This window comes from Adiantum capillus-veneris, chromosome 18, assembly GCF_014529385.1.
Source record: "Adiantum capillus-veneris isolate H3 chromosome 18, ASM1452938v2, whole genome shotgun sequence".
Taxonomy (NCBI): domain Eukaryota; kingdom Viridiplantae; phylum Streptophyta; class Polypodiopsida; order Polypodiales; family Pteridaceae; genus Adiantum; species Adiantum capillus-veneris.
This window is the reverse complement of record NC_140948.1, coordinates 66,573,298-66,717,476: the sequence shown is the minus strand read 5'-3', so window position 1 is coordinate 66,717,476 and position 144,179 is coordinate 66,573,298. Positions and strand designations below refer to the sequence as shown.

At 42.1% G+C, this 144,179-nt stretch overlaps 2 protein-coding genes across 2 annotated transcripts; both read left to right on the top strand.

The window, feature by feature from the left end:
• The first annotated feature begins 57,796 nt into the window (after positions 1-57,796).
• LOC147435815 (selenoprotein O) lies at positions 57,797-121,346 on the top strand. Its single transcript, XM_086488737.1, has 8 exons — positions 57,797-58,224; positions 90,668-90,777; positions 91,376-91,432; positions 91,517-91,816; positions 92,358-92,617; positions 118,985-119,291; positions 119,483-119,756; positions 120,364-121,346. Exons 1-8 carry the CDS (start codon positions 57,832-57,834, stop codon positions 120,616-120,618), a joined length of 1,956 nt encoding a protein of 651 aa, XP_086344863.1. The 5' UTR covers positions 57,797-57,831; the 3' UTR covers positions 120,619-121,346.
• LOC147435816 (secreted RxLR effector protein 161-like) lies at positions 107,585-108,337 on the top strand. Its single transcript, XM_086488738.1, has 2 exons — positions 107,585-107,687; positions 107,739-108,337. Exons 1-2 carry the CDS (start codon positions 107,585-107,587, stop codon positions 108,317-108,319), a joined length of 684 nt encoding a protein of 227 aa, XP_086344864.1. The 3' UTR covers positions 108,320-108,337.
• Positions 121,347-144,179: the final 22,833 nt, after the last annotated feature.

Below are 144,179 nucleotides of genomic sequence, written 5' to 3'. Positions count from 1 at the left end.
ACATTTTTTACCACCTTTTCTTTTAGCAACAATAAAGGCATGTTCAACTTCATGCTGTTTAGCCTCGTGTTTTTTGGAAAGTAACTCTCGCAATAGAAACGTGCATAATGCACCAAACTTGACAACTAAAATCTAGCAAAGCATCAAGAAGAGTCTGCACAAGGAAACTGTCAAAAATGACTTCACGTGTAGAAATAAGTTGCTCATTTATATCCTCGACACCAGCAAGGAGAGTGTCCATTTCATCTTCCTCATGCATAATCCTTGACTCCAGCTCTTTACGCAACAATGCAATTTTAGCCTCATTGCAACTTGCATAAAGACCAGCCAGAATATCCCGAGCGTGTTTTGCAGATTTTGTTGAAACAAATGTGAGGAGTAATAGTGCACTTCACAGACAATGCAATCAATTCATAAGCATGTGCATCTCTTACATCCCACAATGAGCTTGCTCAGCTGTAGACAAAATAATTCTAACAACAACAATCCTACCAGTAAAACCTACAACATCCTCAACATCGCATGTATCCACAAAACTAGAATGTACAGCAATGCCCTGCACAATGTTCCAAATGCCCTTTAACACAAGGACATGTTGCATCATGTAAGCCCACATAGGGTAATTGTCCCCATCCAATTTGTCCTCTGCAGCAAACATCTTGAACACATTGGTGTTGTTGTCAGCCATGGCGGATGCCTGCACCTGATAGGAAAATTTCCCGAAAAGAGGAGAAACAAAGCGGGAACACCACGTGCTATATAGCAAAAACCTTAGAATACTATAAGGGATCTGCTATGCAACAAACAACACTAACAAACATTTTGCACAAAATGAAAAAATAGCATGCGCAGTACTGTTGTAGTGGAAACGGAGGCCAAAATGAGCCCAAATGAAAATTTTGACACGATGTATTTGTTGACTTGCTGACATTGACCAAAGCTCATAAAAAATGGAGAAAGTGAGAAAAGCGTATACTGGAGCTATTGGCGACTAAGCCCGGGAGGATGCAACCTACTCTAATACCAATTGTTGAAAATAAGATTGCAAGTAAACACACACAGCTTGGAGAAGACGAAGGAAGCTCAAGGCACACAACAAATAGTGTATCACTTAGTGTGCAATGAAAAGATAAGATAGACCTATAGTGATGGGCATATATACAATGCGCGAGGGAAAAACCTCTTAGTGAGGGAAAAAAATGCCCCGGTGTGTTCGTAAGTGTGTTCACACACATCACTACCACATGTATATGGTAACAAAAATCATTCAAATTTCCACGAAGGATAGCCCACCATTGAAGAGTAGATTTTTGGAAGTGCATAGCTACATGATGTAGCTTGGAGGACTCTATGCAGCCCTCGTCTCCAAAGGCCACATCAAATTACTAGATGAAGGCCAATACTTTGTTGGTAGCACCAAAGGTGCTATCATAGGTGAGAAAAGAAATACTCTTTCTTGCCTCTTTGAACTTCTTGAGATTTTGGGACCTTCGCCATGCAGGGTAAGATTTGCTATGTCCTCCCCTCTTGTATTCTCTAGGAGAGTAGCTATTGCTTTCATCAAAAGAGGAGGAAGGTAAAGAAGAGGGGGAAGATGGTGACCTCTTTCTTACCCTTTTCTTCCTTTGTTTCCTCTCTTCCCTTTTGGAGTGACGAGGAGAAGGACTATGGGTTGACCGTTTCCTCTTGGGAGGAGTTGGCGATCGTCTTCGTAGAGCCACATTTTCGGAGGAATTTAGGGATTCATTACTTTCTTGTTATCTGAATTCCTCCTCTCGTATGAGAGAGAGTTTTCTTTTGGGGGTCTCATCAAAAGGCCTCCTAAGCTCTCTCTCCTCTTGGAGAGGAAGGGAAATCCCATAAGCACGAAGTTGTTGAGTAACTTCGGCTTGCAAAGCAGGGTTGCCCATAGCTTGTTACAACCTAGTAACAAGATAATTAACAAACATGGGGGCATCATCATTAGCACCTTCATGTGCAAAATCAAAGTTATCAATGTTCATTCTACTCTCTTGGTTATTTTCAGCCACCATGCTAATTAAACTTATGTATAAAATTACTTTGTGCTTTGGTACCCTCAAAAACCTTAATCGCTACTCTTCTTTACCTTTGAAAATTAGTTCTCAAGCAGCCACACCCGTGGTTTAGACACTGTTGATTGCAAAGACTAGTGGAGAGGGTCTAGCATTGCTCGGTTGATTATAGTTCTTGTTGAGCTTGCTAGTAGCTCAATAATGGTTAAGCCAAAGGCAAGCCCCGAGAGACTCCATTATTAAGACTATAGTTCCCAACGGTGTACCTCAAACTAAGTCCTTCTCAACCAAGGTAATAGATCCCTGTCCCACTTACCCTATTGCAATAAACAGGCCCAACCTTTCATGGGCAACTTAAGGACCTCTCTTCTTAAGCAAGAAAAGAGAAACCAATAGCTCTTTTACCAATGTAATGGAAATGGCCCATGAACTTTGAAAATAGCAGAATTAAGAGAATTAGAGTGAGTATTTTTATGAAACTACTTTCAGAACATAGAGGGTGAACTTAATTAGCGGTAGCAACATAACCATTATACTTAATTAACTTGGCATGAAAAATACTTTTGCGAGAGAGAGAGAGAGAGAGAGAGAGAGAGAGAGAGAGAGAGAGAGAGAGAGAGTTAGTTTAGAGAACTTGACAACATTTGAGGACTGGATTCATGTGGAGCCGGTCCCCCCTAAAGAGAGACTTGGTATAATACAATCTTTGTGGTGCTTGTGACCTAGGTGATGCAATGAAGATGGAAATCTTCATACATCATGAACATAACATAGACTTTGTAGAAAGCATTAACCATCCCCGGCCTCAGTCCCAAGGCCTCAAACACCTTCAAAGGTGGAGAGAGCTAGTAGGGAATGAGGGTAGGGTAGAGGAAGAAGAAACATTCATAGGAGAAAGAATTAGCTCCTCACTTATCATTACTCTTCTTGCTAGCATACATAATAGCATAGTAATGAAGATGGAGAATATAACAATCTTAAGCATTGAAGCATGGCTCTTGGTTGTATTTGCATTCCATAGCCAAGAGTGTTGGTGTAGGCTCTCAACCTCTCCATCAACTTGGAGAAGGATATAGAGTTTCTCCACTTTCACCAAGTGAGACTGTTTGAAAAATGAGTGTGTGAGAGGTTTACACCCCCAAGCATACCCCCTACTTGCTTTGGGAGACCGCTCCTTTTTGCTCAAGCTTGATGCTCATTAGACCCCTCTTCTCCTAGCCAATCACATTCACAATGCATTTCAAGCACATGGGTAGTCTTTGGACAAGTGTTCTTCTTACCCCTTTGAGAGAGAGAGCTTGAAAATATCTAGATACTTGTTGAATTGAAACTAGAAGCTCATTGGACCCCTCTTTAGCCAATCCAATAGGATTCAAGCACACCATGTGGCTAAGCATAGGGAGAACTTGACATGTGTCCATGTGACCCTTGAGAAAGGGGGTGCCCTTTGGGTGAGTGGGAGGTTAAGTCAAAGATTCCCCTAACTTTGGGGATTTCCCCCTCCCTTGTAGGGTCTCTTTTTTACTCAAGCACCTTACCCCCCATGCATGGGAAGATTCTCAATCATCTTCCTCATCAAGCATGACAAGCACCTCAAGCACCTTAGTCAGCAAGCACGAAAAGCACCTCAAGCACCTTACTCATCAAGCATGACAAGCACCTTAGTCACCAAGCATGACAAGTACCTCAAGCTTGGGTCGGGTTCCCACCTCAAGCTTAGCCCTAGCTTGCTTAAGGTCAAAGGACTTTTAACACTAACCATTGGAGGTCTTTAATGAAGCTAAACCTAAGGTCTTTAAGCTCCATTAGATGCACGTTCTCTTTGATAGACTATCTCCTTTTGGACCCCTATTGAGATGTAACCATCTCTCCTCTTGGTCCCCTGCTGAGATAAGTCTAGAAGCACTTAGTACATATTGCTCTTTGGTAGACAATCTCCTTTTGGACCCCTATTGAGATGCAACTCTCTCTCCTTTTGGTCCCTTGCTGATATAATTTTAGAAGCACTTATTACACATTGCTCTTTGATAGACAATCTCCTTTTGGACCCCTATTGAGATGCAACCATCTCTCCTTTTGGTCCCTTGTTGAGATAGGTCTAGAAGCACATGTCTCTATTCTAACTCTTGTTCTCGTTTATTCTCCCACATTAAATGATTAGTTTAATATGAGAAAATCATTTGGGTTAGCTAGATATTAGATTTTATGAAAAAATTTCACTGTGGAAAGCATATGCATTGATCATTTTACGTTTTTCTACTTTCAAGTTTGTTTTTTGCAAATTCAAAGAGGGGAGTAAGGGGATAGCTTCACGGATGTCATGACCGTGTTGCTTAAACATAAAACTCCCATCGCTTCCATGGAGATGGCCCATGGATGGCAAATGATGCAAAGAGAGCAAAATGGGATTCGTCAAAGTCAGGGTTAACTTGAGACTTACGTCAAGACAGAACCTTAAACTCCCAAGAGACTCGTTGTATGTCTTAAGGTCTTGTTTGATTAAAGATTAAAATGAACTAAGAACCAAGAGATTATAACTCAAGGAACTTAATCTAAAATTAAACTAGGATTAAAACTTCATCGAGAAGATTTGATGTGGATATCCCTAGCATAACATAGAAGATTTAAGTGGTGTGAACTTTATCTTACATGCTTGGAAAAGGCCGACATAGGTGTTTACCTGTGGGATACAACGGGGGATGGCCCTTTTTGGCTAGGACTGATAACCGTTGGTCTATGTTTTGAGCTCGAGTTTATTCACTGTCCTAGAAATGGGATTGAATCGGAGTGGGTCCCGACCGGGTAATAGGGACCCGCGAATGCGTCTGGAAATCAGCCTAGTTTGGGTAGGTCTGATGCTGGCGGGAAAAGGAGGAAGGAAAATGGATCCATGAAGGGATCGGGATAAGGAAGGAGGATGTGATTTAATTAAGGAACTCTTCTAATTGTTTGGTAAACGAGAATCTTGGAAAGGGTAGGAATCTAATGCTTGAAATGTATTCTTGGTTTGACATGTTTTGGAATACTTTTTTCTAGTATCATAGTAGTACCTTGAGAAGGTGCATTTATCTAACGGTTCGGTGGGTGGGTGGATTCCAAAGGGTTAATTTGTTGGCCGGAAAGTTGAACCCAATTTTATGTTGTCCATTAACTTAAGATCTAGGGATAGGGATTCCGATCTACAAAGCAGGAATCAAACTTAGAAACGAGGGCTTTGTGTAGCTATTAAAAACACTCATCTTAGGGGATTTCTCTGAATGCTTGCTTGGCCATAACCAAAAAACAAGAAAGCGTCAGTGACCTTAAACCAAGGGTTAACTAGAGAACTCCCACCAATTGACCCTAGAAGGTTGAGTTCAAATTTAGTCTAATGACTTTGATTGGAAAATTAGATTGGTAAGAAAAGGTGCTTCGAGGCTAAGGAATCCATATGAGAGAAAGTGAATGTTATCACCCCCTTGAGTTGGCATCAAAGAGCGGGAGGAGTCCTATCTTGGTGTCAGTCTCAAGTGGGAGGGATGTCCGAAATCACAGTGTATCCATTAGAGATGGTGCAGCCGACGGTCCTTGGCATGGCCCTCACACTTCTCCGCTACTACTTCCCCATAATCACACCTTGCAAGCTTACATAGAGGGGAATCAATTTGAAGCTAAAACCATATCTTTGTGTCTATGAGAGCAAGGGATGAAAAGTTCAAGTGCAGGGGTACTTGCAAGGGTGACTCTTAACAATCTAAGTCAATGGAGCTACACCAACACAAGAAGTTTTGGACAACTTCTCACAATAGCTCCCACATTGTGACTTACCTCAACATCATGAGCTTTTGTGAGAGAGGCACAACATACCTAGCTAGGAATGCAGTGCCTCTTGAGCAGAAGCTCATGATGTTATTCATTGTATGAAAAACACTAAAGAAGACTCTGTTTTTATACATGAGAAAATTTCTAAATCATCCTGTGCAAACGGCTCAATGGTTCCCTTAAGGTAGCACCTACCTGATGAGTAGCTTGTTTTAATAATGAAAGTTGAAAACAATATGTAATTGTAGGTCTTCTTGTGCTTCTCTACTCTGAAGCCAATTTAAGATATCTTGAAATGGGTGGCAGGTACCTTTCTAGACTTGTCAAAGAAGGTAAAATTGAAAGAGATTTCAGTACAATGTATCACAACGTGTGATTTGGAGATTGTGAGTTTCATGTATCCACCAAGCATGTGTCTTTTTTCATCATGAGATCTTGCAAATGACCCTTGGTGGATAGATCTTAAGCCTAGAGTTTTCCTTGCAAGAGAGTGAGAACTATGGACATGGAAAAAGGCGAGTGTTTTTCTTTGATTTCAAGCTTTTGCAATAAAAACCCTTTTTGCGAGCTTTTTGACATTTAATTTGAAGCCTTTTCTAATGGCACAAAAACGTTAACAAAAAAAACAAAAATTACTATACAATACACACCAAAAAACATGTACAAGTTTCAAAAAGTCTAGACTTTGAGCTTGAGCATCTAGCTATATATGAACTGCAAAGCATACATCTATATATATAGCTTTACCATATATATAGCTATACTATATATCATCATACTATACTATATATAATTATCTATACTATGTACACTTATATCATATAACTAACCTTGCATATGTACCTATTCATGCTCATCTCTAAGAAGACTATCATTGTCCATAATGTTGATGACACTCAGAGGAAGATAAGAACACATACTGGATGGAGATCCATGTTTGCAAAAAAAAAGTAAAATGCTTTGGCAACCATTTAAAACTATGTTGCCTTCAAGAAGGAATATGTGGGGTGGATATTGCAAGCTATGCTAAAAACATCCCTAATTATGATGTTTGTTGAGAAAAATACATGCAAATGCTAATGCGAAGACTAGCTTATGGTTTCTGACAAGGTGTGTGAAACATGATGGTGTCAATGGTCAAATAGCTAATGGTGTATTGAATACAAACAGATACTGCAAGTCATGCATTTTGGTGAAGGAAGTGTACAAATTGATATCACAAAAGGAAGCACAACCCTTCTCATGTCTAATAGAGCCCGTACATTTTAAAATTGTCATTCATAAGTTTACACATCTTGTAGTAGCTTCCATCTGTAAATGTTGCCCAGAGGACAATCCATGCTTAGACATTGCTCATCGCTTCTAGCCTATATCCATAATAAAAAAATAAAAAATAAAAAAATAAATTCTTTACTACTCACCTTGTGAGATCTTTCGATTCTAAAAAATATTCAACAACATTTCAACAATAATAGAAATATTTCTCTTAAGAAAAAATGCATAAGGTCTGCTACAATTCTCCATTTCAGTTTCTCATCTTACAAAGCCAATTGTGCTACATATAGAGAGGTTTAAAGAAGAGCTTGATTTAGATCACTCTCACATGTATTTATTCCAGATCTAAGAAATTTTGGTCAAGCCCCTGTTTAGTATAGAGATTAGTGGTTGTGCTTAGATGGCTGATATCCTTCCATAATTTATGTTGTGTCTTCAATAAATTTTCCAAAGGAAGAACATACGTGAGTATGGATGAAAATACTAGCAAGCTACTAGATCCAATTCATCTGGATCCACTACACTATTGTTGTTGATCTAAAAGACTGGCCTATGATGGAGTTCCTACCAATACCTACTACTGATCCCAACCTCGCACTAGGTCTCCTTGAATCCAAACCTTTCTGCATCATGGGTCCCTTGCTTGTGCCCAATCCCATGCTCATACCCATGCCCATGCTAGGAGCCATCCCCATATTATTCATCCCCATTGGCTTAACAAGAGAAATTATTACACTCGCACCCACCACCCAAGTCTCAAACCAGAACCCATCACTTTTTCCATGCTTTTGTCGTACTCTTGCATGTCCACAAAGTATCATCCTGCACTCTTTTAGTTCACAACTGATTAAAATAGATACCTATGTCTGCTCAAGGATTTCTTTTACCTACCAAAAAACAGAGGATAATGTGAGTAACCAAGTTCAAACTAGAAAATTACACCAGTAAAAGAAGTATCAAAAAAGAAGTTTTTTTTTTTTTGGGGGGGGGGGGGGGGGGGGGAGATATATAACATGTACAAATGTTTGGGGGCATGACATTCAAAGAAACATACTCTCAAGAAAGATCACTGTTAGCAGAGGCTAACACAGGCTACACCAATTATGCACCAAGCTATGGATGTGCTATAGTGCACAATATTTCCTTTTCATTGTATAGGGCCTTGGGCTCATTTAGGAGTTCCAAAGTTGTATGAGTCTAGTCTAGAGAGCTCAACTTTATCCCATAGTTGAAGGGTTTGAGGCCCAAAGATATAAAAGAGCCCTATGATTAGTGAGAAGTCATTCTTGGGTGAGTTCTCCTCTTTGTAGAGTGGATGGTCATGAGGCTTATGGGCTTTCCATGCCCATGTAGCTCTTGATTTCTAATAATCAATTACACTTTCTTTCTTATTAGTCTTCTTTGTTTCATTATGTGGAGTGAAATTGTATTAGTGTGATGGTAGATGTCATAATCCCTTTTTTGAGTTAATCTATTCTATCCGCACCATTGGCCATGGTGTGTGAGGGTTATGCCTTCCTTCTCTTCATCTCTCTCTACAAGGTGCGGTTAGTGTGTGTGCATACGTAGTCGCATTGAGGGGTTGTGCCGGAATGGACACACTAATGTGGAGTAGGTATGTTAATTGCATGCTTGTGTAGTCGTGATTAAGAGTTGTGACTAGAGTGATTGATGTGAGAGGTTAATTTCAACCACATGATTGTGTGCAAGTGATTGGTAAGTAGGAATGTGTTGTTGATTAGAGGAAGCCCTTTCCATGGCTTCTCTCTATGATGAAAAGAAGGATCCCTTAAACACTCTATGTCTATACATCCTAGGCTCGTGCTTCCTTGCCCTAGCCGGGTTGCGATCCACGATTTGACAATGTTGTGGGTTGCGATTAGGTCGTGCTACAATGTCTCCCTACATTTGGCGCCGTTGCCGAGGATCGATAACCTAAGCTAGTGAGTTTAGGATGTGTAGAATAGAGTAATTTCACTACTAATTTTGTTGGTTTTTGAGTGTGTGACTCAATTTTTGGTTGATTTGATGATGCTTGTGTAATAAATTGATGCTAATGTTGAGTTATGAATACCCCAAACCCCCAATATTACTAATTTAATGCTAACTTTTACTAATTTTGACTAACCATGCTAACCTAACCACTAACATTTGATGTGTAAAGTATGTGAAATCCCCTTGCAAGAGGTGGAATCATCACTCTAATCAAGTTAATTGTACCAATTTATGCATAATTTGACCTACAAATGGTCAATTTTGGAGCCGAATTGATGGTGCACACACTTGTGTGTGCAATGATGTGACTTCACATGGAGCAAAGGAATAGCTTGGAGTGTAATTATGATGTAAGTGCACTCACTTGTTATGTCAATTTTTGATTGATCAATGTGATTCAATTTGCTAATTATTTTCTAGAATAAGGTGTGTAACACAAATTGACCTATAGTTTGCACCTAATTTGATACACTTGGAATGAAATTGATAGTCAAATTGGGAATAATGAACTTTGTGTGTATCCAAATAATGCTTAATTCTCATCAAGAATTCACGTGTATGCATAAAAATCATTGTGTGTGTGCATACACCAAAGAGGGAAAAAACTGTCAAAAATTTCAAGTGTGTGTGCACCTAATTTTAGTGTGTGCATGCATATAAAGTGATGGAATTGATGATACATGAGTATGCAATCATGTAAATGATGAGTATGTGAGGCTAATTCAAACATTGGATAAGCCTAATTGCCAAAAAATTGGGCAAAAATTAAGTGTGTGTGCCCATCCATGACCACTTGATTTTCAATGCTTGATGGTCAATTGGGACACCTAAACGGTTTTTTATTGTAAAATGTTCATGAAAAGTGTGTGCAATCATTAGGTGTAAGTCTAAATGCATAGGCAATTAAGCCAATTTTGAACATTTGTGCTTAAGTTTTGAGTGTGTGCATTGCTCGATTGGGTAAAAATAGTGTTAATTTTTAGAAATTAAGCATGCATGCATTCATTTATTCTTGATTGATTTTTCAATTTGTGCATTCCAATATGGAATTGATAAATTTTTTTCTTAAATTTTTGGCCTCAATTTAGGTATGTGTGCCTACTCAATGGCATGTGCAATCCGGTGCTTGAATAAATAATTGGTATTTTTTACCGATTATGATGATTAATTTGGCCAAATAATTGATGTGTATGCCGATTTGATGGGAATTGGTAAAAAATTCATTGAGTTGTGCCTTTGCAAATGCTATAATCAATTGTGTGTAACTCTACAAACCAAATGACAAATCCGATTTGATTTGGATGATTAGGGCTTTGAGATATGAGCAATTAAATTTGCAATGATAAAAAACAGGGTTTAAATTTACCAATGTTTTGTGCCAATTGGGTTTGCCTAATTGTGGATATCCGCGGATATGAGCAACTTGATTTGCAATGATTGATAAATCGGATTGAATTGGCAATTGAAAGAAAATCATGCATTAGAGAAGCTCGTGTGCATTTCCCGATTGATTGATTCAAATTTGAAATCAAAACCAAAAACTCGAATGGATTTGTATGTCGTTTGTTTTGAGAATGATTTGGATTTTTGGGATTAATTTGTGTACATCATTTGTCCACTGCTTCAAAACAATGATGCAATTCCAAGACAAATTTGAAATTTATCAGTTGTTGCAAACATTTTTTGACTACCAAGAGGGAATGTGCATTGAGTATTTCCATAACTTTTGATAGCGATTTCAATCATCACGTGTGCAAAGGATAGTGATTTTGATTGCAAAATTTCTTGAGGAAAATTCTTGCGAAATGTCCAATGCATGCTCCGGCCACTTGCAAACACATACACGATTGCTTCGTGGGAACCTCTTCTTAAGAATTAAAAAATAAAAAAATAAAAATAAAATGTGTCGAATCTGCTTCTTGATCTCTCTCTTTCTCCCTCTTGAGTTGCATGGTGAATTTAATCATTTAGCTTGGCTCGTAGCTCTCAAAAGACAAGCACACACCCACATGAAGATGAGCCTGAGTCCGGATTTCTCTCCGCCAAGCTTGGCTCGTAGTTCCCAGGACCCACACCAAACCTTTTCAATCACACCCACTCGCCACCATGGTTAATACATTGCGAAGCCACAGGTGATCATTAATGACCCCACTACCTCGTGACCACGATGTTGTAAACACAACCAGGCGCTAGTGTCACCCAACACAGTAAGGCTGAGTTTGGCAATCACGGTGGGGTCTGAGCTCTCTCTCTCTCTCAGTTCTCACGTTTCTGAGACTACATCCGCCAATCAACCCTGTTTTTGAGGCCATCAAGAGCCACGCAACTCTTGCTGCAGTAAGAGAACGCAGACACACACACATGCAGTTGGGGCTCATTTCTCTCTCTCTCTCTCTCTCTCTCTCTCTCTCTCTCTCTCTCTCTCTCTCTCTCTCTCTCTCTCTCTCTTAGATCTTGGATTCTTTTACTGCACCGAGTCTCGCCTATGCTGACCACTTGCCCGCTTTGCCTGTCTTGCGGCTCTCACCATGGCCCACCAGTAGAGAGTTTTTGTACTGATGCCCCACACGCTGACATCCCACTAGCAACAATTGCTTCAACTGCCACCCGTTGACAGGCTTTCTAAGACCCCATTTGATGCATCAATTGCTGCTCACAGGGTTTCTGCCTTGTCGTCTTCACAAAAACATACACACACATGCAATGTTTTGCTAGCATGTGCGCTCAGCCGAATGCTCACACTGAGTCACACATAAGCCATAACCCGGCTCCAAGCATGCCGCTTGCGTTGCTCTATCCGCAGTGTGCCACCAATCCCTTGCTTTGCTCGCCTGCCTTGCACCTCTACAACACACACACACACACACACACACACACACACTCTCTTTCACTCATCATTCACCTCGTGGTTTTTTTTGCAGACACAGATTGTCGCAGGCTCGCTACCATCAATGAAAAAAATAAAATAAAAGATATAATTGGAGTCTCGTTTAGAGGGCATTCCCACTTTCTCTCCATCAAAAGAAAGACCGAGAATCTACCATCAGTTTGCAACATTTAGAGCTTTGAAAAGGAGCAGTTGTCTTAACCTAAAGAGTTGTGTTTCATGAAACTTTTTGGAAGCACATTGTCGAATGCTTACTATGTGGTTGTTGAGTTTTAAATTGTGAAAGGCGAGCTCACAAAAATGACAAAATTTCTTAACGATGGATATTATTTTCCTCTCACCTTCTTTGATAAAATATGCTCATGAAATGAGGAAAGATCAAATTTGTGCATTTTCATGGCTATGATTTGTAACATTTTTTCATGAAATGTGCTAACAAGGTAAGATTTGTGATAACCATGATCGTTTTAGTGTTATATCAAAAACTTCTAGCACTAAAAAATGAACATGAGTTTGAAGGTTGCACAAGCCATCAAAGGGGATAAGTAATAAATAATTTGCAAATTTGGCTATCAAGAGCCATGCGTTACGAGTTTCAAACATCTTGAGTGCATCATTTTCTACTCCAGTTTGCTATGTATGAGTAACATATGAGCATCGAATTGGGTGATGATTGTGTGAGTATTTGGCTTATGCATGATCTAGTGATTGGCCTTATTGAAAAGTTCTCTTTGCACTAAAAGGAAATCATTTTTTGGCAAGCATACAAGCTTCATGTGAGAGCTACATTGATGATGCATTCGTGCTTGATGGAAAGGGTGCATTAAAGTTTGGGTTTGACATTGTTTGTACATTTTAGTGCTTGATTTTAATGTAAAATCATTGCATAGCACTAAATTGGGCTTCTTGAATGGCCATTGATAGCATTGAACATGATTTTTAGTGCTTGTGTTGAATTTTCAAATGCTTAAGAGCACTAATGATTTAAGTTTTTTTGAAGTTATGTGACAGGAGTGTAATTTCAAATGATCCAAGAAGGGGTCATCATTGCAAAATTTGCAAAATTTGGCTACTTAGAGCCATTCCATTTCTTTGGACTAAAAGTTGTATACATACTAGCTCATAGCTTGGTCAAAAGTTTAATTTTTTCATTTTGAGCTAGTGTTTACCCAACTTTTTTGAGCTTTCAAGTATATAATTTGGCTATTGAGAGCCATTCCCTTTCATTCCATTAAGAGTTGCAGTCATCTCTAGCTCATAGATTGCTCTAAAAATATAAAATTTCATGTGAGCTAGTTGTTAGCCAACTTTTTGGAAAGCTTTAAATTGTAAAATTCAACTTTCAAGAGTCACTTCATTTCATTTAAAATTTGCTATTTTCAGCTCTTGGCTTGTTATTCCATATTTCATTGAGCTAGAAACTAATCTACTTTGAATCATGCATGAGAGGTTGTAAAAATTGCAAAATTTGCTTATGTAGAAGCTCATTTTTATCTCTCTCATTGTTGTTATGTATGCATAAATTTGCTACAAAGAGCATCATATGCATAACCAAAGGCATTTTTTTCCGTTGGGTTTTTTCCCTTTGGCATATTTGGGTATTAAAGACCCTAGCTTTAGGTTTTCATTGATGTATTTGTGTGTTTTTTTGGCTTTCAATAAAAGGCTTTGGAGCTTGCGTTCACACGTAGCTTCAAATCAACTTCTTTTGCAAATAAAAAGATCAAGAGGCTTCTCTTTACAAAGGGGATGATTGCTCAAGGATGCTCAAAAGAGTATGAATAGGTGTAATCCTTCCATGTTTTTACTCTTTTGTTCATCTCTTCATTCTCTTGCTAGGATTGAGTGAAATTTTGCTTCTAAGCTATGGTTTTCTCATGTTCGAAAGCTGGGCATCCTAAAAGTATCAACACTTCGCTTTGTGAATATTAACTCATCAAAAAATTAGGTTTCATGAGTGCTAAGCATAGATAATTGGCATTGACCATAGGTTAATGTAGGATCATTTCTTGCTAGTCCTAGACTCTTAGTGATAGTTTTAATACTCCATTCATTTTTAACATGACCTTAGGTTAATGTAGGATCATTTCTTGCTAGTCCTAAACTCTTAGTGATAGTTTTAATACTCCATTCATTTTTAACATGACCTAGGGTTATGATTAGGCTTGAGTCCTTTAGTCCAATTGCCATTAGCATATCTAATTGGAGGCATGAAAAATGTGCTAAAAAATGAATCAATGAAGCAAAAAAGTGTCAAGAAAAAGTAGCAAAAATGCTACTAGACACATGGAAAGAAAATTTATATGTTATGTTGTGTTTATGTTGACCTCGCCTGCCAAGCACCTTATTGGCACTTGGTAGGTGATGGGAATCACCTTGGCTCGCTTGGTCAAGGCCCTAAATCGATTACCTGGGCTGATAGGAATTAGTCGTCGCCTTGGTAGGCTAGTAGGCTTTTGGAACACCTTCTTGAGGGTTCAAGGAGCCGAGAGTCGCACCTAGACTTGCCTTGGGGTGGTAGCCTTGTGATTGTGATTTAATTTTTTCAATGAATGAAAAAAATAAAACTTCCATGAGCTTCAAAAAGCTTTGACAATGTACTAATAGATTAGGAGCTTTTTTATAGCCCGTAGACATGATAGACTTTAATGATTTATTAAGATTTTTCACATAGTTTTTAGGCTAGTAGGTTTGAGAACTTGCATTAGCCTAGGGTCATAATTGATTGCTTGTGTTTCATACATAAAACTGAAATTTCAAGTGGTTTAATCTTCACTATAGTTTGAGTGTTTTTTTGCTTTATGTTGTCTAGTTTTTTACTATGATTCACCCATCTTTTAGAAGCAAAAAATTCACTTTGTATGATTGCTCATTGTACTTCATGTTTTATATTCTTGTTGGCCTTTGATGCTCATTACTTGTTCTTATGTTTTGCAGCTCAACATTTCTTCCATGACTTGCTTTCTACCATGTCACTGTGTCTTGCTTCACTGGCACACGAGGACGTGTGCCAAATTAGGAAGGGGGGAATGTTAGCAGCGGATAACAAAAGCTACACCAATTATGCACCAAGCTATGGATGTGCTATAGTGCACAATATTTCCTTTTCATTGTATAATCAATTACACTTTCTTTCTTATTAGTCTTCTTTGTTTCATTATATGGAGTGAGATTTTATTAGTGTGATGGTAGGTCTCCCAATCCCTTTTTTGAGTTAATCTATTCTATCCACACCATTGGCCATGGTGTGTGAGGGCTATGCCTTCCTTCTCTTCATCTCTCTCTACAAGGTGCAGTTAGTGTGTGTGTGTGTGTGTGCATACGTAGTTGCATTGAGGGATTGTGACAGAATGGGCACACTAACGCGGAGTAGGTATGTTAATTGCATGCTTGTGTAGTTGTGATTAAGAGTTGTGAATAGAGTGATTGATGTGAGAGGTTAATTTCAACCACATGATTGTGTGCAAGTGATTAGTAAGTAGGAATGTGTTGTTGATTAGAGGAAGCACTTTCCATGGCTTCTCTCTATGATGAGTAGAAGGATCCCTTGAATCCTCTATGTCTATACATCCTAGGCTCGTGCTTCCATGCCCTAGTCGGGTTGCCGATCCACGATTGACAATTTTGTGGGTTGCAATTAGGTCGTGCTACAACACCTCCCTACAATCACTTGTATCTTCACATAAACTTGAAGCAACACATTTACAACTCCATTTGAATTGAAAAGATCGTCCAGCTCTGCAATTGAAGGACCTGTACCTAGCATTGGTAGAAGCAATCGAGCACAGCGCCTTAACTTGAGTTACCATATGCCGTCAAGATGCAAAGATAGGTGATTGCATTTGGAGAGACACCCTTGCTTGTCATCCGCTCAAAAAAAACCCGAAGCTTCTTGGCCTCATCCCTTTAAGGCATATCCCCCAATTAGTACATTCCAAAAGGTGGCATTCTAGATAAGAATCTCCTTAAGCACTTATTGTGCTTTCTAAAGTTCACTACACTTAATATGCCTGTCAATCAAGGCATTTCCAAGCACGACATTCTTTCTCAACAATATCATCCTCAATTCTTTTGCACAACTCAACATCTTGCATAGTGCCACATCCTTCAAGATCCAGGGATAGATGATTCCATCTAGAGAGACACCCTCACTTCACATCCATTGAAAGCACCCCATAGCGTCCTGGCCATAGCCTGACAAAATGTGTGTCAAGAAATGACATACAAGAGAGGATAATCTGCAAACATTTTTTGTGCTTTTTAAACTACAACACCTTTGGCATACAAGTTGACCAAGGCATTTCCAAGCATTATGTTTCTTTATAACAGCCTCCAACAAACAATATCATCATGGGTTCTTATGCCCATGTCAACGTCTTGCCTAATGCCACATTTTTTCAAGATGCAAGCGGAGGTGATTGCATTTTGAGAGACGCCCTCGCTTGTCATCCCCCCAAAACAGCCTAGAGCTTCTTGGCCATGCTCCTTTAGGGTATACCCCATAATCCATTCATTCCAGATAAGAATCTCCTCAAGCACTTGTTGTGCTTTCTAAAGTACAAACTTAACATACATGTCAATTAAGGCATTGCCAAGTACGGCGTTCTTTGTCAACAACAACCACATAACAATATCATCCTCAATTCTTTTGCCAAAGTCAGCATCTTATGTACTACCACATGCCTTCAAGATGCAAGAATAGATTATTGCAAGTGGAGAGATGATCTTCCTTTGCATCCATTGAAAGGAGCCATGCCCTTGTTGGGTATATCCTATAATAGGTGTGTGTCAAGAGATGGAATCCTTAAGAGGAACCTATCCAAGTGCCTTTTGTGCTTTTTAAAATACACCACATTTGGCATACATGTCGGTCCATGGAGAACTCACCTGTCAGGGGATTTAACATCATAGACTCCTTTACCTTGTCTTGCAAGGAATCTCCCACTCCCAATGCCAAACTCCATGCCTTGTAAACGCAATGGAGCTGGCAAAGCTCACGCACACATAGTCGTGAGAATACATGCTCAACTAATACATCGGGAGGTAGTGAACCAATGGTGGGAAAAATAAAAAACTAAGGAACCAATCTCCTCTTCTTGACCTCTGGCCATCGCCAACAACTTTCCATCCTCTTAATAGGTTGGTTAGTTTTGTGTGTGTGTGTGTGTGTGTGTGTGTGTGTGTGTGTGTGTGTGTGTGTGTGTGTGTGTGTGTGTGTGAGAGAGAGAGAGAGAGAGAGAGAGAGCTCACATGTATGGGCCATTCCTAGCAGATTGGCCTTCCACTCCCGAGAGATAATCAAGCTATTTGCATTTCATTTATATATATTATATACTACATATACTATATATTATATATACCATACTAAACTTATATTATATATCTATAAATACTATACATTATATAGTAAATAATATTATATATTATGTAAAGTTACATTAATCATTTTAGACTAATTCCCACAAGCAAAACCATGCATGCATGTTACATTTGATTGATTGGTGATTGAAGAATTGTACAATCTAATGTAGACTTTTCTCATGCCACACTAACATCTGAAGATATCAATAGTGTAATACAAGCGTTAAAAAGCTCAAAAATAATGTTTCAATTCCAAAAGCTCAAAAATAAAAGCTCGCAAATATAAAATCCCCAAAAAAGGCTTCCCATTTAGACAAAGACAAGAAGGGTGAACATTCAAAAGTTACAAAGGTAGGAAGAAATCTTTCAAGAAAAATTTGTGTAGTTTTATTTCTATCTTTGTTGTCTTCAACTCTTTCTTTGCATAATGAGTTTTTTTTGTATGGTCGTAGGAGATATTGAGTGTGAAGCTGTCAACAATTTCAGTAATGCACAAGAGATAAAGGAGATTGAAAAAGGTAAGTTAATACATTGCATAAGTGAAAATCTAAGATTGCACCTAGTCTTTTGGTAGTTCATCTATACATATATAATAGGGGGAGGGATTCCCCCCTCCCCCCCCAGACACGCGGCAAGCGATCCTTGATACAGCTTGTGTGCCTTGTAGCTCCTGGCAACACAACGCACAAGAGAGAGAGAGAGAGAGAGAGAGAGAGAGAGAGAGAGAGAGAGAGGGGGTTGCTAGCTAGAGTAGTTAGATTGATACTCTGTGAGTGTCATTACTTAGTCAAAGAGATGTGTTTTTTTGTCTACTCTATGGTATCTCCTAGCAATTCCACTTATTGAGGTGATGCTCCATTGTATGCAGTGGAATTGAAGAAGGATTATATTAGAATGGTAGAGAGCAAAATGGGTAGTAGATTTCATATTCTTGAACTTCCCTAGAGATTTGTCATGGAGGGCTTCCAAAGTGTTTTATAATGGAATATGCTAACCAAAGACCATGTGAGATATGGTGTGAAAGTTGGTGCAACCTCACTAGCTGACCATGGTTGGCTTGTTAGGGTGGCTCCCTCATCTATGACCTCTTTTGTCTCCTCATTCTTTTCAATTTTAAAACATATAATTTAAGTTTTCTAAAATTACTTACAAGTTTTTCTTGACAATTTAGATTCAGGCATTACATGGATTGAGGGGTATGTTCATATCCAAGGTCTAGATCTTGCACGTTGTGTTATTGGTATTCTAAACAAAGAAGGAGAGAGGATATCTATTTTTAGATGCAAAGAAGACCATATCATCCGGATGAGTGTGTACTCAAGGACCCCTTATGATGAACATGGGGCATCACACCAGTTATGAAGGCTCCCAAAGCTCCAAGAAGTGATTCAAGAATTGTGAATTCTTTTGCTCGGCCTCTTGTGTAATTACGAGAAGTAACAAGAGGGTTTTTTGGGAGAGGGTTCAGGGGGGCATGCGGATGATAAACTAAACCCTATTAGCAACCCAAATGACTAGGGAGCATATAATTTCTTCTGTGATCATGGGAACATTGATATATTTGGTTATTATTCTATCATTTGTGTGCCACATTCCACACATTTCATTTTTTAGTCTTTTTCGTCTCTTGGCATGTATTTTGTAATGTGCTTGCTATGGTAAGGCAAGTGCAAGGGCTATAGCATAAAATAGTGCTTATGCTAAACGATCAAAACCAAAACCTCTATGTTTCCTTACTTGTCTAAATATTGGCAAATCCTAGACCATTTTGGAGTGTTGCGCACTTGTAAAACATAATAAGGGGGGTAACGTATGCGGTGCCTTTCGAGCGGAAGCTCATGATGTTGTGCATTGTATGAAAAACATAAGAAAAGGCTCCGTTTTCCTACATAAGAAAATGTCTAAATCTTCTTCTGATGTTATTCTTGTGCAGTAGAACATTTATTATCAATGTAGCTCTTATTGACAGCAATCTTGAGCACAGGTCGAGGGTAGAAACCATATTGTGCAACAATAAGAGTTTGGACATTTGCTTCCGGTTAGGAGCCTCTACAGGGTATGAAAAAGTTGGAATCTATAGGTTCTCATGATGAGCAATAAATAACATTGATCTTGTTGTAAACTTTGGCTTCTTATGGGCCTTTGTGTTTACACACATGTTAAGGAATCTCCCTTTGGACATTAATCTCACCCTTGGGTGCAACCCTCTTCATTAGGGTGAATTCCTTTCTCAAGAGTTCATATGGTCATGATAAACGTCTTGACATAATTTGCCATCATAGTATTTTTGTTATATAGTCTTTCACATTAGTTCCATGCATCTGAATATAGCAACCTAGGTACTTGCAAATGTAGACAAAATGTAGAGTAGATTTGAGATAGCTTTATTAATAAATTTTGAAAACATTCCTTGTTTGTTTTCTCTCTCAAGGGGTGTCTTCTAAAGTAGAGAAGCCATTGACATGGTTGAATCCCCAAAAGCTTGCCTTGAGTCTCTCAAAAGCGATGTGCAATCACTTTTAGATATTGGGATTCCAACTCATCTAGAATGTGTGGATGCAATACAAGGTATGGTGTATCCTACCATAGTTGTCATTCAATTTTTTAAAAAGTTTAAATTTTTTTAGCCAAAAACACGATGAAAATATATTAGAGATAACAAAAAAATTACATCTTAGGGATGTCAAGCTAGCTAGGGGGATATGACTAGAAGCACTACATCAAGACAAGACTAGAAGCACTACATCAAAACATTACAACTGGTTTTCCGACTAGAGTCTAAGCATGGATAGCCATTGGAGTTGGGAGGGCATCTATCTCTTGTTGTATAAGCATAAGGAAGTAGTTTTCTTCGTGGATCATGGACTCCAGATGAGCGATTTCAATATCTTGTTGTTTCTCCCACTCCTCTCTAGTGAGCACTTTGTCCATGGTGTTAAGGGAGGCTGCTTGATCAGCCTCCATGGTGTTAAGGGAGGCTGCTTGATCAGCCAGAGCATTTCTGTAATGAAAATCGGCATCTTTCAGCATAGCCATCTGGTCTTCAGCAATCTTCATGGCCTGCAAATTAACATCAAAAAATAGAGTTCTCTGACTAGGTGTCTGGTAAGGCCCTTCAAATATCATACAGTTTCTCTGCCTCCAAGAGATGGAAAGAAATTCCACCCAAGCTTTTTTCCAAAAAACTGACAAATATCCTGCATAGTCTCCTAGGAGTAATTCTTTCTCCATGAGGGGGAGAATCCCAACACTTTCGTTAATGGTAACAAGACATGAGTGTTAGCAGGATAATTAACAAAGAGATGATAGATGTCTTCTATGTGAAGCTAACATCTGCAGCACCTCTCATCCCCCAGATTGGCTTGAATCATCCTTTTACCTGTCTAGATGGCTTTATGCAGAATCAGCCACAGTAAGATGGATTTCTTAGGCTCAATGGCCAGAGACCAAATATTGGTAATTGTTTCCTAGACAAGGATACCTTCCACCTCTTGTTTAAGGTAAGGTGGAGAGGGGGGTCCATCTCAAGAAGTTCACAGGTCGGGTTAGCCAGCTTGAACCCCCCTTTACATACATAAGCATTGAGATTGAGGCGGGGGGAGAGCGTAGAAAGTCCATTTGAGGTGTTCATGGAAAGTTGAAATCCTGGTTTTGATGAGGGTGAGCTCCCATGGTATAGTTCTAAACAAAAGTGAGATGTCAAGGTCTGAGATCCAGTCCTGGTTAGATTGATCCCAGAGTTGGTGCCAACAATTGAGCCCTCTATTATGGAGATTCAATGCTTGCTTGAGGTGTTGGGAGGGACACAGTCCCTAGGAGGGATGGAGAAATAGTACTTGGAAATCACATTAGGGCAAAGGGAATCTCTATGTCTATTCCAGGCCTACCAAATACAAATCAGAAGGTCAGAGCCAAACATTGAGATTGAACTTTTCTCAAAGAAGATGCATTGGATGGGGAGATTAGCTCAGCCCTTGTGCTCAACGATCTTGAATTTCTTCATATTCTTGAAAAGCAGCAGAGCCCGTTCCTCTTCACGAGAGTGTAGGGCCTGCATGATGAGCTTGACTACCATTTTGTCTGTGCTGAAACCTTGAGTTTGATGATGCCTAGTGCTCCGTGCTCTATAGAAAGAGTGCAAACCTCCCAAGAAACTTTGGACACTTTGGTGACAAAGGGGTCTCCAGCACAAAGAAAGTTCCTACAAGTTTTAGCTATTCTATACAAGTGGGTGTCGGCTAGTCTCCAGAAACCAAAGAAGAATAGAACATAGGCATTAAGGAAATGGTTGATTACCAAGACCCTGCTGGCAAGTCAATGTTGGAAGTCTAACCATCTCTTAAGTTTCAAACAAAACACATCACACACCCAATCCCCTTTGTCTTTGAAAGACACTCCAAACCCCATGGGTATACCTAGTAGCCTAAAAACCTTTCCTTCTTGTATTTGTTTGCATCCTGTATCCGTTAGCCAAACTGGGAGGGGGAGTATGAGAAGATGCCTGTATTGGAGTGGTTGAGCTTGGACCCAGAGGCTAGGCAAAATAACTCCATGGCTGCCTAGAAATCATGGATGAAGGGTTTGTCATTGTCCAGAATAGCATTCATGTCATATGAAAATTGAGACAGGCATTGAGATTGGTTCGAGTTGGGGATGTTAATACCTTTAATTATACCTCTCCTATCTTTGACCAGGCAGTTGAGGATATCAACAGTAACATCAAACAACAAAGGAGCAATGGAGCAGCCTTGTCCAGATGAGCAGGCTAACTTGAAGACATTAGTAGACAATTGGCCATTGAGGGCCACCCTAGCTCTAGCATTTCCGAATATTTTTTTGACTTAGGAGATAAGTCCATGTCCAAATCCATGGCCTCAAGAAATTGCAGGATGAAGGATTATTTTTGATGGGCGTAGGCTTTTCAAAGTCAATCTTCACAAAGATAAAGTCCTGCCCAGATTCAGCTGCATATTCGAATCCTTCCCAAAGAGAGATGACTGCCTCCACAAGTTTCCTTCCTTTGATGAAACCTTCTTGTTTGCTAGATACCCACTTCATAAGAATGATTGTGATTCTATTAGCAATGGTTTTGGCTTATATCTTATAGGCTGTGTTCAGCATTGTTAGGGGCCTCCAACTAGTTATCTCATCCTTAGCACCCCTCTTGTGGAGCAATTTGATGACTCATGTATTGAACGAACATGGGAGAGCTTGATGCGCTCCAGATTCTTCCCAAATAGCAATCAAGTGGGGTGAAACGAGTTCTTTGAATGTGTAGTAGAACTCCACCGGGAGCCCATCCAGGCCAGGAGTCTTGTTGGGTTTCAGGCTATCTATAGGCAAGTAGCTATCAGTAAGAGAGAGGGGGGAGTCAGCCCTTTCAGCTTCTTGGGGGTGATAACTTTTCCTCTATCAAAGAGGAATTCAATTCGAGCATCGGCTATCTAAAGAGAAACTTTTTTCGGGAGGGAGAACATCTTGGAGAAGTGGTTCATGGCATACTCAAGGTTTTGGGTTTTGGTGGAGATGGTTGCTTCTGATTTGAAGAGAGGTATTTTCTCATTCACATTACATTATTTCTTCTGATAGACTTATACATTTCCTTGGTGGTTCTATCAACCTTGCCTGCCCACCATTGTTTGAAGAAGAGGGGCACATGCTTCAGACCAATATCTTCTTCCATCTAGATCCTAGCTCTAAGCTCAAAGATCTCCCACAGACTAGAGGGAGTCTGGGGACTGACTCAATCTGGCTACTCCCCGTAGGCTCTCTCCTTTTGTTTTTTCCTAACTTGAGTGACCTCTTTTTTTGGTCTTGATAAGATAATATTGTGTGAGTTTGGAAGCCTTGCTTCAAGCTCTAATAGGGGACTTATTGTCTTTGAATGCTTGGGTCCAAATGGTGGACATATCCTCTTGCACCAGGGGGAGTTTGAACAACGCAGGGTTAGTGTGAAACCACTGATTTCTCACCTTAGAATACTTGTCATCCAAGGTGATGGAAAGGGGGTAGTGGTGTGAGAGGCAAGCGGAGTATTTAGGCTTAGCCTTAGCACGGGTGAAGGAGTTGACTATATTTAGGTCTATGTAGCATCTATCTAGTCTGGATTTCCTGGCTTTGTCTCCTTTGGAATAGTTCTGCCAAGTAAACTCTTCCTCTATCTTGACATCCCATAAACCCATCTGAGATTTGAAGGTCTTCCATTGTAGGTTTCAACCATGTTGAAATATACTGCCAAAATAATGGGGCCTTGGAGCTCCTTGACCGCATTGCACATCTTGGTACGATCTGCTACTGAACCCCCTGCATAGATAGATAGAGACCAATCTTGCATTGATCGCGGCAGGAAAAACAATCGAGCACCAATTGTGGACATTATTAAATGAGTGGTTTTTGGAATCCCCACTACACAAATTCCTGACCCTTGCTGGTGGGAGTCAGTTCTCTAGATGTGCTTTCTGGAGATAGTGCTAAGCACTTTCTGAAGGTCAAAGCCCGAGGTTTTGACCTTGTGGAGAGCAATGATCTCATGGGGGTTGTCCCTTAGCCAACTAGAAATTTTCTTGGTTTTGAGAGGGTCCAAGAGACCATGAGAGGAGCCTCATTTGGCAACTCTCTTTCTTTGATCCTTAATATTCCATGAGAGGTGTTGAAATTAGGGTTGCAGAGAAACGCACACAGCTTGGAGGAGACGAAGGAAGCTCAAGGCACACAATAGAGAGTGTGTTACTTAGTGTGCAATGGAAAGATAGATAGCCCTAGAGAGATGGGCATATATACAATGCTCGGGGGAAAAAACCTCCTAAAGAGGGAAAAAATGCCCCGACGGTCCTAGTGTGTTCACACACATCACTACCACATGTATATGGCAACAAATCCCCCCTGGAGTGATGCAGTGAATGAGAGCTGGCACATGAGTAAAGGGAAGTGCCATGCCCTGAGGACATGATCAATCCACAAAGGGGAGTAAGCCCAAAGCTTTGCGGGAAGCTTCAAGCTTCTCACGAGACAATGCCTTTGATCTGCAAGGTTGTCCTGTGTTGGCACATAAGCCAAGTTGATCTCTCCTGCTGAGAGCCTCTCCCTGACATAGTGGTAATGCACCTCAATGTGCTTTGTGCAAGCATGAAAAACTGGGTTCCTCGCAACTACCAATGCGCTCTGACTGTCAGTGTAGATAGTGTTGGAAGTGTCCTGTCCAACACCCAAATCAACCATAAGGCGTTTAAGCCATACACACTCAACCGTAGTTGTGAAAACCACCCTGTACTCAGCCTCACAACTCGAAGTGGCCACAATAGGTTGCTTCTTGCTCAACCATGATATACATGAACTGCCAAGCATGAAACAAAAACCACTTGTGGACATTCACATTTCAAAACAACCAGCCCAATCTGAGTCCGAAAAAGCATGTAAGTCTGGCGGAAATGATCCCCCTTGGGATAAAACAAGCCAAGATGTAAAGTGCCACTAAGGTAGCGGAAAATCCTCTTGACAGCCTACCAATGCTTAGACCCTGGGTTATGAATAAATCTGCTGACCTGTGAGACTGCACACTGAATATCTTGCCTTGTGTTGCATACATAAATGAGGCAGCCAACAGCAGTTTGATAAAGAATGACATCAAGATCACTAGCATCATGTAGACTCAACTTCAACCTTATTTCCATGGGAGTGGCAATAGGTTTGCAATCCTCAAGTCCAAACTTACATAGCAATGTCTCTATGTAATTTTTCTGACACAAGGCAATACCACCATCACACTGCTTAAACTGTATACCCAAGTAATGATGCAACAGCCCCAAATCTTTCATCTTGAAAGTAGAATTCAAATTAGCTTTTAACTCAGCAATATGTCTCTCATTTGGTCCAGTGATTAGCAAATCATCGACATAAAGAACCACAATGAGAAGTACATCACCCTCACGCAATGTGCATTCTGTTGGGCTGTTACGAAAGCCTCGTTTTGACCAAATGAGTGTCAGCTTTCTCATACCAAGCACAAGGAGATTTCTTCAACCCATACAAAGCCTTTCTTACATCTGCACGCTTTGTCCTCTTATCCTTTTATGACAAAACCGCGAGGCTGCGTTACATAAACTTCCTCAAATATGTCACCATTCAAGAAAGTAGTAACAATGTCTGATTGATGTACATCCCAACCAAATGAGTTGATTGATGTACATCCCAACCAAAATGAGTTGCCAATGCACATAGAAAACGCACAGTAGTCATACGACAAGTGGGAGCGAAAGTCTCTTCATAATCTATGCCTTTTTGTTGTGCATAACCCTTTGCAACAAGTCGAGCCTTATGGCGATCGATCTCACCATCCGGCTTGGCGTTTCACCTTGTAAACCCTCTTCGTACCAATGGACTTTTTCCAGGAGGCAAATCACATAAAGTCCATGTGTCATTTTCTATAAGTGCATCATATTCTGATTGCATGGTAGCCATCCAATTTTCTGAATTTTGTGCTTTATCAAAAGATAGAGGCTCCTCAACATCATGTAAGCTAGACACAGCCAAAGCATAACAATCTCATGCATAATATGCGTGGCGAGAGCCTGAATGAGTACGACTAGACAAAGGTGCATCCAATTTACTGTCACGCAAAGTGTGCACCAGCCATTTTGGCATACCTCTAGCCTGCTCATTTTCAGCCCTTTCCTCATCAAGTACATCATGTACATCTGCATCAGTAATAGGCTGATTAATAACATTTTTAGAAACCCCCATAGGCTGTACATTTGTCTCATTGGAACTTACATTCATATTTCCACCACTAAAAAGAGGCAACAAAGTGTCATAAATGTCCTGTGAGCTTACATTATTGTCTATAGTACATGACAGCAAGGGCTAAACAGAATCTTCCACAAACACTACATCCCATGAAACCAAAATACGTTTTATTTTCAGATGATACAACCTGTAACATTTGCTTTCAGCACTATAACCAGCAAAAATACATTTGACAGCCTTATCATCCAATTTTTTGCGCTGTGTTTGTGGCACCAAAGCATATGCCAAACAACCAAAAACACGCATGTGCTCAATAGAAGGCTTTCTATCATGCCATGCTTCATATGGAGTGATAGACTGCAAAGCTTTCATAGGATGCCTGTTTAGTACATAAGCGGCACACATGATAGCCTCAAGCCAAAAAGAATGCGGCAAAGCTTGACTTTTGACCATACATTGTGCCATTTTTGTAAGTGACCTATTTTTCCTCTCAGCAACACCATTTTGTTGAGGTGAATAAGGCACTGTATATTGGTGTTTTATCCCACGACTAGCCAAAAATGCATTGAATTTATGAGACATACACTCCCTCCCTCGATCGGAACAGAGGGTGCCCATAGTACATTTTGAGACATTTTCAGCCATAGCCAGAAATTGTTTGAAGCACATAAAAACTTTGGACTTCTCTTTAAGCGGAAATACCCATGCATGCCTGGAGTAATCATCAATGAAAGTCACCAAGTAAAGGTAATTGCCCAAGGACGGAGTTTGCATGGGCCCACAAACATCACTATACACAAGTTGCAACCTGCATGTGGCCCGAACTAAACCATCCTTTGGAAACTTAGAACGCTGCATCTTCCGCAAAATACAGCCTTCACAAACATGTTTGACAGGTGCTTCAAGAGGCGGCAAAGAAGCAACCATATCGGATTTTTGCAAACGCAACAAACTAGAAAAATTCAGATGACTAAAACGTGCATGCCAAAGTTTTGCATCTGAAATAGCCCTTGAATCTGCAACAGTATTTGCAAAATTTTGTCCACACTTGTCATACAAAGTGAGCTTATACAGCCCATGGCACAAAAGGCCACATGCAAAAATTTCATCACCAAAAGTGAGATCATGAACTATACATCTGTCATCCACAAATTTGACTACAAGTCCAAGTCTAGCAAGTGCGGATACATACAAAAGATTCTTCTTGATCCCAGGTACATAAAGTGCATCAACAAGTACAAGAGAACTGCCATTAGCAGTAGTAAGCACAATCTTTCCAACTCCCTGAACCGGATAAGAGGCATTGTTGGCACAAGTGACTGAATTCCCATGAGGGACAGACTCGAGAGAGGTGAACAATTCACGATGTGAGGTAATGTGCTTTGTAGCACCACTGTCGAAATACCACACATGTGAATCTCCAACACTTGACAAGCATGCATCATGGACCGCAGGATTGTAAGTGCACTCTGCGCTAAAATACCATTTTCCATCAACATCAGCAACATAGTCTCCTTTTACAGAAGACTCAACAATGGTTGCATTTGTAGTTGAACCAACATTTGCAGTGGAACCACCCTCTTTCTTCTTAGCCTCTTTGGCATTCAACTTAGGACACTGCTTGATCAAGTGATCATTGGCTTTACAATAATGGCAACGCATTTTCTTTTTGCCATTATCACCAGAATTTCCAGATGAATTGCTGCCAGCAGAAGCATTAGGATTAGAATTTTTGCCACTCGCTACAGAACCATAACAAGTGGTTGTATTGTTGTTACCACCCTTTCTCTGAGAAGCAACAAAAGCCTGTTTAACTGCACGCTGCCTTGTCCTGTTTTTTCTAGAAAGTGACCCTTGCAACAGCAATGTGCATAATGCATCAAACTTGACAACTTCAGGATTTCCTTGGGTCATAAGTCTCCAAGTACTAGCAAAAGTCTGGTAAGAATCTGGTAAGGCATCAAGAACAGTCTACACAAGGGAACTATCTAAAATGACTTCACCTGCAGAAATAAGTTGCTCATTGATATCCTTGACACTAGCAAGGAAAGTGCCCATATCATCTTCCTCATGCATAATCTTTGACTCCAACTCTTTACGCAGCAAAGCAATTTTAGCCTCATTGCGACTTGCATAAAGACCAGCCAAAATATCCCAAGCCTGCTTTGCAGATTTTACTAAACGGATGTGAGGAACAATGGTGCGCTTCACAGACAACACAATCAATGCACGAGCCTGCACATCCTTTACATCCCACGAGCTTGTTCTGCCGTATGCAAAACAACTCTAATAGCAGCAATCCTTGCAGCAAGACCTGCAACATCCTCAACATCGCCTACATCCTCAGAACCAGGACGTACATCAATGCCCTGCACAATATTCTAGATGCCCTTTGACACAAGAACGTGTTGCATCATATAAGCCCACATAGGGTAATTGTCCCCATCCAACCTGTCCTCATCAGCAAACATCTTGAAGACATCTGTGTTGTTGTTAGCCATGGTAAATGTTGCACCTGATGTGAAAACTGCCCGAAAATAGGAGAAACGGAGCGAAAACAACACATGCTATATAGTACAAATCGTAGAAGACTGTAAGGCACCTATTATGCAAAATTTGGCACTGACAAAAATTCTGCACAAAATGACAAAATTGCATGTGCAGACCTGTCTGTAGTGGAAACGAAGGCCGAAATGAGGCCGAATCATAAATCTGAGCAGACTAAACTCTACGAGCAATCCTGAAATATTTGTTGACCTGCGAACGCTCGCCAAATCTCACAGTAATCGGAGACAATGAGCAAGCGTGTGCTAGAGCAGCTAGCGACTAAGCCCGGGAGGACGTAACCTACTCTAATACCAATTGTTGGAATTAGGGTTGCAGAGAAACGCACACAGCTTGGAGAAGACGAAGGAAGCTCAAGGCACACAATAGAGAGTGTGTTACTTAGTGTGCAAAGATAGATAGCCCTAGAGTGATGGGCGTATATACAATGCTCGGGGGAAAAACCCTCCTAAAGAGGGAAAAAATGCCTCGGCGGTACTAGTGTGTTCACACACATCACTACCACATGTATATGGTAACAAGAGGAGCCTCATTTGGCAACTCTCGTCTTTTTTTCGACAAGAGGATCTACTGGGAGTCTGGACCACATTAGCATGGCTCCTCTTGTTGTCCTTAAAAGTCTCCATGGGGGAGGGTTCCTGAACAGAAAGGGGAGGGATGTTAGAGACTGGAGGGGAATCTTATTTCTTCATATCAGGATGGGTTGGATGTCCATGGTGTTGACCTCCTCTTCAAGGTGGGAAGAGTTTTGAGGGTCCTGTATTTGTGAAGGGGGGATGAATTCACTAGAGGCTTCAGACTTAGAATCTACATAGTCTTTGAGTCTAGCTAGAAATGGCACGAAGACTGAATACAATCCCCCTATGCAAAAGAAAGCTTCTCCCTTCTGCATGTATTTAATTTATGCATAAGAATTCATCCTCAAAATGGATGCAATCCACCTTTTGTAAAAAAGGTATATCCTTAGACTTCTTACAATAGAAATACAAGTCCAAATGGAGCAAAAATTGGGCTCTAAATATAATATGCATAGCTTACACTCAAACATCAAGCTGCTTGGTGATATTATTAGAGATCTTTGTGTGCTTTTTGATGGACCTATCTTGGGCTTACTAGCACATGTGTTGGGAAGCTCATAGATTTTATTTGACATTTCACCAACACATTGCTACTAGAAAAATTGTTTGTGTGATGTCAATGGCCTAAGGTTGAACAATAGAGGCCACCTTCTTAGTAGATGTAGTTGAATTAGTTGCTATTGTGTATTGGTTATCGCATGATAGCTGCTAATCCACTACTGCTAGAGGCCATAAATGGTTTTTTGGATGATAGTCAAAGCTTGCCACTGCCACAATGTGGCCAAACCATGTCAATTTTGGGATAGTACTACAAAATCTCCCATAGCAACTTAGTTCTCCACTTAGTTATCTATATGCAGCCGGCATCAAAGTCTCAAATCCTTTTATCATCTACATCCATCTAATCTCCCCTCTTATAATTTCATCTCTTATACATAGTGTTGATTATTTGTTTTAGACTTCTCGAAGTTAACTAATTTACACAAACTAGCTATGGTGTCTAGTCTTGGCTTCTTATTCCTACACACTTCTAAGATTTCCACACAAACGTATGATCGTATCTACATGCCAAGACTTAGTGCGGTCCAAAGGAGACAACAATTGAAAAGAGAATCACTATAAATAAAGTAAAAGAAAAAATAACTTTGATTTATTTTGCCTACCATCTTGGTAGGCATGGCTTTGATAGCTCTGTCATATCTTCTCCATCTATTTTTTTTACAAATTGTGTCATGGTGTGGGTATGCCCTTTGAACCCTTAATGTCCCCCTTTTTCTTGTAGAATTGTGGGTCCACTTTGAAATCCTCATAGGACTAGGCAAAGATGTCCCATTACTCGCTAACTATGTGAATAAGGAGAGACTCTTTCTCGATTCTAAGCTCGATTGCTATCCACAATTTTTTGAGCTTCTCTTCAAAATAACCAAGTAAATTTTTGTATATTCTAGGACCTCTATAAAATTTTTCCTCATTTTTATATGGTTTCCACCAAGTTGGCTTTTTCTAGCACATTTTTCATATCCTATATTGCAAACCAATTCTTATGGTCAAGCACCTCTTTCAAGGGCCCTGCCTCCTCACTCAAACTAGCAAAACTTTTTGTAGAGATGCTTACAATGCTTGTAGTACTCCTTTGCTCCAAGCTTAGGTATCTCTAGTTGATTCTCTTTTTCTATCCATGTCTTCAATCCATTCTTACAATTATCATTTGCTAAATTTTCGATGTTATTCTTAGAGTGGAGTTCCTCCTTGCAATTATTTATGTCCTTCATATATCATGTAGTCTCATTGTTTTTGGGAGATTTTCCGAGGAGAATCGTGATGAGTGGATTGCAGATTTTGAGTTGTATATGCTGTCATTGTGTATGTCCAATGAAGATAGCAGGATGCAACTAAAGTATGGTATGATGCATTGGAAGGTGAGCCAAGTTAGGCATGGCTGGCTTTACTAGCTTGGTTCTTGTAGGATTTCCGCAAGGAAGCGTCCCCAATCGAGATGGATGTGAAGCTTAGAGCTCTCAAGCAAGATGTAAGTGAGGATATCAATTTGTCCTTAGATTGTTTTGAAGCATGTGAAGGGAGTTGGTGACAACCATGCAGCTGGCCAACGGAGACTATTTCAAGCTGGACAAATTTATGGCGTGTCTGCATCCAAAGGCTAGAGAAAAGGTTGTTTTTTAAAGTCCAAAAACTACAATGGTGTAGTGGCAATTGCACGATCAAAAATCAAGAAAATAAAGAAGACAATTGAACAGGGTGCAATAGGCTACGAGGTGGTGGCTCCTACCCAACCTTAGAGCCCTTGAGAAGCTATCCAAGAGGAGAACCATGGTAATAGGGATGTAATAGTGGTGCCACAAAATTGGGTGCAGGTGGTCCAAGACTTGTCTGAGTAGGTGCAGGATTTAAGGCTAAACGTGATGAACAGGGGTCAACCAAGAGGAGCAAGAGGTAGGACAAGACCATTGCCAGGCAGGTGCTATAATTGTGGAGAAAAAGGACACTACACACCAGATTTCCCCCAACCGCAAGAGAGAGACGTGGTATGTACCCGTTGTTTGGTAGAGGTAGAGGACAAGGGCAATACAATGGCCAAAGAGAGCAAGCAAGTGAAAATCAAGTGCAGCCTGCTTCGCTTGATGGTAGTGAGGTCCCTAGGGTAAATATCATCAGAGTGGATAAGCAGGTGGTTGAAGTCTTGGCCAACAAAAGATCAAGAACTGAAAGGGAAATAGAGATTGAAAGGGAAACTAGGTCTCGCAAAGGTAAAGAGAAGCTGTACAAGGACAAAGAGCAACCTGAAACCATGTTAACCCTCACGAACACCCTATCACCTTTGACAAACGCCTTATTATTTGTTTGATTGAGTCATGGATCGGGCTTGTCGGTCCAATAGGTGTGTAGGAGATTGCCGATGAGAGGTGAACCACTTATCTTATTTTTACAATAGTTTTGCAACAATCGGCCATTGTGGGCGCCCATGTGTGAATGGGTCAAACTCTTATAAAAGGTCCATTTTGACCTAAAAATCCTCATTCTTGGAGGTGCAAGCTAAGAAGTGCTCTTGCTCCATCTCTGTCTCCTTCTCCTTTGTGTGCTCATGGGTGGGTGGGTGTGTATGTGCGTGTGTATGCTTGAGAGAGAGAGAGAGAGAGAGAGAGAGAGAGAGAGTGTGTGATCAAGCATTACGGCGGCGTCGACGATGGCGAGGGGGTTGAGCGCAGCATCGGCGGTGACTCCTTCTTCTTCACAGCACAGGATCCTTCACGACAGAAGCATTGAGCGGTGAGTGACACACCATTGTTCCTTTGATCTTGCTAGGATTGTCCAGTTGTGTTCTTGCAGCCTTTCAAGGCTCGCACGCAATGCACAGGCAAGTTCCCAGCCTCCGACACGTGCGGCAAACCGCACATTTTTGGCGCCGTTGTCGAGGACTGCCTTGCACTAAGCTTGAGGAGCACTCAGTGCTACCTCATGAAGCCTTCACTTCTGCCATTTTTGGTTTTGTGCTGAGTTGTGTGAGAACTGTTAAGTGGTTGTAATGTGCAGTTTTAGTAGGTTTTTGTAATCTCTGTTAAGTGTTGTAGTGTACTTGTTTTTGTTAGATTTGTTAGATCTGTAATGTGTAGGTGTTAGCAGATCTGCTAGTTAGTGTAAATCTGTAATGTGCAGTAGACAATGAGTAGATTGAGTACTCTGTGAGTGAGCAATTTTGCTTTGTTAGGAAGTGTAGACATTGTGCAGTAGTTAGTGTAGACAGTGTGTAGTTTACTATGTTAGACAGTGTGTGTGTGTGTGTGTAGAGGTAATTAGTGTTAATTAGCTATGCTGCAAGGAGGTTAGACAGAGGTGCTAGGAGCTACAGTGTGCACGCGTGAGCTCGACGCCCACGCGGTAACATTATCCATTGAAAAAAAGATTTTATGAAAAATGTTTTTTTGTATTTTTAAAAAATATAAATAACAACGCCAAAAAATATTGAGACCAAACAGGGAGCTTCGTAAGGATATAGCTCAATAAATGTTAAAAGAATGTGAACCTTATTCTCTAATTGTAGGAACTCTCTACAAGATAGGGAAGGATGATATTCTTAGATGTTATGCTTGTGAGCATGAGTATTTATACATATTGCAAGAAGCCCACATGGGTATAGCCGAAGGACATTTCTCAGGGGAACTGACTGCTAGAAAGGTGTTGCAATTAGGCTATTGGTGGCCTACCTTATTCAAGGATGCATCACTTTTTGCAAAAGGATGTGATGAATGCCAACGTTACAAGATCACACAACAAAAGGATAAGATGCCCTTACATCCTATTAAAGTGACTCAACCATTTGAAAAATGGGGTTTAGACTTTGTAGGCCCAATTAGTCTGGCAGCTCGTAACACCCAATCTCGATATATTATTGTTTCCCCTGACTATGTGACAAAGTGGGCAAAAGCTAGGGCGACACGCAAGGCTGGTGCAAGGTCAACTGCCAAGTTTCTCTTTGAGAACATTATTACGCGATTTGGTTGTCCCTTTGAGATTGTGAGTGACAATGGTACTCATTTTATAAATGGAGTGATAAAGAAACTCACTACCAACTTCATGATAGCCCACCATAAGTCTACACCTTATTATCCACAAGAAAATGGCCAAGCTCAGAGCACTAACAAGACCTTAATTTCTATCTTGACCAAAACAGTGGAAGCTCATCGCACAGATTGGAAATTGAAGCTGATGTCAGCTCTATGGGCTTATCGTACTTCCTGCAAAGTGGCTATTAATTGTACACCATTCAAAATGGTATATGGCCAAGAAGCACTTATACCATGGGAGTTTGTAATTCCTAGTCTATGAGTGGCTTCACAAGAATGTTGGGATGGTAACCCTTTAGTTGAGCATTTATATATCCTTGAGAGGCTAGACAAAGAAAGGCAATTGGTTGTGCAAAATGATCTTGTGGAGAAAGATAGAAGAAAGAAATGGTTTGACCGTCATCTAAAGAACAAAGATATCAATGTTGGTGATAAAGTCCTTGTGTATGGAGTGTGAAACAAAAAGAAAAAGTTGAAATATGCGGGAAAAGGACCATATAGAGTATGCGAAATCGCCCCACAAGGTACCATTCGTGTGGAAACTCTCAATGGACTTGAAACCAATGGATTCCTCAATGGAAGTAATTCTAAAATATATTATGATCCTTTAAGCCAAGAGGAGCTACATGCCATCCATTAAAAAAAGACATCCAAGTCACAAGCAGAATTGAAGAAGATACAAGCTCAAGGAGCAACAACAACGTATAAGACGCCAACGAGAGGCCAACCTTAAAGTTACACATGCATTTCACATTGAAACAGAGGATGATTTGTTGGACTCTGACACACCTCTACGATACCCTATTGAGCTAAATAGAGCCTATGGAAAAGTGCTATATAACACCTTATTGGACACGGTGCTAAATTTAATTTGTTGTCACATGGAAAAGTGTTATATAATGCCTTATTGGACATGGTGCTAAATATAATTGTTGTCATATGGAGTGTGGTGTCAATTAGGAAAGTCATCTCTATCTGAGAGTACTATCCAAGTCAAGGGTGTCAACAAGAAAAGAACTGCGGTTTTTGGAATCTGGCACACTTCTGTCAGTTATGACAACGGGGTTGTGGCTCAAGAGTTTTTGGTCATTCCTGTTGGAACTATGGAAGGCAATATAAACCTAGGACGTGCGTGGATGATAGCAACCAAATGCACTATTTATTGGGGGACTGGGAGTGTCACAACACAGAAACCAACTCTTAGTCCTGCCACTCAAGCAATAGTCCCTGAGACACAAGACCCCCATAGCAATATAATTAAGAAAACATACAAATGGGTCCCTAAAGCTTCTTTAGCAACAATTTTTTATGCTAAAAAATAGAAGCCTTGTAAGAAACACCCCACTCGCTCCCATAAATGTAAGAAAATGTTGCATTGGATTCTTAAACAACTATTGGAATCCCAAGGCTACTATGAAGGAAATGATCAAATATGGGTGTCAAGCCATAAATTGTGCTCTTACCTATCACCTGACCCATGTGAGTCAAGTCCTGTAACAATAAAGCCGATTGAAGATCGTGGGAAGGGAAAGATCACATAACACTATAGACCTGATCCGGAGCTAGTTTGGGTACCCAAGCGAGAAAGGATTGTTTTGCTCAGCTCAAACATAGAAAAAACAAATGAAGCTTCGTGCTCTTCATGTAGTTCATATATGGAAATAGAAGCTTCGACACAACCTCTACCTACCCATGTATATATCCATACAAACAAGAAAGATTTTTCCGCTTCCATTGTAAGTGTACCACCTACAACGATGTTGCAAATAAAATCATGGGAGAGTACCTTACCACCCTTGCAACTAGATGGAACGCCTAGGGCGGTTGAAAACTATTGGTCAAAGTCTTCACCCATGACAACTTGAAACAATTGATTTCAAAAGGTGACAACATCGTTCCGAAAGGTATGATCTACCTAAGGAAAAACAAAAATTTAGAAACCTACAAATTCATACAACAAATTATGCAACAAGAACACGACCTTTTGACATGACCCTTATAGTATTTACACACTAACCTTTTGACATGACCCTTATAGTATTTGCACACTAACCATCATCTATTTGTGTGAATAGATATGGCTAGTACGCTAGAGTCATCCACTCCTACTTTGGGTGAGATGTACCTCTTTAATTTTCACAAGTGTTTCACATAGTCTACCCGGTGCTTGCTTGTGAATGGGATTTGGTAGATACGCTAGCGTGTGAGAAGAATTTTGAGGAATTAGAATGGCTGATACGTTTCTTGACCACGACTGATCCATACTTAGTAGAGGATGTCTCTCCAATTGTACAAGCTTACCCTCTTGACCAAGATGATTGTAGACGTCTAGTGACGTTCTTAGTGTGCCTCTAATGATGAGGAAGAGTTACATGATTACATGTATGGTTTCATGAATGATAACTTTGTTTTTCTCAATGATGACAAGGATAGGGGTTAATACCTAGGACTACCCGCCCATCTATTTAATATCATGTTCCCTTGACTCTCTAGGGGGGTGCAAATAATTAAGTTAGGGTTCCCTATGTTGTTTGATTGTGTTCAATAAAGGTTGGTGCCTCTTCCCACTGATGTGTCTCCTAGAGGTATTCCTTGTGTTTTCTAGTGTGTACAAAAACGTGTTGCCGTTGCTAGGATTTTGAACTTTATGGAATCTTTCTGTCGTTCACTCTTCGAATCGAGCATGATCATCAACACAAACATGTGTTTCTTGTCCATTAGCGTTGCCCCTTGTCTTTTTTTTTTCGCATCCATGTTTGTCTGCTTTAACTATGATTGGTAGCATAATATTCAACACGTTTTCTTAGTCCCTATTGACCTTTAGCTTAAGTATTATAAAGGGAGTTTACTAGTGTGATGAGCCTGGGGAGGGTAACAGTGTCATATGACCCCCCAAAGTTACAAAATTGAAATGTTGAAAAAAAAAATTCAAAAGTGTCACAATGTAAAATCTTAAGCTGGAAGAGAAATCCCAGCTTGATTTGGTACTTCACTCACATGTATTGCCTATGGTACTAGAGCCCTAGAGGTTCCCAGTGTAGGCGCTTTTCCTTGAAAAGCGAAAAGCCCAAGGCATACAAAATAAGCACACACATCAAAATTGAATCAACGTGAAAAAGCTTTGGGGGATCAAACAAAGGGAATAATTTAGGCGATGATTTCATGAGAAATTTCTTTAATCATAGCTTAACTACAAGGTCTTCTAGGTATAGCCTCTAGTCAGCCTCGAACATGAAATACTTTGCTCTCGTGATTACACAACTTAATTGACTAGAGAGAATTGAGAAGCTTGCCCATGGTGTTAATAGTTGACTTCTAGTGCCTCTCGACTGTTAAATTAGCGACCCTAGATTTGTTTAGTTTTTTACCTTTACAATTTCTTATGCGCTTGATTATACTACAGTTTAATGTTTACTGCCGACAAATTGTTTAATATTTTGTTACCAATCAATTTGTGTGCCTACAACTGCATATTCTTTTTAATTGTATATGAGAATCCAATTATTGTGCCAATTTTGGTTGATTTTGTAGTGATTGAAGAAGGCTAAGGACATTCAATCTCGGATGCTCTTCCACATCGACGAACGGGCTTCATCTCAATAGCTTCCGAGGATGGAATCTACATCAGGAAGGGGCCCATGTTAACCCTCACGAACACCCTATCACCTTTGACAGACGCTTTATTATTTATTTGATTGATTCACGGACTAGGCTTGTCGGTCCAATAGGTGTGTAGGTGATCGCCGATGAGAGACGCACCACTTGTCTTATTTTTACAGGAGTTTTGCAACAATTGACCACCGTGGGCACCCATGTGTGAATGGGTCAAGCTCTTATCAAAGGCCCATTTGATCTAAAAATCCCCATTCTTGGAGGTGCAAGATAAGAAGTGCTTTTGCTCCATCTCTGGTCTCCTTCTCCTTCGTGTGCTCACGGGTGGGTGGGTGTGTGTGTATGCTTGAGAGAGAGAGAGAGAGAGAGAGAGAGAGAGATCGAGCATTGTGGTGGCATCGGCATCGACGGCGGCAAGGCGGTTGAGCGCGGCATCAGTAGTGACTCCTTCTTTGCAGCACAGGATTCTTCACCACGGAAGCATTGAGCGGTGAGTGAAACACCATTGTTCCTTTGAGCTTGCTAGGGCTCTCTAGTTGTGTGCTTGCAGCCTTTTGAGGCTTGCATAGAGTGCACATGCAATTTCCCAGACTCCGACACGTGCAGAAAAGCCCAAAAACCAGCAAGAGGAGAAGGCACCGCAAGATCAAGCAAGTAGATTTTCAGCTAGGATGCGGCTACCCTAAGTATGATCTAGTAAGTGATGTACAAGGTCAAAAAACTGATGTAACATTTGGGAAATGGATGGCTTTGAACCCCTAATTGAGGAGATAATGGTCCAAAAGAAAAAGTCGGACACCTCTATAGCTATCTTGAGGGGGTTAGTCTGTATAAATTTTGCATATCGCGTGCATTCTATTTATAAAACTCCTTATTTGTGAATTGACAAATAAAATATACCATTTTCCTATTCAATCTCTAATTTTTCTCCCCAATTTCCTTTTACATTACCCTTATGTATGTGAAACTATGAGAAGAGATAAAATTTAATGACCCCTTTTGCTACACTCACTGATAGTCACATAATTATTAAGAGACCCCCCCAAGATAGCAATATAGCCCAAGAGCGTTAAAAATTAAACTTCAGCACCAAAATGTATGCCAAAACCACTCTGAGTAAACCCCAACCAAAAGGCCTATGCTCCCTTGGGAATTTACAAGCACATGCCCACCCAAGGGACCATAGTACGTAGGAGCAAAACCTTTCAAAGCACGAATTTACAGCACACGTCGACCAATGCATATGAATACAAGGGCCTCCCCTTTCACAATTGAACATCACAAACCGCAACACAACATCAATTCCACAATTCATAGATACATGTCCTCCCAATCTGTCTGCACACAATTTGCCACTAAGCTGCCATAGCCATAACCCTGCAAAGAACTAGTCATAACCTGAAGAGCACAACTCCAATTGGGGCAATTTAAAGCTTGGAAAAAAAGCTTGAAAAACTAATGGCGAGAAATCTGCAGATGACCAAATTGAATCTACACTCCACTACATGCAAAATTGACGTGAATAGAGAGCTGTCCCGGTACGACTAAAAGGCAAGGCAAGGGCAAAAACTGCATCAGAAACCATCAAGGAGGCACAACATTATAAAACATGTAAATTTTTGGACTTTGGCTAGAATTTTTTAAGTTTGTACATGAGTTTTAGTTATATACAAGTTTCACTTTTAAAAACTCACTAACGGGCACATACAGTAACCCGATAGTTGGCGCTATGCTAGTGACTTTCTTGCATGTAAATGTGCTTGCTAAAGCAAGATTAAAAAATCCACAAAAATAAATCCCACACACCCTTTTGACATTGGGCGTCATGTCCATATGTACAAACTTACAAAAAACGGGGTGTCAAAAATACTCCCAACATAGTTTGCCACACCCCAGCTTGCTAGATCATTCATGATCAGCAGCACAAAAGAGATCATGTAAACCGCATGAGGGAGTCTTCATATCATCCTCATTGTTAGCCACATGGTCAAAAAATTCCTCAAAAGAAGTCTCATCATCATCGATTACAATCATCAACCTTGCAATATACTTCTTCAACCTATAGCCATTCACATGTGCTTTATGTGGGGTACCATCCAAGTCAGCAAGTTCATATGTGCCATTTGGAAACCTGTTCAAGACCAAGAAAGGACCTTGCCACTTGATTTGAAACTTCTTTTGAAAAGTGCTATCACAATTACTAAGAGGGCTCATCAAATGCATGGGTTTCCATGGGATGAGGAAGCTCAAGAAGTGTTCAACAAGTTGAAGGGAATTCTATGTTAGCTACCTACAGTGTGTCCTCCCAATCAAGAGGACGATTTTTATATTGCTATGATTGTAGGTATGGTGGTCATTGGAGCGTTGTTGTTGAATAAGGTGGGAAGAAGCTACAAGCCTGTTTAGTTTGAAAGCAGGGTAATAAGTCTTGGAGAGGCAACCTATATTGAAGCAGAGCAGTGGGTGATGGCTTTTAGTCTTTGCTTGTAGGAAATTTAAAGTGTATCTTATTGTTCAAAATTTTTATGTGTTGACGGCTAACAATCTTTTGCCTAAAGTGGTGATGCACTTGAAGCCAAGGAAGCGGATTATGAAGTTGGTGATAGTGCTACAGGAGTTTGAGTTTGAGTTCAAGGTTGACCATACTAGTTGATCTTATTTAGAAAATATCTTTGTTAACAAAGAGGTCAAGTTACCAGTTTATCCAAGGGTGGTATGAGATGAAACTGAAGAAGAGCCAGACTTGGTAGTTGTATTTACAAGGTGGTTTGATGGTGCTTATTACAGGAGGGTGATACAAAAGGCAGGTGGAGGAGTGGTGATACATGATCCACACGACAAAGCATTTTGGAAAATGAAAGCCCCCTGTGACTCGGCTACTAGCCTCCTCTCACCCATAGTTTGACATTTGTGGCAAGTTTTGCACCAATAGTGTACATCTCGTACTATGGAAGGCCACCAAAAACCTGCTCTTAAAACTCAAAACAGAACCTGGTCCTTACCTTGATGCCCACTTTCCTCATGACATTGTTGCAACACAATACCGATTTCTTCCTTGTAAAGCACCCATCACAACACTTCATCCTATCCATAAACCATCAGATCCTCCCCTATCAACATGAACTTGTAAGCTTTTTGCACTACCCTTCTCTTATACATCTTCGACAAGCTTTCTGGACACTGATCGAATCTTAAAAAGTCTTCAATTTCCTTTAGAGTTTCACTCCTTGCATAAGCGGTTGGGGCCACAAACAAACCTATAACATGCACTTGCACTCTACTGCTTGCAAGTTGGTCTGCCTCTTGGTTTTGCTCTCTTTTGACATGCTTGAACTGAACCTCTTCAAAAAACTTCCAACAACTTTTTAATGGAAAAAAACCAATGCTTCATTGAATCCTGTTTTAGCTACCATTGACCCAATAGCTGCTTTGCAATAGTAGATTTTGGCAAGAGCAACAACTTTGATGTCATTTTAGGAATACCATTTATGAGTCAACTTATAATGGTACAAGATTGGGGCTATGACCACATCTACTTGAGGCACAAATAGATTACTACGAGGATAAGTGTAAAAGACCATAGCTACAGAGATGTTAGTTGAACTATAGCTACAAAGATGTTAGTTGAACTCCTGTCGAGGAATTTAACCCAGTCACAATCAATGAGCAAGAGATAACTACATGGATATAGACTAAAGCGCATCTTTGGATGTGTGGAGCTTTCGAGTGTGAGAGCTTGGTGAGAGAAGATAGCATCTTAGATTGTAATGGAAATTAAGAAATAGTCATTTATTACAGCTGACAAGTAGCAAAAGAATAGCATGTTTATGAAAAAAAAAGTGCTCTTTATGAGCTATGGTCATTATGATTTCCGAGCGGATAGTTTGTATTCATTTTGAGCATTTAAGAAGTCCATAAATAAATACGTGCAAGAGGAAAATACTCACTCTTGCATGGGAGGAGATTGCACCCAATGCCTATGTCTTTCTTCTCCTCTCTCATCTCTACTCTCTCGTCATGCTGATGTAGCACTCCGCTCTAGGAAGTGCGCTTGCACGTGCTCTCTCTCTCTCTCTCTCTCTCTCTCTCTCTCTCTCTCTCTCTCTCTCTCTCTCTCTCTCTCTCTCTCTACACTCTCGGCATGTTGCAGTGATATCAGAGCGAGGTGAAAAATACTACTGATGAAAGTCATGACGAACATATCCGAGAGCTAGGTTTGTTTATCTCTCAAACTCCATTGGTCTTATGTTGTTAGTAAAATTGAATTGTGTACCTTAGTTTAATCATTATGTGATTTATTTAAACAAAATTACCATGATTATGGATTGTAGAGAAGTCCACCTTAGGAGCTAAATCACAATGGCTCAGAGAGTAGCAATTAGTCAAATGAGTCACATGTGACTGTTCTTGAGCATGAGAAGAAGAATATAGAATTTGATTAGTAATTGTAACATCATCCTGGTTTCAAAACTTCAAGCCATTATAATTAAATTGCATGTAGACTTAGGGGATGTATATAAGTGTGAATTGGATTTTGTAATAGAGATTACTAATTGCAATCCAAAGGAAGAGAAGAAGATGTAGAAAATCTAATGATGTAGGAATATTTTGAGCCTACAAAAAAATGGTTTTAGAGTCGGAGGAAAGAAGTCCCAAGACTTCTCTATGAAGGATTGCTTCATTTATGGCAAGGGCAGCTTTTAAGAGCTTACTAGAAGATCAACAAGTGGGAATTGTTGAACAAGGAGAAGTAGAGGAAGATTTTTTAAATTTTATTTTTATGTTCTCACTCCCGTCGTAGGAATCCACCTCAAGAAAAACTCCTACAATCTATGAATGGAAAATCCAAGGTTTGCAGCATCAAAATTTATAGACCTTCCACAATTTTTTAAATTGGACTACGATGGGTAAGAAGGCTATAGTCCAAAGGCCAAAGAAAATATCCATTGAGAGGAGAACGTAAAAGCACGAGAGCCAACCACTCTACAAGATATGGTTTTATTTAGAGTAGTAGATGGTGGCACCTTCCTTGAGATTCATGTCGCACAGTACCCCCTCCACATGGGCCACAAAGAGGATAAGATTGATGCAAAGATTCTACCCATTAGTTTGGATGCAAGTGGTCATATTGTGTTTCATGGGTTCGTTAAGCAGGTTGACAGTGCTTCCAAATTTGCCTTCTCCTAGTTCATAGATCTTCTCCCAAAGCTCCCTCAAGATGTAGATATGAAGGATAAAGAAAATTTTGATTGAAGAAATGACTTGTTGCACATGCAAAAAAGTAGCAAAATTTGGTGATCTATATCCCTGTTGTTATAGAACCAATTTTATTAGTTGCCCCACCTTCACTGAAATGGGTGTTTCCAACAAAGCTTCAAAAAGATCATGTGATAGTCCTTTATCAGGTGACTCCTTGGAACTATTTGCCTTTTCTAAGGAATTTAATTTCTCCCCTTATGGAGATCTCCTACCTAGATTTTCCCACATTGCCTGCATTGTCCCTCCTGGCCATGGATTTGCAAATTCTTCAGTGTCTCGATTTAACAAAATTTCCTCCAATACCCCCATTTTGATCTTACCTTGGGCTTCCCCATCAATGGGTCCTTCAGGACTATTCCCTTACTCTTCTTGTTTTTCCTTCAGTTTACCTTTGGACCTTTTAATTGCTAGGCTTTTCACCTTTAGAGGTTTCTCCAAAACTTCCTCAATCTTGATACATGCAGGGCAATCACATTGGGAGCAATGTAGGGTGTCACCTTCTGCTTTTATCAATTCCATTAGGCCATTTCAGGGTGTTGGTTCCTTCTATTTGCTTTTGCTTTACTTTTCTGGTCCTTAACTTCAAGAGAAATCTCTTCCAAGAGAACCGCATTCACTTGAGTAGGTACCTTCATTCTTCCATCATTGGAAGAACTAGCTCCTGCATTTCTGCAATAAGTGCAAGGTTGTAATAGGTTGTTTTGTTGTTGGTACCTCTGCCATTTTCCTTACTAAAATGTACTTGATGGGCCTGTGTTCTAAAATCTGGTCCCAAATGGTTGTGGTGCTACCACATTTGCCCTTGATTCCTCTTTGCAAGAATGTGTGTTGGTCTCCTTCTCTTGAAATTAGGGTTATAATAGCAATTATCATAATCATGCCCATGTCTCTGACATACCTGGCAAAATGGTGGTTTAGAGGGATTTGCAAATGGTGAAGGTAAAATCTCCCTTTGGCTTCTCGAGAATTAGTTTGTCAATGTTAGGGGTGTCTTCAAAATCTAATTTACCATTTTTCTTCCTTCCTTTGCTCTTCTACTTCTTTGACTTAGCATCTTTCTTCTTCTTTGACCTCTTTTTCTTCTTTGCACTCCATGTATCTTCTTCATCTTCATCAGTGTTTGACTCTTCATCTAAATCAGTACCCGACTCTTCATCCTCATCCTAATATGAATCTTCCTCTTCTAAATCTGAATCTTATCTGGATTTCTTCTTCCTGATTTTCTTATGTTTACAACTCTCATTGTTGCACCCGCCAAATTACCAAAATCTTTGTACAAAGCAAGGGGTGAATGACTTGCTACAGCACTCATGAAATGCTTCATGAGTTCCCTGTACTATTGTGCATAGGCTTCTACCAGTAAATCCTTTTGCTTGACTTTCTTAATCTTTTTCAGGTTATCTTCAAGGATTTTCTCTACCCTGAATCTTACCAAAAATTTGGTTTTCAATTTGTCATAATTTGGAAAGTGTTAATACCATACTGCATGAACCATGTCATGGCCTTTCTCTATAGTGTGGCTGCAAAATGCCCTTCTTAATTGCATCATTATATAGCACATCATACCCACTTGCAGACCACCTAGTCTCAAATAGTCCCACATGATTGTCAGCATTCTGTGATACTTTCCCATTGAATTTGTTGCCCCTACTTTAGGATTGGGTGGTGGTTGATCCATTATTGATGGCTAAAGGGGTGTTTGATCTCCCAATGGGTTGAATGTCAATGTTGGCAATGGGGGTAATTGAAAAGGGTGCGGTTGAAAGTTCAATTGCCTCCTTGCCCTAATAAATAGATGGACTAAATGAACTCCAACCAATTGGTGATAACCCTTTTAGGAGCCTTTTGGGTTCTCTCGAGCTCTTCCTAGCTTGGGTGAAAAACTCTCCCCTTCTTCCTATTCTAGATTTCCCCTTGTCTAGTTAGATTCATGTGACTCTATCTCTTCAACAACTGGTGGCAAACCTGTAATCACTGCTACTTCAGATATAACATCCCCTAAATACCCACTTGATCTCTGAATTTGAGCTTCAAGCCAAGCATCCCATCTTCTCTTTTGAAATCTGGTGCCATAAGTGGAAATTGTTGGCTAGTCCCCTGAATCACTCATCCATTTTTCTTCTTCCTCTAGAAATGTAAGTAATTTAGCTACTATCTCAGATATCTATGTATTAAGTCTGGCAAGATCTTATCAATCCTTTTACGTTTTCATTTTACTTATGAATTGTGATTTATTATGACCCTTTTCCAATAAGTATGCAACATGACATTCCTAAATCCTTTGCTCATTTTAGCAATCTTGGCAGCATTGTATGTGAAATTGGTTAATGCTTGTAATTAGGACAAGCGGTTAGCGGTTGACCCTTTTTTTAATCTACAAATGCTCCTAGGTAATCTAAGTGTCTATCTCAAATGACATTAACCAATTTCTTTTGCTATTGACCTTCATTTTTTATAGCGTGCCCTAGTTGGCCATATCCAAAAGCTGAAAGTCACATCTTTGAAGCTATGATTTAACTGCATTCAACATTATTTGATATATTTTTTAATAGGCTCAAGGATTCATGCGTAATTAACAAATTTAAGTCATGCTATATCTTACCTATGTCAATTAATCCATTGTCAAGTAAGATGGACCTTATTCATATTTAAAAGCTTGCTCTGAGCTATTTTCTCCATAAATATCATCCTTATCTATACAAAACAAAAAAGTTTAGATCTTGATTTCAGGATGAATAAATTTCTTCTTTAAATAGAGGCTCAGTATCTTAACTTCTAAAATTTCTTAGTAACAATTATAAAGCACCCAAAAGAAGACTCATCAAAACAAAAAGAATGTGAAACCCATTGTTTTCTTTTCCTTTATTTTTTCAACAAAAGGAATATTTTTAGTTGCACAAATGATGTAGAGAATCCATAACTTCATATTAGCTTTAATTTACATTATGCTAATGTGTTTAAACTCAATAGCATAATATGTACCTGAACTGTCAAGTCATATTCTTTGCAAGTGAGGTAGCCAATTGTAATGGAAATGGCCTATGAACATTGAGAATAGCGGAATTAAGAGAATTATAGTGAGTATTTGTATGAGACTACTTTGCAAACATAGAGGGTGAACTTAATTAGCAGTAGCAACACAATCATTATTGTTAGGTAAAGGCGGTGTGCCTCACCGTGCTTTGCCTGTGCCCATCGGTCAGTGTCTGACCACTCACATCTATCTCCTTATTCTGTATACATACAAAGAATAAGGAGCTCTTACTCAAATTATCACATTGTGTTCACACGGTGAGATTTGGGAGCTCCACCCCACATCCTGTATCGTGTTCTCTCTCTTCCTCTCTCCCCTTCACACTCTCTACGCACGTGCACCGCATCCGTGCACTCACAATTGGTATCAGAGCTTTGGCTTCGCGAGACAGATGGAGTGCTACAGAGAAGTGAGCTTTCAGCTATGGTGAGCTCGCTTTCGGTGAGAAACTACCAGATCTGTGCTCATGGAATCTTGAGGGACATTCCCAAGCTTGAGAGGAGGGTGTATTGCAAGTGTGTATGCTTTTTTGCAGCCATACTTGCCGGAAGAATGCAGATTTTCATGTTCGTAGGTCATTTTTTGGGCTCCAAAATAGTGTTTTTTGCATACGAAATGCGATTTATGCAAGGTTAGGGTGTAACTTGGGGTTTTGGCACGCTTTGGATGCAATGGTGATGTCCATTTGGACTGATTTTGACCTCTGAAATTTCTGCAACAGCAACTATTTATTATGTGTCGACGATTCTACACATGGTTTGCTCTCGGATGTGAGAGTGGTATTTGCTGCAAGTTTCCTCACAGGTGGGAGGTTACAATGTATGATCTGTGTGGTCTGATGCTCAGGGAGACTCATGTGATTGCAGTTTGAGCTCGGCAATGTATGTCTCGAGCATGCTTTTGGGCAGTCATAGGTACAACATGTATTTGTGTACTAGATTTACAGGTGTTTACAATTATGTATGCAAAGTGTGGAGATTAGTGCATGCATTTGGAGGGCGGTTTGATGTGCTTTGGTTGCTCATGGTTTTTAGCGTGCAGTCACTTTGGTTATTGGTTTTGTGGCTGTTTTGCTGACGAAACTCTTGCAAAATTTTCCCAGCAGTTTTATGCGCATCGTTGGTACAATCAAGATTGCGATTGCTTGTAGCACTTAGGATTTGCGTGCAGTGTTTTTCCTTTTGGGTGGTGCATTGCGAGCGTGATTCGCTCTGCATTTTTGGTCTTGATCTGTGAGTGCTCGGCCATTTGGAGCTTCTAGTGTTGACTCCCAGCTATAGGTTGTGTCTACTACTCCCACAGGTGTTTCCATTTGCAGTTGAGGACATCTTTTGCAGTGTTTTGGCTTGCATACCGGTTTCGACACAGCAGGTGTCTTGAGCTTTTGCTTTGTGTATGCTTTTGTGGGATAGTGGCTGGAGTTTACTCACCATAGTTTGTGATCGAGCTTAGCTCTCACATTGACATGTTTTGTCAGTTTGGACACAGTTTGGTGTTCTTGTATCCACTCTTGCAGGAGTAGGAGTTGTGTATGCTACGGTTTTTTGGCACATTGTTCATCCATTGACACATTTTGGCAGTAGTTTTTCACTCACATATGTATGTCATTTGTAGCATATGTATGGCTCTATGTATGACTTTGGGAGGTGATTCCGGACGAGTACATTCCCGGATTGGCCATTTGGGCATTTGTTGTTGTCTCCATTGTGATTTACTGTTGAGTTTCTGCTCCAGTTACAAGGGAGATTGCGCCAAAATTTTGCCATATATGTATGCCTACTGTAGAGGCTAGTGCACTTGACCTTTTGGTCACCTTCTTTGCTTGAGACAGTGGTTTGCTCTCGGGTGGGAGAGTCTTATGATCTTGAGCATTGTTTGCCATAGTTTTGGCATGGATATGGAGACGCTTCAGGTTAGAGACGGTTCTCGCTTACGATCACGGCTGACATGTTGGCACTACGGTCATGATGGGCATATTAGGCATCGTTGCTTCATGCGTATGAGGCAACAAAAGAGGTAGATGCATGGTGCTACTATGAGGACAGATGCTAGAGACTATGCATGTGACGGCCATGTCACTTTTGCGTCTAGCTTACCTTCAGACTACTTTGTGTCTTGGGATACCACATTGTATATGCGTTTTCTACTAGACGAGCATGAAGTTTTTCACATGACGCCACGTCGTGATTTGTTTTGCTCTTTCTCTAGTGGGAGACTTGGTTGTGTGCAGTTTGCTGATGGTTCAGCATATGGCATAGAGGGTGCTGGAGCTGTATGCATGTCTTTACCTAGCGGCGCATTGCTTACGCTACGGGATGTGCATTATGTACCAAGACTCCTTCAGAGTCTCATTTTAGTGCGTCAGTTTTGCAAAGTAGTGGACATTGCGTACTGCTTGGAGAGCGGTCATTTCAGATGCATAGGGGATCACTGGTGATAGCCAGAGTTACTAGGAGTGGTCTGGTATACTCTTTGCATATTTCTGACACACGAGGCGGTGTAGTCTCTATGTATTTGTAGCCATGTTTGAAGCGAGAGACAAGGCGTGTCTCTCTTGCGGATGTGCTACATGGAGAGCAGGTTGTGCATTTGTCTTCTGGTGACATTCACACAGATAGTGGTATCTCCGGGGTGCACAGCTTGGTCAGTCATCAGTTGAGATGACATTTGTTGAGCCAGAGACTGATGCATTGTTCTATGATGCATCTGATATGTTTGAGGGTGACAGTGTCCTTCAGATAGCTATGTGTGATTGCAGTGGTGCTAATTTTTTGGTTATGCAATCATTCTCAGCAGATATGCCTTTGCCCGACGATGGTGACATGGTGATGCATAGTCAGGTGGTTCCTGATGAGGATGCATATGGCACTGAGGTTGCTAACGGGGATACGTTGGCACACATAGTGCATGTTTTGTCAGTTTTTGAGTCTCTCATGTCTGACCTTTTGGTCTCAAGACCTGATCTTGCTTATACGGTTGGTGCATTTGCAGTGGGAGTTGTCAATTGTGCGATGACTGACAGAGGCATTGTGCATTATGGAGCCATGCAGGTCATCACTCGATACCTGCATCAGGAGTGTCATTGTGGCTCTAGCCCTAGTGGTATGCATGTTGCATCTACACTAGAGCATGTTTGGAGTGAGCCAGTGGGCATAGGTTGAGAAACGTCTTCTCTTACCTCTTGTTTATACTAGTTGTAGGCTAGTCTTCTCGCCACTTATCGGCACACCGCCTTTAGTGGGAGAATGTTAGGTAAAGGCGGTGTGCCTCATCGTGCTTTGCCCGTGCTCGTCGGTCAATGTCCGACTGCCCACATCTATCTCCTTATTCTTTATACATACAAAGAATAAGGAGCTCTCACTCAAATTATCACATTGTGCTCACACAATGAGATTTGGGAGCTCCACCCCACATCCTGTATCATGCTCTCTCTCCCTCTCTCCCCTTCGCACTCTCTACGCAGTGTAGTGGAATTGATATTTTATGCAGCTGACGGGTGGAAAAGGCCAAGGGTTATGCGAAAGGATAATATATTTTATCATTTAAGTGCTCTTTGTGAGCCATGGCCAATTATTGCCCAGTCGGTCGATATGTACTCATTTGAGCAATCACTAATCTATAAATAAATATGTACAAGAGGAAAATGCACTCTTGCACGGGGAAGATTGCACCTAGTGCTTGCGTTGTTCTTCTCTCCTCTTCCCTCTTCTCTCTCGCCGTACCGAGTAGCTGTACACCGGCCATACAAGAAGCGCTATCCAGTTCTCATGCATCTTCCTTTCATGGCGGCAGCTCCACTTGGCAAGCCATGCTCACCATGATTGTAGGTGATTCAAATAAAACCTTTGCATCACTTTTTTATTTATTTTTCAAACAAGGGGGTGATTCCCACCCAGAGAAAGCCTGTCAAGACCATGACTACATCATTGCTACAACTACCATCCGTTTCTATTACGAGACTGGGCACCCTCCTGTTGTAGTGGTTAGCTGTAATTGGGATAGCTGGGCGTAATGGTTAATTATGTGCTGTCTATTTTACTAATTGAGTTGATGATGATTTTGTAGAGTGGAATGCGGGGAGTTGATGAAGAGGCGCCGGCAATTACTCTTGTCCATTTTAAATTTGCACAGTATTTTAGATTATCATTTCAATAAGCCACTATGGCTCTGAAAATAGTTGTAGTGGGAACTCCCCTTATGGGTCATGCAAGAACTAATGAGCTTCACTCATTTACAAAAGTGAAGTGGTTGTAAAAAGAGGGGCCTCAATTATTGAAACCTTAAACTCAAAAATAATATATTAAATACCAACTCCACAACCTCTCTTGTGGAGTTGGTATTTAATATATTATTTTTGAGTTTAAGGTGTCAATAATTGAGGCCCCTCTTTTTACAACCACTTCACTTTTGTAAATGAGTGAAGCTCATTAGTTCTTGCATGACCCATAGGGGAGTTCCCACTACAACTATTTTCAGAGCCATAGTGGCTTATTGAAATGATAATCTAAAATACTGTGCAAATTTAAAATGGACAAGAGTAATTGCCGGCGCCTCTTCATCAACTCCCCGCATTCCACTCTACAAAATCATCATCAACTCAATTAGTAAAATAGACAGCACATAATTAACCATTACGCCCAGCTATCCCAATTGCAGCTAACCACTACAACAGGAGGGTGCCCAGTCTCGTAACAGTTTCCTTCTCCACCTCGTAACTGACGGCAGTCGGGGAAGGCAAGCTTCAACTATGGATGGCTTGGACAACGACAAATTGGCATCACATGCAGCTAGGCACCGAATTAATGACCAGTGGAAATTTCTTGATTGACAACAATTGCTTCACAACTACCACACTACAATTCACATAATTACTGTTATGATATACTACATGATCTTCTTGTGCCTCCTTCCATCTATCGTGGTTGTCAAATCTCATGAACTCATCTATAAGGCATCAAATTTATTGCACTTATAAAAATATGAGGATTTCTTGATTTGTCCTCTTCAAATGACTCATTGCTATCTATTACTAGTTGTTAATTATAGTAGCACTCGACAACACCGTTACCTTTATTAGGTTTAGCACTTTTTTTTCTTCACAATATAAGTCCCTGTCTTAATTGACCTTACTCTAATGATTTTTATCATGATCTTCATTTGTTTTTGTTACATTTCTCTAACTCGTTTAAGGATTCACAAAAACATATGTAGACCATAATGCCAGGCAGTCAGACAAGTCATCTCCTTACTTTATTTTGCAAACTCATTTTAAAAGCTTTAGTGTTCTTTTCATATTTCATTTGTTTACATTGTCATCTAAGCTGAATACTCACTCATTGCTACGGCCATGGTTTCTCATTGACTTAAAGGATTTTTCATTAAGATCATTTGTCATTAAGCTATATAGCTACTCATGTGAGCTAAGGTGCTCTGGGATAGTGAACAATATTTTGTAAGTACCCTCCTACTCAACCATGCTCCAAATTGGTCTCACACATGTGATAAATGTTATATTTTTATGCCTAGTCTAGTCCATTGGTCATGTACACCCAAAATCGCTGATTTAGATAGTGTATGGATACTCATCTTGGTGCAGATTTGCCGATTTAGGTAGCACATTGATAAATTACAGATCCATGATTTTTAAACTTATACCAAATGCATATTCGCCGATTTAGGCAACATTAGTGTAGATTTGTCGATTTAGGCAGCACGTCTTATTGGTGTAAATTCGCCAATTTGGGCAACACCGATCACAAAATTATACTACAGTGATCGCCCACCACTGTAACTAGTATGATTTTGTTACCCAGGTATACAAAACGAAGGATATTTGGATTTGGATTTGAAAGGGTATATGATGTTTTTTTTGTCGCGACAGTATTTATGGAATTGGACTTGAGATTGATGAGAATTGATTATTGAACAATGAGTGTGACCAATGATATCCTGATTCATCAGGGTATGGCATATATTGCTTATTCTAGTGGTATGGGACACTAGAATAGGTAGTATGTGGATGACGTCATGCATAAGCAATGTTGTTTAGTTTCATCATTTTTTCTTTTCCTATGCGATATATTTTTGACAGAGAATACTATCATTGTTTTTGACAAGTATGATTTGCAGATTCTTATCTTTGCAACTGAGGACAATTGCTTTCCAATGGAGAGGTATGTAGGGGAATTGATATTTTATGCAGCTGACATGTGGAAAAGGCCAAGGGTTATGCGAAAGGATAATATATTTTATCATTTAAATGCTCTTTATGAGCCATGGCCAATTATTGCCCGGCCGGTCAATATGTATTCATTTGAGCATTTACTAATCTATAAATAAATACGTGCAAGAGGTAAAATGCTCACTCTTGCACGGCGGGAGATTGCACCCAATGCTTGCATTGTTCTTCTCTCCTCTTCCCTCTTCTCTCTCGCCGTACCGACATAGCACTCCACTCAAGGAGGTGCGCGTGCACGTGCTCTTCTACTTTGTCTCGCTCTCTGCCTCTCATGTGAGATTTACTATGGTGTACGCGTACATGATTGTGCAGGTATGTAGATCTATTGTTTTTCTATCTGCAGCGTGTTATTTTTATGTATTTTGCAGGCCTTCTGCACTCCCGTTTGTAGCACGTGCACCGCATCTGTGCACTCATGATTATACTTAATTAGCTTGGCATGAACAATACTTTGGCAAGAGAGAGAATTAGAGAACATGACAACAATTGAGGACCGGATTTATGGGGAGCCGGTCCCCCCTCCAATAGGCTTTTGTATTATAGATTCTCCCATAAAGAGAGACTTGGTACAATACAATCTTTGTGTTCCTTGTGATGTAGGTGATGCAGTGAAGATGGAAAGCTTCATGCATCACGAGCATAAACATAAATTTTGTAAAAGTATTAACCATCCCAATCCTAAGGCCTCAAACACGTTCGAAGGTGGAGAGAGCTAGCAGGGAATGAGGGTAGGGAAGAGGAAGAAGAAGTAACATACAAGAAAGAGATAGTTCCTCACTTATCATCACTCTTCTTGCATAGCATAGCATAATAGCATAATAATGATGAAGAAGAAGAAGAAGATGGCAAGCTTAAGCATTGGAGCATGGCTCTTGGTTGGATTTGCATTCCATAGCCAAGAGTGTTGGTGTAGGCTCTCAACTTCTCAACAAGCTTGGAGAAGGAGATGGAGCTCTTGCACTTTGCACTTCACGCAATGAGAGTGTGTGTGTGTGTGTGTGTGGGAGAGTATACCCTGCAAGCAAGTCCCCCAGCTTCCTTGATCGGCCCCTCATTATAGCTCAAGTTTCGAAGTGATTGGACCCTTAGAAGCTTAGCCAATCACATGCAAAGTGCATATCAAGCAACCACGCTAGCCTTAGGATGGGCAACCAAAAATCTACGATAGGTTATGTCTTTGCATTCATTGATGGTGTTGTTTCATGGCAATCTTTTTTGCAAGATTGTATGTCTCAGTCCCGTCTCGGTCTATCGTGGAAGCTGAGTATATTGCGGCATTAGATGCTAGCAAGGAACCTATCTGGCTTACGCATCTAGAGGGAGAGATTTGGGCATTAATGTAGAGGTTCCAATTTTGCATTGCCATAGTTAGAGTGCTCTTCCAACTAGCACAACATCTGGTATTTCATGCAAAGATGAAGCACATTTATGTGAGGTATCACTTCATTTGTGAGGTGCTTGAGGACAAGCGAATAGAGCTTGTCAAGATTCACACATATAATACCTTGCTGATATAATAACCAAATGTCTACCTTTCAAAAAGTTTTTACATTGTCGAGTGCTTATGGGGACTGGGAGAGATTTAGAGTCTATATACCTTGTATATATGTCCATAGCTTGCTTAAAGGCACATTGGCTTTTACGAGAGCAACTATTGGAGTTAAAGGGCCACTGTGGCCAATTGGCCATGTCCACCCACCCACTAACATAACCATTCATTTTTTTATACATTAGATATAATGCAATAAGGAGATGCAATAGTTGCTGTAGAGCTTCACCCCCAATGGCTATCCGTACTCTTTGCTCTCACCTCCTTGCACCCAAACACTCACCTTCACTATCTAGTTAATCGTTGGTTCCTCTGCCTTGTTAGTTGTTCAATGATGAATGAGTTAGTGATAGGCAGCTTGGTAAATTTACCATGTTCCATGGGAATCACCTCTATATAAATTTTCATTCTCTTGTACTTCATTTGGTAGTGCTCTAGTCACCTCACCTTGCACAATATAAGAACTTCACTCATCTACTCTCACTCTCTTTTGCATACTGTCCTCTTATCTCCACCCTCTTGTTGATAACAAGACATATACTAGATATCTTCATTAATAACATTATATTACTCACCTATCGACTAGGATGCCTTTCTCAAATCCTCTTTTTTACACTCAATCACATCTTTGGTATGAACTTCCTACCACATAGTTTTATCCATCACCTTATATGAAGAGTCCATTCTTCCTATGTTGACACATATCTTTCAAATTCTAGGCCTAGTTTGCCCTTGCACTAAGCATTAAGTAGTGGTTTAGCACCAAATTTATTTTTTGTCTATTTCATGTCATTGTTGTGATTGTTGCTTTTGTGCTACTCCCTTTGTTTCTCTCCTCGGATGCTCTCTCTCTCTCTCTCTATGTGCTTCTAGTAGTAAAGTATTTTTTTCTCTTAGCTACATTGTTTTGATAGGTGTGTGGTGTTCTTTCCCACAACCAACTTGAGACACACTACAATCTTTTGATGTGTAAATTCTTTTGCAATGAAAATGGGGGCACCACTTTGCACTCGACACATTTTTAACCATATATATGGGTTTTTTTTGAGGCACAAGCTTTGCTTTCAAAGGATTAGGTCTCCCCAATCTTCGAAAATAGAAATCCTTTCAAGACATCTTAAGTGCATAAGTGAAGGGTGAGTTTAGGAAATGAAAAGACCAATGAAAGTGAAAAGTCAAAAGACTTTTTGTGTCGATATAACAAGGTGAAAATTCACTATGGCCTACCGCATACATAAGGCTATTGAGATGAATTTATTTCTTTGTGAGAGAGAAAAATAGAAAGTGACATTAGTATTTGAAAACATGTGGTATCACAATAAAATATTATATTTTTTTTGAAAAAAAGTGCAACAATAAACTATTTACATTAACATATATTTCAAAAGCATAAAAAACAATGTTTAACACAATACTCAATGCCCCTCTTTAAAGAGAGAGGTACACAAATGTCAACACCCATGCCTAAAAGAAATAATAAAAAAAGTTTATTATCATTAGCTTGCCATGTGGCAATAATCTGCAAGCTTTTTCAATGGTTTAGATTTGCACCTTATGTAGTCCAAAAAGATGGTCGAGTGCACATTGATACATTTGTGTTTTTCTTTTGCTTACTTTCCCTTTAGCGTTTTCTTCTCTTTGGAGTGTCCTTGCACTATACACTATATAGGTAGTGAATATTTTCTTTTGAAGCCATTAGGAGAGCTATATAAGGATATACCCAAGCATGCATAAAGCAATAATAAAAACTATCACAATGTACTGGCAATGGTCAAAGGATGGTATGTGCCTCAAAATGCAAACATCACTACGAACAAATGTGTAGATTTTTGTAGGTAACTCTCACCAAAGCATTAGTTGAAAGGACAACTTTTATATTTTACATACATTATATATATATATATATATATATATATATATATATATATATATATATATGTAAAACAAACAATTGGCAATAGAGAGATTATATCATGTTTATGCATGTGCATAAACTAACAAATTTAGATAAGCAAAATGTGCATGCTAAAGTTTTGCATTTAAACATGTAAATGTGCAACTTAAAGTGCCACATCTTTCACATATTTGTCAAAGTTACACAACCGACATAACCCAAGCCATAATAAATCACGTGCCACAATAGCATCACCTTGGTAACCACAACATATCTCTCCCGATAAGCTACTTATAAAACACATGGATTAGCTACTTAGAAAACACATGGAAATTAGCTACTCACATGGAAGTGTGGACTGCTATCATAAAAGCATATTTTTTACCAATGTTTTTGTACAATGTACAATGAATTATTGGCACTTGTGACATTATATTTTTAGTGGAAAGAACAAAACATTTTCCACCTACAGGCTAATGTCCTAGTGGCACCATTGTCAAAGTACCATACGTTAAATCCACCAAAAAAAACACATTTATATGCAACGAGAAGCCCCACATACAATGTACGCTAAATGTCCATTGTCATTGGGAAAGATTGGGGAATCTATATGGGGTCTTATTATGACCACGAGCTTGTACAAATGGATGAATACATCTTGTAATGTTGGGAGCGTAAAAGAGATCAAAGAAACCTTTTTCACTAGGAAAAGGTAGAGAAAGTTTTTAGGGGATTTTGACAATCCATATTTCTAGTGAAGGCTTTGATTTAGGAAAATATCATAGATCTAGAATCAACACTCTAAGCTTTGTCTGTTGATATGCATTTATGGTGAGAATTGAATAACCCAACTCCATCGATAACCACATGGTCCCTATAACCAAGGGGGCTGCTTGCTCTCTAAAAGGTTTTGAATTCATAGGAGTCTATCGAGTGTTCAATATGCTTGTTAAGATGATAATGTCATCATGATGGTGTGGGAGAACGTCACAGTGCAATGTGCAATGGGGGGCACCATAAACGACAATGTCGCATTGTGACATGCAATGGGGGGTGGCATGATAGAGAATAACTTCTAGCATACTGGCTATCATTTGTGCCACGTATGTATTGTTATCCCACAGAAGCATTGTAGTTGTCACTTCTTACAAGACTTGGCATGGTAATAGCCACGTGATGCATCTTCAAGGAGAAAGTAAAGGTTCTGTGCTATATCTTTTTGGTGAATTCATTTATTTTGACTAATCGTGATACTGTCTTCCCATGCAGCCTTTAATCTTAGGTGCTAGACGTGAACTCACTAGACAGGGATGACACAATGTTACCTCTTTGCATTGGTGGATAGCTAGCTGTAGCTCAAGGGTTTTTTTAAAGCTTGTGTATTTCTATTACTATTAATTAGCCCACAATTGATCTAGATGTACATGATTGCACTCGATGAGGAGGGAGAAAACGGTACAAACCTCTTGGTTACAATGAGAATTTTTCTAGAAGAGATCAAGCTATCTCTTGGGCTATCTTTAGAGCCATTCTTGGTCACGTCCTTATGGATAAAGAGGCGTATAGGTCCTAATCAATGAAGAAGGATATGCCTCGTGTGCTCGCATGTTGTTTTGCAAAACATTCACTAGAGATTGTAGGCTGGTTACACATTCTCTGTCCAAACTTGGGAGTGTTGGCGTGGACCCAAAGTGGTGACCAACAATTTGCTGTGCAAAAGGAGGAGCGCCCAAGACGAGGGACAACCGAACTCCTCTACCCATCGTTGGGCGGGGATGGAACTCACATCACGAAACAATTTGAGGCGCAACCGATAGGCTGCACAACGATTGTTGGAATTTGAATTTTTTAATTTAATACTTACTTGAGGTTTGGTGTGTAAAGCTCACCTGCCCAATTCAAAACAAATGTGGGTGCTTGCCCATTGATGTGTAACCAGCCTTAGTACACTTATCACGTCCGCTCGGACGTGTGGGGATGCCATGGCAAAAGGTGATTGGATTTAGAATGTGTCTGTTCCTCTGCGGACAGAACTGGGGCAGGCACTTCGCCCATCTACCCTCATTGGCGGACGTCCGCATAGTAAGCAGCGCAAAGAGTAGCCAAAGGACTTGAACTCTACACTGCATCCATGTAATAAGAAATGTGTTCCACTTGAGGTATGGCCATTGGACGAAAATTTGTGTGAAAAGTATAATATTGAAGTGTGTCCGGCCTGTGTGACAAGCAAACCCAATTTTAACTTTTACGCCCGCGTCTGACAGGGGCCTTATAGCCTTGAGTAGAGTCTTGCTATTCACCTAGACTGCTAGGCTACAAGGGCTGGTTAAATCTGGCTCTCCTGTAAACGTTTAAATAGTACGTGGCTTTGCGTCTTTTAATTGACAAAGAAGAGAAGAAATGGAGACTCGTCACGAGAGACATCATCATGGCCGCCTGTTCTTACTGGACAGCAAGCTCTTCTTTCACACTCCTTCGCCATAGCCAGACACCGTCATTCTTTCTTAGAAGATATCCGCCCTCATTGTACACACACCCTTTCTCAGCCAATTCCCACGCACCTCCTCCCACGTGCAGGAGGCGGTCTTCATTTTCTCCTGCTCGTGCCACCTCGTTGCAGCCCAATCAGACGCAACACACCATGATGAGCGAGAGTTCAAACCATCAGCAACAAGCTCAGATTTGCTCTCAGAGCTTTAATGGCGATCTTGATACCTCTGTCTCCACTTCATCTCGGATCAAGCTTGAGGAGATAATCTGGGACCATTCTTTTGTACGAGAGCTGCCCGGAGACACAAGAGAAGGTGGACCTGTTCGCCAGGTTAGGGTTTTGTTTATAGACACATCTCTGCTTTTCTTCTTGATGTGCATCATCCACTTTCTTGCGGGTGTATGGTGGGTGAACATTAATGTTGATGCGTCTCTGCACTAATATATTTATCTTCTGAAAAAGTGGAGATTTGTTTTCACATATTAAACCAATCCAGCCAAACAGAGCAGCTTAGGGAGCAGACTGCACAGGGAGAGTACACGGCCTTAAAGCCCATTCCACCCTCTTCCATTCACACTATGCAGAGTTTGAAAGTAGCTAACTCTGCAGCAACAAGTTGGCGTTGAGCTTTGGGGTAGAACACTTGGGAAACGTTTTGCTTTGCTCTTGACCAATGTGTACAAGATATGGGGGACTCATGTACCTTTCAATTTTTTATCCCCATGGCAGTCTGAATGCTGCCTTATTTCCAAGGCTAACCAATCATTGCATTCTCTCTCTCTCTCTCTCTCTCTCTCTCTCTCACACACACACACACACACACACACACACACACACACACACACACACACACACTCACTCACACTCTCACACTCACACTCAGACAAGTGGTGGTGGGTGCACACACGCTTGTAGACATGTAGAAGCGTTTTGTTAAGGGCTTGTCTCGATCAGGTATCTGCTCCATGGAGGATCTAGCTGTCTGATCTCCTCTCTCCATTTGACACAAAAGGATTTGGCCATGTGAAGAGGAAGAAAAATGCGTCTGCAACCTGCCAGATCAACTCCAAACCTGAGAACAATAGCAGCACCCCAGCCGCAACCTTATCTTTGAACTAGAACATTGTATGTGATTGGGAATCACCACAATCCTTGGGACTGCACTGGACGGGAAATGCACGGCAGCTTGCTAATCTCTGCTCAACCCTCACAAATTTCCTTTCGAGACAACAGCCACTGCACGCCATAATCCAAAAAGGTAATGGAAAAGACCGCACTGGACTGGCAATGCTCCACAGCTTGTAGAGTTCCTCTTGAACTTGAAAACTGGCACCACGAATAAATGCGAACTCCTTGATCACTTAAACTAGAGTTCCGGCAATATCAACAAACTCTGATAAATAGACTTTATCACTTAGATAGGAGCCAAACGGGGGAGAGAGAGAGAGAGAGAGAGAGAGAGAGAGAGAGAGAGAGAGAGAATTTTTAACGTCGTGGGAAACTATCTGAAACCGGCCCGTAGGGCGGTAGGCGATGGCTTTCACCCGAAATTCTTTACTTTAGACACACACACAGAGCACGTTGCAAAAGTAACCTGTAACGGGAATTAACACTTAATCACACACACGGCTCGGAAGCTAGAATGCTCCGAGCAGACACCGACAACCTGTAGGCCCCAAAATTGGCGCCCCTTTCGGTATTTCTTTATTCCTTAGGAGGGTAAAGTACAAAGAAGAGTCCTGGGAATCCTTTGACTGTATCCCACTAGATACCGCCTGTTTTGGCCAAATTTCGGCAGCATAACAACCCCAAAACTTGCACGAAACTAATTCCCCTGCGGGAACTCGCTTCTACTGGCGTATACCCTCTGATTCCTGTCCAAAAACAGTAAATTCAGCACGCTGTATTTACTTGTTTTTGCTCTGTTTTCAACCCCAAACAGTCCCCTAACTGTCCTCTGCCAGTGGGGCACGATTCCCAATGGTCCTGGCGTCCGTATGGCTGAAAAACAGTGAAATTACAGTGCATACACAACGCTGATTTTGCACCTGTACGGTGAGGTTATGACCCTCACCGGTGCCTGCTTTGGAGCAGTAGCTAGCTACCCCTGTTCCTGCTCAAGGAGGCTCTTGCCTCAGCACAAAAGCATGAACCCACACAACTGTACATCAGTCAAATGAGGAGCCCTCTTGTGGGGCATCACATAACTGTACGTAGGGGAGAGAGAGCAGTGTGTAGTGTGCAGGGCATCACTCCTAGCACCACACTGTACATGAGAGGGAAAGGAAGCACTCCATAGCTCTTAACCTGTGACAAAAACTGAAATGAGGCCTCTCCCAGCTTAAAAATCAGCGCCCATTTTTTTGCAAGAGGCAAGTGCATGAGAATTTGCCACTTGGCGCATTTTCAAGCATTTTCACGTTTCGGGTTCGCCGCTTAAAAATATCCTGACCGGTTGCCGAGTTGACTTCGCGGCAGAGTTGTAAAATGTTCCCCTAGTCATACCGGAGGTAATGACGCGAACACATTTCACGGCCCAAAATAGTAGTTCCCTAAATTTTAGGAGATGCTTCCGTTGGGCTCCCACTGGTCTTCTGACCATCTATCCTCATTGGGACCGCATCCAAAAGTGCAATGTGGCCCAACTGTCGGATACTTTTTGTTGGTAGTCCCACCTTGACTTTACGCCTTAATTGAGTTCACTTCCTAGTATCCACCAACTTGCTAAGTGCGACGGGGGGACCTATATGATCTTGCTTTGAGCCTAGACATCCTCTTACCATACGAATTCCAGTGCCGACCACTTCCCGTCTGCGGGTGAATCTACCGTTCACATTGGCCATACAATGTCCGACCGTTTGCTACTTCAAAAAGAGGGTCTCAAAACAAATAAAATAAACCCCATTGGAAAGAAACCAACAACCAAGGTTAGCAGTTGCCACATCTCTGTGACGTGGTTAATAACTGCCACGTCCTCGTGACATACCCCCCTCTTGAAATCGCAAACGTCCTCGATTGCATACCATAAATACACGCCACTGATGATCTTGTGCTATCAACACTCTTTTATCATCGCATGTATTCGCAAGAAAGGTCGTAACATACATAGATACAAATGACTTAATGAGGCCTTCATACTTTTGCCATTTCCATCTATGGCACTGAACTCATATGTACATTTGATGTACTAGCTCTATCATTACCCCTCCTTTGCACACGTTGGGTTGGGGCATAAGTAGGCTGTAACCCAAAGGCTTCAAGGTAAAGCTGCAATACATTTGGTGACTCTGACAGTTCATGCTCTTCCATCCACTTTGCATCCATAGGCGGATAGTTCTTGAACTTCACCAAATACCGTCTTGCAACTTGTCCTTTAACTTTTCTGTCCTTATGTGCCAAAACTTGCTCAGGTACCAGGATCTCATCAAGTTCCTTAACTTCTGGCTGATCCTCAACTGGCATATCTTCTGGCACAGCACCCACGAAGGGTCTTAGAAGACTCACGTGAAACGCATTATGAATCTTCCATGCATCAGGCAATTTCAGCCTGTAAGCCACATCGCTGATCTTGTCAAGCACTTGAAAAGGCCCATAGTAACGCATGCTGAGCTTAGGAAACAGCCGTTCCTTGCCCTTCATCTTCTTTAACCTTGCCTTTTCGAACCTTAACAGAACCCAATCACCAGGTGATAACAGCAATTCACGACGGTGACGATCAACAACCTTTTTCTGCTTTGCCTGAGTCTTCTCCAAGGCAACTTTAATTTTCTTATACATCTCATCCATGTTCTCAACATATCGATCTGCCTCAAAGATCTTGTCCTTTGTATGCAAAATGGGAGGAACCTTTTTGCCGCCTTCAACAATCTCAAAAGGTGCTTTGCCAGTAGACGAATGCACCGTATTATTGTACTCATACTCAAGCATAGGCAAATATTGATCCCACTTGCCCTTATTATCTGACACATAACATTTCAGCAGATCTAAGACAATAAAATTTGCCTCTTCTGACTGTCCATCAGTTTGTGGATGAAACGAAGAAGAAAACTTGAGCGTAGTGCCCATGTTCTCAAACAATCCTCTCCAGAACAAACTGGTCATCCGAGGATCACGATCACTGATAATCGATTGTGGCATACCATGGTACTTAAACACATTGTACTTGAACAAGCGTGCCATCTGATCAGATTTTATCTTCTTCCTGACAGGGATAAAATGGGCCTGCTTGCTGAACCTGCAGATAATGGTCCATAATACATATACCATCATTCCCTGTTGGCGTCCTTGGAAGATCAAAGATAAAGTCCATAGCAATGCTTTTCCATGGCTTATCCGGAATCGACAGTGGTTGTAACAACCCTGGTGCCTTTTGCCTGTCAAACTTGACCTTTTGGCAAACTATGCATGCTCGCACAAAGGCATCCACATCTCAGCTCAAGGTAGGCCAATAGAAGAACGTCTCTACCGCTTTAACTGTTGCATCAATGCCAGGATGCCCTGCATACGGTGGGACATGACTCTCTTCCATGACCTTATGTCGCAGTGGCCTAGTGACACAAAGTCTGCCATGCATCATCATAAAACCATCTCTGAGGAGGTAGTGCTCGTGATGTTGCCCCTCTTGTAACTGTTCAAAGATCCTTGCAAAATCTTCATCAGCAATATACTGTTCCTTCATGTCATCTACTCATGATGATAAGGAATTGACACAGCTGAAATTTGTGGCTTTCTTGATAACGCATCAGCCACAACATTCTTCTTACCTTCCACATGCATAATCTAGAAGTGGAACATGGAAAGAATGTTTGCCCATCGCATATGCTTTTCGGATAACTTTGACTGTGTCAAGAAGTATCGCAAGGTCTGATGATCTGTTTGGACAACAAAATCAACACCTAGGAGGTAGTGCTTCCAGCTAGAAAGCGCATGAATCACGGCCAAGAGCTCTTTCTCATAGACTTGCATAGTCTTCTCTGGCCCTTGCAAAATTCGGCTTTCATAAGCTACTACCCGTCCATCTTGCATTAGCACTGCTCCGATGCTACTGCCACACGCGTCACACTGGACCACAAATGACTTCTTGAGATCTAGCAAAACAATAACTGGATCTGAAGTCAACTTTTCCTTTAAGAGACTAAAAGCTGAAATCTCTTTTTGGGTCCATCTGAAAGTGACCTCTTTCTTTTGCAATGCGTGAAGAGGCGATGCTATCTCTGCAAAATTTCTGATAAACCTTCTATAGTAGGAACACAATCCCAAGAAGCTTCTGACATCGTGCACAGCTTTCAAGTCTGGCCATGTCTTGATAGCTTCGACCTTTGCGGGATCCATTCTAACACCATCCTTTGAGACTATGTGGCCCAGAAAGTGGATTTCTTCGAGGAAGAATTCACTTTTCTTAGGATTGACAAGTAACCTGTGACTGCGCAGCTCTTCGAACACAATGGTCGAGTGACGCCTATGCTCCTCTTCATTCTTCGAATACACTATCATGTCATCGAAGAACGTTCCAACAAACTGTTGATGCGAGCGGAAAATCCGGTCCATCATTCTGTTGAACGTGGCAGGAGCATTTGTTAGCCCAAACGACATCACTAGAAACTCATAAAGACCAAATGTCGTTCTAAACGCAGTCTTGTGCACATCCTCTGGCCTTATACGAATCTGATGGTACCCACTCTTAAGGTCTATCCTGCTGAAAATTGCAGCACCCTCTAAACGATCGAGAATATCATCAATGCGAGGAATAGGAAACCTATTCTTGATGGTATTCTTATTCAACGCACGGTAATCAATACACATGCGCCATGAGCCATCCTTCTTCTGCACTAGGAGCACTGGGGAGCAAAAGGGTGAAGAACTAGGCTGAATCAGCCCCTTCTCTAATAACTCCTCAACCTGGCCCATAATCTCTTTCTGCTGCGCCGCACTAACCCTGTAGGGAGGTCTATTTGGTGGGCTACACCCTGGCACCAAATCTATCCGATGGTCCTCAGGTCCTCAGGTCTCTCTGGCGGCAATTGCGACGGTAATGAATCAGAAAAACAGTCACTAAACTTTTGCAAAAATGCTGACCTTTCTTTATCTAACACAGATAAATTTGACTGATCACTATCTGAGACATCACGTGCAAAAATCAAGTACACAAAAAGATGATTCTTTATTACAGAAGTGAGAGCAGAAGCAGATACAATAGGGACCGACTCTCCTTTAAGCTTTACATCCAAGATGTGAGTTTTGCCCCTATGCTGTACAGTGATCTTTTTGTTGTAGGGCTGTACAGTGATCTTTTTGTTGTAGGCATCCAAGACTCCATGCACTCGGAACATCCACGGGACCCCCAACAAGGCGTCACAACCTTCCAGCGGCATGATGTAAAACTCTTCAGTGTCCACATACGACTGAATATGCAGACGCAGCTTTCCAATGATGGGAGTAACACACTCTGAGTGGCCAGGACATGCCAACCCTGCCTCTGCTGTGTACCCCATCTCTTCAGCTTTGATGCTGAGCTTCATAGCTAACTCTGGTGAGATAAAGTTGGCTTTGGCACCTCGATCAAAGAAGATGAGTGCCGTCTGATCCCTAACTTTACCCCATGCCCTGCATAACTCACTGGCATTTGTGCTGGGCCTGTCACCCACCATGTCTGGCACTGAACCTGCCGTGGGTTTTGGCTTCTTGCCTTTCTGGTCTTCTTTATCCTCTGAGTCAGCAGGCCTTTTCCTTTGTGGACAATTGATAGAATAGTGACCAGGCTGCTCATATATAAAGCATTTGTTCTCAGCCATTAGGACCTTCTTTTCCTCGAGCGACTTGCGCACAAAAGGCTTCCTTTTCTGTTTCTTTGCCTGCGCTCTAGAAGTCCCGGCTGAATCCTTGTCTTTGGTGGCCTTTTCTGACCCCTGTGACGCATCAGGAGCTGTTTTCACAAAGGGCTTCTTCGCTGAATTTTTCTTTTGCTGCCCTCCTTTGTCACTGCTCGGAAATCCACTGTCCTCTCCTTTCAACAAGGCAAGACCAGTGTTCGCAACTTCCATAAGCTGAGTAAGGGTAGCCACTCTGTTCTTTGTACAATAATCACGAAGCCCCTTTAGGCAGCCCACAACAGTACTTCTCTATCTGCTCTGTCAATGGCACAAATCTGTAGGAGGTCACTGAGAGTAACGCTTTACAAAACCTCCTATTGTACTCCAGCAAGCTCTTGCACGAAGCTGAAGTAAGCTGGTGCCAATCTGTTAGGACGTCGGCTTCAAATTCATTTGATAGCCAAGCAGATGCAAACATTTGCTTGAAGTAAACCCAAGTGGCGGGTGCCTGTCCTTGCATTAACAATGTCGTCCACCATGTAAGCGCATTGTCCTTTAAGAAAGTGGCAGCTTTCCTGACCTTCGAGGCCTCTGTAAAATTCCCTCCCGCATAAGTTGTATCAAACTGCTGGAGGAAAGTGAGTGCCTTTGTCTTGTCCTCGAAACCACTGAAGGTACTGAACTTTACCGCTGCACCACCTTCTTTGTAAGCCTTCAGCTTCTCTAGTGCCCCCAAATTGTCATACGGAATGGTCTGCAACATGGGCACTGTAGTAGGCATGATTGACACACCTTGGCCATTCACATTTTGCGTCAGAGGTGCGATATTTGGCTGCTGTCCAGAAAAACCAGCCATGCCAAAATGACCCTGTGGCACCCCAAACTGGCCGTGGTTACTCTGAAAACCCTGCTGCATGCCGATACTACTATGCATGGGGTTTGGCATGATGCCTTGCATACCCCCGAACACAGTTCGTGGCATGTACGGCTGACTTCCAGGCGCATAACTAGCCATACTTTGGAACACTGATCCACCCCCGAAATACACAGGATGTACCGTGGGTGGTGGAAAAACTGAGTGCATAGCCTGGTATCCAGCTCCCTGTCCATTCAAGACAGCGTGCTGGCTCTGAAAGGTGGCGGGCTGAACTGGCATAACCTATGGAATAGGCGTTCTAGCCACCTGTTCAAGCACGGGAGGAACCTGCTTTGGAGCCCCCGACTCCGCAACATGCGAGTGTTCCCTTTCCTCCTGCGCCACATGAAGTACCTGGGCTTGAGCATCAACAAGCTCCGTACGCGGTGTAGGTTGCCTATTTTGCTGTTGCACTGGTGGCGCTTGCAAGAATTCCATAAACCTCGGATTCTGCATCGGCTGCGAAAAGACATTCACCGCGGCAAGTAACTGAGTCTTGAATGCATCATCCTCAAGTTGCCCTGTCATAAAGCCATGTACTACTGGAGGGACATTCACGTTGACAGGAGGTACAGATTGACGTGGCCGTGAGCTCTCGCCGATCTCAAAAACCATAGGAATCTCCTGCCTGTCCTTTGAAGAGGAACCCTCTTCCATTATTCCCTTCCCCTTGTCGGCCATAGTGTAATCCCTGCGTTCCTGCACTGTGTGTCTTTACCCTGAACAATCTAGGCTCACTCTTTGAGGAAAAAGTGATTGATGTCCCGGCAACGGAACCATGAAACCGGCCCGTAGGGCGGTAGGCGTTGGCTTTCACCCGAAATTCTTTACTTTAGACACACACACAGAGCACGTTGCAAAAGTAACCTGTAACGGGAATTAACACTTAATCACACACGGCTCGGAAGCTAGAATGCTCCGAGCAGACACCGACAACCTGTAGGCCCCAAAATTGGCGCCCCTTTCGGTATTTCTTTATTCCTTAGGAGGGTAAAGTACAAAGAAGAGTCCTGGGAATCCTTTGACTGTATCCCACTAGATACCGCCTGTTTTGGCCAAATTTCGGCAGCATAACAACCCCAAAACTTGCGCGAAACCAATGCCCTTGCTGGAACTCGCTTCTACTGGCGTATACCCTCTGATTCCTGTCCAAAAACAGTAAATTCAGCACGCTGTATTTACTGGTTTTTGCTCTGTTTTCAGCCCCAAACAGTCCCCTAACTGTCCTCTGCCAGTGGGGCACGATTCCCAATGGTCTTGGTGTCCGTATGGCTGAAAAACAGTGAAATTACAGCGCATACACAACGCTGATTTTGCACCTGTACGGTGAGGTTATGACCCTCACCGGTGCCAGCTTTGGAGCAGTAGCTAGCTACCCCTGTTCCTGCTCAAGGAGGCTCTTGCCTCAGCACGAAAGCATGAACCCACATAGCTGTACATCAGTCAAATGAGGAGCCCTCTTGTGGGGCATCACATAACTGTACGTAGGGGAGAGAGCAGTGTGTAGTGTGCAGGGCATCACTCCTAGCACCACACTGTACATGAGAGGGAAAGGAAGCACTCCATAGCTCTTAACCTGTGACAAAAACTGAAATGAGGCCTCTCCCAGCTTAAAAATCAGCGCCCATTTTTTTGCAAGAGGCAAGTGCATGAGAATTTGCCACTTGGCGCATTTTCAAGCATTTTCACGTTTCGGGTTCGCCGCTTAAAAATATCCTGACCGGTTGCCGAGTTGACTTCGCGGCAGAGTTGTAAAATGTTCCCCTAGTCATACCGGAGGTAATGACGCGAACACATTTCACGGCCCAAAATAGTAGTTCCCTAAATTTTAGGAGATGCTTCCGTTGGGCTCCCACTGGTCTTCTGACCATCTATCCTCATTGGGACCGCATCCAAAAGTGCAATGTGGCCCAACTGTTGGATACTTTTTGTTGGTAGTCCCACCTTGACTTTACGCCTTAATTGAGTTCACTTCCTAGTATCCACCAACTTGCTAAGTGCGACGGGGGGACCTATATGATCTTGCTTTGAGCCTAGACATCCTCTTACCATACGAATTCCAGTGCCGACCACTTCCCGTCTGCGGGTGAATCTACCATTCACATTGGCCATACAATGTCCGACCGTTTGCTACTTCAAAAAGAGGGTCTCAAAAAAAAAAAAAAAAACCCCATTGGAAAGAAACCAACAACCAAGGTTAGCAGTTGCCACATCTCTGTGACATGGTTAATAACTGCCACGTCCTCGTGACACTATCCCAAGAGACCTCAACCGACGAGGGTTGAACTGAAGACTTGTTATTCAAGAGGGAAATTGCATAACCAATCTACCAGACTTGGGTGATAGAAAGGTTATACCACTTTTCTCTTTTATTAACACACACACACACACACACACACACACACACACACACACACACACGAGAAGAAGAGAATTTTTAACGGTGTGGGAAACTATCCCAAGAGACCTCAAAGATCTATCGGACGGGATTTGAAGTCAAAACTTGTTATTCAAGAGGGAAATGGCATAACCAATCTACCACACTTGGGTGATAGAAAGGTGATACCACTTTCCTCTTTTATTCACACACACACACACACACACACACACACACACACACACACACGAGAAGAGAATTTTTAACGTCGTGGGAAACTATCCCAAGAGACCTCAAAAGAAATGGCATAACCAATCTACCACAATTGGGTGATAGAAAGGTTATACCACTTTCCTCTTTTATTAACACACACACACACACACACACACGAGAAGAAGAGAATTTTTAACCTCTTGGGAAACTATCCCAAGAGACCTCAAAGATCGATTCAACGAGAGTTGAACTCAATTCTGGTTATTCAAGAGGGAAATGGCATAATTAATCTACCACACTTGGGGGGAAAAGAGAGAGAGAGAGAGAGAGAGAGAGAGAGAGAGAGAGAGAGAGAGAGAGAGAGAGAGAGAGAGAGATGAAATGAAATGTTATATTAACGTCTTCAGAAGGCCAGAATGACCTATGAGACTAGAAAGTTACAATGTGGTGGATTTGATACAAAGTTAGAGTAACAAAAATGACAATTCTTCTGCCAGATAGTGCTAGCCTTAAGTTGCTTATATATTATCTTAACAAAATTGACCTACCTAGTTCCCAACAAAAGTCACTTAATAAATAAGTGAAAAATGTCAAAAATAGGGAAAATAAGTTTTAATGTACTGTTGGTTGCATCAATTTAATGCTTATTTCGCGGCAACTAAGAAGACAGGAAATAGCGAAGTTTTGATCGACAGCCATGTATACTGCTGGTGATGCCATTAATTGGTATCAAGCATGGCAAGAGGAGCAATTGTCCGCGCACCTAGAGGAAGCGGAGGAAGACGTGCCCCTTTCTTTTAGTTGGGTCGACTTCCAAGACAAGCTCAAGGCGCGGTTCTTGCCACCTCAGTACCCAACGCGGTTAAAAGAAGATTGACGCAGTCTCAAGCAAAATGACACTCAGAGTAGTTGCATATCCTCTAATTGCACACATCATGATCATCAGATTACAGTCAGTACCCATCAGGGGCATTTTATAGTGCACAAAACCCATTTTCCCTATTTTAGCCATTTTTCACTTATTATCAATAAGTGACTTTGTTGGAAACTGGGTGTCACATGACACATCTACCCCTATGTGTACGTGGACAAACTACTTCATGACAAGGGTTCGGTCCAGTTCATTCAGTCTAGAATAGGAAGTGATCTTCATTCAGTCTAGAATAGGAAGTGATCTGGCACTTTTGTACGTCTGCTCGCAGACCGTGCATGTCCAGACACTTAGATTAGATGCATATCCTCTGGTTGCACATATCACGATCATCAGCATTACCATCAGAATCCATCAGGAGCATTTTCCAATGCATTAAATCTATTTTTCTTATTTTAGCCAATTTTCACTTATTATTTTTAAGTGACTTTTGTTGGGAACTAGGTAGGGAAATTTTAGCAAGCAAGTATATAAAGAAACCTAGCGCTAGCACTTTTTGGCAGAAGAGGCAGCATGAACAACTTGTTCAACAGGCACCTTCTCAACAAGACCCCTCACCGGCGGTAAACCTAGCGTTTTAGCCAAGGACCAAAGATCAGACAATGTTTTCATTTGCAAGAAGATCAGCCAGCGTTTTGCTTTTGCATATCCAAACTGGCGGTAGCAGAATCAACAGAATACAGATCAGCCCTAGCGTTATCAGATTGCACAACAAGAGACTTAGCGTTTTTGCAGCAAGATCCCAAATCAACCTAGCGTTTTTGCATCTGCAAGAAACCTAGCGTTTCTGCAGATCTTCGCGACGACAGAACCATAGTAGACTCAACATTTTTAGTTTTCAGCATTCAGACTCTGCAATAGCACCCCCAAACCTCGCAGATCTCACCTTTCGGCAGCAGTTCCTTGCCGCACGGTCAAATCCACCGAAGTTTGGAGATTCAGCCCAGAAAACAAAGATTTCAGCATCTGCGTTTTCAGTGAGTCGTCGTAGCATCGTCGCCATCGACATCGTCACCGACTTAGAGTCAGAATTCAGCAAATAAAGATTTGCAGATTTCAGCCATTAACGTTTTCAGATTTCAGCCCGTCTCGTCGTCATCCTCATCGTCGTCGACATCGTCGGCAAGTCCAAGCATTGTAGAGATTTGTGCAATCAATAGTAGACCACTCTCGCCATAGAGAGTGGGGCCTTTGGAGGAGAGTTTGACAACATTCTGGTGTTGTATTCTTCTCTCTCTATCTCTCAATCTCAGCACCTTCATTCACAGTGTTTATCCGCTTTGTTTGTGATCACTTACACTCTCTCATTAAAGGAATGGAAGGGATGCACCTTACATTGGTATCAGAGCTTTGGCAGTGTTTTGTATCACTCAAGGAAAGAGCCACAAGAATTTTTTTGCTTGTTACGGTCGCACGTAACCCAAGTTCTCTTGGGCTTGTCGATTCCTAATCGTGTTTTTGAAGAGTGACAGGAATCCCAAGAAAGAAGGGCTTGTCCAGCCTCCCCTTGTTCTCTTTTCACTCAATGAGAGCGGGCCGTGCACTTAGCGGCCGGCCAATCAAGTGAGGTGGGAAAAAACAACCTTGGTGTGAGCGCAAGGTTGCCAAGGGGTGCGCCCGCGGAAAAGAGTCGAGCTCGGGTGAAGAGAAGATCCTTCTCTAACACAGATTGCAAGCGAAAGAAGAACCCAAGACTCTCAAGACCCTCAAGAACCTCAAGAACTCAAGAACCTCAGGACCCTCAAGAACCAAGAACCACAAGAACTCAAGTTCCTCGTGAACTTAAGAACCCACGACTTCAGTGGATGGTCATAGCAGGGTTCCCGTCAGTTCAGTCAGTTTAGATTAGGAGTGATCTGGCACTTTTGTGAGTCTATTCGTAGACCGTGCATGCCGAGTCACTTAGCATAGATGCATATCCTCCGATTGCACACAGCGTGATCATCGGAATTCCCATCAGAATCCATTCGCATCAGTCAGGGGAATTTTCCAATGCATTTAGCCTATTTTCCTATTTATTGGGATTTTCACTTATTATTTTTAAGTGACTTTCCAACAAAAGTAGGTAGGGCAATTTTGCTAAGTTTCTATATAAGCAAACCAAAGTTCACACTTTCTGGCAGAAGAGGTAGCGGGAGCACCTTGCTCAACAGGCAACTTCTCAGCAAGACCAACCCCCGCGACTACTCTGGCGTTTTCTCCACAGAAGACCTAGCGTTTTTGCATCAGATCAGCCTTGGCGATTTGTGTAGAGTAGATCAGCCCCGGCGTCATCACGACACAGCAGTTCAGCCTAGCGTTTTTGCATTTGCAGAACCCCGGCGACAGAAGGACCAATTTCAGCCCCTGGCGTTTTTGGATTTCAGCAGCAAATTAAGACCGGCATCATTCACCTAAAGTGTAGCAGATTCAGCCCGTAAAGACCATCAGTTTTCAGCCCTAAGGAACCTCATTTTTCAGCCAAGAAAACGCAGCCACAACAGTCATTTTCAGCCACCGAAACAGTCCCGAAATTCAGCATCTAGAAGATCTCAGATTTCAGCCAAGTCGTCGTCGTCACCGTCGTCGTCATCGGCATAGACCAAGTTGCATAGTCCATTGCATACGCATTGTACACCCTTGTGCAATCAAAGAATAGACCACTCTCGTCGACGAGAGTGGGGCCTTCGGAGGAGGGTTTTACAACCTCTCGGTGTCGTATCTCTTCTCTCTCCTTCTCTCAGTCTCATTCACTTGCACGCACAATCCACTCACTTTGTTCGTGATCATAACACTCCATAAGACGGAAATCTCTCTCTTTCCCTAAAGAACTGAAAGGAACCTTGAGCAATAAAGATCACTAATCTTGAGAAAATACAACATTCATTCCGCTGCACCTAACACTAACTCCTATGGAGGCTTTCGACAAGATGATGATGGACAAGGAGCTAGAAAGCGACGAAAGTATGGCAGCCATAGAGTGTAAATACGAAGAAAGAATGGCAACCATAGCGCGTGAGCGCGAGCAAGCAGAAAGAAAGGCCAAAGAAAGCCTAGCCGAATTGGATCGCAAGTGTGAAGAAAGACGGTTAGCGTATGAAGAACAGAGATCCCAACACATGAAAGAGTTGTTGCGACTTTTTTCTATTGTGCAGGCGCAGTTTGAAGAGGATCAGGAGAAGGAGACTCTCTCTATCTTTTCTTCTCCAAAGCATGATACACATGAATTGCAGGATAATGATAAGCATGATGATTTGCATGATCAAGATGTGATTTCTCACAAGCATGATGATTTGCAGGAAGATGATGTGATTGTTCACTAGGATGCCGTTTTATTTGATGCTTTTTCTAGCGAAGCTAACCTCGTTGTAGATTCGATCAATCACGAAGAATCGATCTTGGCTTTCGAATCGAGGTCCACAGCACCCCCACAGGCAGATTCAATCGATCACGAAGAACCGATCTTGGCTCTCGAGTCGAGGTCCAAAGAATCCCCACAAGAAGTATTATGTGTATGAATGATTAGTCAGCACGCATTGTTCAAGTGTTTCATTCGTGATGCTTTCCTGTATTTTAATCACCGTCCTTGTGTGATCCCTTTTCATAGGCATGACATATTGCACGCTGAACACGATTCACTCATGAATGAGCACGGATGTATGCGGATTACTCATGAAAAGTTTACATTCAAGGAATTCACATTCCATGTCTCTTCCTTGACATGACACAGTATTCGAAAGAACACAAGAAGGATTGAGCATCAAGCATCGGCATTTCCATTGTGATTTGCTACATTTGATTTATTTAGATCAGAAAGTTAAGATTCAATCTCATTGTTTGCGTGTGTTTGATGAACGGTTTGGCACTCCGTCACTTTGTTCATCTGCATTACATGCACAATTTTTTCGACGGAATAGAATTTTTCCAGTCACTTTACATGGAATGGGTATGTTCATCTTTTTGTGTTGGAAGCGGTTTGAGGAATTTTCATCCTCTGAAGGTAGACGCATGACTATCGACGAAGTTGAAGCATCGAAGGAGCCACAGAAGACTTTGTGTCGCTTTCGGTGCGGCCCAAAGAAGCAAGCGTTGTAGACCTTTATGAAGTTCAAGTATCGCATGACCCACGCATCAGAGTGGGCCGACGAAGAGTCCTTTCCAGGATTTGAGAAGTTGTTGGTGATCTCTCTCGACGCCATACAGTTCGGTACCAGTACCTTACTTTGAAAAGGAGAGGATGTCACGTGACACATCTAACCCTATGTGTACGCGGACAAACTACTTGATGACAAGGGTTCAGTCTAGTTCAATCAGTCTAGAATAGGAGGTGATTTGACACTTTTGTGAGTCTGTTCGCAGACCGTGTATGTCCAGACACTTAGATTAGATGCATATCCTCTGGTTGCATGTCACAAGACGGGCACCACGTGCCAATAGAAAAGAACAGATTGAACAGACTTTTAGCAATTAACAACTGAACTGAAAGAGAGAGAGGACACGCGACACGGAGTGGCGGAATTCCATCCCAGAGAGTGTTGGCCCCAAACCTTGGCGCCCCTTTCGGTATTTCTTTTTATTGCATCAACAGAGTACAAGCCGGTACTCCAGACTCTGCACCTTCTCCAGGAAGCATGCCAGAGAATGAGCCCTAGCCTCATATTTAAAGGCCCTTGGCCTGAAAAGCAGTTGCAGTAAAAAGCCTTTAAAACTCAAAAGCTTCTGGTCCAAAAGCAAAGCCAAAAAGCTGCCAACGTAAATCACGGAAATCCGTACAACTTGCTGAAACCGGCCCGTGGGGCGGTGGACACACACACACACAGAGCACTTTGCAAAAAGAACTTGCGACGGGAATTAACACTTGAACACATACGGCTCGGAAGCTAGAATGCCTCGAGCAGACGCCGACAACCTGTAGGCCCCCTTTCGGTATTTCTTTATTCTTTGAGAGGGAAAATTACAAAATAAGGTCCTGAAAATCCTTTACCTGTATCACACTAGATACTACCCGATTTGGCCAAATTTCGGCAGCATAACAGCCCCAAAACTTGCGCGAAATCAATTTCCCTGCTGGATCTCACTTGCACTGGCGTAAACCCTCTGATTCCTGTCCAAAAACAATAAATTCAGCACGTTGTATTTACTGGTTTTTGCCATGTTTTCGGCCCCGAACAGTCCCCTAACTGTCCTCTGCCAGTGGGGCACTATTCCCAATGGTTCTGGTGTCCGTATGGCTGAAAAACAGTCAATTTACAGCACATACACAATGCTGAAAACGCACCTGTACGGTGAGGTTATGACCCTCATCGGTGCCTGCTTTGGAGTAGCAGTTAGCTACCCCTGTTCCTGCTCAAGGAGGCTCTTGCCTCGGCACAAAAGCATGAAACCACACAGCTGTACATCAGTCAAATGAAGAGCCCTCTTGTGGGGCATCACATAACTGCACGTAGGGGAGAGAGAGAGTAGTGTGTAGTGTGCAGGTCATCACTCCTAGCACCACACTGTACATAGAGAGGAAAGCAAGCACTCCATAGCTCTTAACCTGTGTGACAGGCTCTCAAGGAAGCATCCTCCCAGCATAAATCGAGCGCCCCCTCTGCTGCCCTTGACCTATAATGCATCTGTGAACAAATAGATGCAAAAAGGGGAAGATTACCATGGCTGCCAAAACCTGTGTATCGCTGAAAACGCAGCAAAACAGCCCTGTAAACACGCATCTGATGTCTTCCAATGCTGAAAATGAGCTCCTTGGACCTAGGAAAAGTCATGGGAAGCTCAAAAATGGAGAGAGATGGCTGGAAATCAGCGTTATTAGCCTCCAAAACTACTCCAAAAAGTTAGTTACGAGTTCTCTTCTCCTAGACTTGGTAAATTGACCAAAAAGTGCCGCTTGGCACTCATGCATGCAATTTCCCCGCATTGGGCTTCTCGCTTAAAAATCTCTCAACTGGTGCATCAGTTGACTTTGCAGCAGAGTAATAAAATGTTCCCCTTGTCATACCGAAGGTAATGACGCGAACACATTTCACGGCCAAAAATAGCAGTTCCCTAATTTTTAGGAGATGCTTCTGTTGGGCTTTCATTGGTCATCTGACCATCTATCTTCATTGGGACCGCATCCAAAAGTGCAATGTGGCCCAACTATTGGATACTTTCCTTAGGTGATCCCACCTTGACTTTATGCCTTTATTGAGTTCACTTCCTAGTATCCACCAACTTGCTAAGTGCGACGGGGGGACCTACATGATCTTGTAGTGAGCCTAGATATCCTCTTACTATACGAATTCCAGTGCGGATCTACTTCCCATCTGCGAGTGAAACTACCGTTCACATTGGCCATACAATGCCTGACCATTTGCAACTTCAAAAAGAGGGTCTCAGAAATAAAACAAAAATCATTGCAAAGAAACCAACAACTAAGGTTAGCAGTGGCCATGTCCCCGTGACACTTGCCACGTCATCTTTTTGCGCAAAACGCGGAAATCTATACAGCCTGCCACGTTATCATACCAGTGAAATTTTCGAAAATCTCCTTGTTGCCCTTAGGGTTAGGGTTAGGGTTTTTGGCAGCAAAATTAGGGTTTGCAGGTTTTAGGGTTAGGGTTTCTAGAATTAGGGTTTCAACAGTTAGGGTTTTTGGCATAAATTAGGGTTAGGTTTTCTACTCTTGGGTAGCCACGTCATCACTTTGTGACAGTTTAGGTCCCTCGGCCACATCTGTAAGTTGGCTCCATTCTTTAGGCTTTGACATGTTAGCAGTTTGTTACATTGCACACAACATGATCATCAGCATTATCATCAAAATTCATTAGCAGAATCCATCAGGAGCATTTTCCAGTGCATTAAACCTATTTTCCCTATTTTAACCAATTTTCACTTATTATTTTTAAGTGACTTTTGTTGGGAACTAGGTATGGCAATTTTAGCAAGCAAGTATATAAAGAAACCTAGCGCTAGCACTTTCTGGCAGAAGAGGTAGCAGGAACAACTTGTTCAACAGGCACCTTCTCAACAAGACCCCCCACCGGCGGTAAACCTAGCGTTTTCAGCCAAGGACCAAAGATCAGCCAGTGTTTTCATTTGCAAGCAGATCAGCCAGTGTTTTGCTTTTGCAGATCCAAACTGGCGGTAGCAGAACCAACAGAATACAGATCAGCCCTAGTGTTAGCAGATTGCACAACAAGGGACTTAGCGTTTTTCTAGCAGGATCCCAAATCAGCCTAGCGTTTTTGCATCTGCAAGAAACCTAGCATTTTTGCAGATCTTCGCGACAGAACCACAGTAGACTCAGCGTTTTCAGTTTTTAGCATTCAGACTCCGCAGTAGCACCCCCAAACCTCGCAGATCTCACCTTCCTGCAACAGTTCCTCGCAGCACGGTCAGATCCACTGAAGTTTGTAGATTCAGCCCGGAAAATGCAGATTTCAGCATTTGCGTTTTCAACACGTCGTCGTTGCATCGTTGCCATCGACATCGTCACCGACTTAGAGTCAGAATTCAGCAGATAAAGATTTGCAGATTTCAGCCATTATCGTTTTCAGATTTCAGCCCGTCTCGTCGTCGTCCTCATCGTCGTCGACATCGCCGGCAAGTCCAAGCATTGTAGAGATTGTGCAATCAATAGTAGACCGCTCTCGCCATAGAGAGTGGGGCCTCCAGAGGAGCTTTTGGAGGAGGGTTTGACAACATTCTGGTGTCGTATTCTTCTCTCTCTATCTCTCAGTCTCGGCACCTTCATTCAGAGTGTTTATCCACTTTGTTTGTGATCACTTGCACTCTCTCATTAAAGGAACGGAAGGCTCTCCCTTCCGTAAGTAAAAGGAACATTGAGCATAGTTCGGAGCACTCATCTTGAGCATAGTGACATAAAAACCCGTTTCAGCCCTCTGAAACCCCGAAACGGCGAAACGGCTGAAAACGTGCGAAACAAGTTGACTTTTTTTTTTTTGGCCCCCTTTTGACTAGTTAATCTCAAGCCACCCGTTCCGGGATTTTTTAAGCCATGCACAAAGGCCGCCTCAAAAAATCGATAGATTTTTTGACCCTCACGCACATTGAATAATGTCTCCCTCTCTCTCTCTCTCTCTCTCTCTCTCTCTCTCTCTGTGAACCTTACACATCATCATGGCCCCCTCGTCTTTGTTCACTCGTGACTCAAGTCTCACATCTAGATTTTGGTATTTCATGTCTTTACATGTGAGTTTGTATGTGTATTCAATGTATAATTACCGACTTACCTTGTTCACTCGTGACTCAAGTCTCACATCTAGATTTTGGTATTTCATGTCTTTACATGTGAGTTTGTATGTGTATTCAATGTATAATTACCGACTTACCTTGTTCACTCGTGACTCAAGTCTCACATCTAGATTTTGGTATTTCATGTCTTTACATGTGAGTTTGTATGTGTATTCAATGTATAATTACCGACTTACCTTGTTCACTCGTGACTCAAGTCTCACATCTAGATTTTGGTATTTCATGTCTTTACATGTGAATTTGTATGTGTATTCAATGTATAATTATACGAACATACATATAAAACGAAACCTGTGTTTCGTTTTCTTTGAGCTCCGAAATGAAACGTTACAGAAACCTCGAAACCCCGAAATGCACGAAACCCCGAAACGTTTCATGTCACACTGATCTTGAGCAAAGTTCAACATTCGCTTCCGTTGCACCTTACATTAGCTAGGGCAAATTGGCTAAGCAGATATATAAGAAAAGCTAGCGCTAGCACTTTCTAGTAGAAGAGGCAGCAGGGAACCCAGTTTTGACAGTGCACCTTCTCAGCAAGACCGGTAGGAGGACTTAGTGTTTTTCAGCCATCAAGACTATATCAGCGTTTTTGGCAATTGTAGATCAGTCCCAGCGTTTTGCAGTTTGCAGATCAGCTTGGCGTTAGCAGATTCCCTAGCGTTTTTGGAACAACAGACTACCCTTAGCATTTGCAGTTTCTTGGCGACAGAACCATCATTTGTGTCACTAAAGTCATGACGTGGCTGCCAGAGAAACCCTAATTTCTGCCAACCCTAATTTTGGGCATGACACGTGGCAGCAGTACGAACGCCCGCAGATTGCGGCGGAAATTGCGATGGCTGCTTTGCTGCGGCAGATTCACTTTTTGACAGTTTCTGGACACTGCTTTTTTCCTACGCAAAGGATGGGAGAGAGAGAGAGAAAAGCTTTTGCTTTATTTTTGATTGGCTCAAGAGAGCTTGTGAAAGAAAGAGCCTTTGCTTTATTTTTAGGCTTTTGATTTTCAGATTTTGGGGCTCCTTGTAAACAAATAAATAAGTGGTTTGGGCTCCCACTTGGTAGAGCAGCTGGACGCAGAGTCTGAGAGTGAGACCCAACCACTCTTGTACTTTGAAGTCAGATTAATAGAAAAAGAAATTCCGAAAGGGGCGCCAGTCTTTGGGGCCAATATCTCTAGGCACGGAACTCCGTCGGGCCAGTGTAAATCAATTGTGAGCTGTGAACTGTTTTAAAGTGGTTATTTGGTGCTGTCGCGATCGATTCTTGACTTCGAGTATCCAAGTTTGTTACAGTGGTATCAGAGCACGGCCGATTTCTCTTCTATGGGAAATCCGATCCCAAATTTTTTTTCCGCGGCACCTATGGCTTCACGCAAGGATCAGTCGACTCCCTCTGCATCCGGAGATGCGGGAAGGGATCACAATGAAGATTCCGGCAAAGAGTATGGCCCGCCTTGGCCTACTCAGGCGGAGTGACGAGAGATGGAGCGTCGTCAATTGATCGGCGATGCAACAAAGATGATGCTCAATTTTGCGAAGGACCCAAAATTTACGAAATATATGAGCGAGTCTTCTTTTCAGGAAGTGCACGAGCAGTGGCAAAAAACCACAGAACCACCCCCGAAACCCGCTCTCAAGAAACCCTCTGCTCACAAGAAATATTTAGAGAAGGAATTAGAAGTGGTGATTGATGCACGGATTGCTTAGCTTTTTGATGCGCAGAACAAAGCTAAAAAGCACGGCAAAAAGCAGAAGAAAGGCACTGACTTCCCGGGATATTTGGGTCGTCAGTCGACATTTGAAAAGGAAAAGAAACAAAAGAAGCGTGTTCGATTTGAAGAATTACCCAGTTCTTCTTCTTCTTCTTCTTCTTCTGACAGGTCTTCTAGCTCTTCTGACTCGAGCGAAGAAGACCGAAAAGGCAAAAAGCGAAGCAAGAAACAACGCTTCGGAAAGGGCAAGAAAAGGGCAAAGAAGTCTAAATCTTGCCCAGTGAGTGACAGTTCTACAGAGGACTCGTCTACAGACAGTTCAGACTCTGACGACAGCAACTTTTATGCAAAGAAGAAGAATTTTTATAAAGCCAACCAGTATGACTTTCTGGAAGACAAAAGCAAGAAAGTTCGAGAGTTTAAGGAAGGTGGACAATCAATTAAATTTGACACGTTTTTGGGATATAGAGATGCTTCGAAGGCTTTGTCTTTTATTCAGCAGTTTGACATCGCTTTCGCAGAAGGACGCTACTCAGTGCACTCCAAGATTCGGAGAGCTGCCTCTTACTTTAAGGGGAATGCTCGAACTTGGTGGTCCACGCTTCTTTAAAAGAAGACTGCGCCAGTTAAATTGCTGAAATTTAAGAAGCTTTTTATTTCTTCTTGGCTGACTCAAGAGTATGAACGCGATATACGAGCTGCTTGGAACCATCTTCGGATGACCAAGAGAGATATAGTGGACACTTATTGCGAGAGATTCTGTGTAATAGACTTGGACACTCCAAGTCGAGAATCAATCACGACAGCACCAAATAACCACTTCAAAACAGTTCACAGTTTACAATAGATTTGCACTGGCCCGACGGAGTTCCGTGCCTAGAGATATCGACCCCAAAGACTGGCGCCCCTTTCGGTATTTCTTTATGTATTAATCAGTGTTCAAAGTACAAGAGAGTGGTTAGGGTTTCACTCTCAGACTCTGCGTCCAGATGCTCTGCAGAGTGTGAGCCGTCACCACCTTTTTAAATTACAAGGGATGCCCAAAAGCAGAGCCCCGAAAACTTCAAATCAAAAGCAACTCTTTTTCTCTCACAAGCTCTTTCTAGAGCTTTTAATAAAGCAAAAATTTTCTCTCTCCAACTCAATTTGTGTAGGAAAAACTGCCGCAAAAGCTGGAGATTTCCGCAAATTACCGTACTGCCATGGCAGCATGCCAGCGCGTTTTTTTTGGAGTTCAGTCCTGTTGCTTTTTAGGGTTAGGGTTAGGGTTAGGTCAGGGCAGATTTTAGGGTTAGGGTTTCTTGGCAGAAATTAGGGTTTGCAGGTTTTAGGGTTAGGGTTTCCAGCAGCAGTCAGGCTTTCCTCTCGGACAGGCACGTCATCGCTTTGTGACATACCCCCCTCTTGAAAGCATTGTAATTGCCCTCGATTACGCTTGCAAAATAGACAGATGCCATAAACCGTCTTAACAAACACTGACTGTTAGTACTTACGTACTAGGAACACACATCTAGCACATGTACCAATTGACAGTCACATCACACGACATCAAAGGACATGACTAGACATCACATGACACTCAACATTCATTCGGATCTTAGACCATGACGGCAGTGTAGCTAGCAATCGCATCAAAGATCCAATCGGGACCTCATCGATGTCCGATTGACTAACCCCTATTGCAACCATGTCTATTCGAGATCAATCGGACCAAAATGCTGCAGTCATTTCGTCTATCAGTTCCTGCACTTAAAAGAAGTCAAGAACAAATCAGTATCATAATCAGGAATTCCATTTCATAAGTCATCCAATACAATATTGTCAGCTCTCGGTATCCCTGAAGCTCAAAGAGACATCAGTGACTTTAGTACCAAAATCGAGGCATCTGTTGACAAAGGAGCGGAGTGACTCCCATCTTGTGCATGCCACTGCACCAGATCTCCGGCCAAGCTGAATTCTGGGTTCCATTTGGAGTAGACTATGCTAAACCAAAAGCCTCGAGGTAAAGTTTCACAATCTGAGGAGTATCCGCCAGGTCCTCCTCCTCCATCCACTTCGCATCTAATGCAGGATAGTTCTTGAACTTAACCAAGAACCGCCTTCAGACTTTACCTTTATTCTTCGTATCCTTATGTGCCAAAATCTGTTCAGGAACAAGGATCTTCTCATTTTCTACCACTTCGGGTTGCTCATAAGGCTCCCCATCATCAGGCACATCACCTTTAAAAGGTTTCAAGAGACTCACATGAAATGCATTGTGAATCATTCAAGTATTAGGCAATTTCAGTCAGAAGGAGACATCATTTATCTTTTCAGTGATCTGGAAAGGTCCGTAGTATCGCATACTAAGCTTTGGAAAAAGCGTCTCCTTTCCCTTTTTCTTTCTCAGGCGTGCCTTCTCAAAGCTTAGGAAGGGTGGAACCTTCGCAGCACCTTCAACAATCTCAAATGGCGCCTTCCCCGTCGAAGAGTGTATCGTGTTATTGTAGGCAAATTCCACCAAGGGTAGGTACTTTTCCCATTGAGTCTTTTGATCCGAGATATAAGACTTCAATAAATCTAGAACCACTGAGTTGGCAATCTCGGATTGCCCATCAGTCTACGGGTGGAACGATGACGAGAACTGCAACTGCGTGCCAATGTTCTCCCAAATTGCCTTCCAAAACAAACTCGTAAATGTGGGGTCCCTGTCGGAGACAATCGTTTTAGGCATGCCATGTAATCTGAAGATCCGGGCCACAAGCAGTCTCGCTAAGCGATCCGGCTTGATTGTTTTCTTCACTGGAACGAAATGAGCCTGTTTGCTAAATCTGTCAACAACAGTCCAGATACCATCGTGACCACTTTGTGTTCTCGGGAGATCAAAAATGAAATCCATTGCAATACTTTCCTAGGGACGGGTGGGTATGGGTAAAGGCTGTAACAATCCGTGTGCTTTATGCCTGTCAAACTTGACCTTCTGGCATACCAAGCAATTGTACACAAACTCTTCCACATCCTTCTTGAGTCTCGGCCAAGAGAAGTATCTCTCTACTCCTTTCATGGTGGTAGCAATGCCGCGGTGACCCGTAAATGGTGGACAGTGGCATTCAGTCATAACCTTTTCCCTCAACGGCTGTGTAACGCGCAACATGGTTTTTGTCATCAAGTAGCTATCCTGAATGGAATATCCCGTTACTGTCTCTCCATCCTGTATCCGTGTGAAAACGTCTGCAAAATCTGTATCTGTGGCAGCATATTGGTTGACCATATCCTCGAAGCTCCTATGATGTATCGCGGGAATAGCCAGAACCAACGGCTTCCAAGACAAAGCATCTGCTACCACATTCTTCTGTCCCTGAACATGGACAATCTGGAAGTGAAACTGTGACAAGATGTTCGCGCACGCATCTGCTTTTCTGAAAGCTGCTTCTGTGACAAGAAGTAGCGCAAACTCTGATGGTCTGTAAAGACAGTAAAATCCGCTCCGAGTAGGTAATGCCGCCACTGAGTAAGAGCGTGGATAACCGCCAAAAGCTCTTTCTCATAAATCTGTGCTGTCATTTGTGGCCTTGAGAATAATCGGCTCTCGTAAGCAAGGACATGGCCTTCTTGCATTAAGACCGCACCCAAACTACGACCACAAGCATCACAATATACTTCAAATGACTTCTGCAAGTCCGGCAAAGTCAAAACTGGTCCTGTAGTCAATTTCTCTTTCAATGTCTGAAAGGCAGTCACCTCTGGGGATCCCCACGAGAAAGGGACTCCTTTCTGTGTCAAGATATGCAAAGGGGAAGCAACCTCTGCAAACTTTTGAATGAACTGCCTGTAGTACGAACACAGTCCCAAGAAGCTTCTAACTTGATGGACATTCTTCAAATCGGGCCAATCACGGATAGTCTCTATCTTGACCGGATCCATTTGCACTTGTTGCTGAGACAATGTGTCCTAAAAAGTATCTCTGGTAGGAAAAATTCACTTTTCTTTGCATTAATCACTAACTTGTGATCTCTTATTGCGTGAAAGACCTGAAGCAGATGATCTCTGTGTTTTGCCTCATTCTTGGAGAAAACAATGATACCGTGAAAGAAAGTGCCAACAAATAGCATGTACTCTCAAAAAATCATGTCCATCATCCGGTTAAATGTCGCAGGAGCATTGGTTAAGCCAAAAGGCATCACCAAAAACTCAAATAACCAAAAAGTCGTCCGAAAAGCTGTCTTGTAGGCGTCTCCCGGCGCGATTCTGATCTGATGATATCCACTCTTCAGATCAATCCTGCTAAAGCACGAGGATCCTTGTAATCTGTCGAGTATATCATCGATCCTAGGAATCGGAAATCTGTTCTTGGTGATGATTTTGTTGAGAGCTCTATAATCGATACACATTCTCGAAGATCCGTCTTTCTTCAAAACCAACAACACTGGAGAGCAATACAGTGAAGTACTAGGCGGGACAAGACCCTTTTCCAAGAGGTCTTTCACTTGGTTCATAATCTCTTCATTCTATGCTTGGCTCACACGGTAAGGTGGCCGGTTCAGTGGTGTGCTTCCAGGTATCAGATCAATGGTATAATCTTCCGGACGAGCAGGTGGTGACTCGCCTGGTAGGCCCTCTGAGAAGCAATTGGTGTGAGAGTGGAGAAAATCTTGGCGTTCTTTATCAAGTTTAGACATATTTGTCCTATCCTTATCGCTCAATTCTTTCATAAAGATCGGGTAAACAAACATACTGGATGTCATTAATTTAGAAATGACTGAGCCGATATAGACTCGCCCTTCGGTTTAATATCAAGTACAATGGTTCTGCCCTTCTCTGTAGTCAATGTCGCTTTCCTCGCCCGATAATCGACCACAGCGTTGTTCTTGTGGTACCAGGGAATCCCTAAGAGGACATCACAACCTTCCAAGGGCATTATGAAAAAGTCCTCATGCCCCAAATACCCCTGACAATGCAACCGAAGTTTGCCAATGACGGGTGTAATGTCCACGTCCCTGCCGGGTGCCGCTAGAAGTGCCTCCGCAAGTGGTCCCATCCGATCGGGAGTGATCTCGAGCTGTGCCGCCAATTCCGGTGAAATGAAGTTGGCCTTGGCTCCTCCATCAAAGAAGATCAGGGCCTCTTGGTCTTTCACTTTGCCCCAAGCTCAACAAAGTTCTGTTCTCTCGTCCATGGTGTTGGATCGGTACCCACACAATCTGGGACCAATCCTGTTTTCATCTTGCCTTTTCTTCCACGTTCCTCAGCTGCTCTCGAACTCTCGGGCCTGTCGTGATCCTTATCATTTTGTTCTTTCGGTGCCTTTTTAGGGCACTTCGCGGAGATATGTCCATGTTCCCCGCATCCAAAGCACTTCCCCTTTCTGATGAAGCGAGCTCTCTCCTGAGGAGTAAGCTTGGGTCGTGCATCCTTCTTCTCTGGGTAGCTCTTTCTCTTTCTACTTTAATTCCTAGAAGTTTGTTCGGCTCGTTGTGTCATGACCTCATCGGTGGGGTATGTCAGACTGCCAGAGTGAATGGCAAAGCCCCGCTTCGCATGACTCATCAACTCGTGAATAGAAGCTGACTTCTATTCCAAGCAGTGATCTCGGATCTTTGTAGGTAGACCCAAGGTGAACCGCTCAATCTGTTCTCTGAACGAGATCTTCTTGAATGAAGAGGTGGGTAGAAAAGAGCTCCAGAATCTCTCACAGTAAGTATCCACTGTATCTCTCTTGGTCATTCGAAGATGGTTCCAAGCAGCTCGTATATCGCGTTCATACTCTTGCGTCGACCAAGAAGAAATAAAAAGCTTCTTAAATTTCAGCCATTTAATTGGCGCAGTCTTGTTTAAAAGAAGCGTGGACTACCAAGTTCGAGCATTCCTCTTAAAATAAGAGGCAGCTCTTCGAATCTTGGAGTGCTCTGAGTAGCGTCCTTCCGCGAAAGCGATGTCAAACTGTTGTATAAAAGACAAAGCCTTCCAAGTAGCTTTGTATCCTGAAAAATGTCAAATTTGATTGACTGTCCACCTTCCTTCAACTTTCGAACTTTCTTGCTTTTATCTTCCAGAAAGTCATACTGGTTGGCTTTATAAAAATTCTTCTTGTTCGCATAAAATTTTCCGTCATCGGAGTCTGAACTGTCTGTAGACGAGTCCTTTGTAGAACTGTCACTCACTGGGCGAGATTTAGACTTCTTTGCCTTTTTATTGCCCTTTCCGAAGCGTTGTTTCTTGCTTCGCTTTTTACCTTTTCTGTCTTCTTTGCTCGAATATAAAGAGCTAGAAAAACTATCAGAAGAAGAAGAAGAAGAACTGGGTACTTCTTCAAATCGAACACGCTTCTTCTGTTTCTTTGCTTTGTCAAATGGAAACTGACGACCCAAATAACCCGGGAAGTCAGTCTCTTTCTTCTGCTTTTTGCCGTGCTTTTTGGCTTTTTTCTGCACGTCAAAAAGCTAAGCAATCTGTGCATCAACCACCTCTTCTAATTCCTTCTCTGAATATTGCTTGTGATCGGAAGGTTTTTTGAGAGCGGGTTTCGGGGGTGGTATTGTGGTTTTCTGCTACTGCGCATGCACTTCCTGAAAAGAAGTCTCGCTCATATATTTTACCAATTTCGGGTCCTTTGCAAAACTGAGCATCATCTTTGTTGCATCGCCGATCAATTGACGACGCTTCATCTCTTGTTGCTCCGCTTGAGTAGGCCGAGGCGGGCCATACGCTTTGCCGGAATCTTCATTGTGATCCCTGCCCGCATCTCCGGATGCAGAGGGAGTTGACTGATCCTTGCGTGAAGCCATAGGTGCCGTGGAAAAAAAAATGGGGATCGGATTTTCCGTAGAAGAGAAATCGGCCGTGCTCTGATACCACTGTAATAGACTTGGGCATTCCAAGTCAAGAATCAATCACAACAACACCAAATAACCACTTCAAAACAGTTCACAGCTCACAATAGATTTGTATTGGCCCGGCGGAGTTCCGTGCCTAGAGATATTGGCCCCAAAGACTTGCGTCCCTTTTGGTATTTCTTTATGTATTAAGCAGCGTTCAAAGTACAAGAGAGTGGTTAGGGTTTCACTCTCAGACTCTGCGTCCAGATGCTCTGCAGAGTGTGAGCCCTCACCACCTTTTTAAATTACAAGGGATGCCCAAAAGCAGAACCCCAAAAGCTTCAAATCAAAAGCAACTCTTTTTCTCTCACAAGCTCTTTCTAGAGCTTTTAATAAAGCAAAAATTTTATCTCTCCAACTCAATTTGCGTAGGAAAATTGCCGCAAAAGCTGGAGATTTTCGCAAATTACGGGACTATTGTACTGCCATGTCAGCATGCCAATGCGTTTCACGGAGTTCAGTCCTGCTGTTTTTTAGGTTAGGGTTAGGGTTAGGTCAGGGCAAATTTTAGGATTAGGGTTTTGGCAGAAATCAGGGTTTGAAGGTTTTAGGGTTAGGGTTTCCAGCAGCAGTCAGGCTTTCCTCTCAGGCAGCCACGTCATCACTTTGTGACATTCTGGAGCTCTTTTCTACCCGCCTCTTCATTCAAGAAGATCTCGTTCAGAGAACAGATTGAGCGCTTTACCTTGGGTCTACCTACAGAGATCCGAGATGACTGCTTGGAACAGAAGTCAGCTTCTATTCAGGAGTTGATGAGTCATGCGAAACGGGGTTTTGCCATTCACTTTGGCAGTCTGACCTACCCCACCGATGAGGTCATGACACTACGAGCCGAACAGACTTCAGCGAATGAAAGTAGAAAGAGAAAGAGCAACCCAGAAATGAAGGATGCACGACCCAAGCTTACTCCTCAGGAGAGAGCTCGCTTCATGAAGGAGGGGAAGTGCTTTGGATGCGGGGAACATGGACATATCTCCGCGAAGTGCCCTAAAAAGGCACAGAAAGGACAGAATGACAAGGACGACGAAAAGCCTGAGAGTTTGAGAGCAGCCGAGGAACGTGGAAGAAAAGGCAAGATGAAAACAGGATTGGTTCCAGATTGTGTGGGTACTGATGCCAACACCATGGACGAGAGTACACAATTTTGCCGAGCTTGGGGCAAAGTAAAAGACCAAGAGGCCCTGATCTTCTTTGATGGAGGAGCCAAGGCCAACTTCATTTCACCGGAATTGGCGGCGCGGCTTGAGATCACTCTTGATCGAATGGGACCACTTGCGGAGGCAGTTCTAGCGGCACCCGGCAGGGACGTAGCCATTACACCCGTCATTGGCAAACTTCGGTTGCATTGTAAGGGGTATTTGGGGCATGAGGACTTTTACATAATGCCTTTGGAAGGTTGTGATGTTCTCTTGGGAATTCCTTGGTACCACAAGAACAACGCCGTGGTCGATTATCGGGCGAGGAAAGCGACATTGACTAGAGAGAAGGGCAGAACCATTGTACTTAACATTAAACTGAAGGGCGAGTCTGTCCCTATTGTATCGGCTTCGACCATTTCTAAATTAATGAAATCCAGTCTGTCTGTTTACTCGATCTTTATGAAAGAGTTGAGTGATGAGGATAGGACAAATATGTCTAAACTTGATAGGAAATGATTCCGTTGGGCTCCCTGTGGTCATCTAACCATCTATCCTCATTGGGACCGCATCCAAAAGTGCAATGTGGCCCAACTGTCGGATAGTTTTTGTTGGTAGTCACACCTTGACTTTAGGCCTTTATTGAGTTCACTTCCTAGTATCCACCAACTTGCTAAGTGCGACGGGGGGACCTATCTGATCTTGCTCTGAGCCTAGACATCCTCTTACCATACGAATTCCAATGTCGACCACTACCCATCTGCGGGTGAAACTACCGTTCACATTGGCCATACAATGTCAGATTAATACAAAAAGAAATACCGAAAGGGGCGCCAGTCTTTGGGGCCAATATCTCTAGGCACGGAACTCCGCCGGGCCAGTGTAAATCAATTGTGAGTTGTGAACTGTTTTGAAGTGGTAATTTGGTGCTGTCGTGGTCAATTCTTGACTTGGAGTGTCCAAGTGTGTTACAATTTGCATCAGCGTTTTCAGTTTGCAGCAGTTAGACTCCGCACCGCAGCCCCCAAACCTTGCAGATCTCACCTTCCCGCAGCAGATCCTCGTTGTACGGTCAGATCAGCCAGCATTTGCAAATTCAGCCCGCTATTCACAGATTTCAGCATCTGCGTTTTCAGCGCATCGTCGTCACGTCGTCATCATCGCCGTCGTCACCAACATAGAGTTAGAATTCAGCAGATAAAAGATTTGCAGATTTTAGTCCCTAGCGTTATCAGTTTTCAGCCCGTCTCGTCGTCGTCATCATCGTCGTCAACATCGTCGGCAAGTCCATTGCATTTAGACCATTATGCGAGGATTGTGCAATCAATAGCATAGGCCTTTCTCGCCATAAAGAGTGGGGCCCTTGGCAGAGGGTTTAACAACATTTTGGTGTCGTATTCTCTCTCTCTCTCTCTCTCTCTCTCTCTCTCTCTCTCAGTCTCAGCATCTTCATTCATAGTGTCATTCACTTTGTTTGTGATTATTTGCACTCTCTCATTAAAGGAACGGAAGGTTCTCCCTTCTGTAAGTAAAAAGAACCCTTGAGCACAGTTAGGAGCACTCATCTTGAGCAAAGTTCAACATTCATTTCCGCTGCACCTTACATGAGCACTTCAAAACAATTGAATTGAAAGAGATGCACGACACACGAGATGCGGAGTGGCGGAGTTCCACCTTAAGAGAGCACTGACCCTAAACCGTGGCGCCCCTTTTGATAGTTCTTTATAGTGCTTCAACACGGTACAATCCGGAAGAGCCGAGGCGTGTTTGTACAGTCTGCCACGTCATCATGTCATCAGAAAATCGGGAGAATCGGTACAACTGTTGCCACGTCATCAGTTTGCTATGTCAATCTTCAGAGTGTGTGTGTGGGTGCAACTGTCTTTGGGTCACTTGGGTTCCATTATTTTTATTTGCCCCACTGGGTGAGGATCGGTAAGTTGGTGAGAACTTTTGCTGCTTGTACTGCTACTAGGGTTTAGGCCCCTCGGCCGGGATCTGCAGGTTGGTGCAGGTCTTCAGTGGCTGGACACGTCAATGGTTTGTGACATCTGACTCGACCTCCACATGGTTACCAACTCTAACATGCTCTGAAAGCATAGATCTGGTGCATCTCCTCTTGGCGATAGAATTGATCTTGATCTCGGATGAGAAACTGTGCCACTGCATGATCACAAAGCCTTTGTAATGCTGCCCTGAGGAGGGAACTGCACCAAAGAGAGGTCGCCTGACACTACTCTTGCTGCCCAGCAAAAACGCTGGGGCAGATATGGGAAAACGCCAAAAGGCTGGGCCAAAAACGCTAGAGGAAGATGCTTCCTGCCTGCCTGCCTGCCATTGGGCCGATCTGCACCCGAGGGGCTGCCCCATGAGGGCGCCCCCCTGCTGGGGTTATCTGCTATGTCCAAGAGAGGTACCCCCCTGCACCCTATAAAGGGTCACCCACATCTCAGCCCCAAGAACTAATAAAATGCGTGAAAATATGAGGAAAAGGGAGTCTAGAACACTAGAGGTCCATAGGGTCCTGGGGAGAAAATATGGCATGTTTGGGGAAATCTACTTCCAGCCAGCAGACGTCCCAATTGTTCCCAACCTACTGGCTTTATTTTTAACATAGTTTCTTTTCGAGAGTGAAAGACCATCCTCTCGTGTCCCATACCGGATGAATGTTTATGGACATGTTGAAACTTATGGTAAAAAGCTTTAACTTGTGGGCTCTCTAGATTGTTGTTCACTTTTATCAGCTTTATTGCTAGTTTTTGTGTTAAGGGATCTGGGAAAACGCCAAAAGGCTGGGCCAAAAACGCTAGAGGAAGATGCTTCCTGCCTGCCTGCCTGCCATTGGGCCGATCTGTACCTGAGGGGCTGCCCCATGAGGGCGCCCCCCTGCTGGGGTAATCTGCTATGTCCAAGAGAAGTACCCCCCTGTACCCTATAAAGGGTCACCCACATCTCAGCCCCAAGACCTAATAAAATGCGTGAAAATATGAGGAAAAGGGAGTCTAGAACACTAAAGGTCCATAGGGTCCTGGGGAAAAAATATGGCATGTTTGGGGAAATCTACTTCCAGTCAGCAGACGTCCCAATTGTTCCCAACCTACTGGCTTTATTTTTAACATAGTTTCTTTTCGAGAGTGAAAGACCATCCTCTCGTGTCCCATACAGTATGCATGTTTATGGACATGTTGAAACTTATGGTAAAAAGCTTTAACTTGTGGCTCTCTGGATTGTTGTTCACTTTTATTAGCTTTATTGCTAGTTTTTGTGTTAAGGATTAATTTTAAGAACAAAATTACTAGGTCCATTTCTCTTTGTTTTGGTAGTGGGAACCCTCTTTGCTTTTTGTCTTTTGTGTGATGTTTTTGTTTGTTTGTCCATAAGGTCAGATTTCTCTCTCCTATCAATGGTAAATTTATCTAGCAAGGGTACAATGTCCTCCTCCCCCTCTTTTTTTTTGCTTTATCAAGTATCTAGAAATTTTTTGGCTGTCTGTATTCATTCTCCTTGTGTCTTAATGTCCAAGCAGATTTTATATTGCCAAACAAACATATTGAGCCCTTGATTTGGTGTTGTGATTTTCATCTGGAACAGGTTCTACATGCTTGTTACACAAAGGTCTCTCCTTCTGTCAAAGTAAATAATCCAGAACTTGTCTCATGGTCAGAGAGTTGTGCTGAGCTAATGGATCTGGATCCTCACGAGTATGCACATTCTCTTTACCTTTTACTGTGCTTGTGTTGGTGCATAAAACAAGTCACATTGCGAATAGCAGGATACTTAGCAGAATCTGTTTGGATGGACCTTAAGTATGTCTTGTGAACCTTTCCTATTAGACACCCCAATCCTGAAGACTATGCATTGACCTTTTTTGCATTCTTTCTATGCATGTGATACATTCTGTATTTCCCCAAAGTGAAATTTCTTTTTCACCATTCACTCAACGGTACAGCCCTTGGGTCAAAGCCAGGAGCAAAGTCATGGTAACCAACATTTGAAGATAATGAAGGTATCTCAAAACATTTTCAATAAAAATATTTGGCAGTTTCAAGGCTTGTTGAAAGTTGAGTGGCCAATCTGTACCACTGTTGAAATCTATGGAACAATCTGAGGCGTTTATTAGTGATATTTGATTCAATTGGACTCTAGTTTTGTGTTTCATGGGTGACTTGCCCTGGTGTTGTAAGAATCTTTCCACTCTGCATTGTTCTAATTTTCTTGTGTACTCTGCATGAATTTGAAGAGCATTTTTTGTTGTTTTTGTGCCTCTTAAGCTTTGTTTTCATATCAAATTTTTTGCAGGTTTGAGAGTATGGATTTTCCTCTCTTATTTTCAGGTGCTGTGCCACTCAAAGGCAGGTAAGGGCTCGAGAGAGGGTGTGTTGCATGCCTCTTAGTAAGGCTACTTGTGTGACTAACCTATTAAGGGTTTACTTTCTATAGTTTGCCGTATGCTCAATGCTATGGGGGCCATCAGTTTGGCTTTTGGGCAGGACAGCTTGGAGATGGAAGGGCAATCACCCTTGGAGAGTTAATAAATAAACGAAAAGAGCGGTGGGAGTTACAACTAAAAGGTGCAGGCAGGACTCCATATAGTCGATCGGCTGATGGGCTTGCAGTTCTCCGCAGTAGCATACGCGAGTTTTTGTGTAGTGAAGCCATGCATTTTCTTGGGATTCCAACTACTCGTGCACTTTGTCTTGTGACAACAGGGAACGGTGTTATCCGAGATATGTTTTATGAGTAGGTTTCCCATCTTAATTTATGAAGTTTTGATCAAGATGTATTTGTGTGGTGCGATGTGTTTTTAAAGTGCTTGCAAATCTGTTTACATATTTATGAAATTCTCCTGAAATTGCATCAATAGAGTAGAAGTAAGAGTCACAGCTAAAGTGCTTGTTAAACAATCTTGACCTGATGTAGAGATGTCTGATAGTCTGAGCGCTCGCAAAAGGAAAGTTTAATATGAGCAATTTGTACTGACTGTTAATCATGCTACCATATATAATTTGTGTTGACTGGTATTTTCTGAAAAGGTTCTCACATGTAGAGTTCAAAAAATTTAGTATGGTGCATTTAGCATGTGAGCTAGATGTTCGAGCACGCGGTTGTTATGAAAATGACGTATTTGCTGATAGCAGCCTAGTTGTCTCTAGGATTATGGTTAAGAGCGAGAGGCACCTGACCTTTTTGTTACTTGTGGAGTTCCATTTACTCTTGTAGACTGGATGGACTTTGGATTGGCATTGTGATGCAGAAGTAAAGAGGTTAATGTTTGTTGCAGTGGAAATCCTAAGGAGGAGCCTGGGGCAGTGGTTTGTCGAGTTGCACAGTCATTTCTTCGGATTGGATCTTTTCAGATTCATGCAGCAAGGACCAAAGAAGATCTACAAATTGTCCGGACGTTGACTGATTATGTAATTCGACATCATTTTCCACACTTGAATCATCTGCCAGCTACAGCTCAGGCAGATTCAAATGTTTTGGAATCTGAAGACAACGGTGGGGTCTCAGAAGTCATGCAGGAAAACAACAAATATCTAGGTAAGTTTTGACATTTATGTGATTCAAATTTACGTCATTATGCAATGACTCACATCTATTTTTTTTGGCATTTAATGGTTCATGATGTGCATGTTTCAAAAGAAAAAAATTAGTGTTACGTCCTTCCACATCAGGATGGACTCTTTGTGACATAATCTGCCAGTGTGAACTGGCCACTCTTCAAGTGAGTCCTAAAAATAGGACTCGCAGGCTCATTTATGAGCATCCCGTGTGTGATCACCGACTCGTCATACTTGGGCCCCACATGAGCGCCTCCATGGCCCAATAGCTTAAGCTAGCCCTCACTTTTTAGATCAACTCTCATGGATTACTTCATCTGCTCCATTGCCATGGTATCACACAGTGCTCTTCTGCACGGAGATGGAACTGATAGCAGATATCAACCCCTGGCAGGGCGTTGCTTTGCCATTCTCCACACATATGCACAGGCTACGTCAGTGGGTTTTGCCCTTGCCATTGGGACAGGCTTTTATTCTCATAATTGTGTTTCAGGCATAGTTTCCATAGACTCTCCCAAGTGCAAAATTGAAGTGAAGAAACTCTCATTCACTCCTCCACACACTCGAAAACAGGACGCGAACAAGACGGGACTGCATACGACCACATGTGGAAACCCTGCTTCCTCCCACACACAGAGAGGTGAAAGTGTTGATGTCGGGCTTCAAAAGACCCCCCTCAGCCTAAACACTCACGGCACCTGAGTGATGTGGCAATTTGAAGCCTTTTTACACCATTTTGATCATTTTTTGACCTTTTTAGGCCAGTTTTAATCCATGGCGGGCATTTTTTTGCGAGAAAAATACCAAATGAACTCCAAAATCCACCAAATTCTATAGGCTTGGTCCTTGATAGCCAAACTTCATTGCCACATACCCACATTCCACTTTTGACCACTTCTAGGGCGGTTCGCGCATCGCTACATATCAGGTGCCACAAATAGACTGTTACCACATGTGCCAAACTTCTCGGGCGGGATGAGAGTGCCCACACCTTTTCCTTGCATTATTTACATTCTAAAAAGCTTGAACACATTCCCTAGAGCCAAAAGAAGCCACTCGAGATCACATCCAAGGCTTCAATACCCTGTCCAGGCACGTACATGTACCCTGTTTCCGGCACGCAAGCATGACTATTTACAGTATGTACACATTGCATCATTTTTTAAACTTGAAACCACTTTGCAAAGCTCTTGAATGCATGTATTTACATCTTTTTGTACATATGTCCATGCAAAAACAGGCTACTTTGTACATGCGAAAAGCAGTTTATCAACGTATGCACAGTTAGGTGCTCTTGGCAGGGGGACGAGGGAAGTGCTTCTTGCTCACACGTTCGGTCAGATATGGTTGCCCTCTTGCCTCCTTCCTCTTTCTGTTCTACGTTGAGGCGATGAGCAAATTCTTGACTTCTCAGCAAGTTGGCTTGCGTGGTCTTGAGCTCCCTATTAGGGCATGTGAGCTTCTTGATGCTGAGTTTGCCGACGACTCAGCCTTGTATTTGGAGGGTCAAGAGGCCAATTTGCACAGGTATGAGCAGGCTCTTGAGGTGTTCTTCTGTGCGTTAGGGCACTGACCAATTGGAGGAAGACAATTGCTTTCTGGGTTGGCAGTGCTCTTACACCTGATTGGTCGCCAGGTGAGTGTTTCAGATGGATTCCCCCAAGGATTGCAGTTTGCTACTTGGGTTGTCAGGTTGGCGTGGACTTGTCTCTGAGCAGCAAACTGCTCCCCTTCTCCTGTCCTTCAGGAGGAAGTTACATCTTGTTGGATCTTCTCAAGCTCCTGTATCAGCCAGCTAGAGAGGCTGATCATAAACTTTCTTTGGTCAAGGCGCGAACTCAGTTAGCCCAGGCCAAAGTAGCTTGGCAGGTGATCACTCTACTATGTTCTCAAGGGGGGTTGGAGATCATAGACCCAACACAACAGAGAAGAGCCCTTCTTGGGAAGTTTGTTGTAGAGGATGTTGGGTCTAAAGGCCCTCTTATAGCCTCTCTTACTCATTTATTCATTCTTTTATACTTGGGTGTGTTCACACCCAAATGCCATTTAAATGGTCATAAGTTTGTACCAATAATAAAACATAGGGCTTTTAGTTGTGTGCCCAAGAAACACACTAAGAAGTCGTACGATCTCCTCTCTCCCTCTCTCTGCAACAACGTTCACGCTCACTCTCTCTCTGCTCGTGGGCTCTTCTACACCCATCGCTAGTCCCTCTCTCACTTCAAACTGGTATCAGAGCCAAGTTCCCTACTCCCGCGCGCATTCCCTCGCGAGAAATCTTCATTTTCTCTCTCCTGCGCAGTTTTCTCTCTCTAAAAACAGCAAGCGCAGGTGTCTTCTCTCTCCTCCCCAGACACAAGGAAGACAATATCTAGCCCACAAGTGCTTATATGCTGAAAACATGTTGAAAACAGGTCAGTTCGGGCTGTTTCTCTTCAAAAACAGGTTTTTTCTGTTAATTACAACAAGCACAAGTGTTACAGGTACATTTGGGACACTTTGGGCAACACCAATCCACCCGGAAAATTGGGGGTTTTGCCCTATTTGCTGAAATTTCAGTAAATTTCAGCAAGTTGTCACTTTAAACTTGGGGTTTTGCACATTAGTGCAAGATTATTCAAGTCTACGTCTACATGTGTAATAACAGCAGAAATTCTCGGGGATTCGAGTTGAGAAATTTAGGGCCTTTGTTGATTTTTCGAAAATTTCAGCAAATTGTGTAGTAACTTTTGGGGCTTTTGCAAATGTGATGCAATTCTGGACATTTTGTGTCATGTATTGCAATTTGTGGTACAATTGAGCAGAGTTTGAGACCTCTCTCACATATACAGGAGGTTTATGTGACAATAAACACATGTATTTACTTGTGGATGCTTCCCATTGAGTCTATGTATTGCTGAAAATACATTTTGCAGCAGCTTTTACCTCAGTTGTTGCAGGTTTGAGGTTGTTGCAAATGCACTTTGGTTTTATTGCTGAAGTGGGAGCATTCATGCACAGGATGTATGCTTCATGTGTGTGCTGAAATTTCAGTATTTACTACTTAAATTTATCTCTTTTATTGTTGTACACTTTGGATAAAGTGTTTGTAACCCAGTGTTACGTTTCCTTGCACTTCTATAGTGTTCTCTGAGCCTGTAAGAGGCTAAAATTGCAACTTGCAGCCTGCTGTTATAAAATTACAGCAGTGAATTTTTGGTCTATTTTGCATCAAAATGGCTTCCAATGCATCTACAAGTAGCAGTGAGTCAACGTCTTTGATGAAAATCAAAAGATTTGATGGCACTGGCTTTGATTTGTGGAAGGAAAGAATGCAAGGCATTTTATTCCTTAAAGATTGCGAAGATGCATTGCTCGCAGCAAAACCTGAAAACTTGTCAGATGCAGATTGGGCAAAGCTGAACAAAAAGGCTATTGCTTATATCAAAATGGTTGTGTCAGATGATGTGCTTACTGATATTAAGCGTCTTGACACTACACATGCTATTTGGCAGAAGTTGACTAGTTCGTATGAGAATAAAACTCCTGTGAATCAAGTTCATCTCATGCGAAAACTTGTAAACATGGAATTGGATGAGGGAAAGTTTGCATCTGATCATTTGAATGCGTTTACAGGTGTTCTGAGTCAACTTCAGGATTCAGGGTTGCAACCATTTGATGACAAGTTGAAAGCTATCTTTCTTTTGATGACTTTGCCTGACAGCTGGGAAGCGCTTGTTGTGTCATTGTCAAACAATGCTCCTTTAACCTATGATGGTGTAAGAGGCTCCATTCTCAATGAGGAGATTAGGAGGAAAGCCAGTGGTGAAGGCAGTGGCACAGCTTATCATGTAAGGGGTAGGTGTCACCAGGAGGTGTATTTTTTCTGTTGCCTTCCGTAAATAAGTATTAGATATATTTATTTTATTTTTACTTGTTTGTCCCAAAACCCTTGAAAAGGTGCAAGTGGACATTGCATGGCCAGTGTGAAACGGCTACAGCCAAATGGGTTTCTCACATCGGGGATCTAGGTCGGTCAGACAGGGACTGCTTGGGCCAGTTTAGCACTGAATTCTGATGAGTATGGAAGCTCGTGTGCGCCAAACTGGAATTTGGGCCACTCGTCAAGTCACTGCAACTTTATAAGTTGAAAGGGGCTAGTAAATTAACCCACATTGTAGATGTTGGTCAAATGGTAGTCTTCAATGATGGTCAAGAGACCGATAGGGACGCCATGGAAGCATCTCCTAAAATTTAGGGAACTGCTATTTTTGACCAGAAAATGTGTTCGTGTCATTAGCTCTGGAATGACAAGGGGAACATTCTATTGCTCTGCTGCCAAGTCAACTGACGCACCAGTTGAGATATTTTTAGCAGGGAAAGCCCAAACTCAGAAACTGGGCTACGTGTCAGCCTGTGAGCGATTCTGCCACTCTGGGAGGCAAAAACGAGCTGCATATCAACAAAGGGGGCGCCATTTTCAGCCTCAGGTGGATTGTAGCAGGTACAGGAGCTATGGAATGCTTACCTTGCCCTCTATGCACAGTATGGTGACGGGAGTGATGCCCCGCACGCTACATACTGCTCTCTTTCTCCCCTACGTACAGTATGTTATGCCCCACTAGTGGGCTTCTCATTTGACCTATGTACAGTTCTGGGGGTTTATGCGCGTTTGCCAAGGCAAGAGCCTTCTGAACAGGAACCGGATTAGCTAATTGCTAATCCCCCACAGGTACGCATAGTTCCATCACGAAAGATTGCGAGTTTGGAGAGTTTTCTCGCGTGAAAACTCGTCCAATTCAGAGGGGAACTGTCCCATTGCGTGCGGGAGCCCTTGGGACATGCGTAGGCGTGTTCGCTCCGCTAAAAACGATCCGAAACAGGGAATTACAGCCTGCTGTGTTTTTCTGCAGGTTTAGGGTTTCGCACCTAAACTGCAAGGGAACATCGGGGGAGCCTCGTGAGAGCCTTGGGATGCGTGTACAGGCTTTTGGGCTCCCGGCAGTGAAAAACAGAGAATTACAGCCCGCTGAATTTCTGTGACAGCTCACTAGAAAGCTTCCAGATATCGAGGGAATCCGTCCTAGACAGGTGTTTTTGACCTACAGGGGTTTTTGCGTCGTTATGCTATCGAAATCCGGTCGAAAACCTGCATTTCCAGCCCTCGCCTGGTTTGGACAGCTTTGTGAAAGCTTGTGCTAAGTGGTCGGATCGTCTACCTTAATTTGAATAAAGAAATACCGAAAGGGGCGCCAGTCTTTGGGGCCTACAGGGTGTCGGTCTCGTGTGCGCAGTGACATTCTAGTCGCTGGACGCAACTGTGCTCTCTTCCCTTCTCAGTGCTCTGTGTAAAGTTAACAGGTAATTGAAATAGTACCGCCCTCTACGTTGTACGGGCCGGTTATATGGTTCCATCGATGGGATAGTCACTTTTTCTTCAAAAAGTGCAGCGTGGATTGTTGTGGGTGAAAGCAACAGAGAGCTTGTCGATATGGCAGAGAAGAGAGACCAAGTACCTGAAGAGGGATCTTCCTCACATGGCACAGAGAAAATTCCTTCAACTCTTCAAGAAGAGGACAGGTTGTTTAGAACTCAACTGCGTTGTTGCATGGACATGTTTCAGCAGTTGGCTAACAACCCAAGGATGCAGGAATTCTTACAAGCTCCGACACAGGGTTTTCAGCCTCCTACACAGGGCATGACCGAGCCGTTGCAGGAAAAGGAGATTTCCAATGCGCAGAGGACTCATGATGCTCGAGGGAAAGCCCATGTGGTTGAGCAACTAGCGGTGTCCAATGATCCAAAGCAACTTGCTTTAGCTGGACAGGAACCGTTTGTGAATGGTCAAGGGAGCAATGAACAGGCTATGCGTCAGACCCTTCCATTACCTAATACTTATCCTGGTTATTTTGGAGGTGGTTCAGTGTTTCAAGCTATGGCTGGACCTTCCACAGGTTATATGCCAGGGAATGTGTTCGGGACAATGCAAACAGGCATGGGTAACCCTATGTACGCGAACATGGGTGTCCAACCTGGTTTTCAGGGTGCCTATGGCCAGTTTCGAGTGTTTGGAACACAATTTGGTATGGCTGGTTTTTCGCAGCCATACGTACAAAATGCAGATATGACAGGGAAAACAGTTGATTCAAGTGCTGGAATGAACACTCATGGAGCACCACTGTTACAGGCACCTGTTTATGATAATGTGGCTCCTTTGAGTCAGCCTAAGGATTACAAGGAAGGTGGGCAGGGAGTGAAGTTTGAAACTTTCAGAGGAACTGAGGACCAATTAAAGGCTTTGACCTTCATACAGCAGTTCGATGCAGCTTATGCTGGAGGAAACGTCACGGAATCTTCAAAGATACGCAAGGCTGCCACTTTTTTGAAAGGGAATGCGCTCCAATGGTGGACCGCATTGTTGAACCAGGGTCAAGTCCCAGCAACGTGGGTCCAATTCAAACAACTTTTTGTGCCTGCATGGTTGACAAACACTTTTGAAGTGGATGTAATGACGGAATGGCACGAGTTGAATGCTAAACAGTGTGCGAATTTGGAAGAGTACAATAAACAGTTTTGGGCCGCACTGTTGCCAGTCACCTCTTACAGGTTTGTGCCATTGTCAGAACAGATTGAGAAGTACTGTTGCGGATTGCCCAAGAAAATCAGGGACTACTTCACAAAGACTACTGTCATGAATATGTTTCAATTGATAGAGAATGCAAGAGTGGCCAACAATCTGTCGAAGGGAGATTCCGATGGATTTAATAGCCACAAGAAAGGGGCCCAGGGCAAATAGTTTTCAGCCAAGGGCAATGTTGCAGCAAAGCATTCTGAGTCTCCTGCAAAGAAGCCCTCCACTCAAGAAGGTGATACGTCCAAGAAGCAGTCTAAATCTTCTTCGGGACGAGGACAAGGACAAAAGAGGCATTTTTCTGGCAAAACTTTTGAAGAACGGAAAGCTCTTAGGGAGGCCAAGAAATGCTACATTTGTGAACAGGAAGGACACTTTGCAAATGAGTGCCCACAGAAGAAGTCACAGGATAAGGATGACAAGTCAGACCATAAAGGGAAGAAGCCAAAGTCGAGTGCAGGACTTGTTCCAGATTTGGTTGGAGATCAGCCAAACACAGATGCCACGGAGCTGTGCAGAGCTTGGGGCAAAGTTAGAGACCAGACAGTGCTGGTTTTCTTTGATCCAGGAGCCCATGCAAATTTCATATCACCAGAATTGGCATCAAAGTTGGGCATTCGTGCAGAGGAGATGGGTATGACAGGCGAAGCAGGTTTGGCATGCCCAGGACATTCAGAGCCTGTTACTCCCATTCTGGGAAAGCTTCGTCTGCACATTCAGAGCTATGTGGATGCGGAAGAATTTCATATTATGCCGCTTGAGGGCTGTGATGTGTTATTGGGTATCCCATGGTGTTACAGGTTGCATGCTATGGTGGATACTTACAACAAAAAGATTACCCTTGTACATAGAGGAAAGACTCATGTCCTTGATGTAAAGCTTAAAGGCGAGTCTGTTCCAGTTGTTTCTGCTTCTGCTATTTCATCTTTAATAAAGAATCATCTTTCTGCGTACTTGATCTTTGCAAAAGAAGTACCTCAAGTTGTATCTAATTTGTCTACCTTAGATAAAGACAGGTCAACTTTTTTGAGTGGTTTCAGTGATTGTTTTTCGGACTCTTTGCCAGGGGAGTTACCTCCTGAGAGACCTGAGGATCATACTATAGATCTTGTGCCAGGTTCTAGTCCACCGAATAGACCACCATACAGGGTTAGTGCAGCCCAACAGAAAGAGATTATGGGTCAGGTCAACGAGCTTTTAGAGAAGGGGCTGATTCAGCCCAATTCATCCCCTTTTTGTTCGCCTGTACTCTTAGTGCAGAAGAAGGATGGTTCATGGCGCATGTGCATTGACTATCGCGCCTTGAATAAGAATACTATCAAGAATAGGTTCCCCATACCGAGGATAGATGACATTCTTGATCGGCTTGAGGGAGCGTCATTGTTTACAAGAATAGACCTAAAGAGCGGGTATCATCAGATACGCATTAGACCAGAAGATGTCCATAAGACTGCGTTCAGGACAACATTTGGTCTCTATGAGTTTCTTGTCATGCCATTTGGTCTCACAAATGCTCCTGCCACATTTAATAGAATGATGGACATAATTTTTAGACCACATAGAAACTTCGTGGGTACCTTCTTTGATGACATGATTGTCTACTCAAAGTGTGAAGAGGAGCATAGGGATCACTTGACTGCAGTTTTCAATGAGTTACGTAAGAACAGGCTACTCATTAATGCGAAGAAGAGTGAATTCTTTTTGCAAGAGATTCACTTCCTTGGGCACATTGTTTCAAAGGATGGGGTACGCATGGATCCCGCTAAAGTGGAAGCAATTAGGTCATGGCTAGACTTGAAGTCCGTACATGACATTCCAAGCTTCCTAGGCTTATGTTCCCATTACAGGAGGTTCATCCGAAATTTTGCTGAGATTGCTTCTCCACTCCATGCACTGCAAGGAAAAGGAGTTACTTTCAAGTGGACAACCAAGGAAATTTTAGCGTTCAAACACTTGAAAGAGAAGCTGACTTCAGATCCGGTAATTATTTTGCCAGATCTTTCTAAACCTTTTGTGGTTCAATGTGATGCGTGTGGCCATAGTCTTGGTGCAGTTCTAATGCAGAATGGCCGAGTAGTCGCATATGATTGAAAGGAACTTGCAAGTCTATGAGAAAGAATTGCTGGCAGTAATTCATGCTCTCACTAGTTGGAAACACTATTTGCTAGGGGCTGATTTTGTTGTCCAAACGGATCATCAAACCTTGCGATATTTTCTTACACAGACGAAGTTGTCTGAGAAGCACATGCGATGGGCAAACATCTTGTCAATGTTCCATTTTCAGATTGTGCATGTGCAAGGGGAAAAGAACGTGGTGGCTGATGCGTTGTCACGAAAACCCCAAATTTCAGCAGTGTCAATTCCGTACCAATGTGAACTAGACGAAATGAAGACCCAATATGCTGAAGATTCAGATTTTGCAAGGATCTATGACCAGCTTGTTGATGGGCAACATCATGAGCACTATATGCTTAAGAATGACTTTCTCATGATGCATGGAAAGTTATGCGTTACTAAACAGTTACGGCCAAAGATTTTGATGGAAAGTCATGCTCCACCTTATGCTGGGCATCGTGGAATTGATGCGATAGTGAAAGGGGTTGAGGCATTCTTCTATTGGCCAGCTTTGCGTCAAGATGTTGACACATTTGTAAGATCATGCTTAGTATGCCAAAAAGTCAAATTTGACAGACAAAAGCAACCGGGATTGTTGCAGCCATTGCCGATCCCTGATAGGCCATGGGAAAGTATAGCAATGGACTTTATCTTTGATCTTCCAAGGACGCAAACAGGAAATGATGGGATTTGAACTATCATTTGTAGGTTCAGTAAGCAGACCCATTTCATTCCTGTTAGGAAGAAGATAAAGCCAGAACACATGGTCAAGATATTCATGAGCAATATCTTTAAATATCATGGGATGCCCCAGTCAATTGTCAGTGACAGGGATCCACGTATGACGAGTCTTTTCTGGAAGGCATTGTTTGAGAACATGGGCACTACGCTCAAGTTCTCTTCTTCGTTTCATCCGCAAACTGATGGACAGTCAGAAGAGGCAATTTCTACTGTCCTGGACCTGCTCAAATGTTATGTGTCAGAGCACAAGGCAACTTGGGAACACCATCTTCCATTGGTTGAATATGCTTACAATAACACTGTGCATACGTCAATAGGTAAGGCACCATTTGAGATAGTGGAAGGAGGGAAGAAAGTCCCGCCCATTTTGCAGACTAAGGACAAGATTTTTGAGGCAGACAAGTACGTGCAAGATATGGATGAAACATACAGGAAGATAAAGATTGCTCTTGAGAAGACTCAGGCTAAGCAAAAGAAAGCTGCTGATCGTCACCGTCGTGAACTTGTATTTTCACTTGGTGATTGGGTACTTTTGCGCTTTGAAAAGGCCAGGTTAAGGAAAAGGAAAGGCAAGGAAAGGCAAGGAACGCTTGTTTCCTAACCTCAGTATGCGATATTATAGTCCTTTTCAGATTTCAGAAAAGATCAGCGATGTAGCTTACAGGTTAAAGCTACCAGAAGGCTGGAAAATACATAATGCTTTTCATGTCAGCCTTCTAAGGCCCTTTGTTGGTGATGTGCCAGAGAATATGCTTGATGAGGAACAACCCGAAGTGGAAGAATCGGATGAAATCCTTGTTCCTGAACAGATATTGGCACATAAAGAAAGAAAGGTTGGAGGAAAAGTTGCAAGACGCTATTTGGTGAAGTTCAAGAACTATCCATCATTAGATGTCAAATGGATGGAAGAGTCTGAATTGCTTGATTCACCTCAGCTATTGCAATTGTATCTTGAAGCCTTTCAAATGGAACCCACAGCGACTTGATGCAACCTTTTTGGAGCAAGGCAAGAGCATGGTTCATGATGCTCAAGAGAGTAGTTAAGCAATTGTATCTACTCTTTCCATACAGAATTTAGCTAGAGAAGTTTGTGCTCAAGAGTACACTAGAAGACTTCTATGCTTGATATATGTGTCGTAGCCAGGTTGGTGGGATTGTTTAATCATCCAACGCTACATTTCCGGAAGCATGTATATCTTGGATTCCCATCATAGAATATATGTGATATCAGGAGATATCTGCATGTATTATTGGCATGCAAGCGAGGTCGCTTGCAGTATTTCAAGGGTGGGGTGTGTCACCAAGAGGTGTATTTTTCCTGTTGCCTTCCGTAAATAAGTATTAGATATATTTATTTTATTTTTACTTGTTTGTCCCAAAACCCTTGAAAAGGTGCAACTGGACATTGCATGGCCAGTGTGAAACGGCTGCAGCCAAATGGGTTTCTCACATCGGGGATCTAGTTCGGTCAGACAGGGACTGCTTGGGCCAGTTTAGCACTGAATTCTGATGAGTATGGAAGCTCGTGTGCGCCAAACTGGAATTTGGGCCACTCGTCAAGTCACTGCAACTTTATAAGTTGAAAGGGGCCAGTAAATTAACCCACATTGTAGATGTTGGTCAAATGGTAGTCTTCAATGATGGTCAAGAGACCGATAGGGACGCCATGGAAGCATCTCCTAAAATTTAGGGAACTGCTATTTTTGACCAGAAAATGTGTTCGTGTCATTAGCTCTGGAATGACAAGGGGAACATTCTATTGCTCTGCTACCAAGTCAACTGACGCACCAGTTGAGATATTTTTAGCAGGGAAAGCCCAAACTCAGAAACTGGGCGACGTGTCAGCCTGTGAGCGATTCTGCCACTCTGGGAGGCAAAAACGAGCTGCATATCAACAAAGGGGGCGCCATTTTCAGCCTCAGGTGGATTGTAGTAGGTACAGAAGCTATGGAATGCTTACCTTGCCCTCTATGCACAGTATGGTGACGGGAGTGATGCCCCGCACGCTACATACTGCTCTCTTTCTCCCCTACGTACAGTATGTTATGCCCCACTAGTGGGCTTCTCATTTGACCTATGTACAGTTCTGAGGGTTTATGCGCGTTTGCCAAGGCAAGAGCCTTCTGAACAGGAACCGGATTAGCTAATTGCTAATCCCCCACAGGTACGCATAGTTCCATCACGAAAGATTGCGAGTTTGGAGAGTTTTCTCGCGTGAAAACTCGTCCAATTCAGAGGGGAACTGTCCCATTGCGTGCGGGAGCCCTTGGGACATGCGTAGGCGTGTTCGCTCCGCTAAAAACGATCCGAAACAGGGAATTACAGCCTGCTGTGTTTTTCTGCAGGTTTAGGGTTTCACACCTAAACTGCAAGGGAACATCGGGGGAGCCTCGTGAGAGCCTTGGGATGCGTGTACAGGCTTTTGGGCTCCCGGCAGTGAAAAACAGAGAATTACAGCCCGCTGAATTTCTGTGACAGCTCACTAGAAAGCTTCCAGATATCGAGGGAATCCGTCCTAGACAGGTGTTTTTGACCTACAGGGGTTTTTGCGTCGTTATGCTATCGAAATCCGGTCGAAAACCTGCGTTTCCAGCCCTCGCCAGGTTTGGACAGCTTTGTGAAAGCTTGTGCTAAGTGGTCGGATCGTCTACCTTAATTTGAATAAAGAAATACCGAAAGGGGCGCCAGTCTTTGGGGCCTACAGGGTGTCGGTCTCGTGTGCGCAGTGACATTCTAGTCGCTGGACGCAACTGTGTTCTCTTCCCTTCTCAGTGCTTTGTGTAAAGTTAACAGGTAATTGAAATAGTACCGCCCTCTACGTTGTACGGGCTGGTTATAGCAGGTCAGAGAAAAGGAACAATGTAGCTAACAGGGGCAAGAGTAGAAGTAAGAGCAAGGGAAAATCTCAAGATATAACTTGCTATCAATGTGGCGCAACGGGCATAAAAAGCCTGATTGCAGATTTTACAAGCAAGAGCTTGAGAGGAAGAAGTAGCAGCAGGGTAAGAAGAAGAAGGATGCAAAAGATGCTAAAGGTGATGATGTCACCTCCTCTTCTTCCAAGGATGTTGGCAAGGCCAATGTGGCCTCTAGCGTGGTCATAGAGGAAATTGTTGATGTGGACGAAGCACTTGTCGTAGCTTCGAGTGTCTTTGATGATGTTGTGGCTATGGCAAGTGATATGTATATCACGAAGCCAGATCTTATTGACGTTTTGCTTTCAACACATGATGGGCTGTCCCAGTCTTGGATAGTAGACAGTGGTGCCTTATTTCATGTACCTCCTTCTTTGGAGTCTTTTGCCACATACACTGCAGGTAACCTGGGTAAGTTTACTTGGGTAATAACTATGCATGTGACATTGAGGGTGCTGGCACCATTCACTTGGCTTTGGAAAATGGCCAAGAACTTGTTTTGCATGATGTTAGGTATGTGCCTGGCATTAAGAAGAGTCTGCTATCAGTTGGGCAACTGGATGTAAAGGGCTACTTCACTACTTTTGGTGGTGGCTCTTGGAAAATACAAAAGGGCTCTATGTTGATTGTGAAGGGCAGCAAAAGGGGAACTTTATACTATTTGCATTGCAAGGCCTTACCTGGCAAGTTTGTTGCTATGGTTGAAGTTCATTGTCCAATGGAACTTTGGCATAAGAGACTTGGTCATATGAGTGAGAAAGGACTGCAGGTTCTCTCCTCTCTTGGGAGATTTGATGTAAAAGGTCCTTGCCTTGAATTTTGTAAAGATTGTATCTATGGTAAACAAGTGAAGTTCTCTTATTCGTCTGGTGTCTCTAAAAAGTTGCATGCTCTTGATTTAGTACATTCAGATGTTTGCACTATGCCTGTGAGCTCACATGGTGGTGCACGCTATTTTGTATCTTTCATTGATGATTTCAGTAGAAAGACTTGGGTGTATGTACTTAAAAACAAGAGTGATGTTTTTGACGCTTTTAAAAGATTTCATGCTTTTGTTACCACACAAAAGGGTCTCAAGTTAAAGGCCATAAGAACAGATAATGGGGGAGAGTATGTATCACGTGAATTTAATGTTCTTTGTGAGATGCATGGTATTAAAAGGGAGTTAACAGCCCCTTAGAATCCATTATCTAATGGTGTGGCTGAGAGATATAATCGCACAATTTGTGAGAGGATACGTTGCATGTTGTCCACAGCTAATATTCCGCAAGAATTTTGGGGAGAGGCTTTGAGAATTGCAATTCATGTATGCAACCGTTCTCCAAATCGTGCTTTGGACAATGGCATCCCCGAAGAGGTTTGGTCTGGCAAACCTGCTTCATATGACCATTTGCGTGTTTTTGGTTGCGAGGCATTTGTGCATGTGCTTGTAGATCAGAGGACTAAGCTAGACATGAAATCCATTAGAGGCATCTTCATGGGTTATGGAGATGAGGGTGAGATGGGTTATAGAGTATGGTTACCTGATTACAGGAAGGTTGTACGCAGCCGAGATGTAGTATTTAATGAGGCTAAATTGCTCCAAAATGCTACACATGTAGACCATGATAAAAAGAGGGTCAAATTTCATAATGACCAGCCAGCCATAAAGCCTTTCTTGGTTGAAAATATGGTGCCTATTGATGTTGAAAATGAGCATCAACCATTTGTGCAACAGTCAGAAGAGAATGGACAGCAAATAGATGCACAAAATGGGGTAGAACACAATGACCAGCAGGCTGAAAATGATTTACGGTAGGGTATAAATGCTGAAAATCAGCCGCTACATGATAACGGAATCATTCCTGAGGACGTAGACCCTTTACTGGCAAATGTAGATCATTGGGTGAGGAGATCTACACATCAGAGACGTCAACCAGAGAGGTTTCAACCATCTTTGGATTGTGTTTTGTTGACTTATGAGGGAGAGCCTCTTACATACAAAGAGGCTCAGTCTTGTGATGACAAAAGTAAGTGGGAGCTTGCTATGAAATCTGAAATGCAATCACTGTATGCAAATAAGACATGGGAGCTTGTGCATTTGCCCAAAGGTAGGAAAGCTATTCCTAACAAGTGGGTTTATAAGATCAAATGTGTTGATGACAAACCCAAATACAAAGCGCGTTTAGTTGCTAAGGGTTATGCACAGAAGGAAGGCATTGACTTCCAGGAAATCTTCTCACCTGTAGTGAAGATGTCTACTCTCCGTGTGTTGTTTGCTCTATGTGCTATCTTGGATTTGGAGCTTGATCAAATGGATGTGATCACTGCTTTCTTACATGGTGACTTGGATGAGGAGCTGTATATGCTGCAGCCTGAGGGCTTTGTCATTCCAGGGAAAGAGCATTTGGTATGCAAACTAAAACGCAGCTTGTATGGGCTGAAACAAGCTCCTAGACAGTGGTACAAAAAGTTTGGTACTTTTATGCTCAATCATGGTTTCAAACGCAGTCAAGCAGATCACTGTTTTTACACTAAAAAGACTTATGATGGTAGTCTTATTGTGCTAGTCCTATATGTGGATGACATGTTGATTGCTGGCAAGCATAAGGAGACTTTGAATGCTTTGAAAAAGGAGCTGAATTCAGCTTTCTCGATGAAAGATTTGGATGCAGCTGAACATATTTTGGGTATGCGTATTAGGAGGGATAGAAAGAAGCGTCTTTTATTCCTTTCTCAAGACAAGTACATCAAGAAAGTACTTGAGAGATTTAATATGGCTGATGCTAAGCCTCTTGGTGTGCCCTTATCTCCGCACACAAAGCTTAGCAAGCTTGATTGCCCAAAAGATGATATAGCTGCTCATGCTATGAAAGGCATTCCTTATGCTTCAGCTTGTGGTTCATTGATGTATGCCATGGTTGCTACACGACCAGACATTGCTTATGCAGTGGGAGTTGTTAGCAGGTTCATGTCTAATCTTGGCAAACCACATTGGGAGGCAGTGAAGAGCATATTCAGGTACTTAAAAGGTACACTGGACACATGTATATGTTATGGCAAGGGTACACTATCATTGCGGGGATTCTGTGATTCGGACATGGCAGGTGATCTTGACACTAGAAAGTCTATGAGTGGGTATGTATTCACACTTGCTGGAGGTGCTATTTCATGGTGTTCAAGGTTACAAAAGATTGTGGCACTGAGCACTACAGAGGCTGAATATATTTCAGCCACAGAGGCTTCTAAGGAAGCTATTTGGCTTGGCAGGGTTGGTCAGAGACTTTGGTCTTTCTGCATATGCTCTAGTGCTTGGTTGTGATAGTCAGAGTGCTGTATGTCTGGCTAAGAAAGCCATGTTCCATGCTCGTACCAAACACATTGATGTGCGGTACCATTTTATACGACAGGTATTGGATGATGGCCTTGTCACACTGACAAAGGTCAAGACACAGGATACCCCTGCAGATGTTCTCACTAAGTGTCTTGCTAAGACACAACATCAACATTGCTTACACTTAGTGGGAGTTACTTAAAGGTACCACATCGGGTCTTTAAGTGGGAGGTTGTTGGGTCTAAAGGCCCTCTTATAGCCTCTCTTACTCATTTATTCATTCTTTTATACTTGGGTGTGTTCACACCCAAATGCCATTTAAATGGTCATAAGTTTGTACCCTTACATAATAATAAAACATAGGGCTTTTAGTTGTGTGTCCTAGAAACACACTAAGAAGTCGTACGATCTCCTCTCTCCCTCTCTCTGCAAAACAACTCTCACGCTCACTCTCTCTCTCTGCTCGTGGGCTCTTCTACACCCATCGCTAGCCCCTCTCTCACTTCAGAGGACTGCTTCCAAGGGAGGAGCCTTGGAAGGAGTTGTTGCTTCAGGGGCTTAGAGCTCGAGTGCCTCAACTAGGAGGCCTTTGGAGCCCTTCCATCAGGTGGATCTTTACAGAGATGCGTAGAGTTGGTCTGAGCAGGAGACTGGAGGATCGATTTGCTGTGAGCCTGCTTCGCTCTTGGGAGCAGCTGCGGAGTCGCCTGGAGCAACACCAACCCATCATGGAGGAGCGCTTGAGACAGCCCCTTGTTTGGAACCCCATGGTTAGCACTCAGAGTGGCCACTTGGTCGGTAGTAGGCCTCATGTTTCTTGGGGTCCCATGGTAGAGGGCCTAGCCCGCACTCTTAATTGACTGGCTTTAGTTTCCAGGTTTGCAAGAGGGGGTACAAAGCATCCAGCTACAGGGCATTAGAGGGGTGCAGAGCATGTGCCAGGACATTACAAAGGCTTTACTAACTGAGTGGCTCACTCCTCTAGAGACAGCAACTCCCAGATACATGGGGGCCTTCACGGGACTGGAGGTCCTCATTGCAACTCGTGCTTGCTTAGAGTCCGTACCCTCCATGTTCTTCGAGATCTAGGGCGAGGGTCGACTACACAGAGTCTCAGTAGAGGCTCCACAGGTTGCAGAGTGCTGTTTTCAGAGGATACGAGTGGTGGGCATCTATGGGAGGACTTGTGTCACAGATCACAACCCAACAGACCTTGAGACAGCCCATTGGAGGCTTTGGGCTAAAAGTTAGCATGCTAAGAGGTGGTTCACACGCGGCAAATTACCTACATGTTGAAATGGTGTCTTGTTCAAGATAGGGTATGCAACTGTGACCGGCCTCGACATGCACGTCCTGCTAGAGGGTCACAAAGTGCCACGCTAGGTCCTAAGCTAAGACTCATGCTAGACTATAGCAGAAGCATGCCCCCGTAGCGCAAGTGAAGTGCGCACGTGACGTCCCCTTGTTAAAGGTGAGGCACGACTTCCAAACTTCTATCTTTGGATTCTTTTCTGTACCTCTGATGCTTGCTGCTTCTGTTGCATGTGGATGCATAAACCGATGAAAACTCCTCCAAACGGGTGGATACTGCGGATGTAGATTGGCTATGATGTAAACACAGACCACACGAGTTACTAGGTAGGCCTACTACTGTCGCAGAATACCAGCCTTGGTGGTGACTTTGCCTTAAGCACGTACTACCACTCGAATAGTCCTGTCCTGAAAACATTGCAGGTGAAGCTCTAAGGTAAAGGGTGATCGGAGGTAATTCCAAGGGTTTTTTGTCCACAGAAGTGGATGCACGCTACATGCGAATGCGAATGCACAACAGGTTTAGGGATGTCTCCAATTCCTTCCATATCCGCATACAAGGCAAGCATATCTTCGTACTCAAGATCTGGGTTGTCGTGTATCCGATATCGATCTTCCTTTAACGCCGTGGCAATGAAGATGGGAGCTATTAAGTCCATGATCAAGACTCGAAGATTTTGTCAAGGGGGGGAAAAAAAACTGGGAGAGGTTCTTGGGTTCTTGAGTTCTTGAGGTTCTTGGTTCTTCTGGGGTTCTGCTTTAGGTTCTTCCCTTGAGTTCGCGGAGCCGAAGCACAAACAGACCTCTGATACCAATGTCAGGTGCAACGGAAGTGTTTAAGGGTTTAGCTCGGATCTGGTACTCCGCACAAACACAAGGGACACTTTATTTCACTTGAAAGAACTGAACTGGACTGAAAGAAAGAGAGACACGAGAGAAAGAAACCCAACATGGAAACTGAAGAAACCAATGGAGATTTAGGCAAATTTTCGGAGAGGGATTTTGTCAAAGCGGAGTACAAACGTCAACTGGAGGTTAGCACGTGCATGAAAAGATTAATTACTTGAGAGACGCAAAATATGTGAATCATCTGAAGAATTACCCGAATGATGAGATTCACTCGAGATGGCGAGAGGCCCTTGATTCTCCTCTCAAGACGGTAAGGAAGCTCGAAGAAAAGCCAAGTGCAGAAGAGCGGAAATTGTACTCACAGAAAGAGTTCAACAAAGCTCTTGAAAAGAAGATGAACCGGTTAAGAAAAGGCTTAAAGCACTCTCGGAAGAAGAGGAAATCAATGGATTTCCCTGGTTATTTGGGCCGGAACTTCGAAAGTCAACTTTTAAGGTAAGCAGATTTAAGAAGCGTGTTCGTTTCAAAGGTGACCCAGATCTTTCTTCGTCTTCAGAGAGTTTCGAAATTTCGTCGTCCTCTAGTTCTAGAGAGGATGAGAAAAGACAGAAGAAGCGAAGAAAAAGCGAGAAAAGTAGATTCTTGAAAAAATCGATAAGGCATGGGAGGCCAACTAGCAATTCAGAGGAGGAGAGCTCGTGAACGATTGAAGAAGACCAAGGAGTTTAAGGATGGGGATGAAGCAGTGAGGTTAGACACGTTTTCAGGCTATCAGGAACCCATCGAGCCCTTGAGTTTATACAGCAGCTTGACGTCACCTTCTTGGGAGGTCGTTCTCGGAACACTTCAAGGTGCGAAGGGCGGCCTCTTACTCGAAAGGAAATGCACAGACATGGTGGTCTACTCTGTTGTTACGCAGAGAAGCCATAGTTACATGGAATTACGGGTTGGGGTTGGGGTCGGGGACAGGGACGGGACGGAAAAAGTTAGGGAATGGGGACGGGGACGAGGGTCGCATCGGCAAAAAAAAAAAGTTTTTTTTGGCATTTTTTGACCTGCACATGCCACACACATAGAGCATCACTTTGACCACAAATTTACACTAAATAGACCAAAGAGCATGAGTCATATAGACGCGAATGTGCTAATAAAACATCAGTGGATATAAAATGGAAAGTGCATGCCACAAGGGCTAAAAAAGGACAAGCCTCAAGGATAACAAAAAGTACAAAGGGCTACGTAGAGGAGTAGACTCTAGACTCTAGAGCGATCAATGATCATCAAACTCCGGAAGTGCTTGCCTGCTGAATCTCCACATCATCGTTGTAGTTGAGGTCGTCAGCTTCATATGAGGCCTCGCCAGGCTCGCAGTTCTCCTCTAGCTCCTCCAAAAGTGTCTCGGCCATAGATGGATTCTCTTGTGCTATCTCCCACTTGATGAAGGAATCTGCCTTGTGTGTGACGCTCTTGAAAAGCATGCGCAAGTTAGCGCTCACAAACACCAAATCATTGGCCCTCTTAGAGGCAATGTGGTTGTACACACTCCAAAGTTGCTCCAAGCAACTAGTGGTACATGCTTGGCTAAGGACCGGAACAGCCAAGCGCTGCAAATGTGGGCCATCTCCTTCATAGTCCTCCCACCACAAAACCGAGCCAATCTTGCTGCGCTCAACCTGTGCATGGACACATCCATAGGAGCCCTTCTTTTGCCTGTGGTTGAGTAGCTCATCTCTAACCTTGCGCCTAATGTCACTGCTAGGCTCAAGGCGCTCCAATGCAAGCCGCCATCCTTTGCTCACCTCCTTGTCGGTCTCTTTGACGCCTTCCCTGAAACTCGGGGTCAAGCACATAAGCTGCCGCATGAAGTGAAGAGTAGTATCCATTCCACTTGGACTCACACAAGCCATGAATCTGCGCATACTGAATAGGGTCAGGCACAAGCTTCTCAAGTGTCTCTACCATCTGGTCCATGGCTTCATACACTTTGCCGATGCATGGCTGCAAGCTATCCACAACTTGAAGTAGGTGTAGAATAGGCTTGACCATGGCGTCGAGAGTCTTCACCTCCTCCCACCAAGCGGCGTCTTCTACCCATTCTCGGCATTTCAACCTTGTTGCTGATGTAGACTCTGGCATGGCATGGAACTCATCACTGAGAAAGAGGCCCCTTAAGCCTCCGCCACATGTAGACAAGCGGCCTAGCATAAGCCAATTGGATGCAAATCTTGTCTCTGAATATTTGAGCAAGGACAAGTGGCTCCTCTTTGAGAACTCGTGGCGCACTTTTTGATGGTTGAGCACAAAGGACACAATTTGATTGGCATTAGTAATGGTGGGTGAAATCCAAGGACAAGCTCCCTATGTCCTTGAGGAGGTTGTTGAGGCAATGCACCATGAAAAATGTGACATGGATAGTGGGAACATGCCCTGGTTGCCCTATTTGACGCTCTCCATCTGCAACCATACAAAGGACATTCTCTGGGCTGATGATCTCTATGGTGCTTGTCTACTCCGCAGCAAGCATCTCCGCGGCCTTGGCACTGTCGGATGCATCATGTGACTCCACAAAGTACACCTCCCCCCGAGAATAGGCCACCACTCCGTGGATGGACCGCTTGCGGGTGTCTCTCCATCCATCTACAAGGCTCTAGAGACACACCGTTGGTCTCCCACAAATCCTTTGTTGCTTGGGCCGCTTGCTCCATGACAAGCTTCTCTTTGTCAAGGAGGATGGTGCGAAGCCTCTCCGATGAAGGTGGCACATAAGAGGGACCATATTCCCCTATTTTTGGAATCATGGTTCGAAAACCTATCCACACCAAAAAGAGCATGTTGTGTTAGTATGGAGAGTCGGGACCCCATAGTGAAATACAAAATGGGAGATTGCAATATGCATATGCCATAAGTCACAATGGAAACTCACTGCGAAGCATCGAAGGCAATGTGGTCGTGGAAGAAGAATCAGGCAACCGACCTATCCACCTCTTCCTTCAATTTAGGATTCCAATTTTCGTTGAGGGTGCTTTGACGATGTGCAATGGAAGCCCCATATGTGGACGCATTTGTCTTGAACGCTCGAGAGCTGGAGCCAAGGTTGGCTTGCCTTTGCTCTCGCAGTGTCACCGTGGCGAAGGGATCAACGGAAACAAAGCAGCCTTTCTTGGCAACTTCCACGGCCTCATACACCATGAGCTTCTTAAGAAGCTCCAACCTCTTCTCGGGGACAATGCGTGGACAAAACTTCACTCATGGCCGGGTTCATTAAGAAGATGGGCTCGCACTTTGTTTGCACCACCCGTTCTCTTGTACGAGCATAGCTTTGCATGTTCATGGTCTTGCACCGCCACCTTGACCACTCATAGTAGAGTCGACTTCATCCCACCAAGACCATGTTTGCACGGCGGGCCTCCTTCGAGAAGAGTTGGCTTGATAAGTGGAGTTAGCTTGAGATGACATGATGGTGAGAGTCACGAGTGTAGGTGGAGAGAGAGTAGAGGAGAGCTTGAAAGTTGAGAGGGTAGAGGAGGGAGAGAGTGGGTAGAGTGGAGACTCAAGTCTCAAGGGTAGAGGTCCAAGCCTCGACGAGAGGGTAGACCGGAGAGATGAAGCATCGAAGAGAGGAGAGGCTTGAGCAATGAGAACTTGAGGACCGTTGAGGTGGAGAGCTTGAGACATGTCAAAGTGACCCAAAGGGTGGCTTTTATAGCTACCGGGTTGCTTCAAACTTTCAAACATCCAAAAAAAGAGCCGTTGGGCTACCAACTGGCCGTTTGAAACGGTCCTATAAAAAAAAAAAAGGGACTGTTGACCGGTGGGTCGTCCCTGGCCGTTCCGGTCCGTCCTCATCCGCCCTTGGGACGTCTGCATGCACTCTTGCCTGGAATCTCCCCTGCCGTCCGTTCCTTGCCGTCCCAGCATGTCCTAATCCCGGTTTCGGCCGTCCCCCGTCCCTAGGCCCCATCCCCTCTGTCCCCTATGACTATGAGAGAAGCACCTAAGGAGTGGTTAAAATTCAAGAGAATTTTCCCTTCTGCCTCGATAACAGAAGAATATGAAGAAGATGTTATCACGGCTTGGCATCATCTGCGAATGACTAAAAAAGACACGTTGGATGACTACTACCAGCGGTTTTGGGATACCTATCTGCCAGTGTTCTCCTTTCGGAGGATCACTTTGAGAGACCAGATTTAGCAGTTTTGCTGTGGTTTGCCAAAAGAGATTCGACGGTATTGTTTGCAGCATAAGTCTGACTCTATTCAGAGACTTATGGGGAGCACACACGCGCACACAGTCTCATTTGCGTAGAAGCTGATGACGTGGCAGCAATACGGATTTTCGGATTTCGTGCTGGCATGATGATGTGGCACACCGTACGGACAGTCTTGGATTTTGCGCTGATAGGCTGTACGGATTTTCGAAAATTGCGTTGAGAGCTTTTGGGCACCAGCTTTTGGACCAATTGCTTGAAGCTTTTCATGTGATTGCTCGTCATGGCCAAGGGCCTAAGGGCCTTAAATATGAGCCAAGGGCTCATTCTTTGGCATGCTTCCTGGAGAAGGTGCAGAGTCTGGAGTATCGACATTGTATTGAGTTCAAGCTATATAAAGAAATATTGAAAGGGGCGCTAACCTTTGGGTCTAGTGCTCTCTTGGGGTGGAACTCCGCCACTCTTTGTCTCATGTCGGGCACGCTCTTGTCTTCATCGCTCTGTCTTACAGGGCATAAGCCATAAAGATTACTTGCAAGAGCAAGATCAAGGATTTCTCAAGGTGTTGTTTCTCTCACAAGCAGTGCCATGCAGTGGTAAATGTCTATAGCTACCAAGCCATGCACTCCAAGGACTTGGCAAGCTTTCAAGATTTTTTAAACCCGAAGTTATATGTCTTTAGATATCTTTCTTCGGAGTGCAGCTTTTGGCTGAGTGGGGTATCCTGAAATGCTTGCCACATGGAAATCCTAGCAGATTACAACTCGAATTTTTTTTGACATCAGCAGATGTCTCTTCTCAAGTTGATAACCTTTGAGGTCCGTACGATTGATATATCTTGGGGTTTCCATCACCGCAGAGGAATACTGTCTGTCGAGGCTTGTTCCAATTGTTCAAGAGCTTATGAACCATGTTGTTGTCGGCTACAACCTTATGGAAGAAATCTAACCTTAATCTTGGTGCAGGTTTCAGGATGGAAAGCCAGTCGTCTTTTCGAGCTCAACTGATGTCGAGATTGCCTTTAAGTTTGAGTTCTGCTTGAGAATTTGTTTGATGATCCCGTTTGGAATTTGTTTGAAATGGATGGTATCTGTTTTAAACCTGTCTTGGTGCCGATTTGAACTGTTTTACTCTGGTTTGAATACTGGTTTCAATGATTGGTGATTTTACTCTTGGGTGGAGTACTGAGAAATGATGTTTGAGAATGCTTGTTCATACTCATGGCCCGGACCCTTGTGGTTATTTACGGGGGAAGTATTGAATGTTTGGAAAGTGCTGTTTTTACTTATGGGCCGGACCCTTGTGGTTATTTACGGGGGGAGTGTTAACAAGTCTGAGCAGGGGTTACTCTCAGCACCTCCAAACGACGCAGGCTGTGGTCTGGGGGGCGCTTGGTTGTAAAAGGCCTCTATATCTCCCGGCCCAGACCTTTTTAGGTTATGTGGAGAAGTGACGAGGGAGTCGTTGAACAGCTCATGGCCCGGACCTGGATGGTTATTTGCGGGGGGAGTGCTCATCGGCGGCTTTATGTTTCTATGTCTTGTAACATGCATATGTGAGCATTCGTGTTGCATTGTGATGTGCCAACCATTGAATATTCCTTATTAGATGAGATACTCGTGGGAAACCAACGGGTCAGGATATCAAGAGCTCCAATTTGGAATGAGACTCCTTATTGGATGAGATACTTCTAGGAAACCAATGACCCAGGATATCAAGAGCTCCTAATCCGGAATGAGACTCCTTATTAGATGAGATCCTTCTGGGAAGCCAACGACCCAGGAAATCAAGAGTTCTGATTTGGAATGAGAAAACTGATTGTCCCTCCAATTGTCCCTCGGAATGTCTCTCGAAATTTTTTGAGCTAACTTGAGTTGTTTTGCAGATATGCTGTAATCGTGGACAATTACTTTCTTTCAAGAAGGGGGGATGTCACAAATTGCTTACGTGTCAAGACACTGAAGAACGGAGCCAACCCACAGATCCCAGCCGAGAAGCCCAAACCCTAAGATGCAGCATCAAGACACAAATTGCTGACGTGTCAAGACACTGAAGAACGGAGCAAACCCACAGATCCCGGTCGAGAAGCCCAAACCCTAAGACGCAGCATCAATAGAAGAAGGAGAGGCAAAAGAAGTTCCCACCAACTTATAGGACCCCGTTCGATGGGGCCCAAGTAACCTAAAGATATTAAAATAAAGCAGGACCAGCACTTGCACACACAAGCTCATTTGCATAGAAGCTGATGATGTGGCAGCAGTACGGATTTCCGGATTTCGTGCTGACATGATGACGTGGCAGACTGTACTGATAGTCCCGGATTTTGCGTTGACAGGCTATACAGATTTTCAAAAATTGCGTTGATAGCTTTTGAGCGCCAGCTTTTGGACCAGTTGCTTTTGAGTTTGAACCTTTTCATGGCCAAGGGCCTTTAAATATGAGCGAAGGGCTCATTCTCTGGCATGCTTCGTGGATTAGGTGCAAAGTTTGGAGTACCGGCGTTGTACTGAGTTCAAGCAATATAAAGAAATACTAAACAGGGTGCCAACCTTTGGGGCCAGTGCTCTCTTGGGGTGGAACTTCACTACTCCCCGTCTCGTGTCGCCTTATCTCTTTTAGTTCAGTTGTTATTTGAAGTGTTAAAAGTCTGTTTTTTTTTTTCTGTTGGCACGTGGTGCCAGTCTCGTGACACTTGGCTCGGAACTCTCTCTCTCTCTCTCTCAGTTCAGTGATCTTGCTGTTTTTGTTTGTGTGTTGCTAGTGATTATCGCTTGGAGTGTCCAAGTCTGTAACAAACCTTATCAAAGTCCAACCAGATTGGAATCGAGGTGATTAGAGGCCAGTTCTTGCCTTCATTGTATCCTCCGTTGCCTATTCTAACATATTGAGCATCCAGCTCATAGTGTGAAGGAAGTATGCCAGTGGCCATACCGTGTAATCCTTCGTTCATAATCATTATTCATCATTCCTCATCATCGTACATTCATTCTCAATCCATTCTTCAATCAAGTTCAAAAAGTTGAAAAGGATGTCAAACTAGGTAAGACAATCAAAACAGATCCAAAAAAGTTTAGTCATAATTAAACAAGATGAAACAACATCGAAAAAGTATTTTCAAACAATATTCTCAATCAAACCTCAAACAAATGATTCTTCTTGTTGTATATGAGTGGATCTCTATCTCCTATGCTCCCAAATGCTACTAAATCCATCTTCCTCCATCTTGCTATCTAATATTTGCAAAACAAATAACAAAAGCATCAAAGAACATTAATTATGCACAGAGTGAAATATTTTGCAAAAGCCCTAATTTATTGCCGAGAACAACCCTAATTTTTCACAATTTCCAAGCTTTTATGTGGAGTTTGGACTCTATTCAACTTTAGAGTTAATGTTCTTTCTATGAAGAATCAAGATGCTTTTGTAAAGGATGATCCCAATTCATGTATTGTGTGCAGTGTGCAATCGTGTGTAAGCCTTAAGACTGAAGAATCATTGAGCGTGCAATCGTGTGTAAGCCTTAAGACTGAAGAATCATTGCAAAGCATGCCTAAATAGGATTCTACTTGGACTAATGGGTGTGTATGGCTCTCTACTAACATATAGGGTAAATCCAACCTAATTTAAGCATATTTTAAGCTTACATTTCCGCCCCCCGGTTCCCGTTCCGTTTTTTCGAGGGGGCCCCGTTCCCGTTCCATGTAACTTTGATATGATCATGGTTGGGTCTGCCAACATCTGAGCAAATCTCTCCTGGGATACTTGGTGGTGGCGAATCTAGATCGCTTGGAACTGTATGTGATGGAGCCTCAGAGCTTTGTATCCTAGAGCTCGAGGGCGTCCCCTAGCTTTGATCGTCTAAGCTTGCTGTAGGGTGACCCCTCTTTGTGTTTGTGTGACAGGGTGGCAGTAGGGTTATGGTCCTTGGAAGAAGTTTGTGAGCTGTGACTGTCTGCCATCCACAGGCGCGTGCGCCTGTGGGTGGTCCTTGGAAGAAGTTTGTAAGCTGTGATTGTCTGCCACCTAGAGGTGCACGCGCATGCACACGTAGAGAGAGAGAGAGAGAGAGAGAGAGAGAGAGAGAGAGAGAGAGAGAGAGAGAGAGAGAGGAGGAAGAAGAAGAAACACAGTACTGGATCTTTAGATTTTCTTCAAGTTTTTTTGTAACTTAGTTTGAAAAGTTCTGCAGCTTATGATATGCGAAAAAATAGGTGCGATTATGTGTTCATGTGAAGGTTGTAAATTATGTTGTCGTGGGTCTGAATTTTGCCGATTTTATGTTGCAGCATGGTTTATTGAAGTAGCCGAAAGAACAGCTTCTCTTATTGCAAAGTGGCAAGGAGTTGGCTTTACACATGGTGTTTTAAACACAGATAACATGAGCGTTCTTGGTTTGACTATTGATTATGGTCCCTTTGGGTTTTTGGATGCATTTGATCCAAAGTTCACACCTAATACTACGGATTTACCAGGGAGAAGGTATTGTTTCGCAAATCAGCCAGATATTGGGCTGTGGAATCTCATGCAGCTTGCAACCACACTAAAAGAAGCCGAACTTATTTCTGAAGAAGAAAGTGAAGTTGGACTCAACAGGTTATCATCTGCAATGCTTTGTTGCATCTTCTTTGTCAAGCTTAAAGCTGCATCCATCTCTTAAAATACCCCTTTCCCTGAGGAAAATGGATAGAAAGGTGTTGCTACTACAAATTCTAATCCTGTGAAGCAGTTGGCGCCAAAATTCATATTTCGATGGAGCTGATTGATTTCTGCTTGCGTTTGTGCAGGTATGGAGAAAAATTCATGGAAGAGTATAAGCAGCTGATGAGCAGGAAGCTTGGGCTGAAGGAGTACAATCGTGACCTCATTAACAAGCTTTTAAGTAACATGGCTTTTGATAAAGTTGATTACACAAACTGCTTTCGCGCTTTGGGCAATGTGAAGTCATCGCAAGATGTTAGTGATGAGGATCTTTTAAAGCCTATAAAAGGTGTACTATTGGAGACCAGCAAAGAGCGCAAAAAAGCTTGGATTGACTGGATGAAACTTTATATTGAGCAGGTGTTTTTTCTTGTTCTTATTTTCTTCAATAAAAAAAAGGGAAAACTACTCAAATTTCAAAAATTCTACAAGTACTCTTGTATCAATTTTGAATGGATCGCTGCAAATTTTTGCATAGTTCAGTCTTTTTGACAAGCGAGATCTATCTTTAAGTGTCTTACATATATAAATTCTTGTCAATGAGCTCAGCCATTTCAGCTTGAGAGCCGACAATATCACAATACCATCCAAATTGTAGTTCTACCATCTTCAGTTGAGGGAGAACTAATCTTTTTATGAAGAGTTGCAAAAAGGAAAGTGTTTGGAGAGGTTTGTGAAAAATAAGGGGTATTGGGGAATTATGGAAAAATTGAAGGGCATTTTGGGAAGTTTTGGCTAAATATGAGGGATATTTTGGGAATTTTTGAAATTTGAGGGTTTTTTTTGGAATTTCCCAAATTTCAGGGTACTTTGGTAATTTTTCTTTTAAAAATATTTGCAATGCTATCAGCAGTCTGAAGAGATGGCTGAACTTTTCCAGTACAATAGTTCCAATCAGTGTCCGCATTCAGTTCTTATGATTTAACTTGTTTTACACTATACAAATTAGTCCTTTTTGGGAATGCAGCTGCGCAATGAAGGCTTGGTGGATGAGGACAGAAAGGCAAGTATGGACTCAGTCAACCCGAAGTATATTTTACGCAATTATCTATGCCAAACTGCTATTGATGCAGCTGAACAAGGGGACTACAGTGAAGTTAATCGCTTATTGAAAGTGATGAAGAATCCTTACAGTGAACAACCAGAGATGGAGAAGTATGTAAGGCTTCCACCAGCATGGGCGTATCGCCCTGGAGTCTGCATGCTGTCGTGCTCATCTTGAAGAGGCAGTATGCTTTTCTTGCAGGCATTATGATCTTTGGTGTACATCAAGGCTGCCACTTTAGTTGAATGATAGTTGATTGCACGGGGCGGTACGATGCTGATGCATTTTGTAGTAGCAATTGCAATGTGGCCACTGTCTGTAATTTGATGGAGATGGGTCAAAAGAAGCTCATTCATGCTCTTGGATGTTGCTGTTGTCTGTAATTTGATGGAGCTTTATCAGATGGGTCAAAAGAGCTCATTCATGCTCTTGGATATTAAATAATAATCATCATTAGCAGGTCACCTTTACACTGCATGACCTGTGTATTCTAGATAAGAACATGCCCGCCTCTGCTGGCATGCTCAGCAGATGTGTTTGTAAAGAGCCTCTATATGAAGTGATGAGGAGCAGTAATCCGGAGTCTTTGAAGCTCCGATAGTTGAAGGTGAGAGTTGTAATGTACAGCGATAGATGATCTGAGTCATTTTCTTATAGTGGAAGGTGGGATTTGTAAGGGACAGAAATGTCAGTATTTGGTTGACCCTTGGATACATGTATTTCCACTTTCTGGCAGCTTCCTGTTGAGCAAGGATGCTTTGTATTGTCCACATATTTTGCAAGCCTCCTGTTTACACCCCAGCCACATGACCAATTTGTGCTGTGAGTTTTTGTGTTAATGAGCTTGGATAATGTATGAGGTTAGGCTTTGAGAAGCCTGTTGAAATTGTTTAGAAGTGTTTGCATTCAGGTTTTTATCAAGGATGCTTTTGTTATGGTAGCTTATCGACACATAGAGGGAGTCTTAAAGTTGTCATGGAATGCATAGCTACTTGCACCAGATGATGCCTTGGAGATCTTGATGGGGGGAGAGAATCGCAAAATTTGTGATAAGACACTCTCACTGTAAGAGTTCCCCATTATTCGTTTCAAATCATGATGTTCAGGCAAAAGATAATTCAAATTATGCGTGAGTAGTGGCCTAATTTTACCTTTCACTAGATCAATGTGTGCATGTAGGCCTGAGCACGCTTAAGATTAGAGTGTATAAGATTGAGATTACCTATCAACCATTCTCTCTATCTAGGTGGGATTGATTATAGACCAAGGAGAAGTGAGTTGGAGAGTTGCCTACAATTTATAGCATTGCTCGTCCATTTACATTGAACCACCTTATCAACTCACCTCATCTTGTTTGCCTAAAAATTTTCCCACTTTTGATGAGTCTTTCCATGCTATAGCAAATCATTGATTCATGAAAAAGGCCATGGCTTATTAGAGCATCAAATCCGTTTGCTCCAATGATGTGAAGGGAGGTTGTTGGGGCCTCAAACACTCTGTCCTCCACACAAGTCATCTATGAGTTTTCGCCTCTCACACACACCATACTTCCTGTCCACCAATTATTACATTTCTCCATGATTGACATCTATCTTACCTACATGCAATCAACTATGTCAATTGTTAGTGTTCATGACCCCGCACCCAACCCCCACTATCCTTGCTCACAAGTTGCCCGTGCTCCCAAATTTTCCTTCTCATCCCCTAGGGTTGTGTCTATTGTTTTGTCTAAAGTGAAGCAACCTTGGCCATGTCTTGTAGGTAATCACATGTATTGGTGCACCTCTGCCCTAGACATGATAGATATGAAAATTGGATTTCCCCTTGAAATGAATGGCCAATCACGTTGAGCCTTATGTTTTTTAATCTTTGTTCACTCGTAGAGAAAACATAATCCCATAAAAAACCCATAAATTGTAGTATGATTATATTTAGGCTTTGTACGCTACTCTTTTACCTCACTATGGGATTGTAGCCATAGCGAAAATTCTATCAGGCTAATCACACCACTAGCTCCTTCATCAATTTCCCCTTACTTTTTTGCCTTCTATGTAAGAAAAAAACTTATACATAAGCTCATTTTTTGTTAAAGTGAACTATCTATTAGTACTAGTCCCCGAATTAAAATTGCGAGGGTTTTCATGTTCACAAAATAACTTGTTCATAATCATGTTACCTTTATAATTAACGAGAAGAGTCCAATGTACGTCCTGCAATCTCTTTGCTTCACCTTGAAAAATGTGAACTTGAAAGTGGCCGATACACAAAATCATGTGTGAAGGCAGCAACAAAAAATCTTGCTAACTAAAGGAGAATGTTTAGATAACCCTAGTTGAACCAATTAAGCATCAACAAGCTCAATCTCTCTTCATAAGGTTAGATATTCCTTGCTAGATAAGTGGGCAATGAGAGACTCAATTCAAGTTATCCATTCATGAAGCTCTCTTCATTAAGGTTAGATATTCCTTGCCAGATATGTGGGCAGTGAAACTCAATTCAAGTTATCCATTATGAAGCCCTCTTGGCTCCAATATATTTTTTGATAACTTTATTACTTGAAGTTGTAGTTCATTTAGATATTACACAAGGAACACCAAGCAAATGAAGCAAAATTATTCTTTGTTGCAAATTTGAGCTTTGAGTATTTGGTCACTAATCTCACAATCAAAGTGCTCATTTAAGTTGTGAAAGGTATGTTCTACTTTCCTCTTTGGGGGTTAAAACTATTGTCGTCGTTTTGCTAAAGAGGTTAGGCATTAACAAGAGACTCCCTTGTCAAGACCTCCTACACACACACACACACACACACACACACACACACACACACACACACACACACACACACACACACACACACACACACACACACACACACACACACACACACAAATCAATTAAAAAAAAGTGTATATAGATTAATTGAGCTAGTTCCATACATGGAAAAAAAGAGAGGAAAAGGGTGCCTAATGAAGAATACCTTTTGGAGATTAGTGAAGCCAATGTGTGAAATGTAAAATGTAGCAGCAAGACATCTTCCTCCCTCAACCAAGCACAATACTAAGATCCACATATCAAAGATATTAAAAAAAGCAATTGTAACATCGAAATCTACAAAGAAGTAGAGGACCTAGCTAACTTACTCATAGGTTGAAGACCCTCATGGGTCCGCCTTATAATATGTACGTGTAGCACATGAGATCATCACAAATAAATTTTAAATTACATTAAAGTTTCATATTTAACTTACAGGAGGGGTTCTTGGTATCGTTTTTTCTTTGAAAATTTTGAAAGACTATGGATACCAAGGGATGATACACAATGAACATGTTTATAATGTGAAAATATCCATTATTGGTGGTAAACACCCAGGATTAAAGATCTTATCTTTTTATTGAAGCACAAATGAAGAGAATAAAGTTTTAATTATAGCCAAAGCATTGCTTGTGTGACCATTGTAGTTTAGCTAGATCTACATACACAAGTTGACAACCTAAAGTAAGAGAGATGCACAATAGAAAAAGAGGAAGAGAGATCTTAGAAGAATGGAAGCTCAAAGAGAGGGAAGCCATAAAATCTCATGTTGACTCTTCTCTACCTTTTGAAATCACACACATACACACACATGCATGCACATACATCTATGTGTGCTCTTTACACTAGGCCTACTACTACAGAACCTCTCTCAACAAGTGCGCACACAGATGGGTAAAATAAAAACCCCCGCACATCTATGGCCTTATAATGCACACACTTTTACAATGTCAACATATACATGCTAGAAAAGAGTAGTTATGAATTCAAAGTAGAAAGGAACAAGTAGACAAGCCAAATACACGCACATGGATAGTGAGGAGGAAGGTTAAGAGGGAAGATGATCAAGAGAGACGCCATAACCAAAAAATCCAAGCTTTTTTCTTCTCCCAAAGTTGTGTCCATAAGTTAGAAATTACCTTTTATACCTAAGGTTTCTAATTGTAATGTTTAGGCATCCAAGAGCTAGAGAACACCTTATTAAAATTTCTAATAGCCTAAGCTTGTGATTTGGAAATGCTTAACATAATCTACAACTCTTCAAGAGCCCATTTACATGCATTAAAAAAATACTAAAATAGATATATTCTCACCTAGGGACTTTATAAACCACTTTTGCAACTCCCATCTCGATTTTAACTTTCAATCCAATGTGATAGCTCAATCTTTGTAGGGCATTGTAGGCACTGCACAATTATCCCGTCCTAAAGAGGCCCACATTCAAAAAAAGGTTGCATAAGGCCATAACTATTATGTTGAATGTGCATATGAATGCCAATAAAAGTAAATAAATTTTCCTCAGTAGTTGTGTTGATGGTTATTGTTTGGTTGTTTTTTCCATTTTTCCATGGTGGTTGTCGATGGGGAGATGCATGAGATTTGTGCTATGGAGAGATTGTGGCTTCAATAGGTTGGAATAGATAAAAATATAGGTGTATCATTGAGCCCAAACTATTGTCTTCATAACCTCAATAACGTAAGTGAAGAAATGTAGTGGAAAAACTGTCCAGTATACGTGCACGAGGATCTTATATATACCTTGCCTTTTGAAAAGGAGATTTGGAATAATAAGTTACATATGGATAAGACATATTGTGGATGATAGGGAGAAAAAAAGTGGTGGTTGCAAGAAATAATTGTTCATCAAAAGGGTTTTATGGTTAGGCCCCCATTCCTATAGAATATCCCTTGGAATTGTGTCTTTGTAATTGCTTGGATACTGAGGTTGACGATGTGTTCAATAGCTTAGCAATGAGTTGAAAACTGAGTGTTAACCTCATGTAGTCTGTTGCAAGGTGAGTGCATGGGTGGAAAGAAAAACGGGTATCTAATGCATATGTCCACCAATAATGGAGCATCTCATTGCATACACAAAAATGCATTATAAACAATATGCTATACAAGGAGAGAATATTTATGGGCACTTCTCAAAGTAGGTGTGGATATCAAAAGCATTTGAACAAGGATTTATAAAATGTCACCCCTTTAAGACGGGTCTACAATTCAAGCTTATGTTCTCTCATCCCATTGTGCACTTGCCCGGGGCAGACACTCATCAAGAGCTCCCTATATCACACGTTGTTGGGAAACAAACAAATTGGAACACCTCTATAGTGATGCCATCCAAGAGCGTTGAAAGAGCACTACAACAACACCAAAATCTTTGGAAAATCCCTTTGAAACACCACAAGTCCAACAAGAGTAGTCCCCTTGGGAATTTACGACCGTCTTTAGTGGCCGTCGCCCACCTAAGAGACTATGTCACATAGGAGCAAAACCCTGCGAAAGCATGGATTTATAGCACATGCCGACCAATGCATATGAAGACAAGGGCCTCCCCTTTCACCATTGAAAATCACAAACCCACAACTTCAACATCAATTCCACAATTCATACATACATGCCCTCCGAATCTGTCTGCACATAATTTGCCACTAGGCTGCCATAGCCATAACCCTACAGAGAACTAGTCATAACCTGAAGAGCACAACTCTGATTGGGGCACTTTAAAGCTTGAGATGAAGCTTGAATAAGGAATGGCGAGAAAGATGAATATGACCAAATTTGAATCTACACACTGCTACATGAAAAATTGATACGAAGAGAGAGCTGTCCTTGTACGACTACGCGTAGAGAAGGCAAGGCGAGGGCAAAAAACTGCATCAGAAAGCATAGAGAAGCCCAAACGACCACAAACCTGCCCATTTTTGATCTTTGGCTGATCTTTTTTAAGTTTGTACATGAGTTTAAGTTATATACAAGTCTCACTTCAAAAAACTCACTCACGGGCACTCACTAGACTAACGACTTGCAGTGCATGTACATGTGATTGCCAAAGAAAGCTAAAAGCCCCACAAAAAGAAAGCGCACACACCATTTTGACATCGGGCGTCATGTCCGTATGTACAAATTTACGAGAAACGGGCTTCTCAAAATGCGCGCAACATAGTTTGCCAACCCCCGAGTCTGCTAGAGCATTCATGCTCAGCAGTAGCATAACAATCTTGCCCACCTGGATCAAAAGCCCATACAACATAAGCCCAAAATTCATGAAGAAACAGCATCCATATCAATTCTCTCACTCCCAATATCAAAGCATAAACCATATGTAGAATCCAAATCCTCTTTAGGCATAAAGCACTCTCAGTTGATACTACACAGAGAAACTCTTTCATTACTATAGCATGAAATGAAGCCTTAAACATCTCATCCAAAAAGTCTTTAACTTTTACCTCAGCCATTTTTATATCCTCATGCATATCCATCTCATTCCCCCCATGCTTCATTAAGCCTCTATCCAATTCAACCATATCATGCTTGATAGATAAGCCATCTTCCATATATACCTTTAGGTCCTTAAGAAGAGGATCAAGCAAGGTAGCATCAGCCATATTCACATGAAGTATAAAAAGAGAATCTCCATCATTTTTGACATAATCTAATCTCTCAATATTCTCTTCATCATCAGTTAAGGCACTGCTACCCACATCATCATACAAATCATCAAGTTTCTCATTGATAGACTCTTCATCAACAACACAGGTAGTATACTTAGTTGCTTCATCACCCTTTTGCATACAATCATCCAAAGTATATACTTGATTCTCCTTGACCTCCATCCTATGATCGATGACTACCTCATCTACAAGAGAAGAATTTACAGCAACAACATTGGTATCAGAGACATATTCCTCCTCATTGTAACATATATGAGAAGGATTAGCCATGTGACTTGGACATTCAAAATGATCATCTCCTTGCATATGAAACTCATTCATGACCATGGTAGCCTTCTTGCCTACATCCACCTTACTAGCATCATCATCTTTGACATGAAGGTTCACATCAAATTGCTTAAGCAACAAAGATGTCATACATTGAGCATTCTTCTTGATCTCATTATGTATATGACATTCTTCTTTCGCATGCTCAAGAGAATGAGAAACATGGAAGTCTTCATTGCATACATTTTCCATATTTATATCTAAAATATTAGATACATTTGGCTTCACATCTTCTTGCAATCGAAGCTGCTTCACTCTCTCTAGCTTCCATTCCTTATGCTTTGCAATCCGTGCTGCATCTTCAAATGTAAGTGGCCTTTTAAGCTCAACGTTTAACTTCAAATCAACCCTCAAACTTTGCATAAACATACACTTTTTAAGCATAAGAGGAGGAGCATCACTTCTCAAAGAAACACACCATCTTGTCCACAAAGCATTGAACTCCTTGACAAAGGCATCTACACTTTGACCATCACCCTGCACAAGTTCTTCAATGGAGTGCCATACATCAGTTGGATCCTCTACCTTACTAAAACTCTCAAGAAAAGCCTTCTTGACCTCATGATAAGTCATCACTTGTGAAGGTTGAGATGATTTCCACCAAGACTCATACTCATCATACCATGACCTTGCATCTTCTTTCAAGCAAAAGAACAAAATCTTGAGCATAATCATTGGATCTTCCTTATTTGCAATCAAACAACAAAACTCCATATTCTCAATGAATGCATCAACATCCTCACCTACATGACCATAGAACCTTGGAAAATTTGTCATCATAGCCATCAAATCTATCAACTGAAGGACACTTGAAGAAGATCCTCGGTGGCGGGCACCAAAACACTATTGGGAAACAAACAAATTGGAACACCTCTATAGTGATGCCACCCAAGAGCGTTCAAAGAGCACTACAACAACACCAAAATCTTTGGAAAATCCCTTTGAAACACCACAAGTCCAACAAGAGTAGTCCCCTTGGGAATTTACTGGCCGTCTTTATTGGCCGTCGCCCACCCAAGAGACTATGTCACATAGGAGCAAAACCCTGCCAAAGCATGGATTTACAACACACGCCGACCAATGCATATGAAGACAAGGGCCTCCCCTTTCACCATTGAAAATCACAAACCCACAACTTCAACATCAATTCCACAATTCATACATACATGCCCTCCTAATCTGTCTGCACACAATTTGCCACTCGGTTAGCATAGCCATAACCCTACAGAGAACTAGTCATAACCTGAAGAGCACAACTCCGATTGGGGCACTGTAAGGCTTGAGATGAAGCTTGAAAAATGAATGGCGAGAAAGATGAAGATGACCAAATTTAAATCTACATGTTGCTACATGCAAAATTGATACGAACAGAGAGCTGTCCTGGTACGACTACGCGTAGAGAAGGCAAGGCGAGGGCAAAAAACTACATGAGAAAGCATAGAGAAGCCCAAACGACCACAAACCTGCCCATTTCTGATCTTTGGCTGAACTTTTTAAAGTTTTTACATGAGTTTAAGTTATATACAAGTCTCACTTCAAAAAACTCACTCACGGGCACTTACAGCAGCTCGACAACTGTCACTAGACTAGCGACTTGCAGTGCATGTACATGTGCTTGCTAAAGCAAGCTAAAAACCCCACAAAAACAAAGTGCACACACCATTTTTACATCGGGCGTCATGTCCGTATGTACAAATTTACCAGAAACGAGGTTCTCAAAATGCGCGCAACAACGTGTTCAAAAAATTATAAATAATACCCCACCAATACATATGTATTTACGCTATGGGCCTACTTAAGAAACCTCCAGTCCTTTCAAATGTATACATCAAAGTATACATTTTTTTACATTAATAATCCTCTCCTATTAACTCACGTGATATGATACACATTTTGAAAATTGACCGCCCCAGTCCACTTGTGTGTGAGTGTTGGACTATATGCCCCTCTACCAATCACATAAACTATGATTCTTATCCTCACCTAGTTATGGTATTCTAGTTATGAATTTACTAGAGAGACTTATTTGTGACTAGGAGCACAATACATAGTTTATGGTAGAATACCTTATGCAAGATAAGGGGTTGATTGAGCATATTTATTTTGAATCCACTACGAGGGGACTACGAGGAGCAAGAGTGAAAACCCCAAAAATAAATATTTAATTGAATTATGCGAGCAACTGCAAGGCAAGAGGTAATGGAGGCCGTGGTTTAAGAGCAGTTTGCACTAGAACATGTAGAGAAGCAGAGATGGAGAAGTGGGGGAAGGGGCGAGAGATGGATAGCCCAAGCAACAACAAGGTAGGCCACAAATTTCATGGCCTTGCAATCCTCAACCTCATAGAGATTGAGTCACGTAGGTAGAGTTTCATGCAGGTTATGGTATGGCATGACGTGGAAGAGGAAAACCAATAGATAGACCAAATGCAATTTCCAGTTCATAGCCGATAACAAAATCCTCATCTTGGTCAGCCCATACCTTGTGGTTGATGATCCCCATCCTTGAGGAGTTCCCCATATGCATGCCAAGATCGGCCCATATATGCCCATCTCTCTCTCTCTCTCTCTCTCTCTCTCTCTCTCTCTCTCTCTCTCTCTCTCTCTCTCTCTCTCTCTCTCTCAGAGGAGCTCCTAGGGGTTACCCATATGGCCCTGAAGACGGTTATTTTTTTGCATTCAAGAAAAGATCATGTATCGAAAGGAGGCATTGTGAACACCTTGGTACCCCATCGTGGTGCATCCTCTATTCAATCAGATGCATAGCGGATTCTTCAAACCGTCGCCACCTATTGCAGCTTCAATTCTTGCAGTACTCAAACCAATGGAGTCAACATCATAAAAATCCATTATAGGCTTCAATGGAGATTCAGATCTAGGAATCGATTTCTACAGAATACATGGTCCAACTCCATGAACAGGTAGGTGCATCTGCACCTACTTAGAATTTGAACATGATCGTATCAGTAGTCTTTTGGTTTTTCTGGTTATTCTGGCTTTTCTTTGAACTATTTTTTGCAATAACAGGGCTGACCTAATGAATTAAACACACCAAGTTATATGTATGAAATCTTCAATTTTTTGCATAAAGAACATTTTATGATTGCTGAGGCAGTATTGTGGATTCAGAGATTTTAATACCGGTTGTAGGATGGTATTATTGCAGATTCACGATGGTATATATATCTTAATGGTTTTTTAATAAAAAAGGAGCTTTGCTTGCAACCTGAGGATGGTTTAAAATTCATAACACCTTAAAATGGCGTGACATAGATTAACAAAATTAAGATCGTTAATACGTAGCACAATTTTTTCTATTGTTGAAAGCTGACCTGGCTGTGATGAAGTTATCTGAATAATTTGATGAAGATAAGGTAGGTGCAGAACTTTACAAGTTTACCTTTAGATCTATACTTGATGGATGATACTTGAGAAGAGTCTTCTTGAAATACGATGCAAGTGGATACACGGGATATGTGCTGGTTGTGTTATGGTAGCCTCAAACCTACTGTGTAGGGTCTCTTTGGGAGATGGCATATATTGTTTCTTTTGAAATTTCCCCAAAATACAAACAAGACTGCCAAAACTTGGGCAAACACCAATTATCGTATTGACTAATACTTGAAAAAAAAGGGTAACCCTCCTAAGAAAGGTCCCTACTGAGAAACCTTTGAAAATTTGTCCCTAATGGTTTTTGGGGATACTGTCTTACATGATTTTCTAATAATATATTATGTAATACAATTGTCTAAGTATGGTTCAATTATAAAGGGATTTTTCATACTTAAACACACACTCTTTTTTCCCTACTAGTCTTTGGTCGAACTAGTGCCATACTTAACAATTGGAATTATATAATATATTAAATAATAATTTAGCTACTCTAATTTATCCCGAATTCAATCAAACGATTTTTGTCAGGATATGGGTATTCATACCCTAAGAATTGGATTGGCAGCTCTATGGTATAATTATGCCCTAGGAATTGGAGCGCTTAATGTCTACGATTAATAGCTTGACTCACCTAATCCAAAGGGATGGGTTGGGGCTTTTGGCTCCTTAATTGGTCAAGTTGATACAACTTATAATATTACTAGCTTGATCCACCCAATCCAAAGGGACGGGTTGGGGCTCTCAGCTCCTAAATTGATCTAGTACCTACATGCTTACATATAATCCTTATACTGTAATCATTATCCACCCTCAAGCAGGTGTGGAATTTCAAGTGGTTTTTATCTTGCAGGATCGGAATATGGTATAGTAACCATGAGGACGACATAGTTCACAAAATTGAGGTGACACATCAACCAGAAGCATGAGATGACAGGTATGTAGTTTTCATAGTATCATACTCTCCTCCCGGGAGGACTCCTTTATCAAACAACAATTGGGTATTATCACATCTAAACCCTGCTCAACACAGTACAGATGGGTATTCACGCATCTAAACCATACTCTCCTCCTTGGAGGATCGGCGCACATCTAAACCCTTTTTAACACAGTACAAGTGAATGAGCTATAAACATGGTGGCCCGGGATTGGTCCACTTGGTAGACCATCCTCCACCAAGTGGATCTCTCCTCTGGGATGGGGGAGGGCCACACACACACACACACACACACACACACACACACACACACACACACACACACACACACACACACACACACACACACACACACACACACACACACACACACACATTATCACTTGGAATGTATTATATTAACTCGTACACACATACTTCTTGCCGTATTAAACCCTCGTCTACATATGACACCATGGGTATCCTGACCACACAACATAGTGGTACTATTTGATCTCCTTACCCACCACTGATTTCAATCTCGCACACGGATGCATGCTTACATCTTTCAGAGTGGCCTCTGGCAACACTATCATCTTTTGAGCAGGTCAAAGATGTGACCTAATAAACTCCTAGGCAAGCCTAACTTGGCCACACACACACACACACACACACACACACACACACACACACACACACACACACACACACACACACACACACACACACACACACACACACACACACACACACACACACACACACATATCTAGAGGACAAGGCCTCGACTAACCCTTGGCTGACTTCGTCCCTCTATAATACACACTTTCTTGCCTACTTTCCAGATGAGTATCGTGCATATAAGCCGGATCTAATTAGTCACCGGACCCTAGTTTTAGGGACTTGGTATATTAATACCTTGAAAATATATCCAAATAGGTTTGAATTAAAGGACACCACTCAAGAGTGTTTTTAGATCAAACTACTGCATATGATAGATACCATGAGCTATAAGATAGCCCTGAAGATCTGTATGTGTTCTTCCTTAATGAAGTTATTCTCTATTTGCTAGTATGTCCTAACGATTTTGAAAAAAGAGAAGAACAGACAAATCTTTCCAAATGCACCATCGCGCGAAGCAGGAAGGGAGGGACAAAGCACAAGGTGGAGGCAGGGACGAGGACGAGGATGAAGCAGCAGGACGGGGATGCCTGGCCAGGTGCGAGGTGGCGGAACAGGGTGCGGGGAGGTGGACGAGGGGGAAGCAAAGAGCGGAATGAACTTTTTATTTATCTTAGGTAGAGTTCTCTTACAACAACCAAATGATGAGGCTTAGTTGGTGTAGATCGACGGAAGCTAGAATTAACCTTCGAACGGTGGGGGTTCGAAACTAATGCAATGCTGTTTTGTTTGACTCAGTAACTGAGGGTGCGAGGGTGAGGGTGTTGTTATTGAGTTGGGAGGAATCTCGCCACTAATTGAATATAATAGAGAACCTACCAGTATGTTAGTACATGCTCTCTATACTATATCATAATTGAGGGATAAATATGTAAACACAAGCAATAGTTTTGACATCTATACATAAGAGACCATCTAGAAAATAAAATACATTTTTATTTTTGGCTTGTCTTATAAAATGCATTTTTACTTCTAGCTGGTCTTATATCATGGATGACCATAAGGAATGTGTTTCTAATCTGATGTTTATGTGCTTCAACATATACTATATAATAATTATTACTCGCATGCTAGACTTGTAGACCTTAAACCCTTAAACATGTAGCTTGAATGGATCCTCAAGTCACTATTGTTCCTCTTATTTCACTTCATCTCTGTAAAAGCACCCAACCTTTAGTTGTAGTCGTAGATAGTACCAAGTTGCATCCTCTACATTGTAGTTGTTGAATATAATGATAGCTAAAATGAGTGTGCCAAGATTTCTAGGGGCATCGATTTATTGAAGTGAGAGATAGAAGAGGAGAGGAAGATATAAGCAAGGGCCTAAAGGACATGAGGAATCCAAGGGCGCAAAGAGAAAGAGAGCCAAATTTATGGTGGGAAACTTTTGAGTAGAACTATGCTAGAGAAAGGAGGTATAACCTAAATTTGGGAGGAAGATTAGATATCATATATACAAGGATAGAGGGGATAGGATTTCTATTATCCTCCAACCATGCCCTTATATAGCCTCCGGCTATATAAGGACCCTTTCCCAAGCTGATGGGCTCTTCTCCCCTTGCTAGGCCTTTGCTTGGACCCTTGTCCTCACCCCGTCCTCACTACTCCCCCCTTGAATAATTTTCATCCTCAAAAACAAAAGTGGGAAATCTTTTCTTAATCACACTATTGTTCTCCCAAGTGGAACCCTCCTCACGTATGTCTTGATGGCATTCATGACGACTTTGTATGTAGAACATGAGAATTCAAAATACATCTTGGCTAATGAGGCAAACTTGGTGGTTCAATAAAATTGACCAAAACATATGTGTCCACCACATTGTTATCATTGTGCAGCCATTTTCTCAAACAACTAACATGGAGGACTAGATGCACACTTAAATAGGATGACATATGCAACTTATAGGACACTTTGCTAATGCGTTTGATAATCTTCAAAATGGTCATTGTAATGAGGAGATGAATTTGGAACTAGAACTGTCTTTCAAATATTGGAATGTTTTGATACACGTGGAAAAACTTGAGCACCTTTTTCAAAAGTAGCGAATTCTCATTTCTATTAGCATAATTTTTATATCTATCTTGTCTTTGTTTCATATTTAAACAAGGGTTGCATGACATTGACGTATGATTGTGTACGTAAACCTTGACAAGTTGATTCTTTTCATTGTATAACCCCACAAACATTTGTGAACGATGCTAATAGTTGTAAAGGAACATGTTGATTGGGAAGACTACCTTCCAACTACAAGATTAGAAGGTAGTCTTCCCAATCATATTGGTTCTTTCTTAAATAGGCACGTAACGTGTCCTCTATGACTTGAGTTACTTGTTCGTTTTGACCATCATTTTCAAAACAAAATTGTGTACTTAACTTAGGACCCAAATTTTGGAATATTGCTCGCCAAAAAGGCTATTGAAATTTCAATTGTCATCACTCATAATATTGGTGGGTAAAACATATAACTTCTCCACAAATAGCCTTGCTAATGTGGGTTTTTTACCATAGTCTTTGTAGGTAGGATTGTCAACCACATCCCAAATGGAATCATGTTCATGTGGAGTGGCTGGTAGTCCTACTATAAAATCCATAGAGATACTTATGCACTTACCATAAAAAAAATCTAAAGGATGAAGTAGCCCTCCTGCTGTTAATATTTTTGTCTTATTAACCTAGAACTTTTGTCGGTTAATCATAGAATCTTGTGTGTTGTTATGAAAGTGTGGCCAATAGAATTGCCGATGTACAAGTGCAAAGGTCTTTCTTTCCAGGTATGACAATCACTAGGACTATCATGACACTTATAAAGGATTTGGGTGATATATTGTTCGTCAACACATACTCTCCCCTCGTGGAGTAAGTAACCCTTATCAATGGAGAAATGATTTTATCTATTAAGTATTTTGTGTAGAGTCGTCTTGAACACTAGTATACAACTTAAAGCATCACTACAACATTGTAATAACCTTTTTGATACCTTAATTTGCAACCATACTCTTGAAGGATTTTAGCCCACATGGCCTTACATCCCTTCAAATCATACTGCTATGAAAACCATTTGATGCTTTCATGATCGAAAGAAATCTCAAATTGAGCACCATACACATAGTGTCGCCATTGCTTCAAAGAATGTATGAGGGCATAAAATTCTGACTTATAAACGGAGTAACTCTACTAAGAAAAATCCAACTTATTTCTTTCAAAGGCAATAGGCCATCCTTCTTGTAGGAGTCTGTGCCTATGGAATTGGACCCCTCCAGGCCTAGCCAATCACAAGCAAGAGTCATACCAAGCAACAAGGGTAGCCTTGGGATAAGTGTCCCCCTTTCTTCTTTGAGAGAGAGGGCTTGATAAATGCTAAAACAATTAATTAAATTATCATTGGGCCCCTTGGGTGGCCAGCCAATAGGCTTTAGGCACACTATGAGGGTAACCTACTAGCTAGGCGCTTGACATGTGTCCTACTTGCCTGTTGGGAAAGGGGTGCCCTTTGGGAGAGAGAGTGGTTAAGCAACCACCCCCCTTCTTGCATGGCTCGCCCCCTCCTTGTAGGGACTTGTTTTGACTTTTGTGACACCTCAAGACCCTCAACCTTGGGCCTAGTTCTCACCACAAGCTTGGCCCTTAACACTAGAATGGTAACCTAACAGGACATAAAAGTGTCCTTTCAGGGTTTTGGGAAAAAATTCCAAAACCATAGTAGATCCACTCATTTTGAAAAATCCTTTCATGAGCTTATGGTTCAATAACTACTACATATGGAAAAAATGAGAAACTTGTAATTTTTCTCATCCCTTGGTCACTACAAGCCTCCAAAGTTGATGGACCAGTGCATTTTGCCCAAAACAGCAACTTCTTACGGTTGATTGCATATAAATAAGAGTGGAGATTTTTGTAGGACATGAGATAAAATGCCCCGTAAAATTCAATGGGTTGGTGACCAAAACATATGGTTGCTTTTACCTCACTAAGTTTTTTTTGGGCACAAAAAATAGGTACAAAAAAGTTGCATTTTTGCCATTCTGCGGACCTATCATCAAAGTTTCTATAGTCACGCTCAATACAGATACTATATACATGTTTTCTTAGTTCCCTTTGGGCCTCTGGATTCAAAAGGAGCCATGAAGCATGTCAAAAGGATAATGGATCTCTTACAATTGGGACCTTGGGGGCAATGATAAAGTGCTAAATACAGCAAACATGAAAAAACTGGTTTTAGCATTATGACCTCTAGAAACCCATAGAAACTACTCAATATCTAGCCAAGTTTGCAGTCTATGATTAGATATGTTCACTACCTACAAAATACACACAATTGGCCTAAGAAACTAGCAATATTGAGAAACTTATACTTGCTACTCTAAAATGTATCGTATTCTTCAGCAATCAAAAAACTCAACCATCATCATATACTATGCTATATAGCATATTAGGTCCCCCAAAACTCAAGGAAGATTAGCTTTATGTTATACATTACACTTACACAATCAAAATTGAATTTGGATATCAAGAAAGCCACCAAAAAAATCATAAAAGTGCTAATTTTGGCCAAAAACAGGATTATGCAATTCTTGTAAATTGGTCATAACTTTCAATTTTAACACTTAGCTCTCCCTACAAGCATCAAAACATGTTGAGAACTATGAAGGACTAACCTCTAGCCATCTAAACCTCACAAACATGAAGTTTAGAGTGGTATAGTTGCCAAAAATTGAAAAAAAGCCAAAAACAGGACCCATTTTTTCACACAGTTTAGGTTCAAAAATGTTGTGCAAGAGTAAGGTTAATGGTGAGATTGATACTCCAAAAAAAATGCTAAGTTTTTTTCAGATCATAAGGCAACTTTGTGGATATATAGCAACTAGAAATTCATTTTCATACTCTTCAAATAATTCAAGCAAAATGGTCACTTAACAGGACACAAAAGTGTCCAAGGACATAAAAGTGTCCTGTTACCATTCTAGTGTTAAGCCCCTCAAGATTGGGCTGGGTTCTCACCTCAAGTACAGCCCTAGCATCTCAAGAATGACAAGCACCTCAAGAATCTCAATTAGCATGACAAGCACTTCAAGCATCTCAGTCATCAGGCATGACAAGCACCTCAAGCTTGGGCCGGGTTCCCATCTCAAGCATAGTCCTAGCTTACCTAAGGTCAAAGGACTTTTAACACTAATTATTGGAGGTCTTTAATGAAGCTAACCCTAAGGTCTTTATGCTCCATTGATTAGCCTTGCTCTTTGATAGACCATCTCTCATTTGGGCCCCTTTATCATTGGCCCCGTGTTGAGATAAATCTATAAGCACATGTCTATATCCTAACCCTTGTTCCCATTTATTCTCTCAAATTAAATGTCAATTAATATGAGAAAATAATTTGGGTTGGTCAGATAGTAGATTTTATTACATTACCTCTCTCTTCAAATCATAGTCATCCTCGACTATGAGGTAGAAGAGATCAAGCCTTAGCCATTAGTCAATCTTACTTAGCGGGTAGAGGATCCCTTTTTACCCTATGACATCTTTCCAAGATGGATGACTAATCCATTTGGTGCTTGGGAGATAGAGCTACCGCAAGCATGTATGCTCTTTAGTCAATTTCATTCTCCCAAGTAGAGTGACAAATTCTACTTGGTGTTTGAGAGACGTCATCACAACAAACATGAATCTAAGTATTCATACTATTTAAATTTGTGCATAATAAAAAGAGAACTAATCTTATAAGACAAAAATATTGGTCATTTAAAAGAAATTTGTACATGTGCTTACTCTAAGGTTGCATTGTAAGCATTGACAAGGTTCATACTATCCTTAAGCTGTATTCCTTGCATCCATCTAGCATCTTCACTTAATAAGATACCGTCGGATAATCTTACCATGTCGTAGTACCTTGTCTTAATGCCAAAGGATAGCTTTGGGTTGTAGCACCTCTTCTTGGTCTTCAACTTGGAGAGGGTCTTCAATAATTGGTTCACTTGGTGGCTCTCCTTTGTAGGGCTTGAGTAGGCTCACATGAAAAGCATTGTGTATGAGCCAGTGGTTGGGCAACTTGAGTTGGTAAGCTATCTCATTGATAGGCTTCAAGATTTGGAAAGGACCATAGTATCTTTTTGCTAGCTTAGCATAATACTTTTGATGGCCCATATGATTTTTTCTCGTCGTTTGCCTTAATTGAGCCTTAGGAAACTTAAGTAAGACCCAATCATTTTCTTTGAACGTTAAGGCCCTTCAGTGCTTGTCAACAGTAGTTTTTTGCCTTTGTTGAGAGATGGATATAGCCTCCTTAATCTTTTGAAAAGATTCTTGTAGGTCATGGCTATACTCATCAGCAACGAAGATCTTCCCATGTACTTTAAGTAGCAAGGGACTTTTAGGTCTTCCCTCAATGATCTCAAAAGGTGCTTTTCCCATAGAAGTATGTACAGTATTATTGTAGGCATACTCTACCAAAGGTAAGTACTTTTCCCATTGCGAGCGTTGATCTACTTTTGTAACATAGGTCTTTAGTAGATTGAGAATCACAAGATTGGCTATCTCACTTTGGCCATCCGTTTGTGGGTGATAGGCCAAAGAGAAATTCAATCTTGTTCCTAGATTTTTAGAGAGACCTTTTCAGAAATTACTGGTCATTCCAGGATCTCTATCTAAAGGATGGATGTTGGTAATCCATGGTGTTTGAAAATTTTTGATATGAAGAGAGTTGCCATTTGGTGTGGCTTAGTAGGCTTTTTGACATGAATAAAGTGTGCTTGCTTGCTAAACCCGTCGACTATTGTCCATATTCCAGTATTCCCATGGATAGACTTGGGTAATCCAAAGATGAATCCATGGATATACTCTCCCATGGTGAATTTGGAATAGGTAATGAGTGGAGTAATCTAGGTTGCTTCCCTCTATCATACTTGGTCTTTTGGCATACTACACATTTTAAAACATACTCTTGTATATCCACTTTCATGGTAGGCCAATAGAAATACGTCTCTACTCCTCGAAGAGTAGGTTGAATGCCTCTATGTCCCGCATAGGCAGAAGCATGGGATTCATACCTAAGTTTCTCACAAATGGAATTGATAACCATCATGCAAGGAGAATGGTTCCTCTTTCTTCCCGAAAGCAAGGGCTAACATTACATGTCTCTACTTGAGACTTTGGTGGTCGGTTCGTAGAATAAATGGAGTTCCCAATAAGTAATGATTCCATGTGTCTAGGGCATGTAGAACAGCTAAGATCTCTTTCTCATAAATGCCCAAGACTAGTTCATCCGTATTGAGCCTTCGGCTCTCATATGTTATGGCATGCCCTTCTTGAAGCAAAACTGCTCCAAGACAATCACCACAAGCATCACATTGGACCTCAAATGGCTTTGAGAGATTCGGAAGCATGAGGACTGGTTGGGAATTAAGCTTCTCTTTGAGATTATCAAAAGCATTTTGCTCCTTAGCAGTCCATACATATTTAACGTTCTTCTTAGTTAAGTCATGTAGTGGTCCTGAGATTTGAGAGAATTTTGCTATGAAGCATCTATAGTATGCACACATACCAATTGAAGGTGCCGCAGGAAGCGTGTGGGAGTGCAAGTGCGAGAGAGAGAGAGAGAGAGAGAGAGAGAGAGAGAGAGAGAGAGAGAGAGAGAGAGAGAGAGAGAGAGAGAGAGAGAGAGAGAGAGAGAGAGAGAGAGCTGCTTTGGGTGGAGTGCACAGCAACGTTATCCTGTTTTGCAGCTCCTTATTCTGTTGTATTAAAGAATAAGTGTATAATGGTTATGTTAATAGATGGGTTAGTAGTAAGTGGGATGTCCAGCCAATTAGCCTAAATCCCAACAAACTCCCACTTGAAGGCCAATGCAGCCCAAGTGACTTGGTATGTACAACCGTGAAGCAATCTAGTGGCTTCAACCTATACCCATCAACTCATTGCAATGTGTAAACCGCTCCAAAGCTAAGCCTTTTATCAAAGCATCTGCTGGGTTGTTGTCAGTGTGTACCTTGACCAAATCAATGAGCTTTTTGGCCAAGAAATCTCTCACAAGATGATATTTGACTTCAATGTGTTTTGATTTGGAGTGAAACACGGGATTCCTTGCCAATGCAAGAGCACTCTGACTATCACACTATATCACTGGAGTCTCATCAATGCCAAGATTTTTGACCAAGCAAGATAACCATACAGCCTCTTTACTTGCATCCGACAATGCAACATACTCTGCTTCCGTAGTGGAAGACGACGTACAATCTTGAAGACATGACCTCCAAGATACTCCTACTCCAGCAAATATGAAAACATAGCCAGATGTCGATCTCCTATTGTCGACACAACCTGCATAGTCTCCATCCGCATAACCCACGATGGATGCATCGCTATTCCTGAAGGGTAAACACCTGCCGATCGTACCTTTGAGGTACCTAAGAATGTGATTCACTGCTTCCCAATGCTTGCTGCCAAGATTTGCCATATATCGGCTCACCACTCCCAGTGCAAAAGCAATGTCTGGTCTTGTGGCCACCATAGCATACATGAGACTGCCCACTGCCAAAGAATATGGTACCTTAGCCATTTCAGCTCGCTCTGCATCAAATTTGGGTGCATCTTCCTTGCTGAGTTTCAAGAATGCCTGCATTTGGGGTACTCAATGCTTTCCCCCCTTGCATATTGAAACGCTGTAAAACTTTCTCAATGTATGTTTCCTGAGATAACTCAAGAATACGATGTTTGCGATCTCTTTTGATTCACATGCGAAGAAAGTGTGTAGCATCCCCCAAATATTTCATTGCAAAATTATTGCTAAGTGTTTCCTTCAAGTTGGCAATTTTTGAAATGGATTTCCGAGCTATAAGCATGTCATCAACATACAAAACTAGAATGATCATCGAGCCATCATCTAACTTTCTTGTGTACAAGCAGTGATCCGCTTCTCTCCTTTTATATCCTTGAGACCTCATACATGCATCGAATTTATGATACCCCTACCTCGAACCCTGCTTTAAGCCATAAAGTGCCTTTTTGAGCTTACATACTAGCTCCTCACGAGATGCATTCTCTTGAACAAACCCTTCAGGCTGCTACACGTAAACATCCACATCGAGATCCTCGTGAAGAAATGCTGTCTTCACATCCATTTGGACAAGTTCCATGTCCTCAATCTCTACAAGACCAAGTACGGTTCTAAGCGTTGTAATATTGACCACAGGCGAGAAGATTTCATCAAAGTCAACTCCCTTTTGCTGTTTGAACCCTTTGGCTACAAGTCTAGCCTTGTACTTTGGATTTGGATCACGTGAGGTAAATTTCTTCTTGTAAACCCATTTGCAATGTAAAGCTTTTGTATCATTTGGCAATTCTACCAAGTCCCAAGTGTCATTATCTAGAATCGAGTTATACTTAGATTCCATAGCCTGCTCCCACTTCACCACATCATCCATCATCTGGCTTCTTGGTAGCAGCTTGGCTCACCGCAATCGTATACTCGCCTCTGGGTGCTCCATGATAGGATCCAACTGGGCTTTTTCTATAAGAACATCTTGAATCTGCTCTTTCTAGATAGCAAAATTTGTCCCATCAAATTTCCGGATATTGTAAATATCCTTTTCACCGCTAGATGACATGGCTGCAAGCTAAAGATAATATGGTGATAAACATTGGTAATTTTGGAAAAAATTCAACAGATTTTCCTGAGAAAAACTGACCAAATCTCAATCCAAAACTATCACAAGAGATCAGTAACGCATAAAAAGTAATGCTCTTAGAGCATAAGACAGGTGCATCAACCACTAACTGTGCATAAAAAGTCAAAAGCCGACCCAAGACTGCCAACACGGCGTCAAATGCATCTAGCCCTCTCTATACATGTCCTATGGCGAGGCCACAAAAAAGGGGTACTCTAGCAACCTGTATCACCGAAAGGATCTCAACATTCAAGAATCCCCCAGCTCAAGAAAACCTCACGCTATCGACCCTCACAAAAGGTTATGCAGACAAGAAACCAACCGAGTCTTAGAAAGGGCCTCTGAATCGAGTCTCAGAAACGATCGAGACTGCCAGAAACAAGCCAAATCGGCTCCACAAAAGGTACATATGATAGTTTTCGCAACTCAACATACATCCACTGTCAACAATATTGCAAGGTGCAGTATACGTGCTCAAACAGGCACCAAACAAAATGTGCAAGCAGTAAACAAATCTCTGCGGGCAGTAAAAACGCTCTCAAAAGAGCTCAAGCACTATTAAAAGTGCCAAAACAATGCATATCTGCATCAAATACTCCTACTGAAATCTGTGATGATGCAAAACACTGCAACCTGTAAGAAACCTGGATGTCATGTATGTATGCAGAACTTGTGAGGAGATGGATGCCTGAAAAACCCAAGACAATGTCGATGCCGAAAAGTGCTCCTAATCAGCCCATAAACACCGTCTCAATAGCACATAATAGCCTTAAAATGGCTATATAAAATCCCAAAATAGTCTCTAAACAACCTGCAGTTGTGTCCTGTACCTGTACCTGTATTTGTAGCAAAAGTGGAGTTGAAAATACAACTCCTAAAGCGTAGCTCTAATGAAGCTTTTGAATGCATGAACAACTTCGAAAGGGGGGTAAAACAATAGAATGCTTGCTGGAAACACTCTCAGAACGCTGAATTTGCCGATGCCAAAATCAGAAACATGTTTTCACTTTTGAAAGTGCACGCACGTGGACGCGAAGACGACAAGCACAAACCCTGCTGTGATACAAGTTGAAGGTGCCGCAGAAAGCATGTGCCAGTGCAAGTGCAAGAATAGAGAGAGAGAGACCTGATTTGGGTGGAGTGCACATCAACGTTATCCTGTTTTGCAGCTCCTTATTTTGTTGAGAATAAGTGTATAATGGTTATGTTAGTAGATGGGTTAGTAGTAAGTGGGGATCCATACAGATACCATCTTTAGAGTAATATGACCTAAGTATTGAATCTCTTGAAGGAAAAACTTACTTTTATTCTGGTTGAGAAAAAGCTTGTTCTTCCTCAATGCTTGAAACCCATTTGGAGATGTTGCTTATGTTCCTCCAAAGACTTGGAGTAGATGATGATATCATCAAAGAACACTCCAATGTATTTGCGGTAGGGTCTAAAATTTTTCTCCATTAGACGATTGAACGTGGCTGGTGCAATAGTCAAGCCAAAAGGGACGACTAGATACTCATAAAGACCAAACTGAAGGAGTACAAGCGGAAGTGCGACGCGAGAGAGAGTGCGAGAAGAAGAGCACGACAATATGGTGAACTCGCTCTACTGTAATGTGTAGAGCATAGTGAGTTCTTATTAGGTTTTTACAAAAGAATATGTGTACATACCTGGCGGCCCGCCCACTTACCTGGGCGACCACATTGGGCTTTATACCCCAACAACCTCCCACTTAAAGTCCAATGTGGTACTTTAAGTGTGAGAGAAGCTACTATACAAGCTAATATACAAGAGATGTAGAGAAGTGATGTACTACCCTACACCTAACTGCTTGCAGAAATGCGCAAAGCTCTCTGAGGGAAGTCCTTTTGTAAGTAGATCAGCAGGATTTTCTGTGGTGTGAACTTTGACAAGCTGAAGTTGCTTATCCTCGAGCATTTCCCTGATGAAATGATACTTCACATCCACATGCTTTGTCTTTGAGTGATAAACTGGATTGCGAGCCAATTGTATAGCACTTTGACTATCACAATATAACACAGGCATCTCTTCTTTGATTCCCAAATCTGTTACTAGTCGATTAAGCCAAATTGATTCTTTGCATGCCTCTGATGCTGCAACATATTCAGCCTGTGTAGTAGACTGAGTAACAAAATCTTGCAACATCTTATGGCTCAATAATGGTAAAGCCGTAGGAAAGTCTAAAAAGACTCCATTATTATGTCCAAAGCTCCCGAGGTGTGCACCATATCCCCGGGGGGGGGGGGGGGGGGGGGGGGGGGG

Coding starts and splice junctions, on each gene's coding strand:
- LOC147435815 (XM_086488737.1), top strand. CDS start 57,832: ATGGCCGCCTGTTCTTACTGGACAGCAAGCTCTTCTTTCACACTCCTT. Junction 90,778..91,375: donor ATGGATCTGGATCCTCACGA/GTATGCACATTC, acceptor AATTTTTTGCAG/GTTTGAGAGTATGGATTTTC. Junction 119,292..119,482: donor AGTGAAGTTGGACTCAACAG/GTTATCATCTGC, acceptor GCGTTTGTGCAG/GTATGGAGAAAAATTCATGG.
- LOC147435816 (XM_086488738.1), top strand. CDS start 107,585: ATGTTGATTGCTGGCAAGCATAAGGAGACTTTGAATGCTTTGAAAAAG. Junction 107,688..107,738: donor TGCAGCTGAACATATTTTGG/GTATGCGTATTA, acceptor TCCTTTCTCAAG/ACAAGTACATCAAGAAAGTA.